The following is a 144,179-nucleotide window of genomic DNA, read 5'->3' as shown; positions in this document are numbered from 1 at the left end:
TGTTACTAAATTATGAAAAATGTTACTAATAAAATTTAATAACATTTTATCACATGTTCATGTTATTATTGATTTTTTTTTGTAACATTTATATATATATATATATATATATATATATATATTAATAGAGACATTTACATAAATGTTACTTTAAGTTATATTTTTTTAATAAAAATGTAACATTTTTAAAATGTTACTAAAAAACTTTATAGTAGGATTTTTTTTTATGAAAAAATAACATTATAAAACTGTTACTAGAAATTTTTAGTAACTTTTTCTTAATAAAAATGCTACATGTTAAAAACGTTACTAAAACTACATGTGAGGAAAGTATGCTTCCAATCCTTTTCATTGTTTCCGCCTGGGACAGTATAAATTGGGTATCTATTCAATGATGAAAAGTCAGTATAAAATCTATCCACTATGGAAATTAACAGAGGCTAATCATCCGATAGAAAGTAATAACATAAACAAGATAAGATGAACTTTGCCTTGAGATCAATACATTATGACATGACATGATTTAGTTCAGTTAAATACCAAATTTCACCATCTCACGACCATCCTCCAACAACGTCACTGGAGTACCGGCACCATATGCAGCACCCCATTCATAGTAGCAGTCCCAAAGATCGTGCAGAGTGAAGTATTTAACTTTCTCCTTGCCGAGAGGTTGCCAGAGTGGATTTAGATCATTAAAGCAATTCTGCAAATTACATGATAAAAGCAAAGAAAATTAAGATACCAATCACTAGATAATGGTCCTCCTTCCTTCTAATAAATTAATGAATAACAATGTTCTTTAATTGAAACACATCCAGCACTAACTAACACAACTTCACTTCCTCCAATTTTATTGATTAAGATTATTCATTTAAAAAAAAAAAAAAACTACAAGGTTAACAAAACAAAAATACATTTATTCACCAATTTGTTCACAACTTCAACTACAATCATGAACTTGCATTGTTTACTCCCAAAAACAGTATTGGACAGCACAAGGATGAAAGTTGAATTGAAATCATCTACATAAACTTCAACAGACGTGTTTTTCAACGAAGAACAGAAAGGCAAGAAAACAAATCTGCTTAAAACAATTCTGTCTAAATCAAGCATCATAAAGGAAAAATTATTATCGCAGCAATGAGCCAAAACTAGCATCTTTAGTGGTGGTATCCTTTTTCCCTTTTCTAAACTTTGCAAGGTGTTGATGATACTCTTCAAGCTCTTTCTCCAACTTCTCAATTAAATGGCTAATATGTTCAAGGGATTGATTCCCCAAACCAATATTTCTCTAAGGCCTGGAAATTTTCACAACAAAAAATAAACCATATGCAACTCTATTTTCTAAAAATAATGTTTTCCCCATGAAAACCAATGAATCCACTCTTTGCAGTTTCTAACTTATCCAGTCCATCAAAAGCACAAATACTTCCATTTCTCACAAAACAAACAGAATGTCTACTAGAACAAGTTTATCTAAATAAAACAAGGTTTAATCTCTCAATAGAAAACAAAGATTATAGTTTCGAATCATTAGAGTACATGAGGCATGTGAGAGAGCATGGCCCTAGCATTGCTATTAACTAATATGTCGAAGCATAAATGCAAAGTAGTCTGTAAAGTGCAAATTTTCATAGCGAACCATATTTTTCAAATGAAGTGAATAATTTACTAAACAAGCGTTATGAGACATTGCTGAATTATATTTAAAAACTATAAAAGATGCAAATCATTCTTATCCACCCAAGTTTAAGGTCATCAAGAATCTTCAACTTAAAAGCTTTCTTTAAATAATTACCTTGTCTCCATGATCAACAAAATCCCAGATATTCCAAGAATCATCACATTGTACCCAAAAATGGCTTTACTTACTTGAAAAGGAGAGCAAAAGTGAAGATTTCACAGAGGAATAAATACAAACAGATGGTGAGAAAAGGTGTACCAAGGAGATTAGGGTATCTACATTTGAGAGTAGCATTTCAAGGGGCCGCTAAGACTTTTCTTCCACTCCTCGGCTGGAAGCAAGTCCCCGGTAAGAGCAAGAGAGCTATCGTCTTTGCAATTCCCAAGATTAAGAACAAAAAGCTCCTTCCTGAAAACCTCCTTCATCGCCCTTACTCTTTCTTCCATAACGACGACGATCCTGAGAAGCTGTTAGGCACTGTGGCGTTATTTTCGTTCCCGATGTAGATGAAAAGGCGTTGTTGGTTCTCCCGCTCAAGCTTCCTGAGCATGAAGTACTCGCACGCGACCACCATGACGGCAGGATCTAGCTCCCAGTCATGGAGGACACCGTGGGGGTATTGGTCGAAGAGGAGGCGGGTGGTGGTGCCGGAGGGCAGGATTGGAGGGAGTGTGGCGGATGTTTGCGTTCATAAGTTCCAGAGAGAAATCCGTGAGAAGCTGCAAGAGGAAGAGAACGGAAGAAGCCAAGAGAGAGAAGTGCAGTGCGAGTTACGAGTTACGATTTGTGGGTTTGTGCTTTAACAAAATATTGTTTAATTCTGTGGGAATAATCTTTATGGATGAGCTCAGTTTTGAGGAAACAAGAATACAAAATGGTAGATTATTGTAAACCGTGCATGAGCATCGGAAGTTACTCACAATGAAAGTGAGATTTTTTTTTTAAGGTTAAATCATTTCATAGGTCCCAATGTAACGAATTTTCAAGTAGGTCCCTCAATTTTTATTTGACTCAATTGGGTTCTTAATTTTGAAAAACTGCAACAATTCAGCCATATGACGACTCGTAAATGAACAGTGACTGAGATTGTTGAGGTGTTGTTTTTTACTGACGTGGCTCGATCACAATTAATTACTAATTAAGTTTTAAAAATTATATTTTAAAAATTAATAATAGAAATGCTCGAGAATACCAGAGGTCTTGTGTTTTGAAAGAGATTTGGAGGAAAAGCATCGACCTAGATTTCTTGCGCGAAGAGAAGCGAAGCGAACTGAAGAGAATAGAAGGGGTAGAAGGTGTTGGAATCGAGTTGTTGTAGAGGTTTTCCATCATCTGAATCACAATTTGGTATAAATAGAAGCGCAGAAGGTGAGTTTCTCTGTATAGGTTTTTGGAATTTGGGAATTTGAGAATAATTTTTTCGGTGCATGTTCTGATGTTTCTTGTTTGGGGAACCAGAGTATTGATTGTTGTTTGTCGGTGTTTAAATATTCATTTTTTGGCCCACCATGTGTAAATGGTTTTGCGTTGTAGTCCCCCATGTTTAAAGTGTTGTTGTAGTGTCTTTTTCGATGTGTTCTGTATTTAATATATGTTTCATATTTTTTTGTCGGTATATGATTAATGTACATGTTTATGTATCTATTTCTATACATGTTTGCGTGATGGACGAGGAATTTGAGGTGGTTTTTCACCATGGAGGTAAACTCATAAGTGATGGAAAGTTGCGGTACGAATATGGGGAAACTACTAGGTTATCGTTCGACCCAGACATGTGGAGCTATTTTGTTGTTTTAAGCGTGATAAAAGGGATGGGGTATGTTGGAGAAAATAAATTATGGTTCTCAGTTGGAGGTTCTTCAGTTTTGGATGACAGACTGCAGCTTTTGTGTAATGACAGTGGTGCGTTGCATATGGTTAATATCGCAAGACTGAATGATGAAGTTCATTTATTTGTGGAACACTCGTTGTCTGAACCCCAAGTCATTGAAATGTTGTAGTATTATCCGGATGAACCTAAGACACAGGAGGAGGGTGAACCTCAGGCTGAGAATCAGAGTGTTCCTGTTACAGTAGATGATATTGGATGTGAAGGTGAATGTGATGTTGAGATAAGGGAAGTGGGAACTGAGGCTGATATTGGTGGTGTTTTAAGTGACGGTTTGGAGTGTAAAGCTAAAGGTGAGGGTGAGATCAGGGATGATGGAGTTCAGTGTGAAGTAATCATTTTCCTATCACCATCACTTTCTTCAGTCTTCACCACAATTTCACCCCTTCCTTCGCAATTCTCACTGTTACCAATCTCTTCAATGGCATCTTCAGTCCACCATTTAAAGTAATTGCATCCACCATCTTCATTTCCACTCTGCGACAAAATTACAGAAACAGTTATCCAATATACCATTTAAAAACACAAAAAAATACCTTCAACCTCTCTCACCTTATATTTTGAACAACCCCAAAATTGTTTTCCCTTATTCTTTACTATTTTCGCAGTTCTTAAAACTGATTTCTCTCCACAGTAGCAAAGGGGTTGTGAACCCAAACTCCTCGATCCTCCAACACCACGTGAAGATAAACTAGGGTTCTTCTTCCCCCAACCATTACAAGTGCAAGAGGAACAAGAATGGCAAAGCGACATTTGAGGATGAAGAAAGAAATGCACCGGTTCGAAGAAGATAACTCCAAGGAAGAAGACGACTTCAGCGGAGAAGATGTTGAGGAGAAGATGAATCCATTTAGGGTTTCAATGGATTTATTTCACATTTGACACGTAGGCTACATTGAATTTTAAATACCATTGATACGTATCCGTTTTAGTTGTCCACTTCATCATCTAAAAACGACGTTTACGCAACTTTAACGGTTATGGCTGAATTGTTGCAGTTTTTCAAAATTAGGGACCCAATTGAGTCAAATGAAAATTGGGGGACCTACTTGAGAATTCGCTACAAATATGGGGACCTATGGAATGATTTAACCTTTTTTATTTTAATCTCTAGTAACATTTATATATTGTAACATTTTAAATAAATGTAACTTCAAATATATTATTAAAGATAAAAAATTCAAATACTGTAACATTTTGCTTAAATGTAACTAAATATCACTAAAGATATGAAACAGTGCAGTGATATAATTATTAATATAAATTAATAATTTATAATAACTTTTATTTAAAATATAAGTTAATATAATTTATAATAATATCTATTTAAAAAATATTATTATGATTTATAAAATTGATCATTTTTAATAATTATTAGCGTATACATAGACGTGATAGCGCATGTGTATACGCATTTTGTAAATATGAATGATAGTATATTAGTAGGTGATAATAGTGTAATGTTATTAACTTAATATATAAAATAAATTTATATTTATTAAAAATATAAATGAATAAAGAAATTAATTGTTGATGAATAAAACAAAGCAAAAAAGATAAACAGTTTTATAGAAATTAAGTAAAAATAACTGTTAATTTTAAAAAATTTAATAAATAATTATGTAAAGGGTAGAATTGGTATTATGAAATATGAACACAAAAGAGAAAATCTTTTTTATATATTGTTATAGATGATAAAAAAACGTTACTAAACAAAAAAAAAGTGTAAAATTTATAGTGACATTTTTAAAAAAATATTAATAGAAAAAGATGTAATGATTTGTAGTGACATTTTTAAAAAATATTACAATATTATTGTTGATATTATTTATACTAACATTTTAAAGAAAATGTAACTATAGTATATATATGGTAACATTTTTTTATACATGTAAGCAAATGTCACTATAGCTAGTAAATCTTGTACTGGGTGTGGTACCATTCTAATATAGGATAAAGATAGTTTAACCCACTGATTTTGACACACTTTTAATCCATTTCTTCAATCATTATTAGATTATTTATTTTGATTCTATGTGATATGATGATTTAGTGATGATTGAAGTGATTGGTTAAAAGTGAGTCAAAAAAAGTGGGTTAAAGTATCATTGTCCTATCCCATAATCCAAGAAAGCTTCTGTTCAGTGTTATACCTCTTCCACTGGCACTTCCCCACTTCAACTACCTCTTCCAAATCAACTGAAAGAAGGACAAAATTTATATCCAGTTCTATATATGTTGTTTGTACTTTAATAAAAACAGTGTATGCTTTTCAAAGTTTTTGTCTTTCATTTTCGGTAAACAATTTTTCTCCCTTGACGGTAACTTGCAACTAGTATAAATGTGTATAAATGCCTTAAAAGATAATATATTTCCTTTTTCGTAAATGCGTCTTAGAAAAAGTTTGAGCATATTATCATAATCCAATTCTTTATGTTTTTCCCCACTTCGTTTATCTCTTCAGTTGTTGCTGATTCAACTGCCATTGTTAGTCGTTTTGTATGTATCTGGGTATTAGACTGTTCCCAAGAAAAAAATTTAGCCGACATGTTTCACTTTTTAAACTAAGGAAATGTATACATGTAAATTTGGCTTTTCAAACACTTTTTTAAAGTATATAACAACGATGCCAAGTTTGGATGAATATCCTCAGCCAATTCCAACCAAACATCTTGAGAAACTTCTGTAGATTGAAACTGAATTGAAAAAAAATGCAGCAATGGCATGTGCATTGCAGAGTCTTCTAATGTGATGAAATTGAGCTTGAGTTGGCAGTTTGGCTTCTATTATCAATACACTTGATGGAATGTGATGAAAAGGGGCACACACAGAATAAAGAAAACCGTAGTGTATATACGCTTACAAATACCAAACACCAGAACAGAGACAAACTTCTTCATGCATGCCCAAAGGCCATCCCAAAAGCAATATGCAGCATCACTTGCATCCATAGTTAAAAACTACAAATTTTGATGTTTAGTACCAACAATGTTGGGTTCCTCAAGTGGACATATCAGGATGAAGCACTTTTTATTCGAAGTCTCCTATTCGTATAACATTTTTCACAGACGACATCAATTGTTGAATTTCTTGAACGAACATACCAGAGAGGGTCGATACATAATCTGGGAGATCTAGATTTTGATGAGTTCCAAGCCATGACTCAACCAACATATAATAGACCTAACACCAACAAAGTAATTTTTCAAGAATGGAAAATGTGAGGAGGTGATTGGATAACAGGTCTAATTTCTTCCTTAGTTCCTATTGTTACAAACATGTAAACTTCTATTCTTTATAATTATAAAGATTTCTGTTCAGTCCTTACAAATATCATTTTAATTCATTTTAGTATGATGAAAAGGATTATAGATTAGGAAATAAAGTTTTTGTGATATCAAGCTACGAAACTATTAATAAAGATAAAGAACACACCTCTATAACCGCAAAGAAAAAATTTCAGCTGCTCTCTCAGCCAATAGCAAAGCACGATTTTTCGCCACAAAATGTACATCGGGCACATGTTTGATCATCCAATGCTCTTTTCCTTCGTTGGGGTCAATCCTCTGTTGAAATTCGGTCGGCATATATAAGATGTCGAGAACTTGGAGTTTCTTTAAGTGTTGAATGCCAGATGGTACTGCATTCAGTTGGGGAATACTCATTATTTGAAGCTTTTCCGAAGATTGCAGTGTTCCGCTTTCAATAAAGATGGAGCTCAATTGCTCCAAACCATTGAGCTGTAGTTCCTTTAGTTTCTGAAATCCTCCATTTTCAAAACGCAAAGTTTCTCCTTCATAAGAATTAGAGTCAAAAGAGAGCAACAATAAATTTGGCATACTTCCCAGATCTGTCAATGGAATGTGAGTTAACCTGGATTGAACCAAAGACAATTTCACAAGATTTTGGAGCTGCGGAATCCAATCTGGGAACTCTTTTAAATTGCCATACAGGTGAAGCTTCCTTAGTTTAGACAAGGATGACCTAATGTGCAAGTCAATTGCTTCAGTCCCATATTTTAAGGAGATATGCAGTCGCTCCAAGAGTGGCATCTCGTTTATTGAGGAACAAAGAGTGTCAGCATCATCTCCCCTAAGACTAACCAGCCTCAGATCCCTTAATCGCTTTAGCTTTCCAAGCTCTCTAATCACCACTCCATCTGGATCTATTATCAATACATGCATCTTTTCCAGGGATGTTATGCTCCCAAGACTATCCTTAATTGCAATGGAAGACATTGGGTTACCCAAAAGACAACGTAGCTTTCTAAGCTTGGTAATCTCCTTTGGTACCTCTATCTCCCTGTTTGCTCGTACATCTAAGGTCTCCAAGTTCTGCAGCTTACCAATGGATTTTGGAAGACTTCTTATGGAGGTATCCCGGAAGCTTAGATACTTTAAGTGGATTAAACTCCCTAAATTTTCAGGAACATCATATAATGGAGTAAATTCACAATCGAGCACCTTCAACCGCATGTATTTTGCAAGCAAGCGTCGGGTGAAGTCTTCAGATGACACCTCATTCGTGAAAATTAGAACTGACCGAACATGTTGTGATCCTTCAATAGTTCCACTTAAACCATTGGAACTTGTTGCTATTGTTAAGCGTTGAATGATACCATTTGACTCTATATGATTATGCTCATCAATATACTGACAAAACCCCGTATTCCTAATTTTTCCTCGGATCATTTCATGTATTGAGTCATGAACACGACATGCTTTAGCTTTGCCATCTGTGGTAAATGATGCTACTAATACCAAGCTTCGACTGATCAACTCCATTAAAAATTGTTGTGCAACTTCTTCTATATTTCTTCCACTTTCATGTTTGACAAACCCTTCAGCTATCCACTGCTGAATTAATCTACCACATTTAACTTCATAATCTTCAGGATACATTCCGAAATACAACAAACATGACCTCAGATTATGTGACAAATCATCTTAACTCAAACTTAAGATTTTTGTTACACTGTGTAACTCGGAATTGCTCTGCAACTCCGAACTTAGATTTTGACTAAACAGGCGCCATTCATATGGACTTTTACATTTTCTATATAAAAGACTACCAATGGCCACAATCGCTAAAGGTAAACACTCACACTTCCTAACAATGTCCAGACCTACTTCTTTTTAATCTTTTGGACAACGTCCATCAAAAGCATACCCAAACGCCTTCTTACATAACAACTCCAATGAGTTTGCTGTACTTAAAGGTTGTAACTTATAAACTTCAAAAAATAAAGCTTGCTTACAGAATTCCACAACCTTCTCATCCCGGGTAGTGATTGATATCCTACTTCCATTTTTATCATCAATTAGAGCCAATTCAATGTCATCCCAAAAAGTTTCGTTCCATACGTCATCAAACAAGATTACATACCTCTTATTGCACAAGCGGTTTCTGATTTCTTCTATCAACGACGTTCGATCCATATTTGAAACATCCTGAGCAGGATGCTCCTTTGTATCTTTGCAAAGCTTGTTCGTCATATTTCTCAGAAACTGTAAAACATCATAGGGTCGGGACACTGTGATCCATGCATGGCAGTCAAAGTGTTTATCGACCTTGTCAAAAACGTGTTTAGAAAGAGTGGTTTTTCCCAATCCTGCCATTCCTACAACAGAGATGACAGTGCGTTCTTTTCTTCCCTGTGTCAACCACTTTTTCAGTGTTTCTATAGGCTTTTCAAAGCCAACAACCTCATCTTGCTTCTTAAAAAGAGGAGCCATTCGAAGTTTATCCCATGTGAAATTCTCATTTCCTCTAGAACCATCTGATCTTGATCCTATAGGAAAATGGTTTTCGAAGTCATCTCTGAAGTCATCTCTTTCCTTACGAGCAAGTGACTTTACATTCTGAATCTGGTACGCTATTTGAAGGCGAAGGATTTGAGTTTCGATGAACTCAACAGCCTCACAGAGTAAAGCTGCACATCGAGGATCTTCTTGTGGAGGATCTTCTTCAGGTTGCTTTTCGTCACATATCACATAGTCATCGATGACATCTTCCATGAGAAAAGCTGTTTTTCTCAGCCTCATCAACCTTTTTCTCATTCTATCGCGGCTATTGTTATCTTCTTCGGCTTCAGCCATTTTATTTGCATCATGGATGAAATCTTGAAAGCTTTCTAGTTTGTGAGTAACTTGTGCAACTTCTTTTGGGAGATCTCTCAGCATCTTCACAGCTTCCAAAAATTTTGGAAACACAAAGGACACTGCAGTTTCTGCCATTTTGGTCTAGCTCTCTCTTTCTCTCTCAAGCTTTGTGGTAGTGGCAACTATAGGACTTTATGTTCTTTAACACTAAATTTAACCAATTGTTGTAGCTAGCTAAACAATACACGTGTTATTATACCTTTTTTAAATCAAGCAACCATGTGATCTTTGCACAATAATTGTCTATGCGGAGACGAAGACTCTGAGCTTTGCAATGTATTCTTAAATGTTTTGCGAGCAAGTTGTGACGTTTTTTCTTTCTTTTCTAATAGTTGTAGTATAGCAAAGACAGATATTGTGATCCGGCTATAACGTGATGACATTAATTGTGTATTTCAGTGGCTGTCGTACCGATTAATAAAGGTGTATGGTAAACCGTATTGGCTTTTCAAAGCTTTTGACTTTCATTACAGGAATATTTTCATGTGATTACTCATCTACTTTTAGTGCTTTAAGACTCATAATTCAGTAAACCGTTGAAGCATTGCCATCCCTACCATGAAATATGACATCTTCATTAATCACCTCGTTCGTCTTCAAGTTGTAAAGTTCATTGCTGTTTAACATGTAATGTAACTATAACCAATAAATATTCATCTCTCTTACTTGATTCTTCAAATTTCGTTCTCTTGATTTTTGAACTTCAGCATAGTAAATACATCCAAAACGTTTCAGATACTCCAATGAAGATTCGTTCCACTTCATGCTTCAAATGGTTTCATTTTTTTTAAACAACCTTTGTTGGACATATACTCAAACAAAATGCACTTTGCCATCTCCATCATAGTACGGTTTTTCCTCTCAGATATACCATTTTGTTGAGGTTGATTTCTAAAGCAACCCCTGAAAACCTTGATTAGTTGTCATAACACATGATAACCATGAAGAACTTCAAATATTGTCTCCATTTCTATAACAATACAAAATTGTCGAAGATTAGTTGTCAACACATGACAACAACTAAGAAGATGTTATTAGAATCAACCTAACCGATGCTAATATAATGCTAAAATAAATATAAACTTGGCATTAACTAAAAATATTTTACGTTGACATGAGAATCATTAAAATAAAATCTAGTAAAAATTAATTAGTATCAACTTAAAGGAACACAACTATTAATTAAGTACTAAAAATTAATTTTTTTTTTTTATTTTCCCCACTATCAGCTGCCCTATTATTGCATTCCCGGTGCCATTGATTATTTGTGAGGTTGGATGATCACAAAACCAGAAAGTAGTCTTTCAAATCCTCTGTGTTTTCATAAGCACTGAAAGTCTCGGTTGGAAGCCTGAATTTTTAAGATGAAATGGAGGCATAAGCACTACATGGTCATGAGGAGATAGAGAACAAGTGGTGCTGTGTTGTGGTTGGGGTAAGGGTTCTTGGGTCCTATACTATATTAGCTTATGAATGTTCAAATGTCCAATGTTAAATGAGAGTTTCCAAGTTATCAAACAACATGAACATGAGAAAATATAGTTCACAATGCGACTCGCATTAAAACTAGAAAAATTATATTTTGACTCCCATTTTTTTTTACTCTCATCCTTTACTCTCTGACTTAACTTAGTGTGAACCATTGATTCTTTCAAAGAAAAAGATAGTCGTACATTAATCAATGACCCATACTAAGTCATGTCAGGGAGTAAAGGATGAAAGTCATAGTATCATTGTCCTTAAAACTATTCCATTGAAGATATGAAATACATTTTTTCTATAAGGATATATAAAATTGAAAAACAAATGTTCCACACACATATATACTACTTGATTGATTATTATCGTTTGACTACCATTATGCCTAAATGTTGAAAAAACCCATTTCTCCATGGAGTCATAAAGTACGATACATAAGTGGCAGAAAAATACTCATGTCACAATTTTTTTATGTGATTTATGTTTTCTAAATAATAAAGTCTTCTTCATGGCAATGGTATCAAGAAGACTTTCTAAATTAAGTTTTCAGAATAACATTGATTTCTTGTTCATTATAATGGGATAAGGAAGGCTTTCGTAACTATTAAGCACTAATAAAACAAAAACCAAATACATAAAGAATTAACATAATCTCTAATCTAAAACTTAAGACAATGAGTATGTATGAATGAATATTCTTTCGTTGATATTGGTGATGAGCGTGTATTCAACCTCCGAAAGCCACTTATAAGCACCATGAGTCCATGACATTTAAAAAACAATGTATGTAATCACCTAATTGTGCCTTTATCTACCAATCTTTTATTTTTTGGACACCCAACCTTAATATTACTAACAAAAAAATACTTTTTATGTCTCGTTTTTTAAGCTTTTTACCTTAGATTTAGATCAGACGTAGATTTGTGCAATATAAATTTACATTCAGTTAAATAACATAAGTATATTTACGTTTATTGTTTTCATAACATATGTAAATTTATATCTGTTGCATTCTAAACACGCGTATGAATATGAATTTCCTGCACTTTTCTATTATACCAAGCTAGTGTGAGTGCAAAGCTGCCTCACTTGTTAATTTCTATTTCTAAGATGTTCATAGGATAGCTCTATAGGTAGAATTAAACCCAAAACACAAAAACACAGTTCAATAGTTAATTTTGTTTTTATATCGTTAAGCTCGGTAGTTGACTAGGTTAGATTTTACGATTTTGCTTCCTTCAGTGTTTCTTTTAGAATTTCTTGTTCCTTTATTCAATTGCATGTTTAGTGACTCAGTTCCGCTCCTAACATCACCGTAAAAGCATGTGAAAATAAAAATATGAGTTCCAAGCTACTGCATTAGTGAGCATTCTGTTCTTCATCTTCATGTGCATAATCTCGTTTCCGTAGTGATTTCATGTCTTTCATACTGCTATGCATTGTTTATTGTGTGAATTAACTCATTGTAGCATTTAGAACAGGTTCATCTCAGATGCTCTGTAAAAATCGTCTCATTTGCTCATATAGGAATTTTGTCAAACACTTAGAGTGCATTATTTCCCATTGGCATTTTATCAAACAGTTTGTAAATTCACATTCCGCATAGTTTTAGGTATTTTTAGGGTCTCAAACATCTCATATATCATTAGTACATTCATATTTTGCATTCCTATCATCATTCCATTGATTCCATGTGCATTCAGAAACTTAAATCATTCATTAGCATAGTAAGTTACATTTTCAGAGTTGTAGGCATTTCATTCGTGGTGTCTTATGTAGATTAGCTCATTATATGTTTATTTTCCCATCCAAATCAGATCAGACACACACTCACATTACTCATTTGCTTGTCATATCTTTGGATTGACATCTTGGTCAACTCTACACTACATTTTGTGGGGGAAAACAATATTTGTATAGGTTTTATGCAACTAGAGTTCTATCATTAAGTAATTACCAAAAGAAAAAAGGGTTCACTAAGTAAGACTAACCCTTTTATGTACGGAGCCAAGTAAATATGCCTTCGTGAAGTGATAATCCAGTATGTCATATATTTTATGGTTTGAGCCCTTGTGTTGCAAAATTATTGAATGCTTTTGGGCTTAAAAAATTCATTCACCTCTAATTGGCCTAGGTCCACACTCATTACGTCCATATACCTAAATGTATAAATTATCTGTTAAATGCAGTAATTTTACTAAAGTAAATATAGAAGACACATTACTACTTAAATGCACCAAAGATGGATGACAAATGTTTAAGAACTTGTCCCCACCATACACCTCCAATGCATCAGAAACGACAATGTATTCGAGACAAATACTCGAAAGTCCCATTGTATGCAAATTGGTCTTCTCCTCATCTTAGACATTATGTAAACAAGTCTTGGAAGTGGATCGCCCCTACTTTTGTCATTTTGTCACCTTCATCAATTAGAGGGTCCTACACCATCCAAGGTCAGACATAAATTTACATCTGATACATCCTGCTCAAACGCAAGTGCAATATGTTTTGGTTTAAAAGTTGTAGACTAGAGCTCTGCTATATTAAAGCTCTGCCATATTTGAGTCTTCTTAACCTCTCGGGTCTTCACTTATAAGTGTTCTCTATGCTCTGTTTCATCTGTATAGTTGGTTAGTTGTTCTTGTAAGGTATATAGTGCTTATTTCAATTGTGTACAACTATAGTTTGAGTTTGTTGTATATAACTTTTGTGTGAAAGGGTTAGAGTACCTCTAATACTCTACTTTAAATATATAAAATCTTTGCTGATCCAAAAAAAAAAAATCTCGCAATAGAGAAAATTTATTTCCTTTTAATACTTTATTCAAATCACAAATGTGATTACGCATGAAACATAGCATACCTTTCATGTACAATCAGAACTTGCAAGTGCACATGTCAAATGTTAACAAAAAACTGGTAATATTGCAATATTTCAGCAAGAAAAGGAAAGTAAAAAATTCTTATGAGGAGGGAGATCCATACGTGCTGTGAAATTGAGTTACTTTCTTACTTTTGTCAATAGAAGAAATTCCATAGAATTCTTCGAGGTACGCCAAAGCTTCTGAGTTGCTGTTACAAACCTTCCACAATGATGCAACCTCTCCTTTAGAGACCGTTCCCCAACCCTCACAATCATTCAAAAAGTCAAGCAGCTTTGAATAAAATGAATCATAGTTCATCAAGAGCAAGGGAACAGGAAGCTTTGATCCAATCCGTTCCAGCTGGATCAATGCCAGCATCTCAAACAACTCATCTAAAGTACCAATCCCACCAGGAAGGGCGATCACAGCAGTCTTATCAAATGAGTTGTTCCTCACTACAGCATCCACCAGCCCATGCTTCCTCGCAGAGAAAAACCTGAGCTCAAACGTTAAGACACTCCAACCAGCCAATTTACATACATGTCAACTGAACAAGTTATTGATCAACAGTTGAAGATTACCTGCAAGTGAGGTAATTTTCTGATGGTAAGTATGGATGAAAGTTAGATGCTGTCCATTCACCAGCTTCTTTTCCTATCTTGAACCCACCAACCGGTTTTCCTGCTAGCATAGCACCCTGAGTAACTGCATCCATTAGCCCAGGTCCAGCCCCTGACCAAGTAGTGCAGTCCAAAAGATTTGCTATCTGCACAGCAGGATATATGAAAAAAGATAATCATAACTAGTAACAACCTTTGCCACTATCACTGCTGTTAATGCCAGAAACAATGTGATTAGGTAACAATTGAATGATATCTTATACAACACCCACCAGAGTGTAAGCTAAAAAAGGGGCAACATGCTATTGTAAGAATTTACTTGCCTCTTTAGCCAGCTCTTGTGCCTGCACATAATGTGAATGGCTGGGTCCCATCCTTGAAGAACCCAGATACACAGCTCCTCTCCCTAATCTGTTTATGAGTTCATAACATTTTTTAATCTCTTCTCTAACCTGTAATATTAAAAAACACAAAAGAGAGTGAGGAATCAACTTCCTGGATTTTCACTGGAATTACAAACATTTTTCATATAAAGTTAAACAAGAGAGGATGAATTAACGTCACAGAAAAACTGTGTAAAGGGTGAGTTTTTCTAGGGTGAGTTTTTCTAGTGAACTAAAATATGTAACAATTACGATTGGTCCCTGCCATTACACACTATTATTTCAGTATTGCTTTGTAAAGCTGCATCAAACACCAAGGGTTTGCACTAGTTATGGGCACCAGGGATTGAAATACTAAGTCCAAAAATCCTTGCGGTGACACCTGCCTGATTAAGCCAAAAATATAGTGCCCCAAGTCGAGACCAGATAGAATATACCATAGGTCATGCAACACTGTGCATCATATATTGCATCATACATTTCTTAAGCTCACTCTTTTAAATGAGGCATATCCATGATATTCATTTTATAATCAATAGCACCATCCCCCAGCCGCAAGAGAAAATATAAAAATTGAAAACGAATCTAAGATCCAATACTCTCTGAGGCAGCAAAATAGCAAGGCAGCTAGTAGACATGTTAGAAGCCAACAACTATTTAAAGCCCTACTAAAGTATGCATTTCATGACTAAAAAACACGAAACTTTCTACAGATCATGGTATAAGTTACTTTTACAGATAGAAATGTAAAATTTCAATTATAACTCGTTTTCCAAGACTAAGCGGATAAAAAAAGAGAAGGTAAGCATGATCCAGTGCAATTCATCTTTCTTTATTTGGTAAAATATACTTCAATTTAAACTGAACTGCTGGGATTCTTTTGTGCATCTCATCCAAGTAAGTCTTACCATCTTTTTATTACAATATTTTCAACAATTAGGCCCGGTACAAGCAGAAGAATTTCTCTAAACAATCATCAATTATTAGAAATCTCATTAAAATTATCAGTTTATCACCAATGATCATGGCTGACTTCCATAAGAGTCACCACAGCATCACCAGTTTTTCACAAATTTTGTTTGCAACTACTTTCTGAAAGGAATCTAGCCAAATTGCAACCTTACTCTAGTCCTAAAACGTACATTTTTATGTTACGGGTTCCGGTTTCCCTACCCACGACCTTAACATTCACATCAACAACAACAGAAGAAGAACTTCAACTACAAAAGTAGTCAGTTCCACCAGCAAAATTGAAAACTCAACAGAATAAATATTCCTATCTTCCCGTCACTGTAGCACAGACAATTCTTCTATCAATTATCAACAACATATTCCCAAAAACAGATTCGATTGAACACATCCTTACCACTGGACACACCCTTTGAACTAAAACATCACACAGCTATCAGTTGTCAAGCCCACTGCTTACACGGATTTAACCCCTACTCTTCCAAGCAACCCAACTAAACAGAAACTTTCATATCACAAAAGGGTTTCAACTTTTACCAATTCCCATCAAATATATGCAAAAGAAATAAACAAATAAGCAAAAGGAACCAACTTCAACAACACGGTAAATGCTACCTCATCTGGGCTCTTCCTCTCATCCAACTCACTGAAATCTTGCTTGCTTAGAGAAAATTTTCTTTGAACGGCCTTGTGCTTTGAGAACTTGAAACCAGTTTTACTGTTCTCTTCTCTTCTGTACAAAAAAGTGGCACTTGATTCTTGCTTCATGAGTGTTTCTCAGTGCAATATGAGTACCCATCGGAGTTGCCACTGAGAAACTCATCCCTTGAATTTCCTAAAGGTGTCAACTTTTCAAGCCTTGTACGCCTAAAAAATTCAAGGTCTGAGTTTTCTATGAACATAAATCATATATTCTCATTGCAGCAAAAGGAATCAGAAATGAATAAGGTGCTTCTTTTCTTCCCCCTTACATTTACACTAGGGATGGCAACGGGTCGGGGCGGGGACGGGTTTCACTATCCCATACCCATTCCCGTAAAAAAAATTCATCTCCATCTCCATACCCAAATCCAACAGGTATCAAACTTTTGACCCATCCCCATTCCCACCGGGTAACGGGTGTAATCTCGTACCCATACCCATACCCGTTTTCTTACAACTTTAATATTAATTTTAATTAATTTTTATAAAAAATTACGGTAAAGGAAACATAATATTATTAAATATTCAATATTAGGAGTATGGTTGTTTCTTCAATATCAAATGCTTTGAAATAAATTATAATTGTTTACATTTTAGATTATAATACCAAATAAAATTTGATGAAAACCAAAACATTTATTAAATTTGCAAACATTAATGAAACCTAGTTGATAAATTTTAAAAATATTTTTAAAAAAATATAAAAGGAAAAAAATACTTAAATTAAAATATATTTTAAATGTTTGTTTACTTCAATTTTTTAAATTATAATGAATCTATTTTTTATACACTAATAAAAGTTATAATACATCTCTTAATCAAAATGATGCAATGAACAAATAATAAACATAATAATAAAATTTTAACATAGATCTTGTATCTTTTGAACCACAATATATGTTGGTTGGTGGTAAAAAGATATTCATGACAATTACATTAAATTTTTATATTGTAGTAAATAAAAATTATTTGTACAACTATAGTGAAAAAATTAAAGTATGATTGTAATGAGTAAGAAAATAAAAAATAATTAGATAAAATTTATCAAAATAGTATTCTACATGATGAAAATAAACAAAAAATAAAAATATTAAAAAATTAACAAATGTGTGTTTTATAAACAATTTGGAGACTATTGGAATGAATCACACAAAGGAAAATAAATATATAATTAATGGTATGACAAGATGAAAAATATCTTAGAAATCTAAAAAGACTTTTCAAATATCAACATATATACTCAATGGTTGATAAAAAAATGACGCAAAAAATAAATAATAAACATAATAAAATTTTATCATAGATCTTATATCTTTTAAACTCCAATATATGTTGGATGGTGATAAAAAAATATTCATGGCAATTACATTAAATTTTTATATTGTAGTAAATAAAAATTATTTATACAATTATAGTGAAAAAAAATTAAAGTATGATTGTAATGAGTTAGAAAATAAAAAATAATTAGATAAAATTTATCGAAATAATATTCTACATGATGAAAATAAAAAAAATAAAAAAAATAAAAAATTAACAAATGTGTGTCTTATAAAAAATTTGGAGACTATTGGAAGGAATTGCACAAAGAAAAACAAATGTATAATTAAGGGTATGATAAGACGAAAAATATCTTAGAGATCTAAGGAAACTTTTCAAATATCAACATATATATACTCAATGGTTGAGAAATAACAAAAATTATTTTAGCGAAATAAAAGAGTTCTTCAAATGAAACAAAAATTAATAATAATAAGTAAAGAACTTTTTTTATATTATTTAGTAAATGAAATGTTTATCTTATTAAACACTTAAATTGAGAGTATTAAACATTCTCATGTGAATGTGAAAGGAAAATATACAATAAATAAAAATATTAAAAAATAATAGAAATATTCAAATGTTAGACATAAAATTTTTTTAATTGACATACATCATTTTAACATAATTACATAAAGATTATGATAAGATAAAAAATATATTAGAGATGCGAATGAGTTTCATGACAAACCAAATATTTAGAAGAAATCAAAAATAGAGAGAATATATATATATATATATATATATATATATATATATAGGATTACTTAATTAATTGTGAATATTTTAATAATTTAAATGAGGATGGAGATATGGCGAGGACGGGTATTATGGCGGGGATATATTCATCCCCATCCCCATCCCCATACCCAATCAAAAAAATCGGGGATTCCCCATACCCATACCCATACCCAGTCAATGCGGGGATTCCCCGTCAAAACGGGGACGGGTTCGGACAATACCCACGGGGACGGGTTTATTTGCCATCTCTAATTTACACTGATGTAAACAATTATCGTAATACCCTCACCCTTTCTAATACCCGTTTCTATTGCAGATCCCAGTGTGTTAAATTTACTTTAATTCCTCAAATTCCACAAAGAAAATTAATTTCCAAGGGTTGTATTTGAAAAGATGAGAATAATCTCCACTTAATTTATATTAATTAAAACTAATTTTATTGATGAGAGTAGAAAAAATTTAATTAATGTAGCATGAAAATCAACTTTAGTAATATAGGGTAAAAAATTATTATTATTGATTAAAAAATAAACAAATATTTCAAATTTTACTTTTTTATGTTTTGTAAATTTAATATCACTATCATAAATTTTTAGTCTTTTTTAAAAATTACATATCCAAATAACATATTTATAATAAAACACTTCAAATTCCCATTAGCCCGATATATCCATCCAAATATTTATAAGAAATTTTCTATTTTCAAATTGGTTTTTTAATTTTGCACTCCATTGCCATAAAATTATTATATATTTTCATCAATTTAGTTAACTGAAGTTTATTTCATTTTATAGATACTACTATCGTGTATGTGAACACAAGTTTTATATATATATATATATATATATATATATATATATATATATATATATATATATATATAATATTATATTAATAAAAAATATATTATAATGTTATTAAATTAATAAAAAATATAGTTTTATATTTGTTGAAAATAATATATATATATATATATATATATATATATATATATATATATATATGTATATATATATTAAAAGTATCGGAGGAGTAAAAATAATTTAATTTTGAAATCATTAGTATAATCTTTCAAAACAAAAGACTTCTTTAACTGAACAATTTCATCATTAGAATAATGTTTCAAGATATGCGAAGAATATCTATCTTGTTTTTATCAATAATTTTTTTTTCATCACTTTTAAACAATGAATTTATTCTTTTATTTTTAATCGATATAACATTTTTGTAAATAATATTAAAAAAACAAATTATCATATTCTAATAAAAAATTGAGACATATAATTATTAAAAAATATATATTATAGTCAAGTCACAATTAAAAATCGGTTATGAAAAAACACAATACATTTTTTTATTTTTCTTCTATATTCATGCAAAAATGAATACACAAAAATAATGACTTTGTGTCTAACTTCTTTTTTTTTTATTCAAAAACAAAAAGAAAACATATGAGAATGAGACATGATTACAATTTGTGAAAAACCAAAAAGACAATGAGAAGGAAAATAAAAATTAGATTAATAAATATTTGGTTTAATTACTCTTTTCATCCATGTTTTCGTTTAAAAATGTTAAGTTGGTCCTTCAGTTTTTTTTAGTATCAATTTGTTCTAGATTTTTGTAATGATGCAATTTGATCTTTTACGATAATTTTTCATTAAAATTAAAACTCTTAATATGAATGGTTTACTGGTTTACTTTGTTGGTGTAATTAACATAATCGTTCTGTCAATTTTTAAACAAAAATAAGGACAAAAAAAGAAATTAAACCTAAACATTTTTATACTTTATTATATTTAATTTTATGTTTTATTATCTATTAACATTAAATATTATACTTTATATAAAAGAAATAATAAAAAAATACACAATTTAATTCTCATCAATTTCTAATATATACTTCCTGCGATTAAAAAATTTAATAAATACTTATATAATAAGTAATGTATATAAAAGTGATTCAATAAAGATTCAAGGTGGTGTTTGGCAAAGAATAAGGTCGCACTATTATTTATTTATTTATTAAATTTTATATTTTTCATTATTATTAAAATAAAGCTTTGCATTCAGATTAGTTAGATCAATAACATCTTTCTAAAAAAATTAGGTTTAGAATCGAAAATGAACTTACAAATGTCTCTATGGAGGGATATCAACAAGGCAGATATGATATGAGTAGTGGTTTCGTATCCTACTCATTGGATGGATAAATATCTGTCTCGTATTTATCCTCATATTCGTGCGGGTATCTGCATAGTATTTTAATATCCACGAAATCATGAGTATTTACAAATAAAATAAATATTTAACAACATATCTTATTCATAAATTCAAATAAACTACAATACATGATATTTATAAGTTTCAAATAAAGTCTAAGTAATCCATTTAAATATTATTGAATGAAAATTTACAAAGAAAAGAGAACTTTTTTAAAACCAATTTATAAAAAATAATTCATTCAGAATCAATAAATTATTTTAATCATGTTTTTTTTTAATTTAAATTATAGTATAGTGGATGCGGGTATTGAAGGGTACAAACACTATGATATACATAATCGCTCCATTAACATGCGAGTATAAAAAATATCCATATCCATTTCGCACAAAGAAAAAAAAATTTAAGATTTTTAGGATAAAATATTTGTAAATTGTAAGGTCCATTTTCTTTTGTTTTTTTTTTCAGCCCTTGTAGTTGGGCCTAAGGCCGGCCCAAACGTGTAAGCCCTTAGGTCTGCCCTAAAAACCTAGGGTACCCTACAGTTTCAGGAACTTTACCCTACCTTGAGCTGCAGCCGCCACACCTCTGCTAGGGTTTCCGTTCGACTGTCACGTGAGCTGAAGGGGCTTCTACTCCATGTAAGTGCCTTCCCCAGCCGTACTGATTCACATTTCGCTACCTTGTCTCATATTTCCAGTTAACAAGCCTCTGTTGACTCAGTTCCCTTGATTCTTTTCGCTGTCCAGCCAGTTCTGCGAGCCGTCTTTGAGTTGGTGCATCTCGAGGTCCCGTGTCGGAGCGTTTTGCTAGCTTGAATCCCAGGTACGGGAAGCTAGAGTTTCAAGTTTTGAGTCCTCCTTTGATCTGTGTATGAGTTTATTATTGATTGTACGGCTTGATTCTTCGTTTTGATGCGTGTGAATAGCTTGCATGTGTTGTTTGGTTCGTTTCCATGGCTGTTACAGGGAAGAACAGTGGCGAGACCTGTTAATCTCGCCCAAGCGAGCCTGTCTCGCCTAGGCGAGATGAAACAGGGAGCTCGCCTAAGTTTTTTGCGCGAAAAGTCGCCCGGGCGGCTCGCTCAATTTTTGAGCGAGCAGGCAACTCGCCCAAGCGAGAGGGATCTCGCTTAAGCGAGATCCCGTGTTGCCCATGCCCTAGTTTTTGGCGCTTTCGCCTAGGCGAGGGGGAGGCTCGCCTGAGCGAGCACGTCTCGCCTGAGTGAGACACCTCAGCCTGAGCGAGATGCTGGGCGAGACGGTGCTGTGTTTTGGATGTTTGATGTTTCCCGAGTGATCCATGTTGGTTGAGTATGATTGTATGATGATGAACATGTATATAATGGGGTATGAGGCATATTCTTGGCATGATTCATGAATGGTGGATGAATGGGATGGTATGAGACTTAGCATGTAAAATGAATGTGTGGTTTGGAATTAAAAGATCATGGTATTATCATGAGATGAGACGCCAGACTCATTGGGGCGGTGATGATCAGAGGTACGGACTTGAGAGGCGATGCATATGAGGAATTTATTTCAAGGGTTGATATGGAATTGAAAAATATAATTTAATATTCTTTTATTGATGATTTATGGATGTTGGTCCGTGTCAGCGTGTAATTCCTTGGGGTCTCTAGGTGAGACCTCTGGGGTGGCGCTTCAGTGGTCGGGACGTAATTCCATGGCCCTGTTAGTGGGTGTTCATGGTGGTGGCCCATCTGTATAACTAGGTAAGGATTCAAGGTAAGGTTGCATCCTGACGCTCCGAGGAGCCAGTTAGTCTCACTTAGAGCGGACTGACTCTTGTGGTGGGAGTAGCAGGAGGCCTGAAACTCTTTAAGGGCTAACCTTGTGGTGGGGGAGATTTTTGTTTCATCGTAACACTGGTAATACATAGCTCAAGATCGAGCAGCTCAGGGTCGAGCAGGGGTATCCACCATAAGTGCAAGCATCCGCTGAATCCGACCGAGTTATACGTATCCGGATGAGTCGAGTCGAGTTGTAGTGTATTGAATGAGAGTCATAACATGTTTGGCTGATTCTATGAATGTGAGATGATGAAAATGCTTTTGACTGTATGATGTATATGTTGTTGGCTCTAGCTTACCCGTTTCGTTGCATGGTTGTGATTGTATGTGGCTGTTATTTCTTGCGATGATCATCAACTTGGTTGATGGGAGCAGATGGGCGAGGCTCTCGTGGTCAGCAAGGGAACGGTGATCCAGCAGCTTAGCCATCTGGGCTAGATCTCGAATGTCCTTCTTTCATGTTTTCTTTAGGGCTATGGCCCCTGTATTCGTGGTTATTAGATTGTAAAACCCTTAAGTAAACAATTATCCTGCTTTGTTGGCATCGTGGTGTGCCTGGTTTTGTAGGGGTGACGTTATGAACCCCAGGACTGCATTGTTGATTTATCTCTGTGTGACGTTTCCTTTAATTTTATGTATTAAATTAAATGGGGCGTTACATAAATAATAGAAAATAATGTTCCTAACAGAAAATGTTAAAGATGTTAAAGTTATGTGTTAAAGAGGAAGAAAAATGTATAATATGAAGACAAAATATAATATAAATTGAGAATTCATAAATAAGAAAAAAAAAGGAGTGGCTTACCTTCCAAACTCTTCAATTCTTCCTCTTCTCTATAAATCTCATTCTCTCATTTTGTACAACTACCTTTTCTCTCCTTCTTTTTCCTCCTTTTATAAGATTTTTTTTTTCCGCAAGAGAGAGGGAAAAGAATGAGGTGCGTATGTGCGAATGATAATGAGTATGAAAGAGGGAGTGTAGAGATTTTTTTTTCCAAATTTTATCTAACATATTGTGTATTTATATCAAACATTGCAATATCAAAATATAATCCTCCTAGTCTTAATTGTAATGGTAATCGTCATAATAGCATCACATTACAGAAATTAAATCACAACAAATCAGAACAAAATATCAATAATTATCAGTAATATTGATTACTTATGAGAAAAGATATTATTTCTAATTATTAGATATATCCTTATTTGCTCTGTTAGGAATAAAGGTAGACTAAAAAAGAAGAGTGATGATAAAAATATATTAAGTTATTGGATTCACAAGAAAGGATGTGATAATTAAAAATAAATAGGGCTCTTAATTTTTTTCTTACCCTTGAAGTGATTCATAAACGTGTGCATGAACATGAAGAGGTCAAGTGAAAGGCTAACTAGGATGAGAAACCTGTTGAAGCTGTCAAAGAAACCTAGAGCAGCAAAGTGAGGAACTCCATTAGGAATTTTGGCAATGCTCAAGTTACCTACTACAATCAGTGAAGAAGAAGAGTTGCAATTGGATAACCGTTAGTTGGCTGGATTGGGAAAGCATAATACACTTGGAAGGAGCTTTCTAGATGTGAATGACATGTTGCATAGGATCAAGCTGACTTAGGATAATAAGTCATTAGGTAGCAGAGTATAAATAAGTTTCTCTGCATTGTAAAAATATATAGAACGTCACAAATTTATACAGTTTTTTCCATTCCTTTATGCATTTTTCGTTTAGCACTTAGGATGATCTGAAGAGGAAAGGATCCTAATCTACAAAGTGAGCAGTGGTGACTCTATTAGGATAGCAGGGGAAAATAAAAAAGAATATCTGTGTAATGGTGGATCTTAATTTGGTAGTAAAAAAAAAAAACAGAATAAAAAAAAGAAAGAATTGGATTTAAACCTTTAAAGTTTTACGGTTATTAACACAAGGGAGAGAGATTTGTTATAAAATGCTTTTATGTTTCAGTTATGCATGTTATTAAATAACTAGCATAAACATAAGTGTACACATTATTATAATGTTATTGAGTTAATAAATAAAATAAAATTATATTTATAAAAAATAAAGTGAAATGTATAAAGAAAATATGAGAAAATATCTATTGATGAATAGAAGAAAAAAGATGAAGATAAGTAAATAATTTTGTAAAAATTTGTAAAAATAATAATTAATTTTTAAAAATTTAACAAATAATTATATTATAAAGGATAAAGTTAGAATTATGAAATGTGTACACAAAAGAGATAATCCTCTTTATGTAATTATAGATAAGTTATCACGAGATCAAAAGTTTTAAAAGATATTAATGATTTATATTATTTCTTGTTATATTGTACTTTGGAGAATAAATATTTAAAAACTTTATCTTTTTCATATTTAAATTATATATAAACAGTGTATAAAAATAATAATAATATAATACATTTTTTCGTATTTCTTTATCTCTTAATATTTTCTTGTCCTATGTCTTGTCTTGCTTGTTTGTAGTAACTAAAATAGAGGTAAATATGACTTATTAAGGTGTCTAAAAAGAATAATTGACAATCTTTTTAGGTGTTCTCTTAAAACGAGCAATTAATCAAATGTAGATTTTCTTCTAAGGATCAACCAGGCCCCTAATTACACGTAGAGATGGCAAATAAATTTTTTTTATGGGTATTGTCCGAACTCGTTTCTGTTTTGACAAAAAATTCCCGCATTAACTGGGTATGGGCATAAGTATGGAGAATCTCTGACTTTTTGAATTGGGTATGAGGATGGGTATGGAGATACACATATTCCCGCCATAATATCCGTACCCGTTTAAATTATTAAAATATTCACAATTAATTAAGTAACCATATATATATATATATAGATATATTTTTCTATTTTTTATTTCTTCTAATTATTTGATTTGTCATGAAACTCATTCTCATCTCCAATATATTTTTCATTTTATCATAAACTTTATGTAATTATGTTAAATGATGTATGTCAATTAAAAATTTTTATGTCTCACATTTGAATATTTCTATTATTCTTTAATATTTTTATTTATTGTATAGTTTCCTTTCACATGAGAATGTTTAATACTTTCAAATTAAGTGTTTAATATCATAAACCTTTCATTTACTAGGTAATATAAAAAAGAATCTTTTATTCATTATTATTAATTTTTGTTTCATTTAAAGAACTTTTTTGTTTCGCTAGTATAATTTTTGTTATTTCTCAACCATTGAGTATATATGTTGACATTTGAAAAGTTTTCTTAGATCTCTAAGGTATTTTTCATCTTATCATACCCTTAATTATACATTTGTTTTCCTTTGTGCGATTTGTTTCAGTAGTCTCTCAAATTGTTTATAAGACACACATTTGTTAATTTTTTAATATTTTTATTTGTTATTTTTTTTCTATCATATAGAATACTATTTCCATATATTTTATCTAATTATTTTTTATTTTTTAACTCATTATCAATCATACTGTAATTCTTTTACTATAATTGTATAAATAACTTTTATTTACTTCAATATAAAAATTTAGTGTAATTGTCATGAATATTTTTTTATCACCATCCAACATAACTTTGGAGTTAAAAAAATATAATATATACGCTAAAATTTTATTATTATATTTATTATTTGTTCTTTGCGTCATTTCGACCAAGTGATGTACTATAACTTTTATTATAGTGTATAAAAAAGAGATTTATTAGAATTTAAAAAATTGAAGTAAACAAACTTTTATAATTTATTTCAAAGTATTTGATATCAAAGAAACAATCATCTTCCTAATATTGAAAATGTGATAATATTATGTTTTGTTTACCATAATTTTTTATTATTTTATAAAAATTAATTAAAATTAATATTGAAGTAGTAAGAAAATGAATACGGGTATGAGTACGAGATTATACCCATTATCCGGTGAAGATGAGAATGTGAGAAAAGTTTGATACCCGTTAGATTTAGGTATAGGGATGAGGATGAATTTTTTCTACAGAGATGAATATAGGATAATGAAATCCGTTCCCGTCCCGTCCGGTTGCCATCCCTAATTACATTCCTTTAAAATTTCTCAACCAGCCAATACTCTCTTGACATTCCTTTCTCAAACAACATGGATTTCTCCATACCTTTTAAAATTTACCACTTTGTTTCTCAACAAGTGTTTTAATCCTTTTAAATTTATCTAATAGTTGAGATTTTTTCCTCAAATTCATGGGACCACATATATCCATGCGTACCAATTCTAACATTTCTTTGACTCTCCTTACTCGTTTCCTTTTGGGAGATGATTTTCGTCAAGCATGCATATTTCATATACTTTATTTTTCTTCACAATCTTTGGTAGTCAAATACCACATTAATTTTTTTTATAAAGCAACATAAGACCATGGCAATTTAAGTGTCCAAGTCTTTTTGCCATAAAACAAGTTTTTTTGCCGTAAAACATATAAGACCTTGACAATAGCCTACTCAGAAAACAAGCGCAAAAGATCCATATATATATATATATATATATATATATATATATATATATATATATATATATATATATATATATATATATATTCCCTCAGCTCCGAGCGGCTACGTTATCCGTTTCATTTGTGCTTCATCATCCGCTTCAAGCTGCACAGTTGCTTTTTTTCTGTTGAAAAGAATAGAGACCAAGAATCATTAATCGGTACAAAGATTAAAAAGGGAAAAATATTCACCCTTTTCGACTTACTAACATCTTTTTCTTAATGAAAAACCATATATTTTAATCCTTACCCACAACTTCAAAGGACATTAATATCTTCACAACAAAACAGAAATTCTCAGCAAAAACTTATCGCAGAAAACTAATGATCAATCCCAATGAAAACATCCTCACAGGAATTGCCAAGAATGAGACTGGATATGAAAATTCTTCCAACATAATTATCATGAAAATTCTTTTGAAATTTGAACACTCCAAATCATTTTAAGATACTAAAACAAATGGGTAGGAAACAGTACTCCAACCAATTAAGCATAATCAATCACTTTTACCAACATGTACATCACTTCATAATGGCGTGAACGTCACATTTTCATGAAAATACCAAAACTCAGAACAGAGACAAACTTCTCCTTCATGCCCAAATATAATCTCAAAAACAATATGCAACATCACTTGCATCCAGACATAAAAAACTACAATTTTAAATGCTTACTACCAACAGAAAATAAAATTAAGTTTAATTTTTATATATGCAAGGGACAAATAGAATAATTTTTCAACAATAAAAAATTTGAAGACGTTATATATACGAGATAATAGAATTAATTTCTTACTTGGTTCCTATAACAAACACGTTAACTTCTATTCTTTATAATTATAATTTTAATTCATTTTAGTCTGAAGGATTATGTAGAAAGGATTGAAGCCGATGTGTACAAAAATCTAAAATAATTTGTCCTTAAGTACGGAGATTAAAAAAATTAAGTTTTTGTTAAATCAAAACAATAAAATTAATAATAAAGATAAAAAGCACACCTCTGCAAAAGCGAAGAGAAAATTTCAGCTACTTTCTGCTGGACCATTAAGCAAATTACGATATATAGTGACCAAAATGTACATAGGGCACATGTTTGATCATCCAGTGCTCATCTCCTCCCTCGGGGTCAATCCTCTGAAGAAATTCTGTCGGCATATGCACGATGTAGAGAACTTGGAGTTTCTTCAAGTGTTGAATGCCAGAGGGTACTATCTTCAGTTGTGGAATAGCCACTATCTGAAGCTTTTCCAAAGATGGCAGTGCCCCGCTATCAATAAGGATGAAACTCAAATTATACAAACATTTGAATTCTAGTTCCTTGAGTTTCTGAAATCCTCCATTTTCAAAATGCAAAGTTTCTCCTTCAAAAGAATTAGAGTCAAAAGAGAGCAACAACAAATTTGGCATACTTCCCAGATCTGTCAACGGAATGTTAGTTAACTTGGATTCAACCAAAGACAATTTCACAAGATTCTGGAGACGCGGAATCCAATTTGGGAACTCTTTTAAATTGGCATACAGATAAAGCTTCCTCAGTTTAGACAACGATGACGTAATGTGCAAGTCAATTACTCCACTCTCAAGTGGTCGTCGTACTTGTATCTTCCTTATTGAGGAAGAAAGAGCTGCAGGATCTTCCGTAAAATTAGAAAGCCTTAGATATTCTGCGAAGGAGATATGTAGTCGCTCCAAGAGTGGCATCTCGTTTAGTGAGGAACAGAGAGTCTCCGCATGATCTCTCCTGAGACTAACAAGCCTCAAATCCCTTAATTTCTTTAGCTTTCCAAGCTCTCTAAGCACCACTCCATCTTCATCTATTCCCAATTCATGCATCTTTTCCAGGGACGTCATGCTTCCAAGACTATCCCTCAATGAAGTGGAAGATATTGTGCTACCCAAAAGATGACGTAGCTTTCTAAGCTTCGTAATCTCCTTTGGTACCTCAATCTCCATATATGTTCTTACATCTAGGGTCTCCAAGTTCTGCAGCTTTCCAATGGATTTTGGAAGGCTTCTTATGAATGTCTCCCTGAAGCTTAGATACTTTAAGTGGATTAAACACCCCAAATTCTCAGGAACATCATGTAATGGAGTAAATTCAAAATCCAGCACCTTCAACCGCGTGTATTTTGCAAGCAAGCGGCTGTTGAAGTCTACAGATGACACTTCATTCGTCAAAATTAGAATTGACCGAACATGTGATCCTTCAATACATCCACTTAAACCATTAATATTGGAGCTTGTTGCTATTGTTAAGCGTCGAGTGATACCACTTGACTCCAAATGATTATGCTCATCAATATACTCACAAAACCCCGTATTCTTCATTTTTCCACGGATCATTTCATGCATTGAGTCATGAACACGACATGCTTTCACTTTCCCATCCGTGGTAAATGATGCAACTAGTACCAAGCTTCTACTGATCAACTCCATTAATTGTTGTTGTGCAACTTCTTCTAAATTTCTTCCGCGTTCGTGTTTAACAAACCCTTCAGCTATCCACTGCTGAATTAATCTACCACATTTAACTTCATAATCTTCAGGATACATTCCAAAATACAACAAACATGATCTGAGATTCTGTGACAAATCATCGTAACTCAAACTTAAAATTTTTTTTACACTGTCTAACTCGGAATTGCTCTCCATCTCTAAACTTAGATTTTGACTAAACAGGCGCCATTCATATGGACTTTTACATTTTCTATTTAAAAGACTACCGATAGCTACAATTGCTAGAGGTAAATATCCACACTTTCTAACAATGCCCAGACCTGCTTTTTCATAATCTTCTAGACAACATCCATGAAAGCCATACCCAAATGCCTTTTTACATAACAACTCCAGTGACTTTTCTTCACTTAAAGGTTGTAGCCTATAAAGTAAACAACTTTTACAGAACTCCGCAACCTTCTCTTCCCGGGTAGTGATTATTATCCTACTTCCATTTTTATCATCAATCATAGCCAATTCAACATCATCCCAAAATGTTTCATTCCAAACATCATCAAACAAGACAACATACCTTTTATTGCGAAGCGGTTTCTGACTTCTTTTATCAACGACAATTGATTCATAGTTGAAACATCTCGAGGAGGATCCTCCTTTCTTTCTTTGCAAAGCTCGTTCGTCATAGTCCTCAGCAACTCTTCAACAGTATAGGATCGAGACACTGTGATCAATGCATGGCACTCAAAGTCTGTACGGACCCTGTCAAAGACTTGCTTAGAAAGAGTGGTTTTTCCCAATCCTGCCATTCCTACAATAGAGATGACGGTGCGTTCCTCTCTTCCCTGTGTCAGTGTCAACCACTTTTTCAGTGTTTGTGTAGGGCCTTCAAGGCCAACAACCTCATGTTCCTTAATAAAGAGAGGATCCATTCGAAATTTATGCCATGTGAAATTTTCTTTTCCTCTAGAACCGTGTGATCTTGGTTCAATGGGACAATGGTTTATGAAGCCTTCCCTTTCTGTGCGAACAAGTGACTTAACATCCTGAATCTGATACGCTATTTGAAGGTGGTGGATTTGAGTTTTGATGAACTCAACAGCCTCACAGAGTAAAGCTGCACATCGAGGACCTTCTTCAGGTTGATTTTCGTCACATATCATCACATAGTCATCGATGACATCTTCCATGCGAAAAGATGCTTCTCTCAGCCTCATCAACCTTTTTCTTATTCTATCCCGCCTATTGCTATCTTCTTCAGCATCAGCCATTTTATTTGCATCATGGATGAAATCTTGAAAGTTTTCTAATTCATCAGTAACTTCTGCAACATTTTTTGGAAGATCTCTCAGCATCTTTACAGCTTCCAAAAGTTTTGGAAACACATGCTGACTAGCAAGGGACACTGCAGTTTCTGCCATTTTAGTCTAGCGCTCTCTCTCAAGCTTTTTGGTAGTGGCAATTGTATGACTATATGTTCTTCAACACTAAATATAACCAATATTTGTAGCTAGCTAGACAATACACAGGTTATTATAAAATCTTTCATTTTTCTCTATTGTCTTTTTTAAATCAAGCAACCATGTGATCTTTGCTCAATAATTATCTATGCGGAGATGAAGACTTTGAGCTTTGCCATGTATTCTTAAATGTTTTGCTAGCACGCTGTGATTTTTTTTTGTTTTTTAATGCGTCGTAGTATTGAAAATAGAGATATTGTGATCCAGCTATAACGTGATGAGATTAATTGTGTATTTCAGTGACTGTCATACCAATTAATAAGGGTGTACAGTAAACTGTATGGGCTTTTCAGAGCTTTACATGTATAATTTCATTTCATTATTCATCTACTTCTATTGTTTTAAGGCTCATAATTCAGAAAACCGTTAAAGTATTGCCATCCCTACCATTAAAATATCGCATCTTCACTAATAATCACCTTCTTCGTCTTCAAGTTCTAAAGTTTCGTAGCTTTTTAATATGTTGTCAGGATACGGACACGGATACGACACGGACACAGATACGGAGATACGGCTAAATTGAAAAAACATAGGACACGGGACACGTCGTGTATATACATGTTAAGTTTGAAATTGTCAACTAACACATGGTCAACTAACACAAAAATGAATCCAATCTATTTATCAAATATCTAATATGCGAAAAGTAGTGATAGAATAAGATTTGTTCCTTATCTTAATCATCAAAATCATGTCAAAGATAAAAAAATATTTTTCAGATTGGACATAGTGTGTCTTACAAGTATCGTACGAGTGTTGGTGTCCGATACGTGTCGGACACGGGACACGCCATTTATGAGGCGTGTCAGAACCAATAAATATCATCTCTCTTACTTCATTCTTCAAAATTCGTTGTCTTGATTTTTGAACTTGAGGATAGTAAATACATCCAAATTAATATGCTCCACTGAAGATTTTCTTCCGCTCTATCCTTCTAATGGTGTCATGTTTCAAACAACCTTTTCTGGAGTCCAACAAAATGCATTTTTTCATCTACGGTTCTACCTCTCGAATTTTGTTTGGGTGTATAGTCAACTGATTTCTAAAGCAACCCCTGAAAAACTTGATTAGCTGTTATAACAAACGCATAACAACCATGAAGAACTTCAAATATTCCTCTCTCTCCATTTATCTAAATCTTATATAATACAAAAATGTAGAAGATTAGTTGTCATAACACATGACAACCAGGAAGAACTTCAAATATTCCCGTTTCCATTTCTCCAAATCTTACATAACAATACAAAATGTAGAAGATTAGTTGTCATAAAACATGACAACCACGAAGAAGATGTTACTAGAATCAACCTAATATGATGGTAAAATAAATATAAACTTGACACTGACTAAAAAGATTTACGTTGACACTAATTAAGAATCATTAAAATAAAATATAGTAAAAAGTAATCAGTATCAACTTAAGGAACACAAAAATATGTACTAAAATTATATTTTATATATTAAATAAATATACATTAGCTTCGGTCTAACCAATGCAAAACTTATTACAAAAGTGATAATATAAATAAAATAGGATAAAGCATTGCATGGGTTTAGCAGATATGCAGGGAAATAAGAATTTTTATTACAGGTACCATCCGGTAAAACAATAATTAAATAGATAGTATTGTTGGTATAACTGACAAAATAAACTATTATTAAATGTTATCAATTGTAAAGTTTATTTGTTTTTTATTTTCCCCACTTATCACCGACATTTCAACCACTATGTCCTAATTCTTGCATTCCCGGTGCCATTTGTGAGGTTGGATTATCACAAAACTAAAAAGTAGTCTTTCAAATCCTATGTGTTTGCGTTGTTGCCATTGATACCCTAACCTAATAGGTTGGAAACCTGAATCTTGAAGATGAAATGGAGGCATAAGCACTACATGGTTGTGAAGAGATACAGAACAAGTAGTGTTGTGTTGTGCTTTGGGAATGGGTTCTTGGGCCCATTGTCGTAGAAGTGTTTTCTAAGCTGGTACATTTTAAAATTCTTGATACATTTGAATATATGAATCATTCAGATAATGGAGCATAGAAAACGTGCAAGTAGTTGTACAAGGACTCTCAAACACTAAATTTACATGTTTAATCCAGTGAAATATAAAGTTAAAATTACTTTACATCGTGTTTGGACGAGAAATTTCAACAATACCAAGAAATTGAAATATATAATATTTGGATTACTTACAATTGAATTTCTTTCATTTCTTAAATAGTTTGTTTGAATGGAGTAATTGAAACATCTTAGATTTCAATTTTCTTGTTTGGATAAAGCAAATAAATATCTATTTTAAGGCAAATTCAACTCTATTCTTAAACCCAAATTGAGTTAATTAGCTCGACATTCGATCAAGGACATGTCGTCTCAACTTTCGGTCTGAATCGACTATTGAAGATTCAACCTAGGCTAACTAGGCCTGATAATCGACACGAGTCAATTGGACTCGTCGACTTGGGTCGGCCCAACCTTCAGCACAGGTCAACGCGGCTCAACCTTCACTCTGGACCGACCCGACTCCACCTTCTACATGGGCCAACCTGGCTCCACCTTCAGCACGGGCCGAACCAACTCCACCTTTGGCACAAGCCGATCCAACTCCACCTTCGGTTCAGGTCGACCCGACTCCACCTTCAACATTGGCGAACCCAACTCAACCTTCTGCCCCAGCTAACCAAGCTCAAACTTTGGTCCAGGTCAACCTGACTCGACCTTCACAATTTTCATTCAGGTAGGACCTTTTAGTTTTCTCTTAATCATGAAGTTTTCTTTTTCTACTATGTTGTCTTTTTGTAACTTTTTTCATTTTTTTAGCCACATGTGATGAAACAAGTTGTAAACATGTTTACTTTAATGGATCATGAAATCACTTAGTCACGTACTTTAGCTAGAGTACCTCAGTTGCAGCTTTAGCATTAGAAGAAAATAAAATTAATGTAACACATTGTGGTACAGTTCACTGCCATAATAAGCACTACTGGCAATATTGGGGTTTTAAACCACAGGTAGTACCTAGGGTTTGAAACCCCAGACAATATTAAGGGTTTGAAACTCTAGGCAGTACTGACGATTTTGTAAACTACAGGTCAATTGCATTAATTCCAAGGGTTGTTAAAAATCTTGGTAATTTGTTAGCGATGCTGGTTCTTCTAAGTAAACGGCAAACCGTGGGTGAAACTATTAGTGGGGTTAAAATTGTTGTAAAATAAACGTTATAACATTTCCAAAGTTTTTTTACATTGTTGCAGTCATAAAATCATTGCATTTTCAGTTTAGATATGGCCATTTATTCACAAACTATTTTGATTTGGTTTTAAGTTTGTTACCGTTGTTGGCGATGGTTTTGTACCATTAGTAGTCTCCTCTTCCGTCTATAAATAGATGACTTTTTCCTTCTCCAAAGGACACCATCTCTCACTCTTTTCCTTCATTCTTTAAGCTTTCTTCTCTCTCATATTTTTTCCTTCTATTATCTGGGTTAAATACTCTTTCATGAGTACTTTCTTGCTAGTTCTGAGATCTTCGGAAGATCCGAGAAGTTCCTATTGTATCTTGGGGGCTTGCGCAACACGCCGCGGATAAGTCCTTAAGGGCAGTGAATTTACATGCCTTAGGAAGTACCCTTTTGTTCGTGATTTATCAGTTTTTTACAACAATCTTAAGGACTTATGGCTGACAACAACAAAAACTCTACTACTCTAAAGAATCAAAATATTTCTAGAACTCATACCGTCTTTGCGAAACCATTTTCGGATGTATCAAAAATTGAGGAATTCTCTAGGCAGAACTTTCGACGCTTCCAAGAATGTGTCTCTACTCTTCTAGACATGTATGGAGTAGTTATGACTTTCTAAACTTCAAAACCTGACGAATCTAGTGTCAAACAAGTTGAAGATTGTACTTATGCAAACAAGGTATGCTAACACACCATACTTAGCACCTTGTCTAATGATTTGTTCGATGTGTACTGCTCATATAAGAAAATGAAAGAAATTTGGGATTCGTTGATTCTCAAATATACTGCTGAGAACATCGTCCGACAAAGATTCATCATAAGGAATTACTACCATTGGGAGATGATCGAAGATAAAGACATAAAGATTCAAATCAACGAATATCACAAGTTACTTGAAGATATCAAAGTAGAGAATATACCTCTTCTTGATGAGTTTGTTTCAGAACTTATGATCGAGAAATTGTTGTCATCTTGGATTGATTATAAACAACAGCTGAAACATAGACACAAGCAAATGACGCTTCAAGAGCTCATTACACACATCATAATAGAAAATACCAACAGGAAGGAGAGTGCTACTGCAAGGGCCAAAGCATCATCCGCAAAGGCAAACGTGGTAAAAGACAAACTTGCTTCAAAAAGGTACGAGAACAAACATAATCACAAAAGGAAAAACAACTTTTGAAATTCTCGTTCCAGTGGATTTAACCCCACCTTTAAGAGAAAGATTAATTGCTTCGTATCATTCACTCATATGATATGTGGCATGCTATATTAGGACATGTTAATTCCTCGTATGTTATGAAATTGCAACGACTATGATTAATTAATATGCATGATAAGCAAAGTGGTAAATGTGATATATGTGTAAAATCCAAAATAACTAAGAAAACATATTATCCTGTAGAACGTCAAACAAAATTGTTAGGGTTAATTCATACTGATCTAGCTGATTTAAAACAAACCATGTCAAGAGGTGGTAAAAATTATTTTGTAACCTTTATGGATGATTATTCTAGATAAACCAAAGTATACTTAATCAAACGTAAGGATGAAGCCTTTGATGTATCTTTAACTTATAAAGCGAAAGTAGAAAATTAATTGAATAAGAAAATTAAGAGGATTGGATCAGATAGAGGTGGTGAATATGTGTTGTTTAATGACTTTTGTGTAAAAGAAGGTATTATCCATGAAGTAACCCCACCATATTCACCTGAGTCTAATGGAGTAGTTAAGAGGAAAAATAGAACTCTTAAGGAAATGATGAATGTCATGCTTATTAGTTCTAGTGCACCTAATAACCTTTAGGGAGAAACCCTTCTCACTGCATGCTTTTTACAAAATAGGATACCTCATAAGAAAACGGGTAAAACTCCTTATGAGTTATGGAGAGGGTATCAACCTAATCTTAAATATCTGAGAGTGTGGGGGTGCCTAGCTAAAGTAATGTTACCCGATCCTGAGAAAAGGAAAATAGGCTTTAAAACCTCTGATTGTATGTTCTTGGGTTATGCTGAACATAATGTTGCCTATAGGTTTCTTGTTCTTAAAAATGATGTGATTGAACATAATACTATTGTGGAGACAAAAAATGTTGAGGTTTTTGAACATATATTTTCTTTAAAGGTTAGTGATACAGTTGAACAACCTATAGAGAACAATAGTGAAGACATGTATGAGGTTTCAAGAAGTAAAAGATAGAGGAAGGAAACTACTTTTGGAGATGACTTTTATACCTATCTAGTTGAAAATGATCCAACAAGTTTTTAGAGGCTACTAGTGCTCCTGATACAAAACAGTGGGATAAGGCTATTAAGACTGAAATTGAATCAATTGAGAAAAATAATACTTGGACTTTAGTATATTTTCCTAAAATAGCAAAACCCATTGGTTGTAAGTGGATCTTTAAGAAAAAGTATCACCTTAATGGATCCATAGATAAATATAAGGCAAGATTAGTAGCTAAAGGTTTTACTTAGAAACCCAACATAGATTACTTTGATACCTTTGTCCCTGTAACTAGGATTTCCTCTATTCGTGTTTTGTTAGCTCTAGCAGCTACCAATAAGTAGTGATACACTAGATGGATGTTAAGACTGCTTTTCTGAATGGTAAATTATAGGAGGAAATTTATATGACTCAACCTGAAGGGTGTGTTGTCCCTAATCAAGAAAATAAGGTGTGCAAACTTTTAAAATCTTTGTATAGGTTAAAATAACCACCAAAATAGTGGCATGAAAAATTAGATAGTGTTTTTACTTTGTGATGGTTTTCACCCAATGATGTTGATAAATGTGTGTACTCTAAATCTTATATAATAGTGAATGTGTCATTATATGTTTGTATGTGGATGTCATGTTAATATTTGGTACATGCATTGATATAGTCTCTAGAACTAAATTGTTTCTAGGATCTAAATTTGAAATGAAAAACATGGGTGAAGCCAATGTGATTTTATGTGTTAGAATCATAAGTAAGGGAGATAGTATATTACTATCCCCAGAACAATACATTAAGAAACTTCTTAGGAAGTTTGGATATTATGACGTTAAACCAGTGAGTACCTTTTATGATGCTAACTCTAAATTAATGAAAAATAGAGGAGAATCTATTTCTCAACCTCAATATGCCCAGATAATTGGGAGCTTACTACACTTAATGAGCTTTTCAAAACCTGATATTGCTTATGCAGTAGGTAGATTGAGTATATACACTCAATGTCCTAATCAAGAACATTGGGAAGCACTCACAAGACTTATGAAATACTTAAGAAGTTAAATGGATTATGCCACTGAATATAATGGATTTCTTATTGAACTATAAGGGTATAATGATGCTAATTGGATCTTTGATTCAGATGAAACAAAGTCTATTAATGGTTATATATTCACACTTGGGGGTGGTGCAATTACATGGAGATCAGCCAAGCAAACAATTATTCCAAGATCAACAATGAAATTTGAGTTTTTTACTCTCAAAATGGTTGGTAGTGAGGTTGAGTGGTTGAAAAACTTCTTAGCAAACATTCCTCTAGGAATGAAACCGGACCCATTTGTATCTATACATTGTGATTGCCAATTGACAATAGCTATAGCTAAAAACAAAAACTATAATGGAAATAATAAACATATACAATTGAGACATAATCTGGTTAAGCAACTGCTAAAGAGTGGAACTATTTCCATTGATTATGTGAAGTCATAACGGAATCTAACAGATCCTCTAACAAAATCCTTGGGAAGAAATATGATTTTAGAAACATCAAGGGGAATGAGACTTAAGTCACTTACAAACAAACAAGTGATGGTAACCCAACCTTTGTGATTGGAGATCCCATGAATAAGGTTTATATGGATAAAAACAAGTCACTTGTTAGTTCTGATAGCACTAAATTGATTTTTTAAATCAATTATGTCCATTCTTATGGTGTATGTGAAAGTGCTAGAGACTGCATTATTGAGAGGTTAAACTTTGTAAATTAAAATTCAATGTGGTTTAAGAATTTTAGTTTAAACAAAGTTTTAATGATTTTCATATCTCTTACGGTACACTTGATGAAATCACCTCTATGGGTGTCAAGTGGGGCCGCTTGTATGAGATATTGGCATGATCTCTAAAGCACTCATGAATATCGGCACGCGCATGGCCTAGTAAGCACAACACAGTGTTAAGAACAATAATTGTGGGGGTGTATTGTGATTGATCAACCACTAACACACATCAAGTGTCTTTGGTTCATATAGTTTTCTATACCAACTACACTGTGTGTTAAGTTTATCTGTCTAGGACTGGTTCATATAGCTTGTTATACCAGCTCCGATGCATTACATCTTATGAGACCTAGAATTTTCTTCTTTCAATCTCTCTTTTCTTATCTTTTAAAATGTGTGGGGGATTGTTGTAAAACAAACGTTATAAATGTTATAGCATTTCAAAAAAATTTGTACATTGTTGAGTCATAAAATCATTGCATTTTCAGTTTAGATATGGCCATATATTCACAAACCGTTTTGATTTGGTTTTAAGTTTGTTATCATTGCTGGCCATGGGTTTTGTACCATTAGTAAGCTCCTCTTCCATCTATAAATAGATGACTTTTTCCTTCTCCAAAGTCATAAAATCATTGCATTTTTAGTTTAGATATGGTCATTTATTCACAAAACGTTTTGATTTGGTTTTAAGCTTGTTATCGTTGTTGACCATGGGTTTTGTACCATTAGTAGGCTCCTCTTCCATCTATAAATAGATTACTTTTTCCTTCTCCAAAGGACACCATCTCTCACTCTTTTTCCCTCATTCTTCAAGCTCTTTTTTCTCTCATATTTCTTACTTCTATTATCTAGGTTAAATACTCTTTCAAGAGTACTTTCTTCCTAGTTCTGAGATCCTCGAAAGATTCAAGAAGTTCTTGTTGTATCCTGAGGGAACTTGCGCAACACATCGCGGATAAGTCCTTAAAGGCGGTGAATTTACACGTCCCAGAAAGCACCCTTTTGTTCATGATTTGTCAGTTATTTACAACAAAAACTCCAGAAATGCCAAATATAATTCAAACTAAAAACTATTATTTTTGTAGTGATTCTATATAACCCTCAAAAATAGAGCTCATATACCAAGTATTATAAGATTGCAGTAAAATAGATAATAAAAGAGAATATGTACAATGTTGTGCAATGAGAGAATAATTAAATAATTAAGGTTGCAACGGTGGAATACATGGTTCTTGTCTATTTCAAAAAAATATATAATCAATGAAAATAACTGGCCACCAAGTCATGATTAACAAATTCAAAATTGACCTGTTTAATTCCTAAAAAATAAAATCTAACATTTACTTATTCAAAATATAAATAAATAATAAAATAAAATAGTTGTCCTAAACTAACAACCGTAGAGGAGAAAGCCCTACTCTCTCGAAAATTTGAGAAAGAGTACTTTTCTTGACAATATGTAGATGGGGCACGTGTTTGATCATCCAATGCTCTTCTCCTGTATCAGGGTCAATCCTCTGTTGAAATTCAGTCGACATATGAAAGATGTCGAGAACTTGGAGTTTCTTTAAGTATTGAAAGCCAGAGGGTACTGCCTTCAGTTGTCGAATACTCATTAACTTAAGCTTTTCCAAAGATTGCAGCGCTCCGCTATCAATAAAGATGGACCTCAATTGCTTCAAACCACTGAGCTCTAGCTCCTTTAGTTTCTGAAATCCTCCATTTTGAAAATGCAAAGTTTCTCCTTCGTAACATTTGTAATCGAAAGAGAGGATCAACAAATTTGGCATATTTCCCAGAGATATCAATGGAATGTTAGTTAACCTCGATTCAACTAAAGACAATTTCACAAGATTTTCGAGCGGCGGAATCCAATTTGGGAAGTCTTTTAAATTGCCATACAGGTGAAGCTTCTTTAGTTCAGACAAGGATGACGTACTGTGCAAATTAATTGCTTCATTAGTCTGACTTGTTACGGAGATATGTAGTCGCTCCAAGAGTGGCATCTGGTTTATTGAGGAACAAAGCGTGTCAGCATCATCTCCCCTAAGACCAACAAGCCTCAGATCCCTTAGTTGCTTTAGCTTTCCAAGCTCTCCAATCACTGCTCCTTCTGGATCTATTTCCAATTCATGCATCTTTTCAAGGGATGTCATGCTTCCAAGACTATCCTTCACTGCAATGGAAGATATTCTGCTACCCAAAAGATAACGTAGCTTTCTAAGCTTAGTAATCTCCTTTGGTATCTCAATCTCCATATCTGTTCGTACATCTAATGTCTCCAAGTTCTGCAGCTTACAAATGGATTTTGGAAGGCTTTCAATGCATGTATTCCGGAAGCTTAGATACTTTAAGTGAATTAAACTTCCCAAATTTTCAGGAACATGACTTAATGGAGCAAATTCAAAATCCAGTACCTTCAACCGCGTGTATTTTGCAAGCAAGCCCCTGATGAAGTCTTCAGATAACACTTTATTGGTGAAAATTAGAATTGACCGAGCATGTTGTGATTCTTCCATAGATCCACTTAAACCATAGGAACTTGTTGCTATTGTTAAGCGTCGAATGCTACCACTTGACTCTAAATGATTATGCTCATCAATATACTCACAAAACCCCGTAGTCTTAATTTTTCCGCGGATCATTTCATGTATTGAGTCATGAACCCGGCATGCTCTAGTTTTCCCATCTTTGGTCAATGATGCTACTTGTACCAAGATTCTACTGATCAACTCCATTAAATGTTGTTGTGCAACTTCTTCTAAATTTCTTTCATTTTCATGTTTGACAAACCCTTCAGCGATCCACTGTGGAATTAATCTACCACATTTGACTTCATAATCTTCAGGATACATTCCGAAATACAACAAACATGACTTCAGATTCTGTGGCAAATCATCGTAACTCAAACTTAAAATTTTCGTTACTCTTTGTAATTCGGAATTGCTCTGCAACTCCGAACTTAGATTTCGACTAAACAGGCGCCATTCATATGGACTTTTACATTTTCTATATAAAAGACTACCAATGGCCACAATCGCTAAAGGTAAACACTCACACTTCCTAACAATTTCCATACCTACTTCTTCATAATCTTTTGGACAACATCCATCAAAACCATACCCAAACGCCTTCTTACATAACAACTCCAATGATTTTGCTTTACTTAAAGGTTGTAATTTATGCACCTCAAAAAATAAAGCTTTCTTACAGAACTCCACAACCTTCTCATCCCGGGTAGTGATTAATATCCTACTTCCATTTTTATTATCAATTAGAGCCAATTCAATGTCATCCCAAAAAGTTTCGTTCCATACGTCATCAAACAAGACAACATACCTCTTATTGCACAAGCGGTTTCTGATTTCTTCTATCAACGACATTCGATCCATAGTTGCAACATTCTGAAGAGGAGGATCCTTTGTTTTTTTGCAAAGCTTGTTCGTCATTTCTCTCAGAACCCGTAAAACATCATAGGGTCGGGACACTGTGACCAATGCATGGCACTCAAAGTGTTTATCGACCCTGTCAAAGACTTGCTTAGAAAGAGTGGTTTTTCCCAATCCTGCCATTCCTACAACAGAGATGACAGTGCGTTCTTTTCTTCCGTCTGTCAACCACTTTTTCAGTGTATGTATAGGGTCTTCAAAGCCAACAAGCTCCTGCTTAATAAAAAGAGGATCCATTCGAAGTTTATGCCATGTGAAATTTTCATTTCCTCTAGAACCGTCTGATCTTGATCCCGTAGGAAAAAGGTTTTCGAAGCCATCTCTTTCCGCACGAGCAAGTGACGTAACATCTTGAATCTGATACGCTATTTGAAGGCGAAGGACTTGAGTTTTGATGAACCCAACAGCCTCACAGAGTAAAGCTGCACATCGAGGATCTTCTTCAGATTGCTTTTCGTCACATATCATATAGTCATCGATGACATCTTCCATGAGAAAAGCTGCTTTTCGGAGCCTCATCAACCTTTTTCTTATTCTATAGAGCCTATTGTTATCTTCTTCAGCTTCAGCCATTTTATTTGCATCATGAATGAAATCTTGAAAGCTTTCTAGTTTGTCAGTAACTTCTGCAACTTCTTTTGGTAGATCTCTCAGCATCTTTACAGCTTCCAAAAATTTTGGAAACACAAAGGACACTGCAGTTTCTGCCATTTTAGTCTAGTTCTCTCTCTATCTCAAGCTTTGTGGTAGTGGCAACTGTAAGAGTTTATGTTCTTTAACACTAAATATAACCAATAGTTGTAGCTAGGTAAACAATACACAGATTATTATAACTCTTTCATTTTTCTGTATTGCCTTTTTTAAATCAAGCAACCATGTGATCTTTGCACAATAATTATTGTCTATGCGTGGAACAAGACTTTGAGCTTTCCATGTATTTCTTAAATGTTTTTCCGTGCAAGTTGTGGTCTTTTTATCCTTTTATACGTCGTAATATAGCAAATAGAGATATTGTGATCCAGCTATAACGTGATGAGATTAATTGTGTATTTCAATGGCTGTCGTACCAATTAATAAAAGGTGTATGGTAAACGGTATAGGTTTTTCAAAGCTTTTGACTTTGATTACAGGAATATTTTCATTTGATTACTCATCTACTTCTATTGCTTTAAGGCTCATAATTCAGTAAACCCTTGAAGCATTGCCATCGCTACCATGAAATATATCATCTTCATTAATCACCTTCTTCGTCTTCAAGTTGTAAAGTTCATTGCTATTTAACATGTAACTATAACCAATAAATATTCGTCTCCCTTAACTTCATTATTCAAATTTCGTTCTCTTAACTCTTGAACTTCAGCATAGTAAATACATCCAAAACTTTTAAGATGCTCCAATGAAGCTTTTGTTCCACTTCATGCTTCAAAATGGTTTCATGTTTCAAACAACCTTTGTTGGACATATATTCAAACAAAATGCACTTTGCCATCTCCATCATAGTATGGTTTTTCCTCTCAGATATATCATTTTGTTGAGGTTGATTTCTAAAGCAACCCCTGAAAAACTTGATGAGTTGTCATAACACATGATAACCATGAAGAACTTCAAATATTTTCTATAACAATAAAAAATGTAGAAGCTTAGTTGTCATAACACATGACAACAATTCAGAAGATGTTATTAGAATCAACCTATAACCGATGCTAATATAATGCTAAAATAAATACAAACATGGCATTCACTAAAAATATTTTACGTTGACATAAGAATCATTAAAATAAAATATAGTAAATATTAATTAGTATCAACTCAAGGAACACAAAAGTATGTACTATAAAAATATATTTTACATTAAATAAATATACACTAGCTTCGGTCTAACCAATGCAAAACTTATTATAAAAGTGATATATAAAGAAAATAGGATAAAGCATTGCATGGGTTTAGCAAGATGCAATGAAATAAGTTTTTTTATTAGAGGTAGATCCGGTAATAACACTTTAATTAAAAAGATGATTTGTTGGTAATGCACTGATACTTCAATTTGGGTCACGTATACGTGTCTGATACTTTAGGATACTTTAACAATACTTATCAATAAGTATCTAATTTATAAAGTCGTAATATACTACGATAAAATCTTTGAATAGTGACCAATTTTAGTGACAAAAAATAATTAGTCACTATATAGTGACCATATTGACAACTAAAATAGTTCCAAAAAATTATAATTGATTTCTAAATTGATAATTAAAATAGTTTCAATTATGAATTGGTTTTTAAATTGGTCACTAACATTAGCTACCAAATTTTGGTTACCAAAAGAATTGGTCTCCAATTAGGAAATTTGGATTCACACATTAAGAATCATATATTTATTACGTTTGTAAGAATTATTATACATTTTTCAATATTCATATATCACGTATTTATCATGTATTGTATCCTATTATTTTGAAAATAAATGTATCGACGTATCAGATACATGTCGTATCTGATACACGTATCGTATCAGTGCATATGAACGACCAAATGAACTATTATTAAATTATGTTATCACTTGTAAAGTTAATTTGTTTTTTATTTTCCCCACCATCAGCTGCCCTAATTATTGCATTCCAGGTGCCATTGATTATTTGTAAGGTTGGATGATGACAAAACTAGAAAGTAGTCTTTCAAATCCTTTGTTTGCATAAGCACGGAAAGTCTCAGTTGGAAGCTTGAATCTTGAAGATTAAATAGAGACAAGGATGATTATGGATTGAATTTGTAATGATACAATCTATATCTATTTTAGATTTAAATATTAAATTATATTTTTTATCCAAATTCATCTTTTCAGTGAAATTAGTTTAGACTTCTTTAAAATTCACATTCAAATATTTGGATTAAGATTTAAATATTTAGATCAAGTTCAAAATCCAAAATCTATTTTTATAAAACAAATTTAAATTAAATTTTCTAAAACCTGTGTCCTTAAGATTGGTAGATTTTTGTTGGGGCCAACTCGGTCGAATTTCAGCATGAGACGGACTCAGCTGACTTTCGTGACCGACTCGACCAAGTTTCTGGTCGGGGCTGGCCGAATTTTGGTCGGGACCGACTTAGTCGAATTCGGTTGAAGTTTAGTTGTGGTTGACTCGGCAAAATCTGAATGAATTTTGGTTCAGGCCAACTCGACCGACTATCTATAAAATTTGGTCACATCCGAGTTGGTAAAATTTTGGTCGGGATCAACTTGACTGGCTTCGGCCGAATTTCGGCCAGGGTCAATTTCGCCTAATATGGCCAAATTTTGGCCAGATCCGACTCGGCCAAATATGACCACATTTGGGCTAAGGCCTACTCGGTCAAATTTTGGTTAAGGTTAAGACGATTGAATTCGTTGATCGAGGCACTCAGCTAAATACAACCAAATTTTGTGTGTGGCTAACTCGGGCAAATACAACCATATTTGGGTTAGGGTCGACTTAGCCAAAATTCGGCCAGGACCGACTCGACTGAATTTAGCCAAATTTCGGTCAAAGCCGACTCGGTTGAATTCGGCCAAATTTGGACTAGTCCATCTCGACCTTTAGTCTAACCCAACTAAAAATTTAAATTGAAAATTTGGATTGAATTTTTTGGATTATCCATATTTGAAAATCTAGATTTAGAGAATGAATATTAAATCCATAAAATATATAAAATGTAGATTAAATTGAAATCTAGATCACATAAAATGGATTAAATTTTTAATAAAATTGATCTTAAATGAATTGGATGGAAGCAAAAGTGGATCAGATAAAAAATTTAGATTTTTTGTCCACCCCTAAATAGAGAACAAGTAGTGTTGTGTTGGGGTTGAGGTAAGGGTTCCTGGGCCTTTTACTTATCATTATCGTAAAAGTGTTTTTAAGCTTGTGTTAAATATCATATCAGAAAGATTAATAGGATAATTCATGTTGAATCTAGTGAAATATAAAGTTAAAATTACTTTAAATAATTAATATTTTTCATATAAAAAACATAAATAGGATAATTAAATAGAGAAAAAAAATAATAAAACTTATATCCACATTTATTGCTCCTACAATAGCTTATGTGAAACAACAAAAGAAAATCAATTAGATGACCATCAATTATGTCATTAGCTTATGAATGTTCAAAAATGAATATTTAAATTTCCGATGTTAAATGAGAGTTTCCATAGTTATTAACCAACACGAACATGAGAAAATATAGTCAACAACACGACTCGCATTAAAACAATTCCGTTGAGATATGAAATACATTTTTGTAAAAGGATATATAAAATGGAAAAAAACAAGTTGCAGACATATATATAGTACTTGGTTGGTTATTATCCTTTGACTACCCACTACAAGACAATGCTTTAAGAATAACTAATTTTAGTAACAAAAAATTGTTAGTTAACATAGAGATAAATTTAAATATTAATTTACAAAATAAAAATTTATTGATTACTAAAATAGTTATTATTATGAATAAAAAATTATAATTGGTCGTTAAATTTGCCACTGATTAATTAGGGACTAATCTATTTGGTACCTATAAAGGAAACAAATAAAAGAAATTTTGTATTGTATTTTATTGAAAGGAAGAACAGAAATACATGCAAGAGAAGGTATCTATAATTAATATATATAATTCCTATAGTTACGCTATTATTCCTATAATACTATAAAAACGTGCAAAATTGTTTTTGTAATTCAGCTATTTTAATAATTAAAATATTTTCTTATGATTTAATTTATAACACTCCCCCTCAAGTTGGAGAGTGAATATCAAGAACTCTCAACTTGCGCTTCCCAACTTGCGTTTCATGGTAGAGAAAGTTTCTTTTCCCAGTGATTTAGTGAACACATCGGCATGTTGTTCAGTGGAAGGTACATATTTTGTTGCAACTGAACCATCTTGAATCTTATTGTTAAGATAGATCATTTTGTGAAGGAAAAAACAGACCTTAACCTGGATTATTCTTTAAATATCGTTGCACACGCATTGCAGCTTTCATATGAGGCTTGCATAGAACGTGCATGAATCTGCTTAGTATGTGTACCGCATATGTCATATTAGGACGAGTAATTGTCAAATAAATTAATCGACCAACAACTTCCCTATATATTGACGAGTCCTTTAATAATTTCTCTTCATCAGAAAGCTTTGTATTTTGTTTCATGGAAAAATCCACGGGCTTAGCTCCAAGATACCCACCATCTTTGATGATTTCAGAAGTGTATTTTCTTTGTGATATGGAAATACCTTTTTTAGAATGAGAGACCTCAATACCTAGGAAAAACTTAAGAACACCCAAATCTTTTATCCGAAAACGATTGTGCATGAATTGTTTAAGATTAGATATTGTAATAGGGTCATTACCAGTTATGAGAATATCATCGATATAAATCAACAAAGTTGTAAATAACTTGCCTTTTGTATATGTAAACAATGAGCAATCTGCTTTTGATTGAATTAAACCACCAGCTTGAATAGTTGTAGAAAATTTGGCAGACATAACCTCTAACATCCCGACCGGATATTACGAATTTAAATAATAAAATAAAGAAGTAAATAATAAAACTTCATTTATTATAACTGATATTCCCAAAACGCGGGAAAATTAAAATAAACTTTTATTACTTTCATAATAAACCAAAATTCATAAGTATAAATAAGATTGCAATTATCCAAACGTCCAGAATATTTATAATTACAATTTATTTGAAAGCATAAAAAAACTTTATAAAAGTTCTCATAAAATCTTCTCCCAAAACTAGCCCCGCTCCGTCTGTAGGCCTCACCAGATCCACCTACAATAACATCTGCTCTCGTGTACCGCGTACACGATCATCGCCAAACACAAGCAGATAGGGTGAGCTAACATATTACACATACATATAAATATTGCATAGTTATATATATCACACAATCACACCAATACTGCTGCAGTAAAATCGCCTGGCGGGGCACACGTACCGTCAAGCGCTACCCGCTTCCAAACCGCGTGGAAGTTATGATGAGGCGAACCTTGACTCACATTCAAGAATTAAATTTTGGGAATTTAGTATTATTTTTGCGCTAAATATAATCGTATTTAGTTGCATGCTAAATTTATTATTAGATATTCTTGAGTTTAATAATGCAACTGTAATTTAATTTAGGTCCTCAAGGGTGTAAATAATGAATATTTTAATTCATAAATTAAGTCCCAAAATAGGAATTTTGGAGAGAAATAGTTCAGGTACTAAATGCACCCCCAATTCTCATGTTTACACCCCATTTTCCAATTGGAATATCTATTTTTAAAATAAAACATTTCTGGACCTAGTTGCAACCCCTTTTGTAATAGTAATTCATTTCTGTTCTGCACCCCTAATGTCACTTAAACTCTAGTCCACCAAATTGCGTCATGTGGCAATCCTCCACTTATTAAGTTAACCAATTAAAACTTGTCACGTCCTCGCATGGAACCCATCATCTATTCCGTTCAGTTTCACCAACACAGATCTGCAGCAGACTCTGCACCTCCATTTTTCCCCCAACAGCCGTGGAATCAGCCCCTTCAACGGTTCTGCCGCCACCGCGGCAACCCCGTAACCTTCGCGCAACCATTCATGGCAGTCAAACCCTAATGGAGAGACTTCCCTTACACGTGGCAGTCTCTCAATGGACTCGAACCCAAGTCCTCTCACACAATTAAAGTACTTTCAACCACTTGAACTAGTACTTTTTTCACATCATACAAATCAGAATTAAATACCATAAATGTTCTTCCTACTCGCATTTATTAATTATTTATTTATTTAATTATTTAATTTTCACAGGTCTTACATAACCATCACAAAAAGTAAATACACTCAAATTTAAGGAATCTATAAGTCTACATGTCTTCTTATTTCCTTTTCTTTGAGTTTCCCTACAAGTAATTTTTTTTCATAATCTTCTCTTTACTTTATTTCCTTTTGTCATACTTCTTATCTTTATTCCTCTTGTTTCCTCTTTTCTATTTCCAACAAGGTCTTCCTCGTATGTAATTGTATCACACAAAAAAAAAAATGGAATCAACTTTATAAGTGATGAGAATTTAGCCCCAAAGCTCTAGCATGTTTTAGTTAATTTTTAGTTATAAATTAGCATAGAAAACTATGTTTATTTAAGTTTCAATTTTTTGTCTCATGTTCTTTAGTTAGTGCACCTTTTACATTACAAGAAAATATCTCATTAACAATCAATTTTAATGACAAAAAATTGTTAGTCATTATAGTAATCAATTTAGATACAAATTCACAAAATAAAAATTATTCGTTACTAAAATAGTCACTATTATAAATAAAAAATTATAATTGGTCTTTAAATTGGTTTCCAAACTTTAGCTACCAAGATTTTAACTACCAAAGAAAATTGGTCACTAAACATTAGCTACCAAAGTTTGTACTACCAAAGGAATTGGTTTCTAAATTAGTCCCTAATTAATTAGTAACCAATTTAACAACCAATTATAATTTTCTTTTTATAATTATGACTATTTTAGTATCCAATAATTTTTTATTTTGTAAATTGATATCTAAATTGGTCACTGTAATGATTAATATTTTTTATCACTAAAATTGATTGTTAATAAGATATTTTCTTGCATTGTTATTTTATATATATATATATATATATATATATATATATATATATATATATATATATATATATATATATTACATTTCTTTTACTTTTTGCATTGGTTTCAAAGGTTCTTTTGATGTTTATGCCGTCGTGATACCTCCTTCCCAAGCCCCTGTGGGTAAACCATTTAAAAACAAAATTCGCTTGTTGAGCCTGGCTATCAAATTTCAAACACTTATATTTATTTAAGTTTCTTATACAATATTGGTTAAGTATCACTAACGAAAAAAGTATTTTAAGTCCGGCAATTTTTGCTTTTCTCGTCTAATATAGGTCAGAAATAGTAACAATAGTCGTAAATTTTATGTTCAAAGAAGTTGAAATTAGTTGTTTTGAATTAACATAACTTCATCCGATTATGACTTTTGCAACTTAATGTTGGAACGTTTATTGTGGTTGTTAAATTCGTGTAACTTGTAATTCAGATTCATACATTTTTTAAAATTTGGATTAAATCGAACCCAAGTTACTTGATCTATATATTAGTCAGGTTGAGCTTTGTCATTTTCTTAATCAGTTTTTTATTTTATTTGTTTACTTCTAAGTATGTATCTGATTGTCGGCATGTATTGAAAAAAAGAAGAATTTATGAGTGTATAGTAGATCATGATAGAACAACAATTTTTTAATTTTTTAACATATTTCTATGATAGTGCACCTCCATTTGAAGTTAAAACATAACCATAACCAGTAGTTGATTTTGTCACCAAAATCAATATCCAATTTACATTAATATATCCTTCAATCATCTTAAGAAATTGAACATATTAAATGCCATAATTAGAATACATAAATAATATTATCACTAGATGGCAAAATAGTGCTAGAGGTATATTTTCACCCACTTTAAAAGATATAACCAAGAAATTTTATTTATTTATTTATTAAAAGGTATATTAACCATTGCAAGATACCCTACACTTTGAAATATTTTAAATGTGATTTTTTTTTCTTTCATAACACATAAGAAATTTTATCATAACCTTTTATGTTAAAAAAAAGGGCAAGCAGAGTATAAAGTTTCATTGATATAATGTTTGCCAAGCTAGAACTTGAAGCATAACATTTACCATATCAAACAAAAACATTTTTTTCTTTTTTTTCACTGCACCATTAGATTAACATAATACACTATATGAAGATGTTAATTAATAATGTCATGAGTTTCACACAAAAACATTTATACAGACATGTATCCTCATTTCTAAAAACATATTCATTACTTCCCTTTTTAATTAATTTTGTACCTCAATTTTATAATTTGAATGATCTCTAACCAAACTTCTCAACAATTATAATAATAGCATGTCATATATTACAACTTTCAACATCTTTAATGATTAAATAAGAACGATTAGATATTTTATTACAAGATAAAGGTACTTAACTTAAATAAATAATCACAAATATATCATTTACCAACCAAAACACATGTCTAGAAATAATAATCCTATTGCATTCAAGGATCACTTCATAGAAGGTTTCTAAATCCAGAAACATGAAAAACTCTTCTTTTTAAAAAAAAAAAATTAATAATTACTAGAAAACAAGTTTAGTTTTTACTTGATCAATATATATACTTGTATGTCTAAAATGTTTTATTCAAAAGTAAGAATGTGTGAAAATAAATAACAAATGAAAAATAACTTTTAATGATACTTTTATTTTTATTTTGTCCATCATTTTATCTCTTCCGTTAAGTAGGGCTACACTATTGAAATTTAATCTAATGTCTTAACCCATTGAATGATAGATCCAACTTTTAAAAGCAAATAAGATTAGATGGTAAATGTTTGAGCTTTTGTCAAGTACTATGCAAGTCCCTGAGGAAAGGATACCGAATTCATCATTCTACTTTGCACACTTGAAAATAAATAATAACAATTTCTCGGAATGCAAGAATGAATAAATTAAAAAAAAAATCTGATTTCATATTAAAATGTAGGGGTGGGCATGGATTGGATTTTTAACGATCCAATCCACATCCATTTTAGATCTAAATAATTGGATTAGATTTTCGACCAAAATCCATTTTTTTACCAAAAGTAGTTTGGATTTTTTTAAAATCTGGATCCAAATATTTGGATCAATATTTAAATCCAATCCAAATATTTGAATCAAGTTCAAAATTCAGAATCCATTTTATATAAAAGAAATTTAAATTGAATTTTTTAAAACTTGTGTCATTAAGGCTCGGATGACCCGGATGGGCCCGACGACCCAAACGACCCAGACGGGCCCGATGACCCAGACAGGTTCAATGACCCGGACACGCCAGACAACCCGGACGGACCCGATGACATGAACAGGCTCGACAACACGAACAGGCCCGACGACCCGGATGGGCCCGATGACCCAGACATACCCGTCCAAATAGTCGGGCCTAATTAGGTAGTCGGGCACGTTCGAGTCATGGGTCGTCAGGCCAGTCCGGGTCGTCGAGTCCGCCTGGGTCGTCGGGCCCATCCGGGTCGTCAGGCTCGTTCGTGTCATAAGGCCCGTTCGGGTCATCGCGCCCGTTCGTGTCGTCGTGCCATCCGGGTCATAAGGCTCGTGTAGGTCGTCAGGCTCGTTCAGGTCATTGGGCTCGTCTAAGTCATCGGGCCCATCTGGGTTGTTGGGCCCATCTAGGTCGTCCAAGTCGTCAGGTCCATCTGGATCGTCCGGCCTATCTGGGTCGTCCAGCCCGTTCGTGTCGTTGTGCCCATCCAGGTCGTAAGGCCCGTGTAGGTTGTCGAGCCCGTCCAGGTCATCCACCTCGTCCGGGTATTCAAGCTCGTTCAGGTCGTCGGGCCTGTTCGGGTCTTTGGGCCTGCCTTACCTATTCGGGTCTTTAGTCTTGCCTTACTTGTTTTAGTCATTGGGCATGCCTGGTCCGTTCGTGCCTTCGAGTCCGCGTGACCTGTTTGGGTCTTCGGACCCGCCTTACCCGTTCGATTCTTCAAGCCTGCCTGACTCATTCAGGTCATCGGGCCCGCCTAACTCGTTTGGGTCTTCGGGCCCGCCTGACCCGTTTGGGTTTTCGGGCTCACCTGACCCGTTCTGTTCTTCGAGCCCACTTGACCCATTTGGGTCATCGGGCTCGCCTGACCCATATGGGTCTTCGAGTTCGCTTGGCCCGTTCGAGTCTTCGGACCCACTTGGCTCATTGGGGTCTTCGGACCCGTTTGGCCTGTTTGGATCTTCGTGCCCACCTTACTCGTCGGGTCATTAGGCCCGTCTGCCCCGTTCGGGTCATTGGACTCACTCGAATTTTCTGGATCGTTGGGCCCGATCGACTCGTTCGGTTTGTCAGGCCCACCTAGCCCGTTCATATCTTTAGGCCCGCCCAACCTCTTATGGTCGTCGGGCCTGCCCGATCCGTATAGGTCGTCAAGCAAGGCTCGTCCAAATCTGAATTTAGCCTAGTCCATCTCAACCTTTAGTCTAACCCAACTAAAAATTTAAATTGAAAATTTGGATTGGATTTTTTGGATTATCCATATTTAAAAATCTTGATTTATAAAATGGATATAAAATCCATAAAATATATAAAATGTAGATTAGATTGAAATCCAGATCCATTAAATGGATTTTAAATAGATTGGATTTTTAATAAAATGGATTAAAAATGGATTGGATTAGAGCAAAAATGGATTGGATCAAGAAAATTAGATTTTTTACCCATCATTAAAATGATAAATTTTCCAATCCAATGCCGTCAACGCAACTCTGCAACCTGATCGGAGTAAATGAATCTGAAAGATCAACTCCATAATTTGATCTGTTGAAAAGAGTAGAGACCAATAATCAATCCATAGAAAAATTATTAAAAAGGGGAAAAACACAGTTTTGGACTTCTCAACCTTTTTTCACTTCCGAAAATTCAACAGAGAAGGGAATGAAAAACCATTTATTTTAACCCTTACCCATAACTTCAGAGGACAGTAAAACTTTTCTAGATTTTTCTCAAATGGCACGCGTTAATATTTTCACAAAAATATTTTGTGCATATTTATGATCTTCACACACAAAAAACAAAATCTCAGCAAACTCATCACAAAAGCTAATGACCAATCCACAATTGAATCATCATCACTTCCGACATAATCGTCATGAAAATGTATCCAAATTGTGTGGCGTACTCTAACATATTTAAGATCTACCAGTTCACCGAGGCCATTTATTCCACAAGCATCTTAAATTAACAAAATAAAAGCTCATCATATTACAAATTATAAAAACATCAAACAACAAACCCACAAAAAACCCTGACAACTTTAATCAACATCCAATTTTCACTCGATTTTTTTCTAAAACAGTAACGCACCAACACTTATCCGAAGGAAACACAAACACAAACTAAAAAATTGATAGGAATAACATCAAACATGAAACTTCGTTTCGGGAAAATTTTTAGTAACCATAACTCAGTTCCTTAAAATAAAAAAAAAAAAGAAAAAAAAAAGATATACCTCGAATGGTTCATCCCCCACCAACAACTTGACTGGCACTCTTGCGAGAAGCTCGTTCCATCCATTCAATAGCCCGTAAAATTTCGCGTTCTTCCTTTAGCATTTGAATGAAAAAGGAAATAAAGAATTTAAAGCTAAGATAAGAGAAAAATAAAGAAAAAAGAATCACTTTTACCAACATGGATGTACATCATTTCACTATAGTATGAACATCATATGTTCATCAAAATACCAAAAATCACAATAGAGACAAACTTCTCCTTGCATGCCCAAATATCATCACAAAAGCGATATGCAACATCAATTGCACCCATGCATAAAAAAACTACATATTTAAATGCTTGCTATCAACAGAAAATAAAATTAAGTTTCATTTTTAAGTAAGGGAATGGAAAATTTGAAGACGTTATATATATTAGATAATAAATTTAATTTCTTCCTTAGTTCCTATAGTTACAAACACGTCAACTTATTCTTTACAAAAATCAATTTAATTCATTTTAGTATGATGTGAAGGATCATATAAAAAGGATTAAAGCTGCTATGTATAGAAACTAAAATTAGATGATCTTAATCACTGAGATTAAAAAATATAGGTTTTAAAATATCAAACAGTAAAACTATTAATAAAGATTAAAAAAGCACACCTTGATATGTATAGAAACGTACCCCAATCTTAACCACAAGGTCCAATAGCAGCTGATCATTGAAATTCAACATACGAAGTACATCGGGCACATGTTTGATCATCCAATGGTCTTCTCCGGTTTCAGGGTAAATCCTTTGCTGAAATTCAGTCGGCATATATAAGACGTCGAGAACTTGAAGCTTCTGTAAGTACTGAATGCCAGAGGGTACTGTCTTCAGTTTTGGAATACGAAACATATGAAGCTTTTCCAAGGATTGTAGTGCCCCGCTATCGATAACGATGGACCTCAATTTATACAAAGCTTTGAACTGTAGTTCCTTTAGTTTCCCAAATCCTCCATTTTCAAAATGTAAAGTTTCTCCTTTGTAAGATCTGGAGGCGAAAGTGAGGATCAACAAATTTGGGATATTTCCCAGAGATTTCAATGGAATGTTATTCAACATGGAATATTTCAAATACAATTTCACAAGACTTTGGAGCTGTAGAATCCAACTTGGGAACGCTTTTAAAGTGCCAACAAGGTGAAGCTTCCTTAACTTAGACAAGGACGACGTAATGTGCAAGTCAATTGGTTCAGTCATATATTGTACGAAGATATCTAATCGCTCCAAGAGTTGCATCTCGTTTATTGAAGAAGAAAGAGAATCAGAATGACGTCCCAAAAAATTAGAAAGCCTCAGATCCCTTAATTGATTTAGCTTTCCAAGCTCTCTAATCACCACTCCATCTTCATCTATTACCAATTCATGGATCTTTTCCAGCGATGTCAGTTTTCCAAGACTGTCCTTCACTTCAATGGTAGATATTCGGTAACCGAAAAGACAGCGTAGCTTTCTAAGCTTCGTAATCTCCTTTGGTATCTCAATCTCCTCACCTGTTCGTACATCTAACGTCTCCAAATTCTGCAGCTCACCAATGGATTTTGGAAGACTGCTTATGGATGTTTTCCGGAAGCTTAGATACTTTAAGTGGATTAAACTCCCCAAATTTTTAGGAACATCCCATAATCGAGTAAATTCAAAATCCAGCACTTTCAACCGCGTGTATTTTGCAAGCAAAGCGCTGGTGAAGTCTTCAGATAAATCTTCTTTCGTGAAAAATATAATTGACCGAACATGTGATTCTTCCCTACATTCACTTAAACATTTGGAACTTGTTGCTATTGTTAAGCGTCGAATGATATCACTTGACTCAAAATCATTATGCTCATCAATATAGTGACAAAACCCCGTATTCTTCATCTTTTCACGGATCATTTCATGTATTGAGTCATGAACACGACATGCTTTAACTTTGCCATCTGTGGTAAATGATGCTACTAGTACCAAGCTTCTACTGATCAACTCCATTAATTGTTCTTGTGCAACTTCTTCTAAATTTCTTCGGCAATCTTGTTTTACAAACCCTTCAGCTATCCACTGCTGAATTAATCTGCCACATTTAACTTCATAATCTTCGGGATACATTCCGAAATACAACAAACATGACTTCAGATTCTTTGGCAAATCATCGTAACTCAAACTTAAAATTTTTGTTACACTTTGTAACTCGGAATTGCTCTGCAACTCCGAACTTAGATTTTGACTAAACCGTCGCCATTCAGGTGGACTTTTACATTTTCTATATAAAAGACTACCAATGGCAACAATCGCTAAAGGTAAACACTCACACTTTCTAACAATGTCCAGACCTACTTCTTCATAATCTTTTGGACAACATCCATCAAAACCATACCCAAATGCCTTCTTACATAACAACTCCAGTGATTTTTCTTTACTTAAAGGTTGCAGCTTATACACCTCAACAAATGAAGAATTCTTACAGAAATCCACAACCTTCCCAACCCGGGTAGTGATTAATATCCTACTTCCATTTTTATTATCAATCAGAGCAAATTTAATGTCATCCCAAAATGTTTCATTCCATACGTCATCAAACAAGACAACATACCTCTTCTTGCACAAGAGCTTGTTGACTTCTTCTATCAACTTCATTCGATCCATGCTTTCAACACGAGGAGGATCCTCCTTTCTTTCTTCGCAAATCTTGTTCGTCAAATCCCTCAGCAACTTTTCAATATCATAGGATCGAGACACTGTGATCAATACATGGCACTCAAAGTGTTTATGGACCTTGTCAAAAACTTGCTTAGAAAGAGTGGTTTTTCCCGATCCTGCCATTCCTACAATAGAGATGACGGTGCGTTCTTTTCTTCCTTCTGTCAACCACTTTTTCAGTGTTTTTATAGGGCCTTCAAGGCCAACAACCTCGTCTTCCTTAATAAAGTGAGGCTCCATTCGAATATTATCCCATATAGAACCGTCTGATCTTGATCCTATAGGAAAATGGTTTTCGAACCAATCTTTTTCCGTATGAGCAAGTGACTTAACTTTCTCGATACGATACGCTATTTGTAGGCGAAGGATTTGAGTTTTGATGAACTCAACAGCCTCACAGAGTAAAGCTGCACATCGAGAATCTTCCTCAGGTTGCTTTTCGTCACATATCACATAGTCATCGATGACATCTTACATGAAAAAAGCTGTTTTTCTCAGCCTCATCAACCTTTTTCTCATTCTATCGCGCCTATTGTTATCTTCTTCAGCTTCAGCCATTTTATTTGCATCATGGATGAAATCTTGAAAGCTTTCTAGTTCATCAGTAAGTTCTTCAACTTCTTTTGGGAGATCTCTCAGCATCTTTACAGCTTCCAAAAATTTTGGAAACACAAAGGACACTGCAGTTTCTGCCATGTTAGTCTAGCTCTCTCTCAAGCTTTGTGGTAGTGGCAACTGTAAGACTTGATGTTCTTTTCACTAAATATAACCAATAGTTGTAGCTAACTAAACAATACACAAATACACAGTTATTATAACATCTTTCATTTTTCTGTATTGTCTTTTTTAAATCAAGACCATGTGATGATCTTTGCTCAATAATTGTCTATGCGGAGACGAAGACTTTGAGCTTTGATATATATTCTCAAATGTTTTGCCAGCAAGTTGTGACGTTTTTTTTATTTTTATTTTTTTCTGTAGTAGTTGTAATATACCAAATAGAGATATTGTGATCCAGCTGTAACGTGACGACATTAATTGTGTGTTTCAGTGGCTGTCGTATCAACCGATAAAGGTGTTTAGATATGATTTCTTTTAATAGTTAAAACTTTAATAAGTAAATTTTAGAGAAAAATTTAAAGAATAATTATAAATTTTTATTTATAATAATTATTATTTTAATAATCAATATTTTTTATTATTTTAGAAATTGATATTTAAAAAGATTATTATAATGAGTAACAATTTTTGATTATTAAAATTGATTGATAATGAAACATGTTTTTATAGTGATCATTATTCCCAATATTGAAAAAACTCATTTCTCCATTAGGTCATAAAGTTGGATACATAAGTGGAAAAAAAAAATACTCATGTCATAATTTGTTTTATGTGATTTATGTTTTCTGAGTGAATAAGAGAACGAGGGATATAATAGCCTTTTAAAAAATTTCAAAATTTACAAGGGGTTTCTACATAAACCCCTTATATTTACAAAAGGTTTGAAGAAACTTCATTAGTATATTCGCATAGGCTTTTGTAACCTCCGATGATAAACCTCCATTAAAATCAATATTTTTTTGTAGTGATTATCTCTGTTTTAGCATCTCATTCTTAACTTCTTTAAACACTCATTCAATAACAAAATAAAATATCTTAACAAGTAAATAGGAGAAGAACAACAAACTCTTAGAACTTAGTATTTCCTATCATCATGTGTAGTTGAACTTTTTTATATTAAAATTAAATGTAATGGATTATAATTTTTTGTACTGGTATCTCTTTACTATTTATGTATGCTTTTATTTATTTATATATGCTTTTATTTAAATGTTTAAGGTTTGATTTATTTTTATTGTTAGAATAAATTGATAACTCATCTTATTTTACTGTTTTACTTTGGATTGAGTTGGAAAACTTATCTTAAACTAGTATTCAATCAAATCATCTCATTCTTGTTACGTGATCTAAACCTTGGACTTACGTGAATGGCCATGGGGGCGCACGGCGCTGATTCTGAATGTGAAGTTGATTATGAATATGAAGTAGTTGTCACGAATGCTGCAGTTACCACTACGATTGTAATCCATGGCTGGTAACAGATTGAACTCATTGAAATGCATTGTCCCACACTGCAATACACATCACTGTGTTTCGGAATGAGCAGTTAGGTGTTCTGTAATCGACATATGGGAATGTATAACTTATATAACAATTCCATCTGTTAAAAGATGTTTTTTCGAAATAAAAATTACTAAAATCTTATGTGCGGTCTACTATGTCACAAAATAGATTAAATAGTTAAGTTTAATTTCTATTGAAAATAATTTCTTAAAAAATCTTGGTCATCAAAGAACTATTGATGATTTTGCAATAAAAAAATACAACAATATTTATATGGCCAGAAGAACATCATTTTATCAGTTTGTCTAGGAAACCAGAAATCCTAGAACCCGTATCAGTACCAGTACATCCTCTATTGGCACTTCCCCACTTCAACTACCTCTTCCAAATCAACCGAAAGAAAGACAAAATTTATATCCAGTTCTATGTGTTGTTTGTACCATTCTCCAATTACAATTGGAGATTAATCTCGTAAAATGCATAATCCTTTAAGGCAAACCTTTCTTTTTCCTGTTGCCGACAAAAGATTTCTAATTATAATTAAAGAACAGTAAAATAGTGCCCATATTTGTCTATTAAAGGACTCCAACCTAAATTAATTCACTGAAACAACTTTGTCATGGAAGTACCGTTACTGAAGTTACGCAAAATTGCATGTTCCATGGGGATCCAATCATTCAAGGAAACAGAATATATTTCAATGACATTTTCAACTAGATACTAAAGTTTTGGTTATCCAATGACAAAAGTTTAAGCTCACAACATCCGTTAATGACAAAACTAACCATAAAAAATAGAAAGTTATCAAATAGACCACGCAATAGAGGAGATTCAAGCAACAATAATCATGGAATTTATGTACCCAAATGGAAGGCGACCACTAATGCAGAAAAGAGGAGATTAAAGAGGTTAAGAATCCAACCTATTTGTAATTCATTATCTGATGCTGATATAAATAATTGCAATAGATTATTATGTCAAAAAGAGGATGATACTGAAAGTGTAAAGCTATAGGAACTAGCTAAACAAAGTGGGGTTACATTCTCGAGTGAGGAGGAAGAGATCATACGAAAATTAGATGAGATGGAAAGTAGGGATGAGATTATGAAGAAAGAGAGAGATGAGGGGAGAAAAAATAATATTGAATGAAAATCATTACGGTAAACATTAGGGTTCAGGGGCAGGATAAAATGGAGATATTTAACTAATCTTATAGCTAAGGAAAAAGCGGATATGCTATGTGTACAAGAAACGAAATTAGAGGAAGTATAGCAAGGATAATAACCAAAATAAAGTGCCAAATATAGTAATGAATGTATATTCATCCTGCTATATTAATGAGAGATATGCTTTATGGGAGGAAATAAAATGAGTAAAACTGGCATAGGTATGTGAACAATGGTGCATACTAGGTGACTTCAATGCGGTAAGAAAGTTGAATGAGAGGAAGGGGATAAGAGTAGGTAAAAGTAATAAAACAGAGGGAGTTTAATGAATTCATAGACAATGTTGATCTACTTGATGTGCCTATGATAGGAGGTAAGTATATGTGGTATAGATCTAACGGAATAGCTAAGAGCAGAATAGATAGAATTTTGGTATCCCCTGAATGGTTAGAACAGTGGCATGATTGTAAACAATATGCTCAAGTAAGACAAGTTTTTGATCATTGTGCTTTGGTTCTAAAAACATCAGTTATTGATTGGGGTCCCAAACCATTTAGGGTGTTGAATGTGTGGAGTACCAATAAAAGGGTTCAAGAAAAAAGTGAAAAGAATGTGAGACTCATACAGGAATAGGAAACGGTATGGTAATAATGAAAGAAAAACCGAAAAGACTGAAAAAAGATTTAAAGTCATGGAATAGAGAAGTCTTTGGTCTCAATTAAACAAGGAGAAACGAAATAATAAGGAAGCTTATGGAGTTGGATAGGAAGGATGACCTTTTTTGGGAAGAAGAATTGAACGCATGAAGCTCCTTAGTGAACTAAAGCTACTAGATCAAAAAGAAATATCCATTCTATCACAAAAGGCTAGGGTCAATTGGTTAGAGCATGGAGATACCAATTCCAAATACTACCATTCTAGGATTAGATGGAGAAGAACTAACAATAAAGTAAAAGGAATACAACTGAATGGTTGTTGGTGTGAGGAACCAAATAGGGTCAAAAGAGGTGAAAGAGTTTTTTGAAAAGAGATTCAGGGCTATAAGTATGACTAATATCACACTTGATGACATTGGATTTCATTCCTTATCTGAAGAAGACAATAGGACTTTGACAAGTAATATTGAGGAGGAGGAAATAAAGGAAGTTGTTACCCAGTGTGGAACCTTTAGAAGCCCTGGCCTGATGCGTTCAATTCTGACTTTATTAAAAATAATTGGGAGACAATGAAGTCTGATGTACTCCGAACTATTTTGAACATTTTGGACAAATACCGAGGGGATGTAATGCATCATTTATAACCCTTGTACCAAAAAAAGAAAACTCAATAGATCTTGATGAATTTAGGCCTATATCATTTGTGAGGTGTATGTATAAGATTATATCTAAGGTATTGGCTAATAGGATATAAAGAGGGTGCTCCCAAAAATTATTGATAAAACACTATCAGCTTTTTTAAAGGGGAGAGGGTTATTAGACAGTATTCTTGTAGCTTGTGGATGAACTGAATAGATATAAGAAGACTGGGGTAATAATAAAAGTGGATTATGAAAAGGCATGACTCAATGAGCTCGGAATTTTTGTACTACATGATCGGTAGACTAGGTTTTTGTAGTAAATTGATTGGATGGATAAGGGCATATTTAGAGTCTACAACCATTTCTATTTTGGTAAATGGGAGCCCAACTCAGGAAATAAAACCAACTAGAGGGTTGAAACAGGGGGATCCAATGGCACCATTACTGTTCTTAATAATGGTTGAGGGGTTGGTTAGACGGGCGACTACAAAACATCTACTTGAAGGTGTTAAAGTTAGAAACAATGAAATTGGGGTTAACTTGCTGTAGTTTGCAAATGATACATTTTTTGTATGTCATCCTAAGATTAATAATATTATGGTAATAAAAAGCATTTTGAGATGTTTTGAGCTAGTATATGGACTTAGGGTTAATTACCATAAAAGCATGACAGGTGCTATAGGGATACCAAAGTTGGAAGTGGATATTCTGTCTAGGATTCTGAATTGCAGCTATATGAAAATCCCATTCAAATACCTTGGCATGCCTATTGGGGGGAATCCTAGGCAAAAACAGTTTTGGGATGAGGTAGTAGATAAAGTAAGGAATAAGCTATCTAGATGGAAGAGAAGAATATTATCTTTCGCTGGGCGTGTATGCCTAATTAATTCGGTTATTTCAGCCATTATTTTACTTATCCCTTTTCAAAGCACCAAAAAGTTTTTGTAAAGAGAGTAAGAAATTACAAACAAATTTTCTCTGGGGTTGGGGGTTAGAGGATAGAAAGATAGCTTGGATTAAATGAGAAAATTTATGTAGACCAAAAGAAGGTGGATTGGGAATTAGACATTGAAAAGTTCAATATAGTTTTACTAGCTAAATGGAAATGGAGACTAGGAGTGAAAAATGAGGGGTTATGGAACAAGATTTTAAACGCAAAGTACAGATCGTGGAGGAATTTAAATGGGAATGTTACTGCAAAGCTTGTATCATGGTGGTGGAAAGGCATGAGTATAGTATGTGGGAAAGGTCAAAATGGAAATTGGTTAGATAACATAATAGAATGGGGAGTGGGACAAGGAAATAAGACCAAATTTTGGGAAGACAAATGGGTAGAACAAATTCTGCATAGCTTGAGGTTCCCTAGATTGTTTGCCATATCAAATTGTAAGGAAAAAATCATAGGGCAGTTGGGAGAATGGAGAGACGAAAGATGGGTATGGAATCTATTGTGGAGGAAAGAAAGATTTTTGTGGGAATCAGACCAAGAAAATGAATTAATGCATATCATAACAAACCAAAAACTTGAGGGTGGGAGAGAGAACACCTGGTGTGGAACGGAGAGGAAGAAGGAGTATTCACGTTAAAGTCTGCATACAAATTGCTGCAAAACGGATCTATAGGGAAAATTTTGATCTATTTAATGATTTTTGAGGTTTGAAAGTTCTTCCCAATGCACAACATTTTGTGTGGAGAGTCCTTCTAAATAAAGTACCAACAAAGGACAATTTAGTACATAGAAGAGTAGGCATATGCAATACTTTATATGAGTTATGTAATCAAAATGAGAAGAACGTGAAGCACTTATTTGTTGGATGCCCTATATCTAAGTTAGTTTGGGATATGTGTGATAGGTGGGTGGGTATATGTTTTGTGCATCATAACCAACTTCGGACAAACTTTCAACAGTTTAACCTTAGGATATTAAACGAAAAACAAATAAAGTGTGGAAGCTATTATGGGTGGCAATAATTTGGAATCATAAAAATGGGGTAGTATTTCGACAAGGAAAAGTGGATGCAGAGGAGATCTTTAGTTTGGCTGATCAAACACAAAATATCAACTCTAACATTCTCATTCTCAAATTGGAATAAGTATCCCATTGAATTTTAAAACTTCTGTGAACCACAAACCAATGGAGGTAAATGAAGTTATGTCTGATGTTGGAACATGAGCTAAGAAATCAATTGCTAGTGTCTGGTTCTATGAGAAAACTTTGGTAAAAGCTTTAAGTGGCTACTAACTTGTTAGAAAGCCTTGTAGCTTACCTTACGAGGAAGGTATGGCAGTAGGTATAAATACATAACATAAAGAACAACAAGGGGCTGCTATTGTTTTGTTTGTTTTTTCAGGTGTAATTCACTTTCAAGGTGGGATCAATCATAAACGAAGACTAGGAAGGATATTTGCAAAGGACGAAGGAGCTAAAGTGATTCATATAGACAACTATCTGATGCACCTGAATCAAAAAGGAATTGAGCTAGTAGTCTGGATTTTGGTACTTGTTAAAAGCAAGTGCAACATGTTTTGGTTTAAAAGTTGTAGCCTAGAAGCTCTGCTATATTAAAGCTCTGCCATATTTGGGTCCTCTTAACCTCCCGGGTCTTCACTTATAAGTGTCTTCTAGGTTCTGTTTTATCTGTATTGTTGGTTTGTTGTTCTTGTAAGGTATATAGTGCTTATTTCAATTGTGTACAACTATAGTTTGAGTTTGTTGTATATAATTTTTGTGTAAAAGGGTTAGGGTACCCCTAGTACTCTACTATAAATATATAAAATCTTTGCTGATAAAAAAAAAACCTCACGATAGAGAAAACTTGTTTCCTTTTAATACTTTATTCAAATCCCAAATGTGATTATGCATGAAACATAGCATACCTTTCATGTACAATCAGAACTTGAAAGTGCACATGTCAAATGTCAACAAAAAACTGGTAATATTGCAATATTTCAGCAAGAAAAGGAAAGTAAAAAAATCTTATGAGGAGGGAGATCCATACGTGCTGTGAAATTGAGTTACTTTCTTACTTATGTCAATAGAAGAAATTCCATAGAATTCTTCTAGGTACGCCAAAGCTTCTGAGTTGCTGTTACAAACCTTCCACAATGATGCAACCTCTCCTTTAGAGACCGTTCCCCAACCCTCACAATCATTCAAAAAGTCAAGCAGCTTTGAATAAAACGAATCATAGTTCATCAAGAGCAAGGGAACAGGAAGCTTTGATCCAATCCGTTCCAGCTGGATCAATGCCAGCATCTCAAACAACTCATCTAAAGTACCAATCCCACCGGGAAGGGTGACTACAGCAGTCTTATCAAATGAGTTGTTCCTCACTACAGCATCCACCAGCCCATGCTTCCTTGCAGAGAAAAACCTGGGCTCAAACGTTAAGACACTCCAACCAGCCAATTTACATACATGCCAACTGAACAAGTTATTGATCAACAGTTGAAGATTACCTGCAAGTGAGGTAATTTTCTGATGGTAAGTATGCATGAAAGTTAGATGCTGTCCATTCACCAGCTTCTTTTCCTATCTTGAACCCACCAACCGGTTTTCCTGCTAGCATAGCACCCTGAGTAACTGCATCCATTAGCCCAGGTCCAGCCCCTGACCAAGTAGTGCAGTCCAAAAGATTTGCTATCTGCACAGCAGGATATATGAAAAAAGATAATCATAACCAGTAACAACCTTTGCCACTACCACTGCTGTTAATGCCAGAAACAATGTGATTAAGTAACAATTGAATGATATCTTATACAATACCCACCAGAGTGTAAGCTGAAAAAAGGGGCAACAAGCTATTGTAAGAATTTACTTGCCTCTTTAGCCAGCTCTTGTGCCTGCACATAATGTGAATGGCTGGGTCCCATCCTTGAAGAACCCAGATACACAGCTCCTCTCCCTAATCTGTTTATGAGTTCATAACATTTTTTAATCTCTTCTCTAACCTGTAATATTAAAAAACACAAAAAGAGAGTGAGGAATCAATTTGCTGGATTTTCACTGGAATTACAAACATTTTTCATATGAAGTTAAACAAGAGAGGATGAATTAACATCACAGAAAAAGTGTGTAAAGGGTGAGTTTTTCTGGTGAACTAAAATATGTAACAATTACGATTGGTCCCTGCCATTACACAGGCACTAGGGATTGAAATACCAAGTCCAAAAATCCTTATGGTGACACCTGCCTGATTAAGCCAAAAATATATTGCCCCAAGTCGAGACCAGATAGAGTATACCATAGGTCAAGCAACACTGTGCATCATATATTGCATCATACATTTCTCAAGCTCACTCCTTTAAATGAGGCTTATCCATGATATTCATTATATAATCAATAGCACCATCCCCCAGTCGCAAGAGAAAATATAAAAATTGAAAACGAATCTAAGATCCAATACTCTCTGAGGCAGCAAAATAGTAAGGCAGCCAGTAGACATGTTAGAAGCCAACAACTATGTACAGTCCTACTAAAGTATGAATTTCATGACTAAAAAACACGAAACTTTCTACAGATCATGGTATAAGTTACTTTTACAGATAGAAATGTAAAATTTCAATTATAATTCGTTTTCCAAGACTAAGCGGATAAAAAAAGAGAAGGTAAGCATGATCCAGTGCAATTCATCTTTCTTTATTTGGTAAAATATACTTCAATTTAAACTGAACTGCTGGGATTCTTTTGTGCATCTCATCCAAGTAAGTCTTACCATCTTTTTATTACAATATTTTCAACAATTAGGCCCGGTACAAGCAGAAGAATTTCTCTAAACAATCATCAATTATTAGAAATCTCATTAAAATTATCAGTTTATCACCAATGATCATGGCTGACTTCCATAAGAGTCACCACAGCTTCAACAGTCATTTTCACAATTTTTTTTTTGCAACTACTTTCTGAAAGGAATCTAGCCAAATTGCAACCTTGCTCTAGTCCTAAAAGCTACATTTTTATGTTACGGGTTCCAGTTTCCCTACCCACGACCTTAACATTCACAATAACAACAGAAGAAGAAATTCAACTACAAAAGTAATCAGTTCCACCAGCAAATTGAAAACTCAACAGAATAAATATTCCTATCTTCCCATCACTGTAGCACAGACAATTCTTCTATCAATTATCAACAACATATTCCCAAAAACAGATTCGATTGAACACATCCTTACCACTGGGCACACCCTTTGAACTAAAACATCACACAGCTATCAGTTGTCAAGCCCACTGCTTACACGGATTTAACCCCTACTCTTCCAAGCAACCCAACTAAACAGAAACTTTCATATCACAAAAGGGTTTCAACTTCCACCAATTCCCATCAAATATATGCAACAAGAAATAAACAAATAAGCAAAAGGAACTAACTTCAACAACACGGTAAATGCTACCTCATCTGGGCTCTTCCTCTCATCCAACTCACTGAAATCTTGCTTGCTTAGAGAAATTTTTCTTTGAACGGCCTTGTGCTTTGAGAACTTGAAACCAATTTTACTGTTCTCTTCTCTTCTGTACAAAAAGTGGCACTTGATTCTTGCTTCATGAGTGTTTCTCAGTGCAATATGAGTACCCAAGGAAGCTGCCACTGAGAAACTCATCCCTCGAATTTCCTAAAGGCGTCAACTTTTCAAGCCTTGTACACGCATAAAAAATTCAAGGTCTGAGTTTTCTAGGAACATAAATCATATATTCTCATTGCAGCAAAAGGAATCAAGAATGAGCAAGGTGCTTCTTTTCTTCCCCCTTACATTTACACTGATGTAAAAAATTATCATAATACCCTCACCCTTTCTAATACTTTCTATTGCACATCCGACTGTGTTAAATTTACTTTAATTCCTCAAATTCCACAAAGAAAATTAATTTCTAAGGGTTGTGTTTGAGAAAATGATAATAATTTCCACTTAATTTATATTAATTAAAACTAATTTTATTGATGAGAGTAGAAAAAATTTAATTAACGTAGCATGAAAACCAATTTTATTAATATAGGATAAAAAATTATTATTATTGATTAAAAAATAAATAAATATTTCAAATTTTAATTCTTTATGTTTTGTAAATTTAATATCACTATCATAAATTTTTAGTCTTTTTGAAAAATTACATATCCAAATAACATATTTATAATAAAACACTTCAAATTCTCATTAGCCTCATTATATTAAATGAGAAATGAAAACAAAAATAATGAGTTTGTGTCTAACATTTTTTTAAAAAACAAAATGAGAATATATGAGAATGAAAGATGATTACAATTTGTGAAAAACTAAAAACACAAAGGAAAAAATTTATGTTAATAAATATTTGGTTTAATTACTCTTTTGAATCATATTTTCGTTTAAAAATATTAAGTTGTCCTTAAGTTTTTTTTTTAGCTTCAATTTGATCTCGGATTTTGAGAAATCGATGTGTCTTTTACAACGTTAAATTTCTTGACATAGATCAACATTTTTTTCATTAAAATTAAAATTCTTAATATAGATGGTTTATTTTGTTGGTATAATGTCAATCTTTAGACAAAAATAGAGACCACCAAAGAAATTAAATCTAAACATTTTTTATTCTTTATTATATTTTATTTTATATTTTATTATTTATTATCATTAAATATTGTGCTTTATATAAAAAAAATACACAATTTAATTTTCATCAATTCCTAATATATATTTTCTTACGATTAAAAAATTTAATAAATACTTATATAATCTGAGTAATGTATGTAGAAGTAATTCAATAAAAGATTTAAGGTGGTGTTGGGGAAAGAATAAGGTCTCACTATTATTTATTTATTTAATTTGAATTATTTTCTCATTATTATTAAAAATAAACTCTGCATTCATATTAGTTAGATCAATAACCTCTTTTTGAAAAAAATTTAGGTTTAGAAACGAAAATAACTTACAAATGTCTTCTTTTAGGATATCAACATGACGAGTATGATACGAGTAGTAGTTTCCTACCCTACCCATTGGATGGATAAATATCCGTCTCGTATCTTTCTTCATATCCGTGCGAGTATCTATATATCTTTTTAATATCCATGGATTCACGAGTATTTACAAATAAAATAAAATAAAATATTTAACAACATATGTTAACCATAAATTCAAATAAAATACAATACATAACATTCATAAATTTAAATAAAGTCTAAGTAATCCATTTAAATAGTGTTAAATGACAGTTTACAAAAAAATGAGGATTTTTTAAAAACCAATTAACAAAAAATAACTCATTTAAAATCAATATGTTAATATTTTAGTTATGCTTTTTTTTTAATTTAAATTATAGTATAGTATATATGGATATGGACACTATGATACACATACTCCTTCCATTAATATGTGAATATAAAAAATATCTATATCCATTTTGCACGAATATCTATTTACAATATTCATTTTCTTCCTATTGTGAATTTTATCTGCAAATATCCACGTATACAAATTTTGTTGACATCTTAATATTTCTTGAGGGGTTCTACGAATATTTTTGGGTTAAATATGTTTTTGGTCCCTCAAGTTTAAGTGAATGTTGGAATTAGTCCCTCATCAAAACTTTATACCAATTTAGTCCTCCATCTTTCAAAATGCGTGAATTTAGTCATTTTAACCAAATTTTGTTAAGTTTATCTGACGTTTCAAGCACATTTCATGATAGTATTTAAGTTAACATTGAAGCAAAAATGTGTCAAACAGTGTAAATAATTTAAATACTATCATGAAATACGCTTGAAACGTCAGATAAACTTAACAAAATTTGGTTAAAAGGATTAAAGTCATGCATTTTGAAAGATGAAGGACTAAATTGGTCAAAATTTTTGATGAGAGACTAATTTCAAATTTCGTTGAAACTTAAGGGACCAAAAACAAATTTAACCCAATATTTTTTTGTATAATATGTAGCCAACCTTTTCAAAATGTATGGGAAGTACTCAATAAATAAAATTGAGGGGTGCAGAAAGAATATGAAACCCATTACAAAGTGGGCTTTGACTTCCACCAGTGTCAATTTGGCCCAATCTTCTTAACCCTAACCTTCTTCTTCTCTTCTTCCTTCTTTTCGTCCCTGCACGTTGGAGTTACTAGCCAGAGCTCGTAGCAGCACCACATTCCTACTCTGCCAAAATGGGTATGTTTCATTTTTCTCTTTCTCTCTCTCATAACTTGATGTTGCTGATTCATGTGAGTTTGCGTAGGTATCTCTCGTGATTCCATGCACAAGAGGCGTGCCACTGGTGGCAAGAAGAAAGCTTGGAGGAAGAAGAGAAAGTAAGTTCTTCTAACTCTAACTGATTATATTTCATCATTAATTGATTGCATTTTTAATAATCAAATTCACCTGTCTTAACATTTGTTTGGATCTAATCAGAATTAGAGTTAAACAGACAGTATTTCAAGGACTATCAGAGTGAAAGCCTAATTTTAACCAAAGAAGTTGCCTTTTTTATTTTGTTATGTTGTTTTTTTTTACCAATGATTATTTTGTGTTTAATGGGGCGTGTTTGATTGCAGGTATGAGCTTGGGAGGCAGCCAGCAAACACAAAGCTGTCAAGCAACAAGACAATTAGGAGAATTAGGGTTCGTGGTGGAAATGTGAAGTGGCGTGCTTTGAGGCTTGATACTGGGAACTATTCTTGGGGGAGTGAGGCTGTTACTCGCAAAACAAGGATTCTTGATGTGGTGTACAATGCATCCAACAATGAGCTTGTTCGGACTCAGACGTTGGTCAAGAGCGCCATTGTTCAGGTCGACGCGGCGCCCTTCAAGCAGTGGTATCTGCAGCATTATGGCGTTGACATTGGTCGCAAGAAGAAGATTGCAGCTTCTGCCAAGAAGGAAGGAGAGGTACATGTAGTTGAAATGCATGGTTGTTTACATATAGTTTTACTTTAGTTGCTTTCCTAGCTGAATTGTAGTATGAGATTTAGTGCCCTTTAGCCCTGTGTCAATGTCGGTTGTTGGAACTTGGAAGCCTGCATCTTTTTTTATATTGTAAAGACTTTACTTCTTCAATTTCAACATGATTGTATCATCCAGTTTCGTTGCCCAGTTTTATGTGTGTGCATTGTGCACTTTTTGTCATTCCACTAATTCCCGTTATTTTATAAGAATTTAATTTTATGCATTGTCCCTGTAGAACTTTTTTGCATAGGTATTCAATGAGATTTGATAAATTTATGAGTATTTCATAAATATAATGTGGTTATTATACACTTTGAAATAGTAAATTTTGGTTGGATACCTCTGTAATGACTTTTCACTGATAATGTATGTAATCAACCTTATTTTATAATTCTGATTTTGAAGTATCCAAGGTTATGAAGTCTCAATGTAGAAAAAAAAAATCTAAAATGAGTTCTGGAACTGGGTTGCTAATGCTGTATGATATAGTTAATTTTTTGGAACAGTTCATATTTTTTTTACGAACTGCGAAATTGTTTTTCTTTAAAAAGATGTTGTGTTTTTTTCTTTCATTTATTTGCATCATTCACTCATTCAGTTTTTTTTTCACAGGATGGTGAAGCTGCAACCGAGGAGGTGAAGAAGAGTAACCATGTCATGAGAAAATTGGAAAAGCGAAAACAGACCCGGGTGCTTGATTCTCACATTGAAGAGCAATTTGGGGGTGGTCGCCTTTTGGCTTGTATCTCATCCCGACCTGGCCAATGTGGCCGTGCTGATGGGTATGTTACTTGGTACTCAATTAGCTAACTAACAGATTTATCTAGTGCTTGTTTTTCTGCTTCTCGGTGAGAGTAATTTTTAAAATTGCTTTTCATAGCTAGAACAATCATCCCATTTGCAACTTGCAAGAGCATATGTATGATGGATGACCTAGAATTTATATGTTGATGGGGCCGAAAAATAAGGGATTTAGTCTGTCAGGTGTTAGCAACTTGATCCCATGCTGTGTTGGGGAGATGTTCAAATGGTTGTGGTTACCTCTGGTAAAATGAAATTGCAAGACATGGATGTAAATGAGCAGCTTTTCTTATTAGCAATTTTATTGTCCAATCTGAAGTAGCATGTCTGGTAATGCTAGCGTAAAAAATATATTTAGAGTTTATCAGATGCCTGACTTGTAAAGTTCACATACTTGACAACTTAGTCAAGTGAACAATATTGTTTCATTTTAATTTAATTGTTCTGAATGTTGGTGCTTAATGTCTTCTGAATTTTTGGCAGATATATATTAGAGGGCAAAGAGCTGGAATTTTACATGAAGAAGCTTCAAAAGAAGAAGGGCAAGGGCGCTGCTTAAGATATTATCTATCTTCCTACTTTTTGTATCAGAATTTCTTGATGGTCTTAACTATCCAGTCAGATTATTAGTTTTACTAGGAAGTGTACTCTCTTGTGGAGGGAATGTTTTATGGTGTAAACATGGCCAGGAACTTCTATTTCTTTACTTAGAGTGAATCCTGTTTAAATTGATTATCTCCACCATTACAATTTTATAGTACATTGACTCTCTCATCTTGTGTTTTCCTGAACATGATGTCAAAAAGTTTTGAATTTTGTTTCTGGTCCCTGGAGTTGAATTGGTTCCGCTTGGTCAGTGTACTGCGGAAGAATCATCAGATCTATGATTTATGTCCCAGAATGAGAAAGATCATAAACCTTTAAATCAAGTCATGGGCATTATTCCTTTAGAGCAGGCATATTTAAGGGAGAAAATGATTAAACTTTCTCTTTGGAATTTTTCAGTTTCAATTTAGTTTATGTTCTTTTGCCTTCTTACCTTCCCATTCGAGACGGATTATGTTACGAGTCAAACTTGGTATGGTATGAGAATTTTTTTGTCTAATAGATTAGTCTTGGATTTACTCCTTTCATATCATACTGATAGATAAGTTGTGTTGATTCAAGACACTGATTTACATTGTTGGATTCAGATATTTGAACGCTCATAATGTAAAATCGGGCTAATTTGGTATTTTGTTCAACAAAAATAAACGTACTTGAAATATGGTTGTGGGATTTAGATTGGTTGATGGATCACATATTTTAGGCGTACGTTTGTTATGTGCTGGTTTTTCAAACAGTGTGGTGTATTCAATATGTTACCAGTTGTAGTATTTTTTAAACAATTTGGAAACACAAACATGTTTTTGTTGTTCATGGGATAACTTGTTACAGAACAAATATCATAATACCCATTAGCAAAAACGAGAGTATCAGAGGACCAGAAAACACTCTGCTTTTTTACTTCTAAAACAAATTTGGAGGAAACTTTTAAATTGATTCTTTAATCAGAAATTTTAATAAAGATAAAGTTAACATGTATTTATACATATGGCATACAACTCGAAATAGTTTGAAATGTACAAAAGATATTGCTTTGATTAAATAAAAAAAATTATGATATTTTGAATACTAAATTTTGATAACTTTATTACAATAAAAGATAAAAGATGTTATCTATATAAGTGAAAGTTGTCAAAATTTAGTAGTCAAAAAATTATTTTTTAATAAAAAAAAATGTAAACAACTTCAATATTCTTAACAAATAAACCACTACCATAGCTTTATTAATATCATGTATGATTTCAAATATTACAGTGTGACTAAAATTTATTAGTTTTTGGAAAATTATTTCAAAGTAGTACAGCAACCAGTAATAAGAAATCGCTACGTTCATCTCTAGAAAAGGACTAATTGTACACTTTATTGATTTTTGGTAGATTATTAGTGGCAAGTTTTTAGAACACTGGGTAGTATTTCCGAAAGCAGTTTGGTCAAATTCTATTTTCATCATAGTTCACTGTTGCAAAACCAACTTCAGACTATACTCAACAAAAACAAATTCCAAAGCTAAAGCCATCACCTGCTGACACTACTATATGGTTTTATGTTTCCATTCTTTGTCCTATTTTCATATGCTGGAACAACACAAAAGCCTTACCAAAGACTTTGACGATGATATATAGAAGAACCATAAGTTGATATGATCATTTGTATGAACAAGGGAAGTTGAAGCCCTGCAAATAGAGCAACTGGGACACATGCCAGAAGAGCAATTGGGATTGACACCCATTTCACTCTCTCCCTTAGCAACAAATCAAGGGCTGCACCAAATGCTATCATTGTTGTTACTATGGAAAAGAACAAAGAAGCCAGACCCAATATTATTCTCTCAGGTAATCTCTTGAGAAAATCTTCTTCTGCATAATGTGCAGTTAGAATTGATAAAAACATCAAAAGGGAAACCATGGAGGAAAACAAAGCTAGTGTATCTGACACAACGAACACCATGAATGTGTTATCTGACAAGAATAATGGAAACCCTTTGTCTTGGTTGTTTCCTCCAGGTACAGTTATAGAAGCAGCAAAGACAACTGTGGCAATAAGAGTTGCCACCAACATACAAGAGTTTGATGTATCCTTCATCCAAACCTTTGCTTCTTCAAGCAAGGGCTTATGCTCTTCCCTGAACAATTGCCAAGGAGTTTTACCATCTTTGTTTTTAACTTCTTTATGAAGAGGGTGATCCCATTTCTCCACATTCTGTTGGAGATTATAAAGTGTTATCAATATTCTGGTATAATTGATCTTCAAAAAGTTATAATAAGGGAGTTATGAGATTAAAAAAAAAAACCTTAAACCACTGCAACTCCTTCTGCATTTGAAAGGCTGCACCAGAAATTGATGCCTGTTGAGGAGAAGCAAACCTTGCTGCTAGATGTGATGTGGTGTTTTGTGATTCATCTAATGCCAGGATTAAAAACTTGCAAACTATAGGCATATTGCATAGAAGACTAAAAACCTTCTCTTGCCGATACTTGATTGCAGTTTGAGCTACATATCCTTCATTTGGCAAGTGAGTCCAAACCAAATCAGGAAAAAACTGGAAACAGATCCTTAAAATTTCAACTATGCCAGATGATGAGGCATTGAAAACAATGTCTGCACTCACAAAAGACTGCCAGAATTCGGTGTCATTCAAATTTGAAACCTGTGTGCAAACAAGTTCCACCAATCTCGCAGCACATGCATGTCTCAACTTTGCCTCTCTGACTAGCTTTATGCCAGGAACTGCACATGAAGTTTTGTAATTTGTTTTAATTGAAGTACAAAAATTAAAATGAGAAAACAAGAGTTTAAGGATATATGCAAAAGTGCTCTGCTGAACAAGTACAACATACCAATACTCTGAATTCCATCCCATATTGTACTTCCAAAATAAGATTGATGATGGCTTGAATTCCCAAATGAATCTTTCAAGTTTCCTCTCAGATGACTTGGTGGTAAAAAATCAAGTTCATCTGGCATACCTAATATAGTTGAAGAGGAAAGTTTAAGGTGTATTGCAATGAAGCTTGGAAAGAAAAGAGAATAATATCTAAATAGGGTAGTTACAGTGGTAAATGCATCTTTTCCAAAACCCAAGTTTATTTCCACTTTGGAAGTCCGAGGGCAATTTTGACAAAACATTAAGTATAATGCTTCCCTTTGAATCTGAGAGAGTAGCCAAATCTGGGTAGCGCTGGAGAAGATATATAGTGACATCTGTACATGGGAGACCCAAAATAATAGTTATAAATATAAACATTTGCAAACATATGGATAATATGTTTTATATGCTTGGTTATTAAAGTAGCATAATTGATGATTATTCTAAAGCATGAAGCAGAGTGTGTATGAATGTTTGAATAGTTTGGTAATCTTGTAGTACATTACTCTGGCTTTTTATGGTGCACTAGATACATAAAAGTATAGTGTTGAAAGCCTGAGACTATTATTAGGCAAATTCAAGAGTAGAAGAATGACACTATACTTCGTTAGTTCAAGCAAATTCTACATACATTGAAATTTCCAAGAAAACTTAAGGATCTGTTGAGTCTAAGAAAATGTTTTGTTTTCACAGATAATTATAAAAAATGACACATTCCTAATTCCAAAGTTTTGCATAAGGAATGGTGAAAACAGAAGTCTGTTGTTTTTTACCATTCTATCAACTTCCTTTTAATGTTGTTTTTACAATTTTCTTCACAAAAATTTTAAAAATAGAGATTAATTTTCTTCACAATTTTAAAAATCAAGTCAGTTGGGCTCACATACTTGTGCATGTATGTAGGTTCAATTCAAATAGAGGTATTATGGATTTGTTTGCAGTTTGGTTGTAGGTTGTGTAATATGTATGTTGTAGCTTCCAGGATACTGGAACATTATTTTAGGTAGCAGATCCAGAAAACAAGTATATGAAGTATCTACTGGTTGATATATGAAAGAAATCACTGTCAGTATTGGATCAAAAGTGATTTGAAATTTTGGATGTTCAATATGTTTTTTCATGTTTTTTGTGGTAGGATGTGGAATTGCTCTGTATGACACATAATGTTTTTAACTTTTGTGATTCATGGGAGTGTAAGGTTTATGCACAATAGGCTTAGGTTTATGCACAATAGGCTTAGTATGGGAGAGAAGATCATAAAGTGCTAATATTTTTTGTTTTCTTTTATTTATTTTGTGTATATGGGTTGAGATAACTCAATTATCTTATTAATTTAATTTGTTTTTACCAATAAAAAAAAGGAACAAAATGAAATCTGACATTTTCATGAGGACATAGTTACTCAAGAGTTTAATTTCTATGCACTTTCATTTTGTATTGTCAACCAATTAGATTTTTGCATTGTATATAAATACACTGAAACCAGATAAGTATCCTGCTTTTACTTTTTGATATATGTATGTCACACTTTTAGGTACCTATTATGCAAAAAAAAGAAAAAATTGTTTACCATGAAATCCTGCAGCAGTAAGCAAAGCAACAAGTTGAGCAGCAGAAGGACCAGAGAAAGGACAACCAGGTCTCTCATCTGTTGTATTCAAAACAAAGTACCATACCATTTCTTTGCATTTAGCAGAGGTAATACTGTAGATAAGTGGTGTGAATCCTTTAAAGTCAGTGAATTGTGTGAGAGAAGGATTTTTAGTGACCAATGCCTTGGCAGCACTTCTGCTTTCCCCCATGGCAACATAGTGCAAACAAGTACAACCCATCAAGTCCAACTCTTCAAGCACTTTTGCAGGAACATGTTGCACCAACTTCTCAACAATTTGCCACTGTCCTCCTACTGCTGCAACATGCAGTGCAGTCCTACCAAGTATTGTGATCTTTGCAGTCCATGCACTTGGATCATTGTCAAGAAAAGCCTTTGTAGATTGCCAATCTCCTTTTAGTATTGCTATGTGCAATGGGTGGTAGTAACTGTGATTAAATCCCCTACCTTTGGATGATAAATGCAACAACATGAGTTCCTTTGGAAGCATCAAAACACCAAAAAAGCTGACAGTGTAGTACATTCTGTAATACAGTCTTTCCTATTGATTGAAATTTGTTGGAAATCACAAAGTTGTGTAGCTCTCACTCCTTACTTATTCAACTATGCTCATAATTTTTGTAGTTTTTAATAGATTTTAACCAATCAAACAACACTTAATGAGCATGTTTTTATGTCTGTTCTTGCTGTGAATGTATAAACTACGATGAATCTTATCGTCTGAATCAAGTATGCTTTTGAAGAACATCTGGGTATATCATGATTTGAAGCAAGCTTGCAAGTAGAAGAGTTGAGCATTTCAACAAAGGGAGATTAGACATCAAATTGAAAAAAGAAAAGGGAGGATTACATTTTTCTCTCTAAACTTCAGTTTTTGACATTTGTTTGATCTAAAATGGTATTTTTTCTTTTTTGTTCAAAGTAAATTTTAGTCATAAATTTTGATTTTTTCTATCTCTAACATTAGTCTGAGTATATATTGGTAGAGCCTTGTATTTGCATCATCGAAACTCGGTGCTTTTTTAATTTATCAACACATTGATTGTAAAACTGTAGGAACACATTCACTGGTATCAAAATCTAGATACATGAAAAGTATAAAACATAAATGTTTATATATAGCAAATCACATACCGAACTCACTAGCAGCAGCCTTAACATCATCGAAAGACATGAGTGGACTTCAATGCCTTTTTAACTGCAAAACTTTGTAGTGGTTTGGCAAGCTGAAATCTGGTTCAAGGGTTTACTAGTTGCAGCAGAAGGGTAATGGAAACATGCAGAAGCAGGTTCCTTCTGCACTTTCAGATATATGAGTTGGAGATGCTTTCCCTGAAGACAACGCAAAGTTAGAATCACTTTCTAATCAGCTTAAACTGCAACAGCGTGCAAATCCTATTCTTTACATTTAGAATGAAAGGGCACATGGAACACTTCAAGTAGAGGTTCTGTCATTTCACACAATGAATTCTTGTTTTTACATTTCTTAATGTATATATCATTCACTGTGCAGTATTAATATATTTGTTTGTGTAAGCTTTTTTAAATCATGGAAAAGTAGAGTACTGGTTGATGATTCTCAGTTCCACCACCTCAACTTTTCTGTGATATCTGTAAATACAATATGCTTTGCCTAGAAAGGAGTAAAGTTACACATGTCTTCTCAATATCTTATTAGGATGTTTGTCAAATATGTGAATTTTGAGTTTTGTTTAAGACATTGTTAAATTACTTTAATTTACCTAAATAATTCATCTCTTATTTTATTCATTAAAATATACAATTATTGTTTTTTTATACTTTTATTAAATAAAAATAAAATAATTAAATTAATTAAAAATATTAAAATATTTTTGTATTTATTGAAAATAAATTAAATATTTAAATTAGTTAAAAAATATTGAATATCTATATTTTAAAATTTTAATTAAAACCAAAAAAATTTTACAATTTTAAAATATTTTAAAGTAAATCAAAAACAATTTAGAAAAAAAAAATCAATCCAGAAATCACTTAGTAAATCAATGATTTCTCACCTGCAAAAATTGAAAAATTTGAAGTAAGATGAGAAATCGATGTGAGGGTAACCAATTTTAAATAAAAAGGTTGTAAACTTTGGTTTTGGTTTTTTAAAAGGAATATTTAACATACGGATGATATAGAATAACTATTTATATAATTAAAATAACGATAAATACATATTTTTCAATGTATGAATCATATTTTAATTAAGTTTCGTAATTAGTCAATAATTTTAATTATATAAATCATATATTGGATATGTAATGAATACTTTAAATTGTGCTACGAGATTATTTCTAACTTTGCTGCTTCTTTTCATTTTCTTCTTAAAGAAGCTTCAAAATTGGCTTTTACTATTTTAAGACACAGGAATATCCCCTGTTTTAAAATTAATTACTAGCCCAATGGTACTTTAATAGCATATATAGACTTTATGTTTTCCTTATATGATAAGCCTTCACAGAGAAGATACCAGTTAAATCCTTCATGGAGAAGACGACAAAAAGATAACAAGCAGAGGATCTCATATATTGGAGAAGCCAATTTGAGCCTATGTTTGCACGAAATGATTTGAAGAAAAACAAAACAAATGGCTATAAACATTACAGAAACTCATCAATTTAAAAGACAATCTACGTTATCTTGATACTCTTTGAATATCTGATCAGAATTTGACAAGGATCACAGAAAAACTAACAATCTTGGAAGCAGAAATTAGAAACTTCATACCAAAGTGCAACTATAAACATATTGAAACTCATGTACTGCTATAAATATTGAAGATATGAATGCTGATAGCGTTAACAACAATATTTATTCTTCACTGATTTAGGAATTACATAAAGGAGACCAAAGGAGCAAATATGAAAACCAAAGCTTTCTGAACCTCTCTTCTGCTATTTTTTAAATCCAAGGTTACTAAATGTCTCTTTGACCATTGCGAGCCTGGGTATAATGGTCTCTCGTAGATACCTCTGTTCTCCTATCATGAGAATCACTGCGAGCCAATTTCTCATACGGGGAAGTGTAACCATACTTCTTTTTCAACGTCTCCATGACAAATTCATTGCGAGCTTTGGTTCGAGCTTGTTGGGGTGCAACATTGACATAAGAAAAGTGCACCCCAGCAGCTAAAATTGCAGCACCAGAGAGGAAGCAAGTTATGGTCATGGCAAGTTTCTTGGGTGTTGAGGGAAAACACAGCACCATTTTCTCAACTACCTATCACATACGTCATCAGAAGTCAACAAACATCAATAACTCACCATAAACTTTAAGAATCCAATTCTTAAATTATTAACGCTACTCATCAATTAACCACTTCAAAGTTTATACCATGTGAAGCTACACACAAAACAATTAGTATCACCTCATCTCTGATAACAAAAATGCACCTTTCATTAGTTAATACAGAATCGAAGATGGTAACTGGCACAGTGGGTGTAAATTCACTAGTTCTTGTATTTAGAATGCAGAAAGAAAATATTGTGGCAATTTTGTAATCAAATAACAAACAAAATGAAAATAGAAACAACCAGACCACCCCCATATGGAGGGCATTTTATCAAACATGTAGAGTGCATCATAACAGACGAGAAACAAAGAATTAGCTCAAAAGCAACGTGATTCTACCAAACCATAAGCGAATTGGAAATTGCTTCACTACGAAAATCAGATGTTCAGGCTGATCAAGCAGAACATAAATTTGATTGTGGCCATTGTGTTGTTAGAAAAATGAAAAAATACGAAGAATTTAAAGATGAAACGGAATTTGTCTATATTTATTGAAAACTGATTAACTGGGTACCAGTGTAAGTGGTGAATCACGTTTTGGGTTGTTGTTGTTGGTAATGTATAAGCACTTCTATGACTGAGCTACTGTGCTGAAAGTTTTTCTGTCTTATTAGATGGTGAAACTGTCTACACACTACTGTGCTTCGTCTTTAATTTGTATTTAAAGAATGATTTAGTCTGTTGAATTTATTTAAAAGTTTATTTCATATTAAAACTTTTGGGAAATCAAGAGTGTATGGTTGTATTGTATCTAAATATGTTGATTGGTTGATCTACTAATGTTGAATAACATTATGTAAGGCAAATCGTCAACTATGAATACTCACATTAATGTTATTAGTCTTAGTATAATAGAAGAGTGTAAACAAGTAGATAAAGGTTTATATGAGAGCAAATTGTTTTTGTAAGAATAAAGTGTTGTGATTAGGAAACAAAATAATAATATTTTTTTAGAAATTTAAAAAGAAAACAAACAAATTTACAATTAGGAAAGTCACTCTTTTTTAAGAAAAGAAAAAACTAATTTTATGAGAAGTCTTTCTAAATAATTTTTTTTATTATAATCAAGTTTATAACCATTTTAGTTTTATAATTATTTTGAAAAGTATTAACACATAAAATAGAAAGTATTACTATATAAAAAATATACTTAAATAGTCACTTGGTCCTAGTTTTAATTAAGTTTTTTCAATTTGGTCATACTTTAAGATTTTTGTTTAATTTAGTCCTAAATTTCAAAAATATCATTTAATTAAGTTCTTTTACTTAATTTCGTTAGAATCGTTAAAAGAACAGTGTATATGTGTTACTCTTCCCCTAATGTGGTGCACTATACAATGACATGGTGACCGTTTATTTATTGTGACAGAATGACATGGTGTTTAATTGAAAGGGGATTAGGTTAACGAATTAGAAGAAACTGAGATTAAGGCTAGGGTTCACTACTAAGAAAAAATTTGGAGATGGATCATTGTTACAGACGAAATCGGATCAAAAGACATTTGTATCATTGTTGGGAGAATCCTTGTTTTGTTCTCACGAGAGTGGTAAAGATTAAAAATTATATCTTTCATGTCTTCTAATTTTACATTTCAAAATGTAAAGACTATTACTTTTGTTAATACATTTGAGATGAGATTTTTTGAATCTCCTCCCCCTTCGAGACAACTTGAGCAACAAAAATGAATAGGAAGGTATTTTGCTTTTACTAATTTTTTCATTTTCATTTTCTAATTTAAACCAAACAATATTGAATATATGGAAAACTTCTTCCTTTTTTCTTCTACCAAATCCAAACCCTAATCTCTCCCTAAATTTTCTCCCAGCAGCAAACCCTAACCATAATCTCAATTTCCTCTAATTCGTTAACTTAATTCTTCTTTCAATTCTTCTTTCAATTAAGTATCATATAATTTTATCAAATTAAATAAACGACCACGTCAATAAAAAAGTGACACGTATACACTATTATATTAACAATTTAAACATAATTAAGTAAAATGATTTAATTGAATGATATTTTCTAAATTTAGAATCAAATTGAACAAAAATCCTAAAATAAAACCAAATTAAAAAGATTTAACCAAAACTACGGCCAAATAAATTATTTAAGCAAAAAATATTATGTCTATGGTGGTCTCTTTGAATTAAGAGATTAATTACATACTTCGAATATACACATTGTGGACTTATTAATTTATATTTTGATCAAAATAAACCACTTGTACTTTTATTAAAGTGGTCAATTTATATTTTTATCAAATAATAGTTATTCTTATTTGGTAAAACGTAATATAGTCTGTAAAAAGACAAAAAGAAAAGTTATACAAATGTATATCCTCTTTAATATAACAGTACAGATAAAATAAAAAATAAACATTAGACTTGGATTATGTCAAGTCTAAACAGGTAATATAAACCCATACATTAAATTATGTCAAGTCTAAACAAGTAATTAGTTGCAAACAGTCAGATAAATTAATAAATAGTATATTATTATTAACTACACGACATTACTAATAATTGTATTCATGCAGCTAAATGTTTGTAACTTGAAGGATTTTGCTGCAATATGGCATTTTCAGTTACAACAATACTATTAAATAACAATTATTAAGTAATAAAAAAGTAATATAATCACAGAAACATAAAACAAACATACACGAAGCATTTATTATTTGATTAATCCAAAACTCATACAGTTATGATAGTTTAACATAAATTCCAGCATACTCTCATGACATGCATAAACAAAACCCTAATAAGAAATCCAAAATGGAAATTTATCTTCCCAGAAATATTTGTCAGTCAAAAATTTAATGCACGAACAGATGCAATTTTTATGGTCTTCTCAAAATTAGGTAACATTATATATGTATCAAAATTGATCAGAAAATAAAAAAGAATGAGCTAAGGGATAAACCTATTGTACAACAAAGTCTTGAGTGGGGGAAAAAATCACTGTACAAGTGTAAAATTTGAGACCCCTCTTCTGTATACAACTCGTGAGGCAAGAAGCAGGTGAAGGAAACGAAACCCGTATTCTGCAGCTACTAACTGTCCACCATTCTACATAAACCAAAACAAATGAATCTTTCTCATGGCATCGATCCTGCAACCTTCAAGGATTGTGTGGAATTGTCAAGTCTAATTCGGTTTAGAAGAGTTATGCTACTTCTGTTACAATTGATATCAGCAACTTTGTATCAACCCAGCAATAACCAAACTGGCTGCAATAAAGGGTGAAACATTGCAAGCCAAATATGAGATGTGAATCATGGAAAATTAAAGATCACCTTCACTCTAGCACACACAGATAGCTTCAACACTTCCAACACCCAAAACATTCAACATCCAAAGCTTTTTTCCATTATGTCAGTCAGCTCTTTGATCACAGTTCCAGGATCAGCGTGTGATCCGGCAAGGTTGATAGCATGATACTCCAAACCTTTCCACCCTGCAATATATGCAAAATGGGGGCGTCTGAATTGGCTGCTAATGATCTCCAGAATCACAGTTCTAGGCAATGCAGATACTATATGAGTAAGACCAGCACCATGTGCGCCAATGATGACTGATGCATCTTGAATGGCTCGAACCTGATCCTTCATTGACATGTGTGCAAACAATCCGTTGACAAGGTTAATTTTACACCCTTTATAACTAGATACCCAGCTCTTCAAGGACTCAAACACTTCTTGCTCGTTGCTTAGTCGTGATTCAACTTTACCACCATGACGTGGATGAGCTAAATAATCTTCTCGGCGAACAAAGAGGACATTGTGTCCAAAGAGTGGTTTTCCATCACGGCGTATGTTTAAAGGTAATCCAAATGCTGCTCTGATCATTTCTCCAAACTCAGAAAGGCGTGCAGTTTTGTGGTCATCAGGCTTTTGCCACAGTTCTTTCGCAGGAACACCAGAACATTCTATATCTTCTGTTAGTCCTTTAAACAATGCTGTCTCATATCCCAAAGGTGAGAGAATAGCATGACGAAAACAAACTGAACCACTGAAGTTTTTGGCATATCTGAGGCTTGAGAATAAAGCCTTCCATGTCTCTTCAAGAGGAGCCTGAAAGTTTTGGAGGAAACTTGCAAATTTAATCATCTTGTAAACTTAAAAATGTCAATACTGGTGTCCAGCAAAAATCTAAACTAGTCATATTGTCAAGACATGACAAGAGTGTATTGTAGAATTGTTGAAACTTGAAAGTTTAGAAGATTATATTTTGGATTGGTAAGCCATGTATGTACAAAAATCTAAACACTCTTTACTAACTAATACAAAATACCAAAACATTTGCACATGGTTTAGAAATGAAAGAATAAAAGAAGCTAAAAAGAATTAAAAGCACTAGGTCAATATAACATTAACATCATTAATTTTTAGATTATAGTTGATGTTTTAATCTAAGGTTTCCTGCCAAAAAGGTCAGGAAATCCCAAGTTATAGTACACTGTTGATTCTTTTCATTTAGATATGGAAACCCAGCTTGGTCCAATCAATTTCTTTTATGGGAGGAAGCAAAAAAGTCCAGATTCTAGAAGAACCTCCTAAGTTATCAATATCAACCATACTTGTTAATTTCAAATTAGGTTATAAAAATTACCAACCTAGTTAATAACCTCTTAATTTCTTCATACTTTGTATTTCAAAATCCTAGTTCTAACCTACATTTTTTTGGGAGCTTAGTCAACAGCTAATGCCAAAAGTTCATTAAAGTGGTCAAATGCATGTGAATCAATGGCATCAAAGATACTACATATTTCGCTTTTTTGTGATTTCGTATGCAAAATCATTAGAATGTTGAAAGTAAATGAAACAAATTGACAAAACTGATAGTGCATACCATACAATGGCCATCAACAAAGATCAAATGTGGTAGATTAGGCAGACCAGTGACTCTAGAAGAAACATAAGCACTGTACCAGTCTGTAACAGTATGAAAAAGATTAGCATACTCAAAACGTGTCACCAGAAGTGTTGGTTCCTCAATCCACTGCAAGTAGAAACCTTCTCGTCAAACTCGTGGTACAATGAAGGTAATTGTGAAAAACTAAAGCTAAAACAAATAGAGGAAGTATACAGGGAATGATAAGCTTCATCAATCGAATATCTCATACACATTCACTACAGAAAGAAAAGAATACTTGCATCTCTAAGGTAGTCAAAGCACCTAAACTTGATCAGAATAAAAGATCTTACCCAACCATTGCACATTAAACCCCCTATTTGATCAGAAAAAAAGAAAGCACACTTATTTCAGCCCTAAAGTGAACTCAGTTTAATGAGCCTTTCAGACTCGGACAAGATACAATAAATTAATGACGAATTACCATAACAAATTCCAATTCAAAATCAACAAACAAGGAAATCCACAATTATCCCCGCTCAATCCAAGCACCACTCACAATCCTACAACTAAGGTTTTAAAGATCAGTTCACACTCGCAAGATCAAGGTTTATGAGGTGTCTGTGTCTGCAATTATGGCCATATCAGTTACATTTATCTGCAACTTGTCACAATATCAAGGTTTTTGCCAAAATCGGTTATAATTATCCACAATTTCTCACAACATGAAGTAAAAAAACCATAACAGTTTAAAACCTTGCCTACAACAACCCAACCACTAAATAACAAACACCACCTGAGCAAAGCCATAAAAAAACCCAAACTTTCCACTCCCCTCACCTCATCACATTCAAAATCCTTCCCTCCCACGATCCTAATCTTGCCGATCAAGTCCCTCATGGTGTGCCTCGTGACCTCTCCCCTCGGTACAAACCGATCCAAAAATTCACGGTCAACCAGAAACTTCCGGTCAACGAATCCACCCCCGTCAACCTCAAAAGCACCTTCTTGAAACGCCGGCAACTCCTCCTCCTCCCTCCGCCCAATCACTGCCGTCAGACTCTCCCCGCCGCTCGCCATCGCGATCCTCTCCGGCACCATTCGCAACCTGCCCCCCTCGCACACGGAGCTCCGGAGAGTCTCGCTGTACCAACACCGGAACCACCCGGCGCCGTCTCGGGCGCGGAGAACGTCACGGCGGTGCGTGAAGCCGTTCCCGAAGTAGGCCTCGCAGGAGCGGAGAGGCGCGGTGGTGGCGCTCTGCGGCCAGGGTAGGTACGAGGGAAGAATAGGCCATGGCTTTGAAAAGTGCGTTTGGTGGGAAATAGGTGTGAGATAGTTGTTAACTTTCAAGGAAGAAGAAGATGAAGAGGGTTTTGGTGAGTGGTGGTGGGTGAAGTAGTAGAAGAGAGACAAAGAGTTGAGGATGAAGAGGAATACGAGAGTTCGAATAAGCAAGGTTGTTCTTCTGTTCATGGTTTCTTCTTCTCCTTCTCTCTGTTATCTCTCTCCTTTCTCTCCCCGGTGCAGTTCTGTTGTGGGGAAAGTAGCTGCGTAATTTTATCAAACGAAAACAGACCAATGGAGTGCTGCCGTGTGGCACATGATGACGTGAATTTAGTCCTCTTCTTTCCCCAGTTTTTCTTTTGGCAAGAAGAAAGGAAGAAACAGATAAAAAAACTGGGAAATTTTCTAAGGATTTTTTATTATAGGGAAAAGATTATCGATGGATAAAGAGTTGAGGGTAAAACTGTGTTTCTTACTATTTTTGAATCATAAATACAATCTAGCTGATTTATTTTAAGGAAATTATTTTCGTATAAATTTTCCTTTTTGATAAACTTGACAATAGGAAATTTGTCAAAAGTTTGTCAATTTTTTTTCGTTAACTTATCATTTTCCTTATTTTAATTCTGAATATAATTATAACACAAATTTTTGCTGAGTACTTCCTTATAGTAGATTGTTATAAAATTAAAATAAATACTTTTTAAGAAAAAAAAAAACTCATAAACCTTATAAAAAAATGGTAAAATTATTTCAATAATACACTTAATATTTAAATTTAATACGTAATAATAAATAATAAAATAATAAAAAAACATTTATAGAAAAACCTCACCATTCTATCACTTCAAAAATTCCTTCTTCCACCGTTAGTAGAACTCCAAAGTCAAGTCCAGTCTTCTTTTGTTATAGATTCCATTATACCAAATGCAACAAATTAGGTTAAGATATATATTAGTTCATCAATTTATATTATTTTCTTCTAAGCTTTTTCATTCAACTTTTCAACAAAATAAAATAATAATGTTAAAGCAGAATGAATGTGGGAAATGCACAAGTAATTTAATAAAATAAACATATACGTCATTTAACAAATACATAGCAAAATTATAATAGTTGTAATATTTAAATACTTTTGAATTACATGAACTACAAAAGTATATGGAATTGAATTTGTTATATTTTGTATAAAATATCAAAATTAACGTTAAAAATGTTTTAAATGAAATAATAATAAATTATGAGCCCTAATTAAATCCAAAAATATAAAATTCTAAGGAGACAGTTTCTTCCGTTATTATCAAATTTTAACTATTTTTCATATTTGAATATATGACAATATATAAAGAGATATTATTTTGTATTCAAATTTTAATATTTTTATTTTATTTTTAAGTATTTTTTTTTAAATTAATTATTTTATAAATAGTTTGTTTTTAGTCGTTATTTTAAAACTTCTTTTATTTTTAATTGTTATATTCAAATTAGTTACATTTTCTTATTATTTTAACTTAAATTTTTATAAAAATTAAGAAAATACGAATACATATACAACAAAGTCGGTGTGTTTGCTGATAGATGATAAAAAATTTGATAATTACTTTAACACCTGATACTTTTTCACCATAAGACTTAAATAATTATAAATAAAGTCTTGATATCTTATTCGAATGTTATGCAATTCAATAACTATGCTATATTTATTGAAAGTTACTTTAATAAGAATCACCTCTTGCATAAAATATCACTGAATTCATATATATATATATATATATATATATATATATATATATATATATATATATATATATATATATATATATATATATATATATATATATATATATATATATATATATATATATATATATATAAAAGGTTAAACATTAATTCATTTTCACTGTATACATGTAAGATAACTTTTTCGATTACAAATTCGACAACATCGATTAATAATCTCATTTTTAAGTTCTGGTTTATTTTGAAATGTGAAATTCTGTTATAATTTTATTTTTAATAAACGTCTTAGAAGATAAAAACAAAAAAATATTTAAATTGTTTTGACACGGTTAAATGTAAAAAAAATAACAAATATAAAAAAAATGTTGTATTTGAATGTAACTTGAGATATTTGTAAGCACTAACCTCTTAAATCAAGTTTATTTAAATATAAATAGTACTAGACTATTATTTTCTTATATAAATATGGATAAATTATTTTATGACTCCAGCCTTGAGTTTAACAAATTAGGGACATTAATTTCAATGTAACAATAATGTTAAAAAGAATTGTAAATTTACCGCATTCAAAATCAAAATTAAATGAATAAGTTAATTTTAATTATTATGCATACACATACAAATACATCCACACAATATTAAATAATAAATTATAAATTATATCAGTATTCTTAGGTCGAGATATTGATAGAAAAATATTACTAACAAAAGTCTTTTTTTTTTCTTCTCTACTTCTCCTATAGAGGCTGATACTCTATCATTTTCTTGAAGATCGAAACAACGAAGATACTCTGAGCATAAATCTTTATTTGTTATGTCTTTCTAAACTTTTTGAGATGAATGTATCTAGATTAAAATTTCATTAACATAAGTATCCATAGTAAAATTTTAAGGTTGTTACAATCTTATTTACAATGTCTATCTATTTCCAAGTTCCAGTTGTACGTCCAAGTACTACCATTCTCATCTCATGATACCCGCTTTCAACACCAATTTTTATGGAACCCTTAAATTTTTCCTATTTTCTTCGATAATTTGTTATTTAGTTTAATAATTGCACTTCTTAAGTTATTCCGTTAATTTTTCTAAAAAAAATATAATATTTAAAAAAGAATGATAAGTGGCCAAATTATCCAAGAAACAAAATTATAATTACCTAAAAATGTGTTTATTTCTAAGAAACTAAAAATAGAATTTATAAAGGATGAGTGAAACAAATATAACTTTTATGTAAATTTATATTTATTGCTTAGTTATTAGATTAATTTTAACAAATAGTTTTTATTATTAAAGTAACTAAATAACCTTCTCTAAGCTTATCAATTATTTTGACCAAAGCTCTCAAGGGATGTACAACAAAATCTTGATTAGTTATTGCTTACCATCATTAACATAAAAATGCTTCATCTAATTCATTAATTTAATGACACATTGCATATATGAAGGATTGCAATGTTAGTTCATCCTCACTCCTTGTTATGCAAACCAACTAATAAATAATGCTAATATAATAAAGATTAATCCATTTCCTTTTCAGATCTCCAATCTCTTGCTTTCTCAAATCCATTAGCAAAGTTCTCAAAATCATTAATGGTTTGGTCAATCTCTTCCTGAGTGTTCATCACAAAGGGTCCAAATTGCACTAGAGGTTCCTCCAAAGGTTCTCCTCCAACCAATATGAACCTAAGGAGCTTAGAAGACTTGTTCCATGCCTCTAGGCCATCACCATGAGCAAGAAGAAGAATATGGTGAGAATTTGAAGGTTGAGATTTCATGTTTCCAAAGATACCCTCTCCTTCCAATATGTACACAAAAGCATTCCAAGTTTCTGGTATAGGTTGCTGCAAGTGTGCTCCAGGTTTGAGAGAGAAATCCAAGAACATGGTTGGAGTCATTGTGTAGATTGGAGACTTTATCCCTAGTGATTCACCAGCTATAACTCTCACCTTCACACCATCATCCTCACCTTCTGCTATGTCCTTACTCAACACTTCTTGATACCTTGGTTCAATCCTGATATATCATAACCCAAGAAAGTTATACAATGATCAGCTTATGCAGTAATAAATAGTTCTTAAAACAGTTCATTAACAAGTAAAAAAAGCTTAATTAGATACACATTTTCAAACACTTATAGAACAAAACAAATCTTTTTTAAAATTGTCTTATATATTGTTTTTAATTTGTATAAAAGTTTCATCCAAGTCCAGATTTTCTCATGGGTTTTTTTAGAAGAAAGAATTTTTTTTTATCCCGACCGAGTATTAAACATACATGAGTTTTTAAAAAAAAAAAGAATTTTTTTTTATCCCAAACCGAGTATTAAACATATACTATATTGGTATTTTATAGATCTTTTTAACATATTTTAATACTTCAAAATCGGTTACCATCAGTATATTTTAAAGATACAGTAGAAGAGCAATACAAAAAATTCAGTAAAAAATTCAAATTCGTTTTCTTTTTTGCAATTGTATTTCTGAAAAAGTTTATCCAAACCAATCTTTAAGGTAGAAAATATGAAAGAGAAAAGTTGAAGAAGTCTTCACAAATAATGCAAGATTTTCCCATTTATAACGAGACCAAAGCTAACATGAGAGTACTAATCCTTTCTTAAACAAGGCCAAAAGCCAACTTAAACAATGATGTGTTGCAGCATCACAAGTACTTCCAAAAAGCTATAGTGAGAAAAGAAGACTATATCTACTGTAATGGGTCACTCAAAACCTGACAAAGTTTGAAACTTGAAGTGGCAATGTGTTGCCTTTATTATTGAAGTTACCATCATCACAGGGAATATGGATGAGAGGCACATATGCTTGCCATTTCAAATCGTTGTGCACACTTACATCATGCAGCTACTCAAAGCTTTAAAAGCACTTCTAGGAAATGGTCCATAATGGCATGGTGAGAATCATGAGAAAAAAGTGGCATGTGAAAGTAAGCAAGGTATATATTATTTCCAAAAGTAAAAATTATATTTAACTTCTTTTTTCTTTGTAAAGAGAGGAATCCCTTTTTGTCTCGCTGATGGTAAGCATCATCCAAACTAAAGGATCATTCAATGACATAACAATGATGACCAATGACGCAAAAAATATGTCATCTAAACATAAGTTCAAGGCCAAGGTTGTTGTTTGAGAAGCTGAGAAAAGAGAAAAGGCTAAAATGTCTTCTCCTTGAAGATTACTTCTAAGGCCCTTATTGTAAGATCTTTATCATTCAAATCTTATCCAAAGTGTGTTAGGTAAGTTTACTGAAACAGAATAATGTCTTTTAGTTTTTCTTCGGTCATGTTGCCTCATAAAAACCTCATTATTCAACTGTGTTTAAAATTGATCATTCAACCCCATATGACTAAGTTAAAAATACCAAAGTTTCAAAAGTAATCTAAGTTCAAATCCAATGATGAAGAAAAGGGTATTTAGTATTTATTTACTAACATTTTATATTTGGAAGCAAGGTTGATCCACAATTGAAGACCCTTTTGTGTTCCTTGTGCAACAGGCATTTCTGAGTGCACAATCCCTCTACCAGCAGTCATCCATTGCAAGTCACCAGCTTCTATAGTCCCTTTATGTCCTTCAAAATCTTCATGCGTGATAGCTCCCTGAAAAAGACCAAAGATTGTACACTTTTGTAATAATAAATATGTGTACAAGTTTAGGTTCAAGTTGGTATTCTAGAAGCAGAGACAAGACACTAATATGTGGGTCATTCTTGCCCTTTTTCTTATGCAACCAGCTTTTATGGACAATTCTTGTGTTCAGATCTCACTAGTTAATATGGCTGATTTGGCAACTGTTTAACTTATTTGTTGGCATGTGTGAGTCCATAATATCTGATTAGAGTTCCAAACTTCAAATCAGAAAAACACATATTTAAGACATGATTGATTCTCCTTTCATCTTTGTTTTTTGGTTATATATATGGTTCCTTTATCAGAGGCTTCTCATCAAAAAGCTTTGAAAATTTTATTCAAATAAGTTTTAAAAACCAAAATATGGAAACAACTGAGTTGCAGTTTTCATCTTCTTCTAATTTGTTAAAGTGTTTTTGTTGAAGTACTTAGAGGATGCCTGATCAATAGTGTCATCTACTGGGAGATATCTCTTATTGGTATACTTAAGAAAATCAAGAATTTTTCTCGAAAGAATAATCAAACAAGTTTTCAGTTTGCTTTTGTACTTAATTCTGAACCAGGCCATTAGTCTTTTAAAATGATATGTTCCTTACTTTAAAAGAGATTTCTAAGTCAAATATCTAATCAAAAGATTTGTCCAATGATGGCAAACAGTTATATAGGCAGCATGTGATGTTTTTCCCATTGAGAAAATGGAGCATGAGAGAAGAAGCTTGTCATTTGAACCATGCAATTTGCTCTACCTGCAACATGTATGTGACTGTCTCAAAGCCTGTTCACGAAAAAATCACAAAGAATGAACATGGAGTCTTTATAACTCATCACAGAAAAATTCTCAACAACAAAAGGAAAAGGCCAATTTTCAAACCTCTGTGAGGATGATCAGGAAAACCAGCAGGAGCAGTAACTGCAATGTTACAAAATTTTCACATTCTTAGAAAACAAAAAACCCCTGCAGGAAAACAGAGCAAAAAACAGAGACTCTCTCACCTGAGAATTCATCCAACATAAGGAAGGGATCAAAGTACTTGAGCTCAAACCTGATCAAACCCACTTAATAAATCAACTCAAAGATCTCAACTTTGCATTGTGTGCAAACTTTTAATCCAAACTAAGAAAAGGGTATCGAAATTTTTAATTCATTTTTTTTTTCCATTCTGTCTTCGTGTCACTTACCTTCCTATGCTTCTTCTAACAACAGCTCCAACACCCTCATGCTGAGGTCTTGCCAAGAATTTCTTGGCGACAAAACAAGGCTCATTAAAAATACTGCAACCTTTTCTCTGTGGCATTATGTGAAATGGTGCAGAGCAAGAATCCAAGACTGGGGAAAAGTGTGAGGAAGAAGAGAAAATGGTAGAAGGTATATATAGGAAGGTGGCGTGGAGGATGAGAAAGAAAGAGAGAGTTACCCTTTGGAAAGGTCAAATGAATGAGAATGAAAGTGTTTGTATGAAAGAAGGAAACTTTGGTTTGATTGTTGTGAGTTTCTGTGAACGTCAGCATAACGCAGTGATGATGTGCAGTTCAGGGGATCCATCTCAGCCATTACATGAATGCCATGTGGCGTGGGTTTTGTTCAAAGTGAGAGCTCCAAGAAGGGAAAAAAAAATCTTCATTAGTGCTATTTGACATGAAAATGAACAGCACCAAACAGAGAATGTAAATGTGGAAAGATATGTTTCATTTTCAGATAAATGTTAGTTAAAGTTTAATAGAAACAACAATACATTGTTTTCAATCACTCAGCAATTAATAGGTTTAGCCTTTGCTTCGGTTAGTTCACTGTTGACGCAGATGGACGGAGATCTATCGGCAATTATTTGAGTTCAAAGGTTATGTTATGTTATAACAAATAAAGCTGAAAAAAAAAAGTTATAAACCGGTATTTTAATTTGTATAACGTTATTCCATCAGTAAATATTTTATTGACATTTATTTGTGAAATATTTAATATATAATTAATAATATTTTTATGGTCTATTATATTAAAAATATTTAATATATTTGATTTTAATTTAGATTTATAAAAAATAACCATGTATTTTTCATATTTTAAAAAATATTTGTATATACTATTTAATATACATATATCATGTATCATATTTTATTATTTTTAAAAGTAACATTAATATATCAAATACATATCATATTTATACACATATCATAATATGATGCATTATAGTTTAAAACAAATAACACTTTTAAATTCAAAAATTAAAGTTGCCTACAAATTTTAAAACCACCCAAAGCTAGTTTTAAGTTAACATTTCTCTATTCTTAATTTTTTTTTAAATAAAAGAGTCACAATTGGCGTTAGTTAGTCATGTTGTTTCTAATGATTATTTGTTTTTAATGATAGAAAAACGAATATCCAAATTTGCGAGTGGAACTGAGGGGCTAGTCCGTCTTACATTAACCCTTCTGTAGGTTCCGCCGTTGATTCGTACAAAAACAAGACCAAATGGATTGACCTGTCAAAGAAAAAGGCTGAAAATCTTAATTCTTTTTATTTTTTAATTTTTTTAATGTTATCTAGATTTTATTTTTAAAATCTTTATATATGGATATATTAAAAACAAATTATAAATATTATTTTAAATTTTAATTAATTAATTTAATTGAATAAATTAAAATAATTATTATATTTACATATTAAATTATTTTATTATAATTAATAATTGAAATTTTAAGTGTTAATATTTTGTTACAAATAATTATATATTTGTATTCTTTGAGTAATATAAAAAAAATTAAATTACTTTTTTATTTTTATTTATAAAAAAAATTCAAGGATCAAAGTGGATTAACATGTTGAAAATACCGACCAATTAGTGGGATTAAGCTTATTTTACCATTCTAAATGAAATAAAAAAAATAAAGATGTCAAAATGAGTTTCAACCCGTGAGTCAATTTGACTCATTACAGAGTTGAGCTGGGTTGAGTTGACAAAATTTAAGTTCTTTAAAAAGTGGGTTGAAAAAATCCAGCTCATAGATTAAACAAGTTCGAGCTGGGTTGAAGGTGGTAACCCACCAACATTTTTTTAATTTTTTTTAAAATTTTATTTGTTATAACTATTTACTACTTCTAATTATATAGGTTCACAATTTTATATTTTTAAATACTAGAATGTTTTTCAATAGTATTTTAATAGTTTGAATGTTTAATTAATTTATTTGTCAAGTTATATAAATTGATACCTTAATCTTTAACTATTATCTTTATGATAATGTTTCGTGAATTAGGTGAACACAATAATTGTACTATTATAAAAAATAAATTAAGTTAATTTATTCTCCTTGTAATGTAATAAATTATATAAAATAAATTGCAAAAAAACAAAATTATAAGTGAGTCAACCTACTAACCTACCAACCCGTGGTGAGTTAGATTGGGTTGTAAAATTTATAGTTTACCAAAATGTGAGTCGGGTTGAACTGACCATTTTTTAGCTCAACTCGTAATAAACCAACTTGTATGTTGGCTTACTTTGACATCCCTACTTGGAAATACTTTAAAGTTATAAGAAAATAAAGTATAATTGATTATAACGTGTTAAATAATAAATTATGAATAAAATTTGTTACTTTTTATTTATATTTACATTTTTGTTTATTATAATAAATTAAATAAATATAAATTAAAAAATATTTTTTCAATCACAAATTTAATATAAACATTCACTCAAAATTATTATTATTTTTTAATTTAAATAACTTCACTTTACACTCATTTTTCCTTTTTCTTATCACTCCATCAAATCTACTCTTCAATATAGACAATTCAAGATTTTATAGCAAGTAAATGCAACAAAAGGAAATAATGTAAGTTGATATAAGATTGATAAATGGTAATAATAAAGGGAGAGAAAGATAAAGAGTGAATTTGAGTGATATGAAAAATTGTTTGGAATAAAAGTTTTTTATTAATAAATATTAAACATGTCAAATATATATTTATGTTCAATCCATTTACTATAAAATTTTTTTTCTCACAATATCATTATCTTGTTATTCTTGTTTAAAATGTAAATTGTATTAACTTATCTAAGTAAGTGATTGTAAATATATGAAGTTATCTCCGACACCGAATAAAGTTACATGAAGTTTAAACAATTACCTAAGTTTATATCAAGTCAAGTGAAGCATAAAGCATTTGATGTTGCGTAAAGTTTAAACAACATCACATATAATTTATTTAGAGCATAAGATACTAGATGATCTAAAACTATGAATAAAGACTAGATATTATTTCAAGATAAGACGAAATTTAAACAATTACTTAAGTTTATATAAAGTCAAGTGAAACACTAGATAAAGTTATATGAAGTATTCAATGTTACATAAAGTTTAAACAACACCACATATAATTTATTTAGAGCGTAAGATATTAGATATCTAAAAATATAAACAAAGACTAGATATTACTTCAATATAAGACGAAGTTTAAACAATTACCTAAATTTATGAGAAGTTAAGTGAAACACTAGATAAAGTTACATAAAGCATTGGATGTTCCATAAAGTTTAAACAATACCGTATATAATTTATTTAGAGCATATGAGACTAAATGAACTAAAATTATAAACCAAGACTTTATATTAATTGAAGATAAGATAAAGTTTAAACAATTATCCAAATTTATATAAAGTCAAGTGAAACGCTAAATAAAGTTATAAAAAACATTAAATGTTATATAAAATTTAAACAACACCGTGTAAAATTTATTTAAAGCGTAAAAGACTAGATAAAATAGAATATAAATAAAGATCGAATATTATGCGAAGATAAGACGAAGTTTAAAAGATATAAACCAAAGAAGTAAATGCAACTATGAATATCACAAGAACCGGAATTGTTAAACCTTTTACTTGTTGGCAATGTTAACTCATGCATTCCCAATATATTTTTACACGGTGGATAAACTTTTTTTAGTTTGTATACTCACTTTTATAATGTTAGTAATAGAAGGCTTTCAAAGAATAAGTTGTCACTTTTATAATGTTAGTACTATTAGGTTCAACACAAATAAATAATATTTTGTTACACCACTTTATTTTTATTAATAACTATATTATCTTTCTTTTATCATTATGGTTATTACTTTATGCATCATTCACCTATATCATTGTTACTTATTTTGTAAAGATGACAAAATGAGTTACTTCGACAAATTTTAATTTAATTGAATAAATCAGATCGACCTGTTATACTAAAAAAAGTTATTATTTTTTGGTTGTTTAGTAAAAAAATGGGTCAAACTACTATTCTATTTTTTATTTTTAATATATATATATATATATATATATATATATATATTTTGTAAACATATTTAATTATATAAAATTTTTTAAATTTTTGATCGATTAATTAATGTATTTAATTATATATAATTTTCTAAATTTTTAATCGATTAATTAATGTATTTAATTGATAAATTAAAATATTTATTACATCTGTATATTAAATTACTGTAATATAATTAATAATTAAAATTTAATCAATAAATGTTAATAAATTAAATTATAATATTATTTATAAAATGTTATTTTATATTTATTTATTTTTTAAAATTTTTAAATAGATCAGTGAGCTAATCTATCTCGTCTTTAATTCATAATTTAGTAAATTAGAAAAAAATAAACTAATTAAATTAGCCAAATTTTGACGGACTAAAAAATTATTCAATAAGTCGTGAACCAATTTGTTTGCATTTATTACCATTATTATTTGTCACTTTCCATTATTTTACCCATACATTAAGACTGATTAACTTACCCACTACTTACTGTTATCATTATTAATGTTATTTTTATTGATATCACTTTCATTGTTTTTTTCTTTTTTCACATTGCTATATTAATATTATCATTATTATTAAATCTCCAATATGATTTTTGTCATCATCTTTTTCATCAACTTCAATATTATTGTTCCGATCTATATTATCATTTTCTTCATTATTACTATTATGATCACTTATATTACCGCAACATCTGCTTCATGTTGTTGCTATCGTTGTTTTCACAATTATTATAGTTACCTCTATCTACTATTTTGTATAACTATCACACAAATTAAGATTATTATTATTATTTATAATTAGAAAAAATAAAGAAGAAGACAAGTGTTAGTTCCGTATGATTAGTGTATCATTATCGTTTCTAATATATAATTATTATTACGATTACAGTAACCGGTGAAAACACACCCTATGTTCATTTTTTTAATTTTAGAAATGAATATAAATAATTTTATTATATTTTTTTTTATTTTATAGGTATTTTTATTAAAAAATACTTATTTTAATTTAAAAAATTAATTAATTTAAAAGAAAATTATATTTTTAGAGGTAAAATTGGAAATATATATATATATATATATATTATAATATTAATCAATTTAATTATTATTATTATTATTATAATTAAAATTCTTAGCATTTAAAAATTTATTATCTATTAAAGAGAAAAAAAAAAAAACTATGCCAAGTTTTTTACTAGAATGGAAAAGTGTTGCATATTTTCAGAAAAATATATTAAATCTACAATGTGTTGCCGTGTTTATTAATAGTTGAGATAAACCAAACACAGATTCTAGAATTAAATCGAAGTCACATCACATCTTTCATCATCAACTGTTGAAAGGCTGATGATGGAGGCAAATAAAAAAAGATTGTTTCTAAGAAGTCTAGGCAGTCACATTCAATTTGTTTTTTATCCAATGTACTTAACAAAATACCTTGTTCAAGTTTAATAATAGAAGAACCATGACGACAAGCTTACGTGATTGGAGGCTCAACAATTTTTTTTTAGCTTTGGATAAAGCTGAAGGGTTCAGTTTACGTATAATTTTGTGGTTTATTTATATACTTCGATTCTAAAATTTAAATTAATTTTTATTTTGGTTTCTCAAATTTTTTAAAATAATTTTAAAATAAAACATGTGGTTTTTGTTTTTAAACTGGAATTAATGTGGTTAGGAGTAATTTTAAATTTTGGATTTTAGTCCTAAATTTTATACTTTAAACATTTCAAGAAAATATTTAATTAATATCAATTTTAGAGATAATCATTATAGTGACCAATTTAAATATCATTTTATAAAATAAAAAATTATTGATTATTAAAATAATCACTGTTATGAATAAAAAATTATAATTGATATTTAATTTGATGACACAAGACAAAAGAAACTCCTAGTTCAACTTGGAAGTAGAAACGTTCGTTCAGAACAACTAACTCGACACGACTAGTAGTTATTATTAGTCAGCTAAAGACAAAACCAAAAAAATATTTGTTTTTGTGGTAAAATAAACCAACCATAAATTATGAGACAAATGCCAAATTTAACGAGAAGAAACTTATTTAAAAATAAGGTGAGAAAAAATAAAGACTCAACTCGATACCAAAAAGATGGTGGATGGGTTATGACAACCTTTTTATCCTAGCAAATTGATGACTCAAAGTTAGAAAATTATGTACTGTTTTAATCGTTTAGGGTCAGACCAGATTCTTAAAAATGAATATTAAACATCCAAAAGTCGACTTAAAATTTGTGAATCCAGGACCTAAATTTATCTTATATTTATTTTAAATTGATATTATGTGTGATTATTATATTTGTAATCCTTATTTTGGTTATTATTGTAATTGAATGTTCTTTTACAGAGAATCAAAACGATTTATAACTATTTTTCCTATAAATAAAGTATTAACTCTACTAGCCAAAGGAGGAAATTATTTTTGCACCAGGGAGACTAACTTAGAGTAAAAAAAGTTCCTCTTATTTTGTTTTCGATTTAAGACCTACAACTTTTAACTGGAACAACTTAATACACTAAATACCTATTTTAAATATTATGATTAGATGTTCTATTTTATTAATTTCAAGCTAATAAGATAAGACGTAGAAAATAAATATTTGAAAGTTAATTTAGAAAATTATTACAAATAGAGTTAAAAATATGAAATATTATAAAATATATTTAAATATGTTTACTTATCTATATTTGTTTACTGAAATTTTAATTTAATCTTGGATCGTTATATTTAAAAATATTATACTATAATACACAATAAAAATCATTATATTATAATATGCAGTATCAACATTGTTAAAATTTGTGTGAAAAAAAATTGAATTAATTTATATTAATATTAGCATAAAATAAATATATTAATTTACCAGAATATGAAAAGATAATATTCCAATTTACTAATTTTCAAATTTTGAATCATAATTTTCATTTTGAAAAATTAATTTATGATAGTTTTAACATTTATGAGTAAGACTAAATTGATTTAATTTTTAGAATAAGAAACATTAAAATCTTAATATATAAATGTAAGAAGTATTTCAAGGCCCAATATTATTTTATTTATAGATTTTAAAATGAATTAACTACGAAGTTTATAAATAAAAGTTATCTTATTTTTATTTTAAAATCTATAATTTATAAAACTTTTCTCTGTCTTTACATTCTCTCAAACTCTAAAGGAGTTTCTTATTATCAAATTCTTATCAAATTGGAATTCTAAGAAACTAGTTAAGAGAAGATTATTTTAAACCAATCACAACTTGAAATTGGTAAGTATTTTGATTCTTTTTCCTTTTCTCTTTATAAGTGGATGGTTAAAAAGGGATATTGTATGTGTATGGTGGAGTTTTTGAATGTTTATCTAGATTGTTTGGAATGCTAGAAAGGTTTTTCCAAGAGATTGTTAGGTTGAGGCATGCTTCGGGAAGTTACCAACATTTTTGAGAATTTTGATGGCTGTATTGGGAAGCATAAATTGTAAGAAAGGTGAAAACACATGAATCATGTGGTACAATGTGAAGTTGTGATGGTATTATTTGTTGTTGAAAGAATAGATATGTTGGCTTAATATGATTAGATGTATAATGTAAAATCTAAAAATTACAATGCCATATTTTCCATATACAATATATTAGAATTATATTAATTATGAAATATATAAATATTTATTATAACGTAAGATGATTATTCGATGACAAATCATGTTAAAATCGAGTAAGTAAAGCAAGTCGAGTATAGAGATTGACCTCTTGAAGTTGAATATCGAGGTTGAGTAAGTCAAATATTAAGGTTAATACCTTAAAGCTGAGTATTAAGATCGAGTAAGCCAAGTATTGAAGTTGACCTCTTAAATCAAGGTATTGAGACTGAGTAGACCGAATGTTGAGGCTAATCTCTTAAAGTCGAACATTAAGGCCGAGTATGCCAAGTAAGTCGAGTACTAAGGTTGACTTCTTGAAGTCGAGTATTTAGGTCGATCTCTTTAAAGTCAAGTACTAAGATAAAGTGAGATAAGTATTTAGTTGACCTTTTAAAGTTAAGTACTAAAGTCGAATAGGCTGAGTACCGAAACTAACCTTTCAAATTAGAATGTCGAGACTGAATAGGCTCCATACTAAAACTAAAATCTTAAATCTGATATTGAGATTGAGTAGACTGAGTATTGAGATTGACTTCTTAAAACCAAATATTAACACAGAACTAAAGAAAAAGATAAAAACTTATCTCTTTGTATAAAAAGATAAACAAACAATTAATACTTCCACGGTAAAAAATTGTTTATCATATCAACCTTTTATTAATATGTTTCCACCAACCATGTAAAAGTTAGTAAGAATATTAGGAAAAGAAGGAATAGTAAATAAATAAAATTCCTTCTTCTTTTTCAAGTATTACGAAGATCTATATTGTAAAATAAAAAATGAAAAATAAAAAGTGTAATATATATATATATATATATATATATATATATATATATATATATATATATATATATATATCACTTAAAAGTTTCCATCCCATAAGTGATAAAACTTTTAAAATGTTGTGTTTTTGCAGTTTTGGATTGCTCTCAGGTTGGATATCACTCAAGTAACATGATTTTAACATGAATGTTAGTATATGTGTCTTGAATGTAAGCCACGCCAGTGTTTGACACATTTTGGACACTCAAGATGTGGATTCGGCACTCAAGTCGTGGAGGCAGCTCAAGTCGCAAGATGTGGATTAGCGACATGATTTATGGACCTTATTAGATTTCGTTTCCAGTAAGTAGATGTCGTCGGAGCATCGGTTGTAACGCACAAGGGACAAGGCGGTCACCGGAGTAAGGAGAGAATTAGGATTTATTTATTTCATGTTGTATTTCACTTAAGTAGAGGGTGTGTCGCACGAATCCGAGTCAAAGTTAAGTTGACCTAATCTCATATTTAACTAAGTTGTGATGGATTTAAGTTAAGTTGAATCTAACCAAGGTTAGATTAAGTTAAGTCTAGGTCAAAATAAATCCAATAAATTCTTAAGTTTCAAAATAGATTGAGTTAGGTTAATCCAAGTCAAGTTGATCTATGTTTAACCAATCATAAATGAAAATCACATCCAATTGAATTAGATTAATCTTCACTTAGACCAATCTGATATCAAATTTAATCTAATTGAGCAAGTAAATGTAATTAAGTTTTAATCTAATTTAAATTGTTTTAAAAAAATCCAAATCAATTTGATTTAGTTAAAATAAATCTATATTTTAGATCTATTGTATTTTAGTATTATAGTTAACTATAATTAATCTAATATTAAAGGGAAAAATTAATATAATTAAAATAACAAATCAAATTAAGATAAATATATAAATTTAGTCACTAGTGTTTTTGTTATTTGATATAAATTAGGTAATTATCTATGTATCTTTACATTTTTATTTAATCACTTACTTTTAACTTGCATTTTTATTAAAAAACAATTAAAAATGTCAGTAATTTGAAACTAATAAATAATTTTTCAATAAGTAAAAGCAGTTATATCAGATCTTTCTTTGTATAAATGTTCTAATGTGAGAAAGGTGGTAGGCTGAGAGTTCAATTTGCCTAAACAATTCATGTTTCAACAATTAAATATTTAGAGCCTATTTGCTTCCAAAGATATAGCGATCAAGAAAAAGGAAAAAAAGATGATATTCATGGTTTGTTTCAAGAGATTTGCAGAAAGTTGTGAGGATAAATTTGAAAAAGAAAGGATAAAAACCATTCTCATCATAAAGAAGATTCGTAAGAATTAGCCGGAAAAGCCACATTATCATATGTATTTTACAAATTTACCCCAAATAATTTTTAATTAATATGTTTGTTATTATAATCTGATTTGCATATTTGAATTATAAAATATATTAAATACTTCAATATTTATGAGTTATAAATTAAACTAGTATAGACATAAAGTTTAATTATTTTTCATATATTAATAATAATGATAATAATAATAATTTATAATATAAATTTTATTATTATTAATAATAATATTTATAATATAAAAATACTAATGTTAATTGTGAATTAAAACACATAAAAAATAATTAAATAATAATAATAATAATTATTATTAATATTAAATCCTATGCATAATTAAAAATAGAAATAATGATAATAATAATTATATTAGGAATGATAATAATAACTATTGTAATAATAATAATAATTATTATTATTATATTTAATTTTATATTAATTTTAATTATAAGAATAAAATTGTAATCTAAAGATTTAATCTATTACACCATGTTTTTTCTATTTATCATATGAATTGACCTATTTTTTATTCAAATTCCTTTACTTTTCTCTCTCCATTCCTTGAAACGAACAACATTACTTAATCTCTCCATCCCCATTCCCTCGAATCCACTCACCCTCTTAGATCCATCCGAAGAAGCAAATGCATCCTTAATGAAAATAGTGTTGGCATCATGTTTGGTCTAAGCATTATAGACTTGAGCTCCGTATTCAGTAACTTTATAAAAAAACGTGATTGAGAAAAGAAACTCCACATAAGATGAGTAGTCAAATTTCTTAAAGTTAGTTAGTTATCTGACTCGGTGACGTGCTTCAAAAGGTTAAGACTTTTCTTTCTCCGTTGATACACAGATAAGAAGGGTAGGATATTATAGGTTAATAAGTACAATTTACTCTTACAAGTCTCAATTCTCAGAGATTATGCCGAGACAAGATGACAGGTTTTCTACAATCCAGCAGAAATTACTCAGTATTTAATAATATATGGCACTTTAGAATCAATAACTATTGTAGAAAACATAGTTTCCAACACCAGCCAAAGATTGACCATAATCGGATTTCCTAATTCCCAAAAGTTGTTTCCTACTCCATATGTTACTGCTACAACAGGAAGAGGAAGGAGAAGGGGAATAAACCTAACTACAACAGCTAATGGAAATAAATTACCGCTACAAGTAAGAAATCAGGACTATACAAGCAGTCTGAGACAAAAGCTTCATTCTGCTTAACCAAGAAAGAAATAGGGGAACTAGAGGGCTACATCCAGAATAACCAACCCTTTCTTTCAAATTTAGTTTTTATTTTGTTTTTTAACTGGGAATTAGGAAGCATGCAGCATCACTTAAAGCACGAGAGAAGCTACAAGCAATGTCAGAGTGGATAAAAAGATGCAGACAGTGACCTTAGCCTGTGCATTTCGCGGTGGTGGTGCTCCTGCTTCAGTTCCAGAAATAGGGCTTGATGGGGCAATTTTAGAAAGTGGAGGCAAAGGGGGTTCTGTCACTTCATCTTCAGTCAAGGGAGGGGCTGGAGCCTGAGCTGGTGGCAAGAGAGATTTATCCATGACTTGCAAAAGGTCACCTACTTGAACTGGTTCCATGTACATAGGTGTCTTATCGCCCAAATTTAAGCATTTGTTCCCTGTGTTAGGATGAGGAACAATAATATCAGTCATCAGATGGGAGACTTCATTGTAGTCCTAAATTTGCTATGAAAACAAATTGAGACCCCGTCAAAATTATGATGGAAAGAGAACTAGAAGAAGTTGTGAGGGAAAATTACAAACTTAAAAAAATGAATTACGAAAGAGAAGTAAAAGTAAGAAGTGCCTAAACCCTAGAGTGATTAAATAGAAAATATGAAAACCAAATAGTGCCGAAGTTGCACCTTTAGTTCCAAGAACAGGAAATAAAGGTTTTGTATGCACTTACTTCTATATCTATTAGCTGTTTTTGGAAAGTCTGTGATAACACCGTCAATTGCAGCATCTTGAACAAATGTGTTGATCTCCACATATGCATCTGACATGAAATCCCATGCCTGAGATAGAAACTCATTGCTGAATGTTTCCACGTATACAGAGAGATTGGAAGATTTGAACTTCGATACAATCTTTGTAGAGGCAATCACGAATAATTCACTAACAGGATATACAGATTCCTTTTTGACAACCACAGAATGAGCAAATCTTTTGATATCCGAAATAGCTGAATCAACAGCACCACCAACTATCTCGTCAATCTTGTAGACAAGCTCGTATTTGGCTTTCTCCTTGAATTTCAATAGCACAGAACTATTAGTGGATTGAATCATAACTTTTGGAGCCCCTGGTTTATCATAACCTGATTTGCTCAAAGTATCAATGACTGCATCAGTCACACTTAAGTTTTGTTTCCTTGCAAGATAGGCTGCATTCTGACAATGGTACACAAAATAATTTCAATAAAATAAGACAAAAGAAATTTATAGAAAGAAATTCATTATGTCACGCTAAAAACACTTATTATCTTTCATACTTAAAAAATAGAAACCACACAACTCTCTCTTTCCCTCACTCTCTCTTAGTGATTTGAGATCCCTAATGTGATTTGGATGGGGAATTGGATTAGGGAATGAGGAGTGCAGTGCTTAAGGTTGTCTCTTTTGTTAGGCAATAAGTCTCTTGGACCATTATTGTTATTTTCCTAAAAATCTGCTGTTATGTAATATGCATATTTATAATAATTACATATATTTAGGATTCCTAATTTAGGTTGTAAAAATCAGGAATTAGGATCAATTATCATTAATAGTGGTATATGGTATGTATTATTTAAGGAGGTGAATAGAGAAGTGAAGGGAAAGAAAAACAGAGAGTCCTATTTCGTGATATCTTTGACGTTCATACTAAAGAAGAAAGTTAAACAAGGCACCGGGTTTGTTACATGCTTTTATCAAGAAACAATGATAATTTGTAGTTTCATTTGATGCTAATTACATCTAGTAATGCTTTTGTGTCCCAATAATTTCTTGACTCCTTTCTCAATGTTGTCTTGGGATTTACAAGGATTATATGTGTTGAGAATAGTCCAAATGTGAGTCAAAGTCTCACATCGGATGAAATAGACAATGTTAAACGCTTATATTATATAAGAATAAAGATCCAAAATACCATTGCCTTAAGGTTTTGGAATAAATATGGTGTCAAATACCTTATATGTATAAGACCAATGTCATATATATATATATATTCTTTTATTCATGAGGGGCATTCATATTGATAGGTTATAACCCATCAATATGAATGCTCTTATCAATATGAATGCCCCTCATGAATAAAAGAAGTCATTTTTTAAGCTTTACCGTATGGCTTACACTTTATTGAGCATGACTGCCTATTACCAAAGATATTATATGTTCACATAATCGACAACTAAGGAATGAATAGAAAAGTGAAATAACAGGCATAAGCAGAACACACCTCAATGATGATCATAACATTTAGTGTGGAAGTATGAGTTTTTATCAAGTTCAAGAAATCTGACAGTGTTAAAAATTGCCCCTTCTTGTTGTATTCTGGGTTCCTATACAAACTGTTAATAGAATGTGGGTTCAACATTAAGGCTGCAGGGAAAAAGATAAAAATCACATACGTCAAGTATTTGCGTATATTTTTTTCATATTTTTGAAATACATAAATACATTCACAGAGGGTATTGAAGCACAAAATGAAAATTAAAGTGAGGGCAAAGTGAATAAAAATTTTCATGACACTATTCTTCCAAGAAGCTATAAATAACTCTGGGATTTGTCAGAGCAGGATTTCGTGCACCTCCTTCAGGTCCATATCCTGCTTTAAGGAATATCTTTACACAAATGAAAACACCAAAACAATTATGATAATATATCTGTAAGCAAGATTGATTATGCTGTACAGAGAAGCAATAATGTTACTTTCGTCTCAATTATTCCTAACGTATTATTTGTCTGTATAGTGTATGAGTATCTCATTCTACATGAATTTCCACTTATTTAAGGTATATATCATTTATTGTTTGGTAGATCTTTGTTAAGAGAATACTCTTCTCAAGTATTCTCTGTCTTGTGTATAATATTGTAAATAGGTTGTATCGTGTTCAGTTAGTTACAGCTGTTAGGTTGTTACAACAGCTGTCATTTATTAGACAGTTACAACTATATTACAGTTCTAACTAATCTAACTATTGTAGTTATTCAGATATTCAAAACTAATAAAAGAATTATTCTTCAGTTTCTAATTACTAATACTTCTATCATTCGAGTTTTCTTTCAAATAGATAGTCTTTTATATAAATGAACTGAATGAATAGTATTGGACCATATGACTTACGGCTCAAGCTTTTTATATTATCCCATGCCAAGTCGAATGTAAATATTCCATTGCCAGATTTGATCTCTGGGATAGTTTTGCCTAGTCTGCTGAAACTTGATTGAGCAACATTTGTGCTCTCTATAAGATCAATAGAGCTTAAGCAAAAAGGTATTCCATCCTTGGACATTTGAACAGGACAGTCAAGAACATCCACACCATCTGAAATAGCCTTCTCATATGCTAAGTCGGTACAAGGAGGATAGTCTCCACTTGCTCCATATTTTGAAATAACCAAAGTGTTAACTGAAACAAGAACAGAATGAATGTATGTGGTTAACAATGATGTAATCTGCACAAGCATAGAGGTATTATGAAATGAATTGACCATGGATACACTAAAGAACAAAATGAGTACATAATCATAGAATAGAAGCATAAAAGCATTGATTTTAACGCACCTTTCTTTGGAGCATTGAGGCCTATGTGAGCAAAGCAGTCTGCATAAGAAGAATAGAAATCGACAGTCATTTAAGGGGGGCGGGGGAGGAAGAATTTTATACTCACGCGTACATGCATTCTGAAGTTAGTATGGGATGAATGATTGCTATGTAGAATCCGCATGAACTAAAATCAAGCAATGAAGTACATTCAAATTTTTAGAAAAATCAGTCTTCAATTTGGAAAGATAATAGCATGCAATTCTTAAGCGGAAAAATATCTATATTTTTGCTAATTCAGTAAGAAATTAACAAAGTAAATTAGCACACAAATGTCTAAGTAGGTACCACGAGTATCCGTGGATAAAATCCGCAAAGGATATGAAATGAATATTGTAGATGGATACCCGCAGGTAATGGGTACGAGTATTTTTTAATACCTGCATGTTAACGGGACGGGTACGGGTATAATACCTGCATGTTAATGGGACAACAATTACGAGTATGATAGTATCCGTACCCGTGAATACTTGTCGCTATACTCTAATTTAAATTAACAAAAAAAACATGATTAAAATATTAACATATTGAATTTGAATGAGTTATTTTTTTATCAATTAGTTTTAAAAAAAATTCATTTCTTTGTAAACTATCATTCAACACTATATAAATGACTTATTTGGACTTTATTTAAAATTTATGAATGTTATGTATTATATTCTAATGATTAAAATATGTTGTTAAATATTTATTTTTATTTTTCTTGTAAATATCCGCGAATACCCATAGATATTAAAAAATTATGCGGGTACCCGAATAACGTATATCCAACAGATATGAGTACAGGTACCGGGCGAATATTTATTCCCCGGGTAGGATAGAGGGTTTACCTGCACCCTACCCGCCCCATTGACATCCCTATGCCTGAGAAACTCGTTTAGGGTTATTCATAAAAAATGCTTAGCACACAAGGCCGGCAGTACCCTAGTAACAGGAACCATAGCTTCATCAACTCCATTGCAATGAACAAATACAACTTCTCAGTAGAAAAAGAAAATGATGATTGTAGAGGAGATTTGATAAGTTCAAATGCACATTATATTATTGACATTCTGACAAAATGAAGAAAGACTTGACTTACCAATAGCTTCAGATGGAGTTAGAGGGAAATCAGACAGCACACCATCAACAGAGAAGTTTCCGTTGTCAATGAAATTGAGGTACTCAGCAACAGGGTCATAACTGTAATTATAGCTGATTGAGAGATCATTCATAAAATCTGAGGCAAAGACTTCCAGCCCCACTTTGTGCGCATCAGAGACCAAAGATGTATGTGGTAGTATATAAAGACTTGATGGATCTACAGGCCATATGTACTCTTTGGGAACAAGTATTCCTGAAGCAAATGTCTTGATAGATGTTAAATTTTTTAACAGCGAACCATAAGTCTGATTGGTTGATGGATCTACTTTATCTTTTTCCAGAAACCTAAAGACCAGTTTTGTTATGCTTGGGTTGACGTGTGCCCTTAAACTTCTCAGGAAACTAGCTTCAGGTGATGAAATATAACTGACATTTACTGTTCTAGAAACAGTAAGTACAAAATTTTTCATACTCAAATTGTGTTGTGCATAGAATGCATCATGCTGCAAAATATCAGAAAAAGAAGGGTCTTAGTTCTGGAAAACTAGAATACTGAGTGATGAAAATGCATTATACCTGAATATTCAACCACAATCCTGGTGGGTTTGGAGCTTCCGTTCTAACCAAATCATTCACAGTAAGAATTCGACAATTACTGCGATCAAACTTGTTTGTTCGGGTATAATCTCTCTGAATCACTGTTCAGTATCCAGCAATTAGTATCAATTAGTATGTATGTATGTGTGTGCATGTGTAACTGACATGTAAAGTATAGATAATACTAGTGTCTAACATAAAGTATATAAACAATTAATTAACAGGTATGCAACTGTAACCTGTTTCAAAGAACATTGTTGAAAATCTCAGTTCACTATAAAGGTTGACAAAGAGACTTTGGCTTAAAACTATCAAAAGATTAGTTGTTCTGTTTATCATCATCATAACCCATATAATATGCTCTATGTGTAATACCAAAATATGGGTATATCTATAACTCATGGCCTCCAAAGTCTTGATTTATACTGCTACACATTATACATGACTCACAAAACAATCTATTATAATGTGAAAATCGTTAGTCTTAAATGTAAAAGATGCAAAGATATTGCATTATTAAAATAATAATTATCAACATAAAATTAATTGAAGATAGGTCACACGCTTGAGAGAACTGACTAAAAGGGGATAACCCAAATGAGTAGAGATTAGCTTGATCAATAAAAGAAATAAGAACAAACTTCACTGTGATAAATTTCTCAGTTGCCTGGGCATAACCTTTGCTACTTTCTGCAAACAATCTAATCAAACATGGGCTTAAAAACAGTAGAGCAAACAAAATAGGTATAATTTTAATTTAAGGTTTGTATAGATTAAATGGACCTTAAATTAGCAGGAATTATCTGTTTAAAATTTGAGAGGCATATTGTGTTCCAGTTTCGTACACTATAATGTTTGGCCGTACAGTATCTCTTAGTGTGATTACCAAGTACACTATTTTGGCACCTCCATTTAGCTCATATGGTGTGTTGTTTGTGTTGCGGATTGTACAATTGTTGCGGGTTACACAGTTATCCCGTGACGGGGACCAGTGGGCCAAGTCACAATCTAAGAGTGAGATTCCTAGTGAGAGCTGTGGTGGGGCTACGGTTTTGTTGCTCCGGTGAGGTGCAGCAGCCTATCTAAGAGAGGAAAGTAGAATTAGAGTAACCTAGTTTCTGAACGTGTGCACAGCACTATCTTCAAGGTTCAGAAGCCCAAGATTCACAGATGTAAACCTCATGGTTGTCTTGCTCTTCTTCTCCATTTATGTCCGCCAACCCTCTCAATATGTGCTAGTGTATATGTATTAGACAGGGTATGAGTGTACACAGCTGTTAGTGACAGCTGTCAACAGTCTTTGTTAGTCGGTAATGGAGTTTCTTTTACCTATAACAGGACTCTATACAGAGCTTGTCCTACTCTCAGTGAATAGATGATTACACTCTAGCAGTTCTTAGATTTGGTTCATATAAAAGAATTCTGTGTTGTATGTTCGTAGATCCTTCTGTAAATCTTAACAAGAATCACAAACCTAAATGAAAATGTTTTTTACTGTTAACTTCTAAAATTATTATAAAACGTCAATGTAAGAAAAGAATCGGTTAATCCATCAATTACTGAAAGTATGTAATGTAACAATAAAATTATATCTATAACAAAAGTTGAACTTACAAATGACATTCGAAAGCAGCTCCTTTAGTGTGTAGTCGACAGAAAAATAGCCACTGGTTTGTACACCATTAACTGAATAAGTCTTACTTTTGTATTTAGAAATATGACCAATGTCAGTAGCATTTTCAAGTTTGATGCTTGGAATGCAGATTCCCTCTCTATCTTTCGTTAATTGCACATCACACCATACAATGACGTTTGCTAAACTAGTTTGTGCAGCAAGACTATATGCAAGATCACTGGAATCAGGATATATCCCAGAAAACCCACCGCGTGCTATGACCAATGGTGGACTTCCTGCAAAAGAAAGTGTCCAAGTGAGTTTCAAGACACAAAGCACAGAGCAGAAGTTTTTCCTAAAACTGAAGAAAAGTGTGTATAAATCATTCAAATACATATCAAATGCTATTCAAACTGTGGCTTCTTAGTTTATACGAGGAGGAAGACTCTAAGATCTTACTATATCTAGACTTCTATCAATGGTTGAAGTCCTCTCCATTATAATCAAACAAAGACTTCAATTTCTCGACTCACAAACAGTCCATTTCACAAAAAAAAATATGATCTGGAAATTAATTTCCCTTTGTTACATACGAAGAACTCACAAAATTGTTCTCTTTTAATCTCTTAATATTAGATGATTCATAACTCAGATATATAGAAAAAGTATTAAATATATCAAATTTCCACTTGCTCCACACTTTGGAACTTTCCATTCATCACTTGTAAGGTTTAATAGAAAATTTACCAATATGAATGCAACCACAGTTCAAAAACCTTGTGTTAGGTTTTTTGAAGAGAGACATTGGGGAAATTCAACAATAATAAATGAATGAATTTATATAAAAGAACAGGAAAACATATTGACACCACATTCAACTAAAACCCTTAACACAATAAGTTTACGAATCTTCTACTTATATATTGTTTATCTTATTATTTTGTATACAATGTGAAACTTTCAACTCACCTTGAATTTCTAATACCTTAACTGCATGCGAAAACAGATTTATCACTTTCCGATAACAACTCAGCTATATCAACTCCAACAAGTTGATTCCTAATTCCCACTTCCCTACTCTAATTCCAGAAACATCAAATACAACTATACAATTTTGTAGCACACAGTGCACAACAACATCTCAATCGTCAGCCTCATTTACTTCCATTCTCACCAACAAAGTTTCAATTAAAGTGCATAAGCAACAAAATGCACACTTAATTTTGGAATTAACAAGAACTCGACGATGAAGAACAAATGTCACTGATTTCAATTTCTTTTATGCATTTCCTCAGAACGCAGAAGCAAAGAAAGAGAAAGAAGAACGAAACGAGAGACGAACCGGAGAGAGTGTTCCAAGGGGTGGTTTTGGATCCTTGAGCAGAGACCAGAGGCAGCACCGAATGAAGAAGAAGAGAATGCAGAAGAGAGAGTAAACAGAGAATAGCGCGTGAGTTCCACATTCCGACGACGAAGTTCGAGTTTCCGTCGAATTTCCGACTATACCTGCACGAGAAAAAGTCCAGCAATTTGGCCACCTTAAAGTGAGTACTATGCCTTGTTATATACAGAAAAAGAGAGAAGTGTTGCATTCACAGAGTGGGACCCACTTAATTTGGGAGGACTAGTGTTATTATTGTACAATGTCTAACAACTTATTCCATAATCATTAATTATTAAAAAATAAAAAAAATTGAAATTTGAAATAAGGTTTACAAAAATATTTCACTTTTAATGAAATTTATTGAAAGGTAATACATACATATATGTGTGTAAACTTTTATGATAAGAAACTGTATAAATTTATAAAAAAAAGTGGAGTTGAAAATCAAATGAAAAATAAATAAATAAATAGCATTAACAAATTGTATTAAAAATTCTATTCCTATTGTAAAGTTTTTTTTTATTCAATCACAAATAACTTTGTATTAACCGGTCTATTAATATTGATAATAATTATTTATCAATTATATTAAAATTGATTTTTAATTGATTGATGGTACATATATAAGATTAAAATATGTTTACACCGATTAATTTTATCAAATCTGATTATGCACAATGAGATTTATTGTATGGTTTGTTTTTTTTCCCTTAAACTCTTTTTGGTTTGAGTAAATTGATATGATGGACTATCACATTTAATAATTAATTTAATAACTATTACAACTTGCCTATGGTGTAAACTGAACATAATATTTGTACATTTACTTGATAAAAGTAGTATTTTAAAAATTATAACATGCAGCAATATTTATTTTCTAAAAAGAGTTGTTATGAATAAAAAACTAATTTGTTTGCTGTCTTGATGCACGTTTTGGTGTAAGCTTGTTGGAAAAGTTTATATCCTTTCAGAATAAGTATAAATTTTACAGAAATAACAATTTATTTAAAATGTAGAAATTAATGAGTACTAAATTTATTCTTCTAATACTTAATTGCAAAATTAAATAAAAGTATTAAATTTATTAATCGACATTGAATTAATATGTCAAGATTATGCAAGATTTTATAGAAATAATATACATTAATAAAACTTATAACTTAACAATGAATTTAAAGAGAAAAAAATAAAAATAACTTTAGCTTATATGGAAGTATTTCCCGTGCAAAATCTTATTTTAAAATCTTGCACTATTTTCATTTGTTAGTTTCTCCATTCAATGTATAACATAAAATTTGTACATATTCGATTTAGGAAATATGCTAAAAGATATGATTGAATATGTCCATAACATTACTAGTTTAAAGTGGTTAAATAATACTTAAAAATACTTACAAATATATTGATTGGTGCAGTTATTATAAATATATAACGATCATAAATATCAATGAAATAAGCAGTTATCGAAAGGTTAACCCATAAAATTTCAGTAAAAACAAATTAGATGATATTTGTTTTAATTTGTAGGTCTCATAGTGATTTTTTTTTTCTATGATGGGAGAAGTTTTAAAATATGATTTTTTTTTCTCAGTTTGTCTCAAAAGAACTTAGTTTTCATGATAGAGATCTTTTCTCTCCTTTTAATACAAAATCAGATAAATAGTGTATCTTATATTTAAGATATTTATTAAACAGCCACTGTGAAATTTAATATAAATCCATTGGTTAACACATTTCAGGACTAAACCTTTGTATTGTTTTGCAATTTTTTTTTTCTGAACTTTTAATTTTAGGAATTTTATCATTCTAAATTTAAAATATACATATAGTCATTTCATCGGAAACCTTGATATTATTAATTGCCTTCAATTTTACTATTGATTTTTCAATTTCATTTATTTTATTATTTGATTTTCAAAATTATATTCATATTATACGTGTGTCAATTGGATGTTAAATAATCTACTTTATAATGTGGCTTAAATAATAAGATTTTCTTTCAAGTGAATCATATATATTCTTCAACTAGTACATTTTAAATGTTGTCAACAATCTTGGATTAAGTAGTTATGTTAAGTATGTGCCATTAGTTATATAATATTTAACGATTTGTTTTCCATTTGAACTAATTGAGTTATTTTAAAATTATAGAAATTTTTTAAAGTTTGATTTAATGGTTAAGTTGTTGATAAAGTGACGTTTAATTGAGTGATTATTTAATTTTTTTCATGCGTTTTTGTTCAAACAACGTCTCATAATTCAAGTAAGGAGAAACTTGAAAGAAAATAAAAATTTAAATAAAATCATTTTTTTAGTGAAAATTCTTCTCTCAAATAACATGAGTCCAAAAGTTGTTATTAGACCATATAGCTCACTCCAAAAGATCAAAAATAACTTGAGGAATTAATCACAACTCAAACAAGCAAGAATTCTAAGAGCTAACTCTATTTTATTATATAATACTACTTAAGGAAGAATGTGATCTTACTCTACCAACATTTTCATACTCCTTGAACATATGTTAACTTTAAGTAGTTGCATTTTCAATAAACTATAATTTATATATATTATATAAATTTCAGATGTGTTTATTTCAATAAATTATGAATAAAAGAGAAAATATTTTACCTACTTCATTTAAAATGCCATTAGTTTTTCTTTTTATCGGAAAAATATTTGACCAATATCATTTTAAATGCTATTAGTTTTTTTTTTTTTTTTATCGATGTTAACTATTAGTAGTGAGTAATGGAATGGTTGTTAAGGTAATTAACTGAAATAAATGCAATTAAGGTAAGTAGAGCTATCAAAACGGGTAACCCGACTTGACTCATCACGGGTTAATAATTTAGTGAGTTAACCCAAACCGACTCACTTATTAGCGAGTCAAAAAAATTTGAATCTGGCCCAGTTCACCACGGGTTGATGGGTTAAATAGGTTGACTCACAAGTTCAGTTAATTAAAAAAAATACTATTTTTTTATTTTTTTCAGTCAAAACTAAATTATAATTCTAATTAAAATCTAAATAAACTTTAATTAAATCTAAATACAAACAAAAATTGTAACATCCCATTTAATAGTTTTTCACATTATCAAACAAAACATTATATCATGGTCAGACATAGCAGATAGTAGAGTTAACAGTTATATATATACATAGTATATGAGTCCTTAAAAACATAAAGGGGCTTAATTAACTTGTCAAGCTAAGACTCCTCAAAAGTTTGGCTCAAAACTACTACAGCAGTGAGTAGGGGGTGTCAATTCCTACTCTGAAGGGGGGCTTCATCATTTAGACTAGGCTCTGCTCACACCAACAATAGGCGATCGTAGCAAAGGAGAAAGCACAAGAGCAAAACCACATGAACACACAAAAAAAAAGGTAAGCTAACTGAAAGAAAAGAAAGATAATGCAAAACATCATTTACATCACTCATAACACATAGATCAATAATTAAAATTCTAGACTCCATATCCGGATTGTGTAAGCAACATTGGAGCTCTTGGTGGCTTGCACCTGCAACAGTTCCCAGACTCTGCAGAGTTTGGACACAAGGGGTTATCACCCGACTGTTCCCAGGGTAAGTCCCCTTCGTGTTTAGGACTGGATCAAGTCCAAAGACTAGGACCTCCTGCTACTCCTAACGACATAATCCATTCTACTCTATCTGAGCGTGAATGATTATTGAAGTTTCAGGATACCAACCAATATGGATTCCACACGTCCTTACACACTAACAACTCACATGAATTTCCCTTGAAATTCCATTCCAACCATCACTCTATATACTCATACTCTTCTAGTCTCATCACACAATACATTAAATAATGATCTATCAAGCATATAAGAGCTTCCTTGCACGAAATCATAGTAAAACATGTCATTTTTCCCTTAAAACAGAAGTTGATGTGCTCCACTGCAGTGAATCTCGCTTAAGCTAGGCAATCTAGCCCAGGCGAGAAGCCATCTCGCTTAGGAGAGGCTATCTCGCCTAGACGAGACTCAAACAGTGGCAAGGATTAAAAACTGGGCGAACTCTTGCTCAGGCTAAACTGGCTCGCTTAGACGAGAGTGTATCTCGTTTAAGCGACTCCAGCTCGCCTAGGCGAGACCTCGCTCAGTATCAGGGGTGAATCTTTCTGATAGTCTCGCTTAGGCGAGAACCACCTGCCTAGGCGAAAATAACATATCATCCCACTATTTTCACATGCAAGAACGCAAATTCAGGGCAACCATGATCATACACTCACACAAGCATTTCTAGCAATCAATTCAGCACACCAATATCATACAAAACATAATTTACGGCTCAAATGGACAGAATTTCGGTTAGCTTCCCTTACCTTTTCAAAATCACCACAAGCAAGACTCTAATACAAGGGCACCTCAAATCCTCAACCTAAGGGGCTAAAATTCGAAAACTCTGGGTGAGTACAAGACCCTAATTCGGTTTTGGTAGGCATCAAACTCCAAAATTCCAGAATTGAAGAGAATTAAGGAAAACTGAATTTGACTTACCGGAAGGGGAGGATGACTCAGCTAGAGGAGGAGTTCTTCTCCTGGTTCTGGGTTTCAGCAGCAGTAACAGAGGGGGAGTGATTAGAATGGGAAAAGAAATTGAGTTTAGCTTGAGAGAGGGGCTGTGCAGTTGGTTTAGAGAGAAGGAAAATAGGTCAGGGTGGAGTGTGGTTCTGTGATAGAAGTAAAGGAAGAAGAGAGTGTATAGAGAGGGGAGCTAGTGGGTCCTTACAAAAATCACAAAAATACAAATTATCTATGTATTAGGTAAAAAAACAACCTAACATGGCCCAAAGCAAAACCCAACTTAATAAAAAAAAATACTTGTGTGACCCTTTATTTGCGGGTTGATGAGCCAACACTCACCACATGTTTAACCCGTATTATTTTAATCCCTATTAAAATTTATATAACAAATTCAACCCAACCCATCCCGAACCCGTGGTGAGCCGGATTGACTCGCTGGTTCCAACCCATTTTGACAGCTCTAAAGGTAAAGAATTTAGAATGATATATAAATATTTTACAAAATTTGTAATTTAAAATCAACTTAGAAGCTTGATTTAAATTATTATTCATCAAGAATTAATCCTCTAACTCACTAGTTTTAATTATCATCCTCACCATGTAACTCAACATTCACAACGAGACCTAGATTTTCAGGTGTTGCATCATCTACCAACCAATCAAATAGATCTTCAACCGACAACAATTCATGCACAGAATAAAAATCTAGTGAACAAATCACCTTCACATATATGTCATTTATCCTGTTATATCTGAATGAAGCTCATCATTGCCATATATATAACTTTAGATAATAAAATTTAAAATATAAAAGCATAACTATTAAAAATATGACCTGATATTAATCTTTAATTCAATAACTAATTATATTATTTTAATTTACATTTTCAACTCTATGTTGATTTTAGCAAAGATGAAAATACATCTTACAATGGAAGATAAAATAGCTCATCTAGAAAAGATTTCATATATAAAATAAGTACCTGCAGTAGTTACTTACTACTGCACCAGAAAGAGAATGGAGAATGAGAATAATAACTTTACTTACTTATCATACCAGAAACAGTTACCAACAGCAACAAAACCTTATCAAACAATATTTTCCTGTGTGATGGAAATAATTTACTGGTACAAGTACGATATTAGGATTTATGAAGCAGTGCTGAAGCCAAAAGCTTGTTTCTACCTAACCCAGAAAGAAACGTGGAAATATATATGGCTATTACCAGAAAAACCAAGCCTGCACCACTCAAAGTAGAAGAGAAGCTAGAAGCAGTGTGAGAGAGGACATGGTGAAGCAAACAGCAATCTTAGGCTGTGCATTATGTGGTGGTTGTGCTCCTGGTGCTCCAGCAATAGAGCTAGATGGGGATATTTCAGAAAAGGGAGCCAAAGGGGGTTCTGTAACATTAGCTTCAATCAGGGAAGGGATTGGAGCCATAGCTGGTGGTAAGGAAGATTTGTCTATGAGTTGAAAAAGGCCACCTATTTCAACTGGTTTCATGTAATTGGGAGTGCTGTTACCCAAATTTAAGCATCTGTTCCCTGTGCAGTAGGATGATGAAAATCATAAGCCTGAAGCGATTTAACACAATATCAAAATCAAAAAGAGCCAAAAATAAACCTTTAATGAATTACAAGAAACATACATTTTAACTTAAATCTAGAGTTAATTTAGTGGTAAAAATCAGAAGAAAAATGCAAGAAGTTGCCAGCCCATTTATTCCACTAATATTTGAGATATATAAAATTGATTTGAAGATTTAAAAACGAAAATTAAAAAGTTGTGAATTCAAATCCTCTATCGAAAAAAAAACTAATAATTAACATTTTTTAATAAAAAAATAAATAAATAAAAGGTATGCACTTACTTCTGTATCTATCGGCTGTTTGAAGGAAGCCTGTGATGACACCATCAATTCCAGCATCCTGAACAAATGTATTGATCTGCTCAGTTGGATCTGACATGAAATCCCATACCTGAGATATAAACTCATTGTGGAATGTTTGTACGTAAACTGAGAGATTAGAAGATTTTAACTTTGGCACGGTCTTTGTAGAGGCAGTGAGGAAGAAATCATTTGTCAGGTACACAGAGCCCCTTTTGATAACCACAGAATGAGCAAATCTTTTGATATTCGAAAGAGCTGAATCAACGATATCACCAACTATCTCATCAATCATGTACACAAGTTCATACTTTGTTTTCTCCTTGAATTTCAGTAGTACAGAACTATCAGTGGACTGAATCATAACGTTTGGAGCCCCTGGTTCACCATAACCTGCTTTTCTCAAAGTATCAATGACTGCATCAATCACGCTTAAGTTTTGTTCCTTTGCAAGATATGGTGCATTCTGACAACAGTAGAAAACACCACAATTTCAAATAAAATAATAGGAGAAAGTAAATTTGAAGGAATTCATTATCTTTATCATTATCATTTGACATGCTAAGAATACGCTACTATTATCATTCCTTCAAAAATATAATTCCTCATCTGAACACCACAGCCTCATTGTTGTGTGACCATGTTAAGGTAAGTTCTACTAAGTCACAAGGCCATAACCCCACAAACTTTAATAAGTTAAGGCATAGTGTGAAAACATACTAACTTTAAAGCCCAGATGTGTTTATGGAACTCACAATTACACCCATTGATTTTATCATTGTTTTAATCACGATAACCATGAAGGAGATAAGGACAATAAAAAATTATACTTTGGATCCATCCTTGCAACCAACAGCCAAATTTTTAGAGATGTCAAAATTTTGGTTAAATTACTCTTTTGATTATTTTTTTTTAAAATATTAAGTTGTTTGTTTAATTTTTTTAAGTCTCAATTTGCTTCTGATTTTAAAAAATATTAATGTATTTTGATCTTTTTCGTAAAATTTTTTGAAGCAAAAGAAAGATTTTTCATCAAAAATCAATTACACCAACAAATGAAACAATCATTTTTATTCACAATTTCAATTTCGATGAAAAATCCGATTGAAAAAATTTAACAAAAATGACAAAATTACATATTTTTTAAAAATCGGAACCAAATTGAGACAAAAAAAATCGAAGACCAACTTGATATTTTTGAATGAAAATAGGAATCAAAAGAGTAATCTCATAATTTTTATATAAACTAGTAAAAATATGGACAATATACTTTAACCCACTTTTTTTGATTTACTTCTAACTCACCACTTCAATCATCATTAGATCATCACATCACATCACTAAAAAGAATCAAAATAGATTATCTAACGGTGATTACAATACTAAGTTAAAAATAGGTCAAAAAAGATGGATTAAAATATCATTTTCCTAAAAATATTGTATTTACTTTTTTCATGATAATAAAAAATAATAAAATAATAATTGTTGTTATTATTATAATTATAAAATTAAATATAAATATTTTTTTTATAATTTTACTATAATTAATTTTTATTTATAATGATTAAGTTTAAAAAAATAATCAAATAAAAAAATAATTAAATTACACAAATAATCATTTAAAAGATAATATTAATAAAATAATTAATTTTATTTAAAAATTACTTAAAATATAAAATTAAAAAAATAAATGTGGACAACTAAAAAAACTTTTCCTTATATATAAATATAGATATATACAAATTTATTAAAATATTAATTTTTAAAAAAATATATTTAAAATTATATATTAATATATATATATATATATATATATATATATATATATATATATATATATATATATATATATATATATATATATATATATATATATATATAATACTATATACGATTGGGAACTAACAAAAGGTAAGTTTTTCAATTGAATAATATATCTGACCTACTTCTCAATTCAAATTTTTATCTACAAAAGGTAAAAACGCTGATGTGTCAATCTCTCAGCATTTTGAATGTAGAAAAAAAATTGGAAAAGAAATGGAAAAACGAAAGTTTTAATTAAAACTTCTTTCTCTCTCTTTCTCAGTCTTCTCACCTTCCGCCTTCTCAATTCTTTCTCTCTCTTTCTCATTCTCTCTGCGACCGCCTTCTCACTTCTTTCTCTCTCTTTCTCATTCTCTCTGCCACCGCCTTCTCACTTCTTTCTCTCTCTTTCTCTGTCTCTGTTGCTCCGCGTTCATCATGGTTTCTCTGTCTTTCTTAGCTTCTTCTCTAACATCTTCTTCTGTTCATCTTCTTCTTTTGATCGAGTTGTTTTTAAATCGCAAGAAAACGACTATGGAGATGGTTTATATTTTTTTATGAGCTTTGTTCTGTTCATCATTTTTCTTTTGTTTACAGGCTTCAACTGACGATTACAAAGACATGCGTTTGAGATTTGCCGTTCATCTTATGTTTATTTTGTGGATATCTTTTTTTCTTTGCTTTCTCAAGCGAACTGGTATTGTTCTTTATGTTTTTTACTGAGATCTAATGGTTTCTTTGCTTGATCTTATGTTTCCGGTGTTTAAATGCTTGAAATGAAGGGTATAACCACAAACATCTTTTTTAACCAGCAAAAAATCGAGTCTGGAGATGCTTTATATATTTTTCTGAGCTTTCTTCTGTTCATCTTCTTCTGTTCATCATGTTTCTTTTGTTTACAGGCTTCAACTGAAGATTACAAAGACATGCATCTGAGATTTGACGTTCATCTTATGTTTCTTTTGTGGAGATCTTTTTTTTTTTTGCTTTCTCAAGCGAACTGGTATGGTTCTTTATGTCTTTTACTTAGATCTAATGGTTTCTTGGCTTCATCTTATGTTTCAGGTGTTTAAATGCTTGAAATGAAGAGTACAACCACAAACATCTGTTTTAACCCGCAAAAAACCGAGTCTGAAGATGCTTTATATTTTTTTCTGAGCTATCTTTTGTTCATCTTCTTTTGTTCATCATGTTTCTTTTGTTTACAGGCTTCAACTAGATTACAAAGACATGCATCTGAGATTTGTCGTTCATCTTATCTTTCTTTTGTGGAGATCTTTTTTTTTCTTGCTTTCTCAAGCGAACATGTATGGTTCTTTATGTTTTTTACCGAGATCTAATGGTTTCTTGGCTTCATCTTATGTTTCAGGTGTTTAAATGCTTGAAATGAAGAGTAAAACCACAAACATCTGTTTTAACCTGCAAAAAACCGAGTCTGGAGATGCTTTATATTTTTTTCTGAGGTATCTTGTGTTCATCTTCTTCTGTTCATCATGTTTCTTTTGTTTACAGGCTTCAACTGAAGAGTACAAACACATGCATATGAAATTTTCCGTTCATCTTATGTTTCTTTTGTCGATATTTTTTTTTTGCTTTCTCAAGCAAACATGTATGGTTCTTTATGTTTTTTTCTGAGTTGTAAGTGATTATTGGCTTCATCTTAAGTTTCAGTTTTTTTAATTCTTCAAATCAAGAGTACAACCACAAACATCTGATTTAAACCGCAAAAAATCGAGTTTGTAGATGCTTTATATTTTTTTTTCTGAGCTTTCTTCTATTCATGTTCTTCTGTTCATCATGTTTCTTTTGTTTAAAGGCTTCAACTGACGAGTACAAACACATGTATTTGAGATTTTCCGTTCATCTTATGTTTCTTTTGTGGATATCTTTTTTTTTTGCTTTCTCAATCGAACAGGTATGGTTCTTTATGTTTTATTCTGAATTGTAATTGATTCTTTGCTTCATCTTAAGTTTCAGGTTTTTTAATTCTTCAGATCAAGAGTACAACCACAAACATCTTATTTAAACCACAAAAGATCGAGTCTGGAGATGCTTTATATTCTTTTCTAAGCTTTCTTCTTTTCATCTTCTTTTGTTCATCATGTTTCTTTTGTTTAAAGGTTTGATCTCCAGATAACCAACACATGCATGTCAGCTTTGTTCATGTCATTATTTGTTTTTATTTTTAATGTTTTTCGATTCTTTCTTTAACATTTTCACAACTCTTTGTATTCTGTTCTGATTGCCACTTTCCGTTTTTTACGACATTTGAAATATTTTTAGATATTTTATTTTATGTCAAAAAATCACTTCACAAATCTTAAATTTTTTATTTTAATTATTTATTTATTTTATTATTTCAACCCTATTATCTTTTAATTCGTACTTTTTATTCACTTTTATATTCACAATTAATTGCAAAAATTTTGATGCACGATTCACCAGTAAGTACGGACTCTACCAAAAGGAATGACTTATCCTTTTCTCTTTCTATATATTGGCAACAATAATGACTTTTTGTTTTCTCTTTCTATATATTGGCGACTACAAACTGACAAATCTTATTTCTGTTGTGTGACCCATTATTTTCTCTTGAAATTATTCTTCATACCCACTCTTTTCTCAAACAATGGAATCCGTGCACACACCACAAGCCATACTATCTGGCAAAATGCTTGGCAGATTCGTGACTATGTTTTTGAAAGACCAGGTATTTTTTTTATTCCTTCACATTCCTTTGTATTCTTTGTTTGTATTTCTTTATTCTAAACTTCCATATCTTTGAAGGATTTTGGACACATCGACCGACTCTTCATAATACGTAATTTGAAGGACCTTGGTTCACAGTGGACCATTGTTGATTACAACAGGAATGTTCATAATGTTACGTACAACATGAATATTCACACTCCAATGATTTAATATCTTTTTATGCAGATGAGTCTGACAAATTGGTTGTCTTCAAATATTTTGGAAATTCGTCTTTCCAACTACACGTCTCTAAACGTGTTTGCGACTCAACATTGAAAGCCAACTTCTTCAACCATCTTTCTATCCGTCGTCCTCTACATACTTCAAACTTAAAGCATTTTGAAGTTCAACTATCAACATACTACTGTCGAGCCAGCCACTTGGTTAGTTTTATTTATTTTTTGATTATTTATTTACATGGCTTCTTGATAAGATATTTTATCCTTTTTGTTGCAGTATTTGAAAAAAGAATTTGCCACTTATTTTTAAAGCAGTGGTCTTAGATTTATTGTTCTACACGGACCAAGGGGAGAAGTCGAATGTAAATTGATCATAAGATGTAATTCTGTTAAGATTGGAACTGGCTGGAAAAATTTTTGTAATCTTCATCAACTTTTTGCAGATGTCGTTGTGTACAAAAGGAATTTGTGTACAAAAGGAATTTATGAACTTGAATACCAAATGAGACATTCTAGGTATGTAATTTATTCTTTTTTTATTCTTATATTAACAAAGTAGTGTATTAGTCATATTTTTGTTGTTGGTGGTTGAAGATAATATTCAATGAAATCAAATATTAACTTGACATACCACTTTAATTACATTCTAAATTGATCTATTCTATTGATACACTTCAACATCTTTTAAAAACATTAGATTCTCATCATATAGATAGTTAAATATCCAAAAATCCATTGCTATTACCACAATTATTACATGTAAAAAAAATTCGTGCGTTGCACGGGTAGAAGGACTAGTATATATATAATTGTGTTGGGGGCATGGCCCCCTAGCTATGATGCACCGATACTTCAACTTGGGTCATGTATCCGTATCTGACACGTATCGTGTCCGATACTTTAGGATACTCTAACGATATTTATCAATGAAGTATCTAATTTATAAGTTAGTAATACACTACAATAAAAATTTTGAATAGTAACTAATTTTAGTGACAAAAAATAATTAGTCACTATATAGTGACCAAATTGATAACTAAAGTAGTTTCAAAAAATTATAACCGGTATCTAAATTAATAATTAAAATAATTTAAATGATGAATTGATTTTTAAATTGGTCACTAACATTAACTACAAGGTTTTGACTACCAAAATAATTGGTCTCTAATTGAAAATTTTGGATTCCCACATTAATCATATATTTATTATGTTTGTAAGAATTATTATATATTTTTCATTATTCATATATCACATATCGTATCCTATTATTTTAAAAATAAACATATCGGCATATCGGATACATGTCGTATCCGATAGACGTATTATATCTGTGTATCATAGCCCCCTAGTAATGTATTTATCTATATCCACAAATTTCAAGTATATTCTAATAACAAAAAGGTAACAAATATTAGATTGAAGTCTTAAATATGTTTTCTCCTATAACTTAAATTTTTTAAGTAAAACTTGGTATCTTCAAAACTTTAACCTAATTTAATTTTCAATTTTAAAAATGCGTAAATTTAGTTCTTTTAACCAAATTTTGTTAAATTTATTTTGACGTTTTAAACATGTTTTTCAACTAATATTGAAGGAAAAATGTGTCAAATGGTATAAACAATTCAAATACTATTATGAAATACATTTAAAATATCAAATACATTTAACAAAATTTTGTTAAAAGAATTATATTCACACATTTTAAAAGTTGAGAAACTAAATTAGACCAAAGTTTTGAGAGAAGGCTAATTCTAATTTTTTATAAAAATTAAGAAATAAAAATAGATTTAATCCTAGATGAAAAAATGTGCTAAATAAGGGTTAAATAATTAAATATAACACTCAATGCACCAATACATTTCCATTTTTATAAAAGGTTTTACATGTGTGGAAAAGCTCCTACTCAAATTTGAGCTCCTAATTCGAATCTAATTTTTTTCAGAAAATCATATTAGCATTTTAAAAAGGGTTAAATATGTTTTTGGTTCCTTAACTTTAAGTGAAAATTGGAATTAGTCCTCCTTCGAAACAATGACGCAATTTAGTTCTCCAACTTTAAAATTATGTGAATTTAGTTCTTTCAATCAAATTTTGTTAAATTTATTTAGAGTTTTAAACGCATTTCTTAACTAACATTGAACAAAAAATGAATCAAATGATGTAAACAACTCAAATACATATAAAACACACTTGAAACATCAAACTTGGTTAAAAAAACCAAATCCACGTAGTTCTAAAGTTGGGGAACTAAACTAGGCTAGAGTTTCAAAGAAGAACTAATTTCAATTTTCACTGAAAGTTGAGGAACCAAAAACATATTTAACCATTTTAAAAACATCAATTTTCTACCTAAGAAGTACATCACTCCTTTTTGGTAAAAACAAAAAAAATGATTTGAGAAATCTTTTACAATTTTAAAGATAATGTTGTGTTAAAAAAAACCTTCTATAATTAAAAAAAAAACATATTAACAAATCTCAACTTACTATACAAATTTATTGGAATGAAATATTATTGTCTATAAAAAAATTATTTTCTTTTTCTATAATTATAATTGATGATTACATTATTTAATATATATTTTATAATATCTTTTTTAATTATATTTGCTAGAAAATGTTACTGAGAGTAACACTTTAAAGTAAGACCTAAAATTATGGTATTTCATGATTGTTTATGTTTTTCAAACGGTAAGACTCAGTCATTTTAATATTAAAATGTTTTAATATAAATAGAAATATTATAAATGAGTTTCATTACTTTAGAACACATTATCTTTTTAGATAATATTTTTTTAGAATTCTCTAACTTCTCTCTTAATGTTTCTCACTCTGTGTTCATATGTTTGAAGATCTAAGACCGTTGGAATGTGATATGAAGTGTAAAGTATGGATGTTGATGTATTGTAAAGGATGAATGACTTTGGATTAAGGTACGATATATGTGTATGTTATGGTGTGATGATTTAAGTTCATATGAGAATGTGTGATGTGAATATTAGTTGGTTAAATCATGGTATGAAAGTGATGATGATGTAGTGATTTCCAAGGAGGAAATTCTATCTTGTGTGTGAATTACTAGGGTATGCATTGAGGTAAGGACCATTCCATCATGTGAAATTATCCTGAATTTTACTAACCATTCATACTCATATAGAGGAGAATTATTAGTTGGTGAGAGTGACAAGAGGTCATGTCATAAGAACTGTCCTAGGGTTCTTATGAACGTGACAGGGACTAATCTTGTGTGTGATAGCTCGAAAGAGCAATGTACTACCACCACAAGTGCACAACTTCACGAGTCTGACTCAAATGCATGTATCTAGATAAATTGAGTAAGAAAAGTCTAATTTCATGTACGAATGTATGGAAACTGTGTGATGAAATCTAACATGTTATTAGGTATTTTGGTACTATTTATACACACACACACACACACACACACACACACACACACACACACACACACACACACACACACACACACACACACACACACACACATATATATATATATATATATATATATATATATATATATGTTATCACTTTTTCAGCTAGCTTAACCTTGTGTTTTGTTGATTTCCTTATCTTTGTTTTTCGTCTTTGCCATGATCATCTTTTTAGTGAAAATAGAGGATAATACAAGTGTTGTTGTACCTCTACATGAAGAGGAATTTGCAGTTTGATTTTATATAGAGTTGTCAAAATGGGTTAGAACCTGCGAGCTAACCTGGCTTACCACAGGTTTGAGTCGGGTTGGATTGAAATTTTCTTACAAATTTCAATACAGTTTGATTTTTGATCCAGCCCACCTAAAATCCAGCTCACTCGATTTGAACCTGTGGTGAGCCAGGTTGGTGAATAAAGAGTCACACAAGTGTTTTTGTTTAGTTGGACTTTGCATTTGGATAAGGTTAAATTATTTTTTTAGCTAACACATAGATAATTTGTATTGTTGTGATTTTGGTTTGTGTTGGATTGTATTAAAGTTTATTTAGATTTTAATTAGAATTATAATTTAGTTTTGACTAAAAAAAATGTATTTTTTTAATTATGTGAGCCCGTGAGCCAATCCGTTTAACCCACCAACTCGTGGTGAGCCGAGTCGAATTCAAATTTTGTTGGCTTGCTAATAAGTGAGCCGTAGTGGATTGACTCACTAAATTATTAACCCGTGATGAGTCGGACAGAACCAGCCAAATTACCCGTTTTGAGAACTCTATATTTTTTTGTCATGTATAATTTTTAGAAAAGTTCTATAAATGAGTAGTTTCTTTGTATATATTATGGTACTATAGTTCTATTTCTTCTTGGATGGTTATATTATTGTCAAATAAATAAATATATATATATATATATATATATATTTATTTATTTTTATTTTTGAGCTATTTGTTTTTAAATATTGAATATGAAATATCTTATTTTTATTAATTTTTATTAACCACACAAATTAAAAAAATAATTAAATAAAAAATAATCTTTTATATTATCAATATTTTTATTTTTATTTAATTATTTTTAGCTAACACTGGCCATCGAATCATTCAACCAGTTCTTATCTTCGAACTCCGATGGGGAGCCTGTGGCGCGCGGCGCTTGGCACGTCGGAGAATTCCACCAACTACGACGGCGTCGAGTTTTGGTCCAACCCCGAGCGAAGTGGATGGCTCACCAAGCAGGGCGAGTACATCAAGACCTGGCGCCGCCGTTGGTTCGTCCTTAAGCAGGGCAAACTCTTCTGGTTCAAGGACTCCGCCGTCACACGCGCCTCTCGACCACGCGGTGTCATACCCGTCGCCACGTGCCTCACTGTCAAAGGCGCCGAAGACATCCTCAACAAGCCCAACGCGTTTGAGCTTTCCACGCGCTCCGACACCATGTACTTCATCGCCGATTCCGAAAAGGAGAAGGAAGACTGGATCAACTCCATCGGTCGCTCCATCGTCCAGCACTCGAGATCCGTCACTGATTCCGAGATCGTCGATTATGATAACAACTCCGCCAAGCGCTGATGACGTGTTCTGCTATCCACTTGCCTCTTTCGGTGAATTCTCCTTTTCTTTTTCCGTTTTACTGTGTTTGTGTACATTATAAGGATTATTATTACATCAATCGCCAATCGTGCTCGTTCTTGCGAGGAATCTCTGTTTATGTAGCTGAACTGCTAAGAAATTGTAATGTCCAATCTTTTCGATGCAATAGTACGGTGAAAGCTTATAACAAGTTATGTATTAGAGCTCTCTATTGAACTTTACAGTAACGAAGGCAGAAGGGAAAGAGAGAGAAAGGGAAAAACTTTTTATGGAAAAAGAAAGTATATTGTATATTTGTGTACGTAAAAGAAGCTATATATATATATATATATATATATATATATATATATATATATATATATATATATAAAAGAAAAACTACTAATAACAGAAACCTAACTATCAAAACACAGGAAATTAGGGGTAAGTGTGGGAGCTGAACATTACAGATATGGATATATTATTAGCCTCACTCAAGCTGGGAATAGATGTTTTTCATTCCCAGCTTGGAATTATGTATATGGAAGGTATGTGGGGGTAGAGGCTTAGTAAAAATGTCTGCAGCTTGGGAGGAGGAGGAGATAGGGAGTAGTTTAATCAAGCCATGATTGATCTTCTCGCGTATAAGGTGGCAATCAATTTCGATGTGCTTTGTTCGTTCATGATATACTTGTTTGGAGGCGATTTGAATAGCAGAGTAGTTGTCGCAATAAAGGGTTGCAGGAAGTGTGAAAGGAAGCTTGAAGTCCTGAAGAATGTAGGTCAACCACTGAATTTCACACGCAGTGGAAGCGAGGGCACGATATTCAGCTTCAGAGCTGCTGCAGGAGATGGTTTGTTGCTTCTTGGATTTCCATGATATGAGGGAGTGTCCAAGATAGATAGAGAAGCCGGTTACAGATTTGCGTGTTGAAGGACAAGATGCCCAATCAGAGTCATTATAAGCCTTAAGATGAAGATATGTGTTGGTGTGGAAGAAGAGGCCCTAACCAGGAGTACCTTTTAAATAGCGGAGGATACGATGTGCGGCTTGTTGATGAGAGGTGGTAGGGGCAGAAACAAACTGGCTGAGATTGTTGACAGCAAAAGCGATATCAGGACGGGTGTTGGTGAGATAGATAAGGTAGCCTATGAGTCTTCTGAAGGAGGCAGCAGCATTATCATCAAGGAGGTGGCCATCAGGTTGTAGGCGAGATGTTTTGGCCATTGGAGTAGGAGCAGGGGCACTATTCAGCGTGCCTGTTTCATGAAGCAGATCAAGGGTATACTTGCGTTGACTGAGGTGAAGACCAGTGGAGTTGCGTGCAATTTCAAAACCTAGAAAATAGGTAAGATCACCGAGGTTTTTAATGCGGAAGTGTGAGTGAAGCAGAGTAGTGATGCAGGTGATTTCTTGAGCGTTATTTCCCGTGAGCATAACGTCATCGACATAGACAAGGATAGCAGTAAGAGATTGATTAGTATGGTTGAGAAATAAGGAGTGATTAGCATAGGAACATGTGTAATTGTTAGATAAAAGAAAGGAAGAGAGCTTGGCATACCATTGGCGCCCTGCTTGTTTGAGACCATAGAGGGAACGTTGCAATTTGCAAACTTTGGAGGGATGAGGGGAATGGAAACCTGGGGGAAGTTTCATATAGACCTCCTCGTGAAGATCACCGTGGAGAAAAGCGTTGTTTACATCAAGCTGTTTGATTATCCAATGTTGAGATGTGGCAAGGGCAAGTAGCAGGCGAAGAGTGGTGAGCTTGGCAACGGGTGCGAAAGTGTCGAGAAAATCGAGTCCCTCAAGCTGGTTGTATCCTTTGGCAACCAGTTGGGCTTTGAAGCGTTCAATGGATCCATCAGAATGATGTTTAACCTTGTACACCCAGCGGCAGCCAATGGCAGTTTTTCCAAGTGGTAAATCAGTGAGAACCCATGTGTTGTTATCTGCTAAGGCTTGTAATTCATCCTGCATTGCTTGAACCCATCGAGGATCCTTTGAAGCATGGGTGTAACTATGTGGTGTATTAGTGGAAGATATAGACAATATAATATGTTTAAAAGAGGGAGAAAGTTGACTATAATTTAAGTATTGAGTAATGGGGTATCTAACAGTAGTGTGAGTTTGGAAATCATTAAGATAAGAAGGGACCTTTCGTTGTCTGTTAGATCGTCGTGGTGGATCAGTGATGGTAGTGGAATCTGGGGCAGTAGCAGATGGTGGAACGGTGTCAGGTAAAATGGAAGCATTATCCGTGGTAGGTGTAGTAGAAGGGCCATGTGGGGTATCATCAACATGTGTACGTGTAGTTTGATCAAGGACAGTGAAATCATGCATGTAATGTGCAGGGGTGGGAAGGGAAAGGGAATTGTGATCAGGTGAGTTATGAGTGATGACAAAATAAGGAAATGTGTGTTCATGAAAAATGACATGACGTGATATATCAATTTGGTGAGTGTTTAAATTAAGAAACAAATAGCCTTTAGTGTGGGGTTTGAAACCCAAAAAAATTCCTGAAATAGCTTTGCTGTTAAGTTTTGTGCGTTTTACATAATGAGTGGATATATAGCATAAACAACCAAATATGCGAAGCAGAGAAAGATCATATAAAGAACCATATAAACGTTCATAAGGTGTATCATTTTTAAGCAAAGGTGTTGGTATGCAATTGATTAATAAAACAGCATGTTGAGCTGCAAAGCACCAAAAATTATGAGGTAAGTGAGCTTGGAAAAGGAGAGCACGAGTGACATTAAGAATATGTTGGTGTTTGCGTTCCACAATACCGTTTTGTTCAGGAGTATAAGTGCATGAAGTTTGGTGAATAATGCCATATTTAGTGTAAAAAGCATGCATAAGACATTCAGAACCATTGTCTGTTCGAATAACTTTAATAACAGTTGGAAATTGAGTATGGATGCAGGTAATAAAGTCAGAAACATGTTTTCGAGTTTGAGATTTAGCAATCATAGGAATGAGCCAAGTATAACATGTACAATCATCAACGATAGTAAGAAAATATTTAAAACCATTTATGGATGCAGAACATGGTCCCCAAATGTCAATATGTATGAGATCAAAAGGTTTTAAAGTGCGAGATGTGCTAAGGAGAAAAGGGAATTTTCTTTGTTTTGATCTATGACAAACATCACAAGTGTCAGGATTTTCAGCAACAATGTAAGAATATTTTTGATGTAACAAACATAATCTTTCATGGGAGGGATGGCCTAAGCGGGAGTGCCATAGAGTTGTAGTTGCAGAATTACATAAAGAATGAGAAGAAGTAAAAGCCGCAGAGGTCAGTACATATAAACCAGCATGAACTTTAACTAAACCAATCTTCTCTTTGATTTTCACATCCTGTATCATACAGCCAGAAGAAGAAAAAGTGAGATCAAAGTGAAGAGAGTTAACAATTTTAGAAACAGAAAGAAGATTGAAAGAGAATTGGGGGACATAAAGAACATCAAGTAATTGAAAGTTGGTGTTGAAAGCAATAGGTCAGTATAGTGTGCAAAAACAGTGGAACCATTAGGAAGATTGATATAAATGGGGCTGATGCGTTTATAAGAAATGAAATGATGTAAAGATGTACAGATATGATCTGTAGCTCCAGAGTCAATGAACCAAGAATTAGCAAAAGTCATGTTGTGGATATTACCAGCCATTGAATGAGTGGAAGAGATAGATCCAACTTTGTTTACTTGTGCAGTGGGCGTAACTGTAGCTGATTTTTGAAAAAGATCTGAAAGAAGTTGGAACTGTTCAGGAGTAAGTCGTATATCACCACTGTCAGTAGAATTTGAGGAAATAGAAGTTGTTTCTTGGGTGGTGAGGTGATGAGCTTGAGGTGATTTCCCAGAGTGAAGTTTATGTCCGGGAGGATAGCCATGTTTTTTGAAACATATATCAATGGTATGGCCCGATCTATTGCAGTAGGTGCATATTTTCCTGATGATTTGTGTTTTAGATGATTTGCCATCTTGGTTGGGAAAACCAGTTTTGCGGAAGCAAGCAGATTCATTATGGCCAGGGCGTTTGCAGTAATTGCAAGTATTGGAAGATGTAGCAAGAACAGTACTGGTTCCCGTGTTAGGTGATGCATTGGATGATGTAGAGGGAGATTGATGTGTGTGTCGAATAGATGCAGTGAAAGATCCAGCAGCAAATTGGCGTTCTTGTTGGATGACAGAGGAGAAAATCTTTGTGACAGGAGGTAAAGGTTCAAGCAGTAACATGTGAGTCTTGATGTTGTGAAAATTGTCATTGAGACCACGAAAAAATTGCATAGACTGGTCTTCAGACTTACGGAGAGAAATAACAGAAGAAAGAATGCAAGAGCATTTGGGTTTGCATGTGCATATGGGGTCGGGTCGGAAGTTATCCAATTCATCCCATATGATACGAAGTTTTGTGAAATAGTCAGAAACAGATAGGTCACCTTGGCAAAGGGTTGCAGCATCCATTTGGAGAGTTGAAATGCGTGATCGATCACCTTGAGAGAATCTGTGTTGTAGGTTGTTTCAGATAGTGACAGCATTATCCATCCATAAGATACTGGGACGAATGGAGAGGGATACTGAATGGACAAGCCAAGAAATCACCATGCTGTTGCAACGGGTCCATAAAGCATATGTGGATTCTGTTGTGGCAGGTCGAGGAGCAGTTCCAAGAACAAATTCAACCTTGTTCTTGGCATTCAAGGCAGTAAGCATCGATCGTGACAAGGGATGATAGTTTGAATCTTCTAAAACAGGAGATACAAGAGGGGTTGTAGGGTTTTCATTGGAGTATAAGGTAAGGTAACTGGGTAGAGGGGTTGGTTGGGTTGATTCACAGGTTGGTTGGGTTGATTCAGTCATGGTGTAAGAAAGAAGAGGAAAGATAGGATAAAGAAAACCAAGAAAGGAAAGAAAGAAGATTAAAGGGGTACATCTGATACCATATTGAACTTTACGGTATCTGTAACAAAGGCAAAAAGAAAAGAGAGAGAAAGGGAAAAACTTCTTATGGAAAAAGAAAGTATATTGTATATTTGTGTATGTAAAAGAAGCTATACACATACATATATATAAGAAAAACTACTGATAACAGAAACCTAACTACCAAAACACAAAAAGCTAAGGGTAAGTGCGGGAGCTGAACGTTACAAATATGGATATATTATCACTCTCATCCGTTCAGAATTCAATAAGAATTTGGGAAATAACAGAAAGTAAAGGAATTTTGTTCGTTGTCCTCTTCCTACTCTGGATCAATGGAAACCCAAGGCCCAGGAAAGCAAGAATGGTGTCGAAAAGAAGCTTTCCCAGAAATTGGAGAAGGAAAACACGCAAGCACTTATTGCGTGACAGCAGATTGATGTTTGATCATTTATAGTTTAATATTTCTTATTGTCTTGTCTCAAGAAATATTGTTCCTCCAGTAATAAGGATTACCAAATGGCTATAACAACAAAACAATTCATAGTTTATTTAATGCCTATAGTTCTCTAATTTTGTATTCATTTTTCTCAAAGTTGATTTGAACAATCAGAAGTAGTTATCAAATGCTGCCAACAATTGCTTTACTCTCTCTTTGTTATCTTGGTGTTTGTTATTTTGGTGTTTACAAGGATGATATTAATGCCTCTCAATGATCATGACAAATGATTTTTTATGGTTTACCATATGGCTTAGACAGTTAACTGTGCCTTACTGCATTTCATCACAGATATTACATGTTCACATAATATACAGCCAATGGAAGGAATTAAAGACTGAAGTACTGAAATAATGGCCTGAACAGAACGCACCTCAATGATGATCACAACACCTAATGGGGAAGGACGACCTTGTGTGAAATTCAAGAACTCGGACAATGTTAACAATGATACTTTCTCGTTAAATTTTGGGTTTCTATACAAAGTGCTAAACGGTTTCAGCATTAAGGCTGCAGAAAAAATGAAGAAAAGAAAAATACAGCCGTCAAATATTTGTTTTTACATTTTAGTATATTGATAGGTAAAATATATTCATAAAAATGAAATGCAACTGAGGGCCAAAAAAAAAAAAAATCATGAGATTAGTCTTTCAAGCAGTAAGAAATAACTTGGGATTTGTCAGATCAGGTATCAGTGCACCTCTTTCTGGTCATGAAAACACGAAAAGAATTATGATAAGTAAAATAGATTATCCTGTGAAGGGAAGGTCAAAATCCATTTTGTCCCATTATTCCTGATACATGATTTGCTTGCATTGTGTATTTATATCTCATTAGACATGAACTTTCACTTAATTAAGGTATATGGCCTTCACTGTTTGATAAGTCTCTTGTATAAATAACCTGAATGAAGAGTATAGGACCATTAGACTTACGGGTCAAGCTTGATATATTATTCCAATACAAGTCGAATGCAAATATTCCATCACCAGATTGGATCTCTGGAATAGATTTGCTAAGGTCGTTGAATCTTGACTGAGCAACATTTGTGTTCGGGATAAGATCAATAGAGCTAAAGCAAAATGGTATTCCATCTTTTGAAATCTGAACAGGACAGTCGAGAACATCTGCACCATCTGAAAAAGCCTTTTCATACGCTAAGTCGGTACAAGGAGGATAATCTCCACTGGCTCCATATTTTGAGATGACCAAAGTGTTAACTGAGACATGAACAAAATGAACGTATCTGGTTAGTAATGACGCAATTTACACCAGCATAGAAGTTCGCATATGTACCAAGCAGGGAAAGACTAAACTAAAGGATAAGATGAGTACGTAATCATACAAACATACAAAAAAAACTGCTCTCATTCACCCATCACGCCACAGGGAAACACTTTTACAAAGGACAAATGGTCATTTCAAACTTTATTGGGCCTGCTGTTATAAATTATAGGGGTGTAGGAAGAAAAATCCTGACTTTAACGCACCTTTTTTTGGAGCATTGAGACCATTGTGAGCAAAGCAGTCTGCATAAAATCAGACCAGAATTCTTTAGTTACCTGGAATCCACATGCTACTAAAATCAAGTACAGAAGTACACACAGTTATAGAAGATGCCGAAGCATAGTTAATCGATACAGAAAATTTCAGCTTGGGAAAGTAATATAAAGGAAAAATGTCTATAATTGGGTTAATGCATTAGGAAGATGAACATCATGTCTTTTACTTGGTCGCCTAAAGTATATGGTTGGAATTTGCCTAAAGAAGAAGCCTATTCTATAAACTGGACCTGGCTTAAAAGTTAGAAGCATAAAGAGAGAGTTGGTAAGATTATGTCCATATATTTCCTATATAAGCGATGGTCAATACAAGTTCCACCAGTGTCATCTCTTTGATCAAGAATTCTATGATATAACTTTGGGAAATCACAGTTTGACTCGGTATTTCAAAGTGGCAACCCCATGCCATCTACCCCATACCTAGATTTAAAACAAATATAAAGTAGCTTACACACAGATCAATATCTTAGCATGGTGATCCCAGAATTCTAGAATTATACAAAATGAAGCATGGTCACTTTAAAAATTAACAACTAAAACTGCATCAACTCATTTAGTGTGATTCATCAAAATGCTGTGCACAGAAGCCCTCTACTAGAGGTACACTAGTAACAGGATCATAGTTGCATCAACTCCGTTCCAATGAACAAATACAATCTCTCCGTATAAGAAAAATGGTAATAGTAGACAACATGTGATCAATTTGTACAAGAAAGGTCATCCTGACCAAAATGGAGAAATGTAACTTACCTATAGCTGTAGATGACGTTAGGGGGAAGTCAGACAACACACCATCAACAGAGAAGTTTCCATTCTCAATGAAACTCAGGTGCTCGGCAACAGGGTCATAGCTGTAATTATAGCTGATTGGAATATCATTCTCGAAAGTTGAAGCAAAGACTTCCAGCCCCACTGTGTGCGCATCGGAGACCAAAGATGTATGAGGTTGTAGATAATGACTCTTTGGATCCACAGGCCATATGTAGTCTTTGGGAACAAGAATTCCTGAAGCAAATGTCTTGATAGATGTTAGATGTTTTAACAGTGAAGCATAAGTCAGGTTGGTTGACGGATCTAATTCTCCTTTTTCCAGAAACCTGAAGACCAGTTTTGTTGTTTTTGGGTTGATGTCTGTTCTTATGCTTCTGAGGAAACCAGCTTCAGGTGATGAGATGTAACTGACATTTACTGTTGTGGAAACAGAACGTACGAAGTTTTTCATACTCAAATTGTGTTGTGTGTAGAATGCATCATGCTGCAAAATATCCGAAAAAAGAAACGTTCAGTTTTGCGAAAAACTAAAATATACGTAAAAGAAAAGGGAAGTGATTGGTTAACAAAGTTTTTTAACAAACTTTTTGACAAATTACTAATTTAAGTAAAAAAGTATTATTTTATTATTTTATTTTGGTTAAAAAATAAAATGGTAATCTATTTTAATTCCATTTACAGTAACTTTTTCAAAACATTATTTTCCAAAAGAAAATCATTATACCTGTATATTCAACCACAATCCTGGCGGGGATGCTGTTTTAACCACATTATTCACAGTAAGAATTTGGAATGCATTGTTATTAAACTTCTCTGTTCGTGTGTAAATTCCCTGAACCACTGTCCAGTAACCAAAATAGTCAGCAATTAATATATATATATATATATATATATATATATATATATATATATATAAAATTCATAGTAAATGACAGATATTACCAATCATTAATGTAAAATTTACATATGCTGCAAATTCGATGACCTGCCTTGAAGCTGTTTTGGAGAACAGGATTGAAGATTTCGATTCATTTATAAAGATTGAGAAAGAGATTATGGCATAAATCTATCAAAAGATTAGCTGTTTTTCTATTATCATCATAATCCATGTCCCATACTCATTGTAATAAGCAAATATGTATATAAAATCAAGGCCTCAATAATGATAATTTCTTGATTGTATAAGTTGCAACTAAATTATAAAAATAAGAACGTAATAATTATTGAAGACAGTGATCATGTGCATGCCCTCGTCTATTCCAGAGGTAAAACCTTCCAGGGTTTTATTTGGTTATTACGTTCATCTCTTCATGTAGAAATTTTTTTGAGAAATGTATTTATCGTTTTTTACAAGATTTCTTTAATAGTTTAGAAGATTCAAATCAACTAGATATAAAGGCAAATTATAATAGACGGTTTAGGACAATGTTATTTTCACTACTAAATTTTAACAACTTTATCTTATCACATAAGGTGTCATCTTCTAAGTGGTTTTGAAATATTGAAAATAAGAAAAAGGACAAATAAAAAACCATTTAAAAAATAACACTTAAGGTTGTAAAAAAAAGTTGTCAAAATTTAGTAGTCAAAATATCATTTTTCATTATAATATACAATGGAAGTACAAATCCCACTTTATTACTCTAACCTTATGGGCTATTTTGTTTTTTCTTTAAAAGGATTAGAGCACCCTATAAGTGCTCTACTATACTATAAGTGCTCTACTATATATATTCATTAATTTTTTGTTGATAGTTGATAAAAAAATTACTCTGAAATTAAGTTAAGCAAAATTTAACACTTACTAAGATGGTGTTATATAGTGTATCATAGTAAAATTACTTTAACCAAACACCAGCCTTATGAGTGAGTAAGGGTGGTTAAAAAATTAAGTATTGTAACTACAGAATGATTAGCAAATAATTACAGATGATATCTTCATAATCTATACTATACTTGTACATATTTAAGCTTAATTAATTATTTGGTCCCAATTTTAATTAAAAAATTTTAAATAGACTCTTCTTTTTGTTTTTAATTCAATTAAGTTCAATTTTTTTAAAATTGATTCAATTAAATCTAATATTTATTTTATTGATAAATAAGTACCATACCCCATGAACCAATTCACTATGAGTTTTGTCAGCTTCTAAGTGAGCCAACCGACTTCTGTTGTTTTATTTAATCTAACCCACTTAACTTTTTGTATTCTTAACAACTTTATATAATCAACTAAATTAATCATTTTTTTAATCTATGCAAATTAGTTAAAAGAATCTTATATATGCATGTAGAGATGAAGCCATGATATTGTGTAACAATTAAATACATCATTAACATGAGTAGAACTTACGGAAGACATTGTTGGAACGTAGATCCTCTAAGGTGTAGTCCATAGAAAAATAGCCACTGGTCGTTGCACCATTAACTGGGTAAGTGCTACTTTTATATTTAGCATTTTGAGCAATATTAGTGGCATTTTCAAGCTTGAGGTCTGGGATGCAGATCCCCTGCGCATCTTTCGTTAATTGCACGTCACACCATAGAATGACATTTTTTAAACTAGCTGCTACAGCAAAAAGATACGCAAAGTCACTGGAATCGGGAAATATCCCTGAAAAACCACCACGAGCTATGACCAACGGTGGATTTCCTGCACCATACAACTCCTCCAAGTCAGCTTCAATACACAAAGTACACACCACAATTTTTCCGTAAAAATCCATTCAAAGTACATGTCAAACACTATTAACAGTGCCTTTCTAATTTATATAACAAAACATTAAGATCTAATATCATGATTCATGAAGATACATTTGTAGGATTTTCCATAGAAGTTTATATTTAATAATTCATAAAGTATTGGATTTGATGAACAAAAACACAAGGAAAATATTAAAGAAAAGAATTATATTCTAAGAGAAGATTACTAGTAGACGTTTTCTAGCATACAGTCTTCCCTAATTCTCATATTATGGTTTCAGGCTCATACACCACATATATCAAGCTAAGGTAACCGTGAATAATTGATCTCTGATCACTCTTCTTTTCCTTATATGTGAGATAAATATATACACAGCTGAAACAGTTAATTACATAAATTTAGAAGAAGATTAAGGAAAATTCCTAAAAAACAAGTTAAGTATCTTACCTATATATTTTACTTATATTAACTAGATCCAAAATTAAGTTAATTACGACATTTGACAGTAATTATAATTGTAACTATGTTTGACTCTAACGGTAATATTCGAACAATTCCTCTGTTTTTATTTATTTTATTTTATTTTCTCAGCAACATTATGCAGAAGCGAAAAAAAAAAAGAGTGAAACGAGAGACGAACCAGAGAGAGTGTTCCAAGTGGTTGCGTTGGATCCTTGTGCAGAGACCTGAGGCAGCACCGAGTGAAGAACAAGAAAATGTAGGAGAGAGAATGAACGGAGAAGAACGCGTGCATTCCACATTCCGGCGAAGTTTCAGTTTCCAGTGAAGTTCCGGCAAAACTTGGCGGAGAAGAAAACGAGAGTTTTGCCCACTCACTCACTATGTATGGGTTGCAACTGCAACGCTCGAGTGATATATGACAGTGGACTAGACTGTCGTTTAAATTACACCGTATGTCGTTTTAGCTAAAGGGTAAGTCGTATTTGTTCCAATAGAAGAAAAAGTGAGAAGGACGAAATCGTCAAAGTAATCTAATGCGCGTTTAAAAGTAAAACTTGACATTACATGGAGCAGAAATAGTCACCGTTCCTTTTAAATGTTAACATACAGAAGAAAAGTTTTAAAAACATAAAATATATAATTATTTTTTCGTATTTTCACAAAAAGGGTCCACATTTTATGTTAGAAAATTTCTATATGTTATTATTAAAATATAGTTTATTGATAGCAAAGTTTTTTTAAGAATTGTTTTGCTTTATTAATTTTCAGAAGTTAACTTAATATTATCATAAATCTTCAAGAGTTAAAATTACTATCGTGACTTATAAGTTATATTGTAGTCAATGTGTGTCTTGAACTATTTGATAAGTTTTAATTAAGTCGTAAAACTATTTTCTTCTTGGATTTTAAATTTATATTTATTTATAATTAGATTTTAACACTAGTTTTTATTCGTAGAGTAAATAGAAGATACTTGAACAAAAAGTGAATACAAGTTCAAGTATTTAATTAAAAAAATAATTGAATTGTTATGAGACCTTATAAAAACAAATTACATTAATTATCGCTTGTTAAGATATAAAAACTTTTTTTTCTGTTTTCTACTCTCACATTAATTATTCTTTAAATGATTGAAAAATATTATGCGAATATTATTTGCACATTTTAATTATTTCAAAAAAAAACAATTATACCATATTTTCTAACGAGAGATTGTTATTGCCTTAAAAATATGTAAATTAATAAAATCTCATTATTAATTAGCAGAACTTATTCTAAACAACTTTTTTCAACTTTTTATCTCATGCTATTATTCACACATAATATGTTTGGGAAAGTTTATTCATAGATACTTATACAGGAAAAGACTAGATTTTTTTTTTATAAATTCAAAATTAACTTGTGGATATGTTAATTAATTTATAGAAGTTCTTTTATGTAATTTTCGAAATTTTTATTTTTTAATTTGCGTATAAAATATTTTAATTTATGAAAAAATGTATTTTATTTACTTCGTTTTAGGAAATGTTTATGAACTTAGACATATCCTAATTAATAGTGTGGACTAAGAGTGAAGAGCAAGAGAAGACCTGGAATATATAATTGCAAAGTATAAGAATAAATATACATATTTTATTAGTCACATTCACATATAGTCAATTTCTCTTCCTCACCACCCATTCTTCCCTTTCTTTTGATAGTAACCAGAAAATAATTTTCTCAACACTTTGAAAAGTCCTACTACTTTGAAAATGACTTTTATGAATTAATGATTTAAAATACGAATATCCATTTATACATTAATATTTTCTAATAAATGCTTTATACACAAATATCTTGAATCAAACTCCTAATTATATGTTTAAAGATAAGTATATCGTCAATTAGGTGTAAATGTTTTGATAATGATGTAATAAGACACCCTTATATGATAATAAACATAAAATTAATGGTTTAATTATCAAAATTTAGCTCTCGTTAAATTTTAATTATATTACATATATGGTTGCACTTGCATGCTATAGCAAAATAAATATGGAATCTCGCTCTTTTTTTTAGTTGCAAATGATAAATTTAAACTCAAATGTTAGTAAAATTACTGATTGCGATTTTATTACAAAATGTGTGCAAAGAAATATTAATAAATTAATAATTATTTAATGAAATGATCTCATGATGGAAAATAAACAAGAGACTTGATATTTGGTTTACGTACAACACAGGTACTAACACAAATTAGGCTATAAAATTACAATACTCATTGTTATTAAAATATATATATATATTTGTGAGTTGTTGATAGAAATGTATACAAATGAAAATTTTGAAATTTCCATAGAAATAAAATAGTTTCATGTGACAATTTTTTTTTTCTTATTTTGTCTATATTGTTTGTGACTACAGTTTCGTCAACTTTGAGTCTACTATAAAAACAAAAAAGAAAAACATGTAGATTCACATATATGGTGATAATGATATTACTTATTATGATCAAATTGCATAACTTTTGTCTTCTCCTATTTGGTATTCTCAAGAACGAATCAAATAACTTCATGTCTTAGATATTGACAATGCATTGTGAGCCTGTGATTTATTTCCAATAATTAATTATTGTGTTCTGCTTGTATTTGTATAAATATAATAATGAAGTTTAGTTTTAGCCAACATATATGTTTTATTTTTATTTTTTCAAAATATCAATCTACTTTTATTTTTTAAAAATGGGCAAATAACATTTATCTGAAAGAATTCTATTTTTTTAAAACGAATGTCAGGATTATCACCTAATTTTCGTTCAACACAATATTTATTAACAAGTACTAGTATAAACAGAGGCGTTATCGCGTCTGTGTGTATGCATTTTTTAAATATACATAATATTATATTAGTAGGTGATAATATTGTAATGTTATTAAGTTAATATATAAACTAAACTTATATTTATTAGAAATAAAGTGAAATATATCATAACATATGAAAGAATAATCATTGATAAATAAAGAAGAAGAGAAGAAGGAGAGACATCTGATTTTATAAAAAGTTTGTAAAAGTAACGGTCAATTTTTTAAAAATTTAATAAATTATTATATTTAAAGGGTAAGATTGGTATTTTGAAATGTAGACACAAAAAATGAATCTCCTTTATATATTGTTATACAAAAAATGAATCTCTTTTATATATTGTTATAGATTACTTGAAAATAGACAAATATTTCAACATTTGGATAGATAAAATATTATAAAAATTAAAATTATACGTAATTAACACTCATCTTTTCCAAAAACGATAAGCAAATGATGGCCAGGTATATTTGGATAAGGGTTTGAACTCTTCCAAGTTCGTATTTACTTTTGGGTCTGAAAACTCAATTATTGTTTAGTTGTTTCTAAAGTTGATATATAACACAAAAAATAGCCATGATTTTTGAAAATTATAATTCTAATATGTCTGTTTAATAAAAAAAGTATTGCATAGAAATATTTATATAAAACTTTCTGAAAATTACAGAGTAACATACTATTTTTATTAAATATTATATTAAAAAATTTAGTGAGAATAATATAATATTTTTATTAAACAAGAAAAGGTTAATTTGATTAAAAATATAATCAAGAACGTTAATATATAATTTATCATAACTCAATACCATATTTTATTCATAACATCAATAAATATAACTTAACTATTTTTTTAAGATTAATATTAAGTTGAGACGTATAAAGTAATATTTCTCATAATATCTTATTTGTTTAAGATAAACTTTTTCACATATTTGAAATCTTATTAAGTCTCATAACTATGGATGTCAACACAATTTATATCTTTGAGTATAATATCCGTAACGAGTAGGAAATGAATATTATAAATAGACATCCTTGGATATATAATGGGTACATATATTTTTTATACCCGCATATTAATGGATTAGGTACCGATATTCGTACATGTAAATATCCATACCTGTTATACTATAATTTAAATTAAAAAAAAATAAAAGAAACATGATTAAAATACTAACATATTGATTTTGAATGTGTTATTTTGTATTAATTGGTTTTAAAATACAATCTATTTTTCTTTGTAAATTGTCATTTAATTATTATTTAAATGAGTTATTTTGAGTTTGTTTGAAATTTTTGAATGTTATGTATTGATTTTATTTGAATGTATGGTTAAAATATGTTATTAAATATTAAACTTTTTTTTATAAATACTCACGAATATAAAAACGAGAAAACGAATACAGAATAGAGTACGAGAAAACTACTACTTGTATCTCCTCATACTTTACCTGTCCGGTTGACTTTCATACTGATAGCATAATAAACACATGCAACATTAACAAACAAGGAATTATTAAGTAATTTAAGAATGAGTTTGAATATAGTATTAAGTAAAAAGAAAAAAAAAGTTGAATAATATATCATGGAGAGAAGATTGTAAACTGATTTTAACTGAATGTGGTATTAATTTCTTATCTATACCAATGTCATAACATATTGCAATTAACCTCAAATAATCATAAAAATGAACAATAATATAATCAATATCCAACAAATTTAACCAACTTAAATTCTTCAAACGACTTAATTTTCTTTCTTCTATTATAATTGTTGAAAAAATCCAAAATTTATCGAGCAAAGTTATTGAGAAATTGTTCGGTTACTCTCAAATTGAGATGATTTTTTAGTGAAATATCGTCTATTTGGTGAAATCATGGAATATGTAAGCATTATTATTTTTTGAATGGAATTAATTTAGAAATTACTTTCACAAAATTCTCAGTCATTAAGCAAATTATGTATAACCATAGCATTTTAAAACATCAATCAACATACCTATAATCCAAGATAACTAATTTTAATTTTCATTGTTTTTCGAGAATTTTGGTTTGATACTATTTTATTTTCAATATCTAAATGATCAGCATCAATTCGACGTGAATTCCTTTATAGTTGACCAGAAAACTTTTATATTTTTCAATCTGACTTAAAGCGCTTAAAAGAGTATATGCATCTAGGGATGGCAACAGGGCGGGTACGGGTATCATGATCCCATCCCCATCCCCATAATAAAAATTCATCCCCATCCCCATCCCCAAACCCAACGGGTATACAACTTTTGACTCATCCCCATCCCCACCGGGTAACGGGTATTTTCTTATACCCATACCCATACCCATTTTTTTATTGTTCCATATATCAATTAAATATTTTTTATAAAAAAAATTTAAAAATCATACCAACGGAATCATGATACTATCAAAATATTCAATATTAAAATAACATACTCTTTTTTATTTTCATGATGTCAAATATTAAGAAAAATATTATAATAGTATAAATCTCAAATTAAAGTATCAAATAACAACTAAATAAAATTCAAATA

At 31.9% G+C, this 144,179-nt stretch overlaps 9 protein-coding genes, 1 long non-coding RNA gene and 5 pseudogenes across 14 annotated transcripts in view; 2 read left to right on the top strand and 13 right to left on the bottom strand.

Annotated features, from left to right (window-relative positions):
- The window catches only part of LOC146885822 (uncharacterized), a 4,660-nt gene extending 2,152 nt beyond the window's left edge, over positions 1 to 2,508 (bottom strand). The window contains exons 1-2 of one of the 2 annotated variants that reach the window (XR_014995793.1): positions 1,967 to 2,508; positions 541 to 706 (exon numbers count right to left, since the gene is read on the bottom strand). This is a non-coding gene — a long non-coding RNA (uncharacterized LOC146885822). Of the gene's footprint in view, positions 1 to 540; positions 707 to 1,945 lie in introns of both variants that reach the window. The other variant, XR_014995792.1, reaches the window with a different exon arrangement.
- Positions 2,509 to 6,213: 3,705 nt separating this feature from the next.
- Positions 6,214 to 9,846, bottom strand: LOC146885821 (disease resistance protein RPM1-like; annotated as a pseudogene). Its single transcript, XR_014995985.1, has 2 exons — positions 7,011 to 9,846; positions 6,214 to 6,758 (listed from the first exon to the last, which is right to left on the bottom strand). The product of XR_014995985.1 is annotated as a disease resistance protein RPM1-like (transcript).
- A 4,155-nt stretch (positions 9,847 to 14,001) lies between these two features.
- LOC146885820 (putative cytokinin riboside 5'-monophosphate phosphoribohydrolase LOGL3) lies at positions 14,002 to 16,970 on the bottom strand (annotated as a pseudogene). Its single transcript, XR_014995987.1, has 4 exons — positions 16,669 to 16,970; positions 15,025 to 15,153; positions 14,663 to 14,847; positions 14,002 to 14,577 (listed from the first exon to the last, which is right to left on the bottom strand). The product of XR_014995987.1 is annotated as a putative cytokinin riboside 5'-monophosphate phosphoribohydrolase LOGL3 (transcript).
- An 11,382-nt stretch (positions 16,971 to 28,352) lies between these two features.
- Positions 28,353 to 31,390, bottom strand: LOC114188224 (disease resistance protein RPM1-like; annotated as a pseudogene).
- Positions 31,391 to 39,732: 8,342 nt separating this feature from the next.
- On the bottom strand, positions 39,733 to 42,784 carry LOC114187444 (disease resistance protein RPM1-like). Its single transcript, XM_085674546.1, has one exon. The coding sequence runs from the start codon at positions 42,717 to 42,719 to the stop codon at positions 39,945 to 39,947; it is 2,775 nt and encodes a 924-aa protein (XP_085530672.1). The 5' UTR covers positions 42,720 to 42,784; the 3' UTR covers positions 39,733 to 39,944.
- A 7,720-nt stretch (positions 42,785 to 50,504) lies between these two features.
- Positions 50,505 to 57,851, bottom strand: LOC114188731 (disease resistance protein RPM1-like). The gene is made up of 3 exons (XM_028077360.2): positions 54,809 to 57,851; positions 54,140 to 54,233; positions 50,505 to 53,448 (listed from the first exon to the last, which is right to left on the bottom strand). The coding sequence occupies exons 1-2, from the start codon at positions 57,083 to 57,085 to the stop codon at positions 54,150 to 54,152; spliced, it is 2,361 nt and encodes a 786-aa protein (XP_027933161.2). The 5' UTR covers positions 57,086 to 57,851; the 3' UTR covers positions 50,505 to 53,448; positions 54,140 to 54,149.
- Positions 57,852 to 64,248: 6,397 nt separating this feature from the next.
- On the bottom strand, positions 64,249 to 67,212 carry LOC114186931 (putative cytokinin riboside 5'-monophosphate phosphoribohydrolase LOGL5). Its single transcript, XM_028075009.2, has 4 exons — positions 66,824 to 67,212; positions 65,255 to 65,383; positions 64,892 to 65,076; positions 64,249 to 64,806 (listed from the first exon to the last, which is right to left on the bottom strand). Exons 1-4 carry the CDS (start codon positions 67,028 to 67,030, stop codon positions 64,410 to 64,412), a joined length of 918 nt encoding a protein of 305 aa, XP_027930810.2. The 5' UTR covers positions 67,031 to 67,212; the 3' UTR covers positions 64,249 to 64,409.
- Positions 67,213 to 69,430: 2,218 nt separating this feature from the next.
- On the top strand, positions 69,431 to 71,915 carry LOC114186710 (small ribosomal subunit protein eS8). Its single transcript, XM_028074684.2, has 5 exons — positions 69,431 to 69,566; positions 69,634 to 69,706; positions 69,950 to 70,283; positions 70,953 to 71,122; positions 71,625 to 71,915. The coding sequence occupies exons 1-5, from the start codon at positions 69,563 to 69,565 to the stop codon at positions 71,698 to 71,700; spliced, it is 657 nt and encodes a 218-aa protein (XP_027930485.2). The 5' UTR covers positions 69,431 to 69,562; the 3' UTR covers positions 71,701 to 71,915.
- Positions 71,916 to 73,083: 1,168 nt separating this feature from the next.
- On the bottom strand, positions 73,084 to 77,695 carry LOC114186741 (uncharacterized). The gene is made up of 6 exons (XM_028074732.2): positions 77,360 to 77,695; positions 76,184 to 76,672; positions 74,799 to 74,948; positions 74,585 to 74,713; positions 74,038 to 74,474; positions 73,084 to 73,946 (listed from the first exon to the last, which is right to left on the bottom strand). The coding sequence occupies exons 1-6, from the start codon at positions 77,397 to 77,399 to the stop codon at positions 73,341 to 73,343; spliced, it is 1,851 nt and encodes a 616-aa protein (XP_027930533.2). The 5' UTR covers positions 77,400 to 77,695; the 3' UTR covers positions 73,084 to 73,340.
- Positions 77,696 to 82,355: 4,660 nt separating this feature from the next.
- On the bottom strand, positions 82,356 to 85,948 carry XYLT (beta-1,2-xylosyltransferase). Its single transcript, XM_028076855.2, has 3 exons — positions 85,235 to 85,948; positions 84,392 to 84,541; positions 82,356 to 83,613 (listed from the first exon to the last, which is right to left on the bottom strand). Exons 1-3 carry the CDS (start codon positions 85,868 to 85,870, stop codon positions 82,888 to 82,890), a joined length of 1,512 nt encoding a protein of 503 aa, XP_027932656.2. The 5' UTR covers positions 85,871 to 85,948; the 3' UTR covers positions 82,356 to 82,887.
- A 2,824-nt stretch (positions 85,949 to 88,772) lies between these two features.
- Positions 88,773 to 92,412, bottom strand: LOC114187556 (pirin-like protein). The gene is made up of 6 exons (XM_028075833.2): positions 92,241 to 92,412; positions 92,055 to 92,104; positions 91,933 to 91,971; positions 91,808 to 91,836; positions 90,865 to 91,031; positions 88,773 to 89,434 (listed from the first exon to the last, which is right to left on the bottom strand). Exons 1-6 carry the CDS (start codon positions 92,354 to 92,356, stop codon positions 88,939 to 88,941), a joined length of 897 nt encoding a protein of 298 aa, XP_027931634.1. The 5' UTR covers positions 92,357 to 92,412; the 3' UTR covers positions 88,773 to 88,938.
- Positions 92,413 to 103,143: 10,731 nt separating this feature from the next.
- Positions 103,144 to 111,906, bottom strand: LOC114189169 (glycerophosphodiester phosphodiesterase GDPDL3-like). The gene is made up of 9 exons (XM_028077873.2): positions 111,635 to 111,906; positions 110,292 to 110,588; positions 108,657 to 108,778; positions 108,079 to 108,583; positions 106,959 to 106,997; positions 106,519 to 106,803; positions 105,631 to 105,773; positions 104,102 to 104,585; positions 103,144 to 103,811 (listed from the first exon to the last, which is right to left on the bottom strand). Exons 1-9 carry the CDS (start codon positions 111,882 to 111,884, stop codon positions 103,513 to 103,515), a joined length of 2,424 nt encoding a protein of 807 aa, XP_027933674.2. The 5' UTR covers positions 111,885 to 111,906; the 3' UTR covers positions 103,144 to 103,512.
- A 5,344-nt stretch (positions 111,907 to 117,250) lies between these two features.
- Positions 117,251 to 139,182, bottom strand: LOC114188486 (glycerophosphodiester phosphodiesterase GDPDL3-like). The gene is made up of 9 exons (XM_028077057.2): positions 138,969 to 139,182; positions 137,978 to 138,277; positions 136,349 to 136,464; positions 135,604 to 136,108; positions 134,782 to 134,820; positions 134,227 to 134,511; positions 133,665 to 133,801; positions 118,096 to 118,579; positions 117,251 to 117,769 (listed from the first exon to the last, which is right to left on the bottom strand). The coding sequence occupies exons 1-9, from the start codon at positions 139,087 to 139,089 to the stop codon at positions 117,474 to 117,476; spliced, it is 2,283 nt and encodes a 760-aa protein (XP_027932858.2). The 5' UTR covers positions 139,090 to 139,182; the 3' UTR covers positions 117,251 to 117,473.
- Positions 127,375 to 133,841, top strand: LOC114188162 (pleckstrin homology domain-containing protein 1 pseudogene; annotated as a pseudogene). Its single transcript, XR_014995824.1, has 2 exons — positions 127,375 to 127,895; positions 133,583 to 133,841. The product of XR_014995824.1 is annotated as a pleckstrin homology domain-containing protein 1 pseudogene (transcript).
- LOC146885819 (uncharacterized) lies at positions 131,236 to 132,732 on the bottom strand (annotated as a pseudogene).
- Positions 139,183 to 144,179: the final 4,997 nt, after the last annotated feature.

Source organism: Vigna unguiculata, chromosome 6 (genome assembly GCF_037176805.1).
Source record: "Vigna unguiculata cultivar grain cowpea cultivar isolate G323 ecotype 2 chromosome 6, ASM3717680v1, whole genome shotgun sequence".
Taxonomy (NCBI): domain Eukaryota; kingdom Viridiplantae; phylum Streptophyta; class Magnoliopsida; order Fabales; family Fabaceae; genus Vigna; species Vigna unguiculata.
Note: the sequence above shows the minus strand (reverse complement) of the source record. Positions and strands in the feature narration are given on the sequence as shown.

Excerpts from the sequence above, each read along its gene's own strand:
- LOC114187556 (XM_028075833.2), bottom strand. The coding sequence starts at position 92,356 with ATGCCACAGAGAAAAGGTTGCAGTATTTTTAATGAGCCTTGTTTTGTC. Across the intron at positions 92,105-92,240 it reads GTTAGAAGAAGCATAGGAAG|GTTTGAGCTCAAGTACTTTG; the intron begins GTAAGTGACACG and ends GGGTTTGATCAG. Across the intron at positions 91,837-91,932 it reads TCCTGATCATCCTCACAGAG|GCTTTGAGACAGTCACATAC; the intron begins GTTTGAAAATTG and ends TTTCGTGAACAG.
- LOC114186741 (XM_028074732.2), bottom strand. The coding sequence starts at position 77,399 with ATGTCTTTCGATGATGTTAAGGCTGCTGCTAGTGAGTTCG. Across the intron at positions 74,949-76,183 it reads TACTGCTGCAGGATTTCATG|ATGTCACTATATATCTTCTC; the intron begins GTAAACAATTTT and ends TCCCATGTACAG. Across the intron at positions 74,475-74,584 it reads GGATGGAATTCAGAGTATTG|TTCCTGGCATAAAGCTAGTC; the intron begins GTATGTTGTACT and ends CTTCATGTGCAG.
- LOC114186710 (XM_028074684.2), top strand. Across the intron at positions 69,707-69,949 it reads GCTTGGAGGAAGAAGAGAAA|GTATGAGCTTGGGAGGCAGC; the intron begins GTAAGTTCTTCT and ends GTTTGATTGCAG. Across the intron at positions 70,284-70,952 it reads CTGCCAAGAAGGAAGGAGAG|GATGGTGAAGCTGCAACCGA; the intron begins GTACATGTAGTT and ends TTTTTTTCACAG.
- LOC114189169 (XM_028077873.2), bottom strand. The coding sequence starts at position 111,884 with ATGCAACACTTCTCTCTTTTTCTGTATATAACAAGGCATAGTACTCAC. Across the intron at positions 108,584-108,656 it reads GATTGTGGTTGAATATTCAG|CATGATGCATTCTATGCACA; the intron begins GTATAATGCATT and ends GATATTTTGCAG. Across the intron at positions 103,812-104,101 it reads AACAGCTAATAGATATAGAA|GGAACAAATGCTTAAATTTG; the intron begins GTAAGTGCATAC and ends ATCCTAACACAG.
- LOC114186931 (XM_028075009.2), bottom strand. The coding sequence starts at position 67,030 with ATGAGTTTCTCAGTGGCAGCTTCCTTGGGTACTCATATTGCACTGAGA. Across the intron at positions 65,077-65,254 it reads CACAAGAGCTGGCTAAAGAG|ATAGCAAATCTTTTGGACTG; the intron begins GCAAGTAAATTC and ends CCTGCTGTGCAG. Across the intron at positions 64,807-64,891 it reads GAAAATTACCTCACTTGCAG|GTTTTTCTCTGCAAGGAAGC; the intron begins GTAATCTTCAAC and ends GTTTGAGCCCAG.
- LOC114188731 (XM_028077360.2), bottom strand. The coding sequence starts at position 57,085 with ATGGAGCCTCACTTTATTAAGGAAGACGAGGTTGTTGGCCTTGAAGGC. Across the intron at positions 54,234-54,808 it reads ACCTTGTGGTTAAGATTGGG|GAAGAACGCGAAATTTTACG; the intron begins GTACGTTTCTAT and ends CAAATGCTAAAG.
- LOC114187444 (XM_085674546.1), bottom strand. The coding sequence starts at position 42,719 with ATGGCAGAAACTGCAGTGTCCTTTGTGTTTCCAAAATTTTTGGAAGCT.
- XYLT (XM_028076855.2), bottom strand. The coding sequence starts at position 85,870 with ATGAACAGAAGAACAACCTTGCTTATTCGAACTCTCGTATTCCTCTTC. Across the intron at positions 84,542-85,234 it reads AGGATTTTGAATGTGATGAG|TGGATTGAGGAACCAACACT; the intron begins GTGAGGGGAGTG and ends TTCTACTTGCAG. Across the intron at positions 83,614-84,391 it reads TTGTTGATGGCCATTGTATG|GCTCCTCTTGAAGAGACATG; the intron begins GTATGCACTATC and ends CAAAACTTTCAG.
- LOC114188486 (XM_028077057.2), bottom strand. The coding sequence starts at position 139,089 with ATGTGGAATGCACGCGTTCTTCTCCGTTCATTCTCTCTCCTACATTTT. Across the intron at positions 136,465-137,977 it reads ACGTTCCAACAATGTCTTCC|TGGTTCAGGGAATTTACACA; the intron begins GTAAGTTCTACT and ends GTTACTGGACAG. Across the intron at positions 133,802-134,226 it reads TAATATATCAAGCTTGACCC|CCTTAATGCTGAAACCGTTT; the intron begins GTAAGTCTAATG and ends TTTTTTCTGCAG.